Source organism: Punica granatum, chromosome 8 (assembly GCF_007655135.1).
Source record: "Punica granatum isolate Tunisia-2019 chromosome 8, ASM765513v2, whole genome shotgun sequence".
Taxonomy (NCBI): domain Eukaryota; kingdom Viridiplantae; phylum Streptophyta; class Magnoliopsida; order Myrtales; family Lythraceae; genus Punica; species Punica granatum.
In genome coordinates this window covers 3,534,974-3,656,573 of record NC_045134.1, presented here as the reverse complement: position 1 = coordinate 3,656,573, position 121,600 = coordinate 3,534,974, and the positions used below count along the sequence as shown (strand labels likewise).

At 36.9% G+C, this 121,600-nt stretch overlaps 9 protein-coding genes, 3 long non-coding RNA genes and 1 pseudogene across 17 annotated transcripts; 11 read left to right on the top strand and 2 right to left on the bottom strand.

Moving 5' to 3' along the window:
- Window positions 1–14,154: 14,154 nt before the first annotated feature.
- Window positions 14,155–14,599, top strand: LOC116187395. Its single transcript, XR_004152041.1, has 3 exons — window positions 14,155–14,240; window positions 14,323–14,413; window positions 14,530–14,599. It is a non-coding gene; the product is annotated as an uncharacterized LOC116187395 (long non-coding RNA).
- A 410-nt stretch (window positions 14,600–15,009) lies between these two features.
- Window positions 15,010–15,686, top strand: LOC116189665 (mediator of RNA polymerase II transcription subunit 15a-like). The gene is made up of 2 exons (XM_031519428.1): window positions 15,010–15,086; window positions 15,228–15,686. The coding sequence occupies exons 1-2, from the start codon at window positions 15,048–15,050 to the stop codon at window positions 15,432–15,434; spliced, it is 246 nt and encodes an 81-aa protein (XP_031375288.1). The 5' UTR covers window positions 15,010–15,047; the 3' UTR covers window positions 15,435–15,686.
- Window positions 15,687–23,176: 7,490 nt separating this feature from the next.
- On the bottom strand, window positions 23,177–24,667 carry LOC116186949 (cytosolic sulfotransferase 15-like). Of its 2 annotated transcripts, none has more exons than XM_031515507.1 (2): window positions 24,136–24,667; window positions 23,177–23,927 (listed from the first exon to the last, which is right to left on the bottom strand). In XM_031515507.1, exons 1-2 carry the CDS (start codon window positions 24,601–24,603, stop codon window positions 23,454–23,456), a joined length of 942 nt encoding a protein of 313 aa, XP_031371367.1. In that variant the 5' UTR covers window positions 24,604–24,667; the 3' UTR covers window positions 23,177–23,453. The 2 variants fall into 2 exon arrangements, with proteins under 2 accessions (XP_031371367.1, XP_031371366.1); XM_031515506.1 differs by having other exon boundaries at window positions 23,177–23,990; window positions 24,136–24,663.
- Window positions 24,668–33,784: 9,117 nt separating this feature from the next.
- On the top strand, window positions 33,785–34,493 carry LOC116189524. The gene is made up of 2 exons (XM_031519213.1): window positions 33,785–34,088; window positions 34,242–34,493. Exons 1-2 carry the CDS (start codon window positions 33,833–33,835, stop codon window positions 34,310–34,312), a joined length of 327 nt encoding a protein of 108 aa, XP_031375073.1. The 5' UTR covers window positions 33,785–33,832; the 3' UTR covers window positions 34,313–34,493.
- Window positions 34,494–53,583: 19,090 nt separating this feature from the next.
- On the top strand, window positions 53,584–56,693 carry LOC116189006 (protein FAR1-RELATED SEQUENCE 6-like). Its single transcript, XM_031518487.1, has 2 exons — window positions 53,584–53,801; window positions 54,502–56,693. Exon 2 carries the CDS (start codon window positions 54,505–54,507, stop codon window positions 56,485–56,487), a length of 1,983 nt encoding a protein of 660 aa, XP_031374347.1. The 5' UTR covers window positions 53,584–53,801; window positions 54,502–54,504; the 3' UTR covers window positions 56,488–56,693.
- A 4,112-nt stretch (window positions 56,694–60,805) lies between these two features.
- On the top strand, window positions 60,806–71,718 carry LOC116187825 (mediator of RNA polymerase II transcription subunit 15a-like). The gene is made up of 9 exons (XM_031516779.1): window positions 60,806–61,171; window positions 62,793–62,904; window positions 63,178–63,298; window positions 65,112–65,145; window positions 67,437–67,622; window positions 69,270–69,381; window positions 69,661–69,781; window positions 70,858–70,936; window positions 71,045–71,718. The coding sequence occupies exons 1-8, from the start codon at window positions 61,035–61,037 to the stop codon at window positions 70,890–70,892; spliced, it is 858 nt and encodes a 285-aa protein (XP_031372639.1). The 5' UTR covers window positions 60,806–61,034; the 3' UTR covers window positions 70,893–70,936; window positions 71,045–71,718.
- A 4,654-nt stretch (window positions 71,719–76,372) lies between these two features.
- LOC116187914 lies at window positions 76,373–79,948 on the top strand. Of its 2 annotated transcripts, XR_004152138.1 has the most exons (5): window positions 76,373–76,744; window positions 78,076–78,187; window positions 78,513–78,633; window positions 79,184–79,260; window positions 79,377–79,948. It is a non-coding gene; the product is annotated as an uncharacterized LOC116187914 (long non-coding RNA). The 2 variants fall into 2 exon arrangements; XR_004152137.1 differs by lacking the exons at window positions 76,373–76,744; window positions 78,076–78,187; window positions 78,513–78,633 and having other exon boundaries at window positions 78,750–79,260.
- A 1,480-nt stretch (window positions 79,949–81,428) lies between these two features.
- Window positions 81,429–85,768, top strand: LOC116187911 (mediator of RNA polymerase II transcription subunit 15a-like). The gene is made up of 6 exons (XM_031516931.1): window positions 81,429–81,812; window positions 83,469–83,580; window positions 83,853–83,973; window positions 84,393–84,463; window positions 84,827–84,901; window positions 85,029–85,768. The coding sequence occupies exons 1-6, from the start codon at window positions 81,664–81,666 to the stop codon at window positions 85,329–85,331; spliced, it is 831 nt and encodes a 276-aa protein (XP_031372791.1). The 5' UTR covers window positions 81,429–81,663; the 3' UTR covers window positions 85,332–85,768.
- A 4,035-nt stretch (window positions 85,769–89,803) lies between these two features.
- Window positions 89,804–99,093, top strand: LOC116187902 (mediator of RNA polymerase II transcription subunit 15a). The gene is made up of 11 exons (XM_031516910.1): window positions 89,804–90,170; window positions 91,791–91,902; window positions 92,179–92,299; window positions 93,172–94,503; window positions 94,617–94,687; window positions 95,061–95,135; window positions 95,263–96,636; window positions 96,812–97,156; window positions 98,161–98,361; window positions 98,446–98,534; window positions 98,684–99,093. Exons 1-11 carry the CDS (start codon window positions 90,022–90,024, stop codon window positions 98,889–98,891), a joined length of 4,077 nt encoding a protein of 1,358 aa, XP_031372770.1. The 5' UTR covers window positions 89,804–90,021; the 3' UTR covers window positions 98,892–99,093.
- Window positions 99,094–101,166: 2,073 nt separating this feature from the next.
- On the top strand, window positions 101,167–119,998 carry LOC116187905 (TMV resistance protein N-like). Of its 4 annotated transcripts, none has more exons than XM_031516918.1 (7): window positions 101,167–101,855; window positions 101,972–103,070; window positions 103,146–103,433; window positions 103,528–104,478; window positions 105,396–105,512; window positions 105,617–105,675; window positions 119,696–119,998. In XM_031516918.1, the coding sequence occupies exons 1-6, from the start codon at window positions 101,365–101,367 to the stop codon at window positions 105,647–105,649; spliced, it is 2,979 nt and encodes a 992-aa protein (XP_031372778.1). In that variant the 5' UTR covers window positions 101,167–101,364; the 3' UTR covers window positions 105,650–105,675; window positions 119,696–119,998. The 4 variants fall into 4 exon arrangements, with proteins under 4 accessions (XP_031372778.1, XP_031372777.1, XP_031372776.1 ...); XM_031516917.1 differs by lacking the exon at window positions 119,696–119,998 and adding an exon at window positions 106,266–106,439 and having other exon boundaries at window positions 105,617–105,655; XM_031516916.1 differs by lacking the exon at window positions 119,696–119,998 and adding an exon at window positions 106,263–106,439 and having other exon boundaries at window positions 105,617–105,655.
- Window positions 107,010–109,098, top strand: LOC116187913 (annotated as a pseudogene).
- LOC116187916 lies at window positions 109,467–111,676 on the bottom strand. Its single transcript, XR_004152140.1, has 2 exons — window positions 111,366–111,676; window positions 109,467–109,690 (listed from the first exon to the last, which is right to left on the bottom strand). It is a non-coding gene; the product is annotated as an uncharacterized LOC116187916 (long non-coding RNA).
- LOC116187904 (TMV resistance protein N-like) lies at window positions 115,885–119,991 on the top strand. Its single transcript, XM_031516915.1, has 6 exons — window positions 115,885–116,454; window positions 116,573–117,680; window positions 117,757–118,044; window positions 118,139–119,032; window positions 119,416–119,532; window positions 119,637–119,991. The coding sequence occupies exons 1-6, from the start codon at window positions 115,898–115,900 to the stop codon at window positions 119,667–119,669; spliced, it is 2,997 nt and encodes a 998-aa protein (XP_031372775.1). The 5' UTR covers window positions 115,885–115,897; the 3' UTR covers window positions 119,670–119,991.
- Window positions 119,999–121,600: the final 1,602 nt, after the last annotated feature.

The following is a 121,600-nucleotide window of genomic DNA, read 5'->3' as shown; positions in this document are numbered from 1 at the left end:
CCCAGATGTGAAGCGCAAATTCAATACTTCCCAAACAAAAGACTACAAACAGAAATATTCAATGGCGGTTTCATTTTATCAAACTATCGGCGCTCTTCAAGGACGGGGCGGTCTTCCAACTCTGGGCGCTCTTGGAGGATGGAATTCGCAACAGCGTCACTCCTCCAGTTCCACATCGACGGAGAAGTCAACAGTAAGTGCTGGTACCTCGCTGGAAAAGTCTGGCGTGAATGGTTGAGAACTCTGCCAAGTTCGACATTCTACTGAAAGTGAAGAGGGGAGAGAAGGAAGAGAAGTTCAAAGAGGAGGTACACAAGAACCATGATGGTTCTGCCCATCTGAAACAGATGGTCTGGGAGCAACCTCAAACAATTCGCAGCTTCCCTAGACTCCATTAAATATCTAACTAAACTTTCGGTCCTTCATCGGGCGTTTTCTAAGACTGCTTGTTTGTCGATGCTCTATTGCTGCTTGTGAACTTGCAACGATGCTGTCTAATGTAAAATTGTAATGGTAATATCAAAAGCTCTCTCTTTCAGTGTAGGAATCCTGCCCACTATTTATCTGCAAAGTTCCATTAAATATTAAAATCAATTTACTTATCAAAACATATATATGTGTATGTATATATATTACAATCAATTTTTTTTCCTTATTTTTCTTCATTCCTTGGGATTACTAGGGATGTCTTTGAGGTAAATAAAAGAAATATGTTGAAAATTGAAAAATGGAAAAGATATAGATCTGATAACTAAGATAAATTTCTTGATCAGGAGTGTACAAGTCTGATGAATATATATATATATATATAAAAGGAAAAAGAGGGCAAAGGAAAGACTAATAGTTACAATAAACTGATTAATAAAAAATTCTTGAAAATTGAAAAAGGAAAATAAGAAAACTTGCAATTCTCATAAGTAAACTGAAATTTCTTGAAAATGGGAAAAAGGGAAAATTGGAAAACTAAATAAAAACTGAAATTCCTTGAAAATGGAAAAAAAAATGTAAATGAAAAAACTAAATAAAAACTAAAAACTGATGGTTCAGCTGGGATTTGGCCCACTGGCTGACGGCCGAAGTAGCACCAGGCTAAACCAAGCCCCACTGCTTTGTGAAGGGCCACCGGTGGCCCGTGTATGGCGAGTAGCACTGCCCTGAACCAGGGCTCACCAGTCCAGTACGTAGGGGTTTATCGCACTGCTCTGTGAAGATAGACCAGCCTTAACAAAGGTGGCCCCAAATCTCTATAAACTGCGAACACCCAAAGTCCCTGCAGCTTGAAGACACACAGCCGACTTGGCTTTCTAGCGGGTGAGCCGTTCGGAGTCTTACAGTTGGATCCGACCCGATTGTGCCAAGGCCCCATGTCCCATAACCATAATGCCCCCACTTGGGCAACAAGCCCGCGTAGCTGAGCTCGGCAATTAAACACCACGCCACATATCCATATAAACAGCTTTGACGTTTTCAGTGTGGGACTCTTGTCCAACAAGCATCTGAAAGATCGCATTAAGTATTACATCAAATTTCATCTTCTCGATCGACTAGCAGGATCAAGTGTGTTGATCCGATCTAAAATGTGATGGTAGCCCAGCAATCCTTCGTAGAAGTATATCAAATCATATCCACGAGAATGTATTAGCGCACTTGCAAATTTCCTTCTCGTCGAAGATAAGAGGTATATTTGGTAACGAAGACTATGTTCATTATTGCTCTCTTCCACTAAGGCACCCTCAGAAAGGATACGAGTCATTATGTTTTCGAGTTCATTGCGATCATATATATCTCACATTGATCTGCCAATCTTGTTGCTGCTTTATATTTTGATTTCTTTTTGGGTGAAAATATTTTCTTTCGAAGCTATCTTGGAGGCCTGATTCATATTCTGATTGAAATCAGGGGAGCGTGGTCTGGTTTGGAAAGAGGTACCAGTGCTGATCATGCTGTCAGGAAATTTTTGTCACCGATAGATTTCAAACAGGCCTATTGCCACATTAGAGGAAATAGATTATCACGGGATTGATCATTGGACGGGAACCGACTTCGCTCTTATCAGATTAACCCTTGTAAGAGGAGGATCTCGGAGTGACGTCAATTTTATTATCAACATGGATGACAACTCTAGTAGAGCAAGCAAGAGTATAGCATACACCCTAAACTCGAACGGATTTAACTTGATTCTGAGAAAATTTAGTACCTCTCATATGCACATGAACATATAATTAATGATTATAGCATACAGAAACTCACATAGACGTGATTCCAACCCCATGCATATGCAAATTTCTTGAAAATGACAAACGGGAAAGTGAAAAACTAAATAAAAACTGAAATTCCTTGAAAATAAAGAAGTAAAAAAAATGGAAAAATAAACAAAAAAGTGCTGGTTCAATTTGGATTTGACCCACTGGCGGCCCGAGTAGCACCAGCAGGCCGGGGCTCTCACAGTGGCTTGCACACCCGACTCCTCAGCTTGAAGGCAAGCGCAGATCGGGTGGGCGGTGGGGAGGAGGATCCCATGCTGGAACAGGTCCATCGTCTTAGCACTCTGTGCACACCCGACTCCCAGCTTGAAGGCACGCAGCCAACTTCGGCTTTCTATCGGGGTTGGTGGGGATCCCCATGCTGGACCAGGTCCATCATTCTTCATCTCCATGAGAGGAGAGAGCACCCCGTGCACACCCGACTTCTTCTCAGCTTGAAGGCGCACAGCACGACAACTGGCCTTTTCCATCGGGCGGGCTAGTGGAAATCCCATGCTGGACCAGAATCCCATACTGGACCAGACCCAATGGTGCCAAACCCATGGTCCCATCACTTTGATGCCCCCACTTGGGTTACAAGCCCGCGCTGCTGAGCTCGGCAATCAAACTCCCCGCCACATATACATATAAACATGTCTATAAGCTTTTAAATTTTCAGTGTGGGACTCTTACACAGTAAGCAACTGAAAAATTGCATTGAGTATTAGTATTGCATCAAAATTTCATATGCAGAATCAGTACTTTTCTTCGCCGATTTTTTCTTCCCTTCTTTTATAACCTATTCCTTAATTCAGGTGATTCTGACACCTTTGAGATGCAATCCTGCTGGGATGAGGCACACTCCTATGTACTTTCTGTAGGCCGGTTTAACTCAAATTGCTTTGTGCTCCTCCTTCAATACTTTTATCGTAGATGACGAAAAGAAGGAAGTCGTAAGTGTACTAAACCTTGGTTACTTTTAAAGGAATATCAATCATTCTCGTGGATATGAGCCGATATACTTTTTATGAAGGCTTGCTGGCTACCATCCAAATTTAGATTGGATCGACGCACTTGATCATGCTATAGTCGAGGAGATAGTTCAAAGTGGAGGTACACAAGATCAACCATGAGGCTACTCTCCATCTGGCTTGAAATGTAGATTCGATGGATTCCATTAATTACCTTAACTAAACTTTCATTCCTCCTTCAAACATTTTCCAGTACTGTGTGTGTTTGTCGATGCTCGACTACTGTTTGTGAACATGCTCTCTATGTAATACTAAGGTCAGAACACATGCTTCGCGCGGAAAAAGGATTTTAACCTTTTAAATGAGTAATAAAGTGAAGCTTGTCCAATAACATCATCTAACTTCAATAAATAAAAAAAAATTCTTCTTTTCGAGATAATATCTTTCTTTCTTTTTTTTTCGGTTACAAAGGAGACTCAAGACCTAATACAATGACAAGATAATCTCTTTCACATGAGGAAACCTTTCATAATCCTATCAATGAGAGCCGGTCTGTTTATAAGCTCTCACTTTTACCAAACATTCTTCAATTGTGTCGGGCCTAGTTAGGTAACTGCATAATTTTAACTCATACCTAGCGACTCAACCTCCTGATATGGTCGTGGAGTATTCATGATCAGTGATATTAGGCTACCCAGGTCTAGATCGAAGTAGCTTCTTATAATTCATAATATTCCTTTCCTGGGATTGTCGGGATATCTCGATCCTTATATATTCGTTCCCTGGTTGTTGAAATAAATAAAGCAGGTAGAATTAAAAGCAGCGATCCACTTTATAATCCCGAAAGGTAGAACAAACACAAACTTTAATTGAAGTTGGATGCAGTTAAACAAGCTTCACTTATTAGAGGAATTGCATTGGAAACCAGTTGTGAAATACAAATCTTCCACAACAGAGGCACTCAAACATGTTACTTTCTCTGCGCTGCGCGTTCTCGTTTATGGGCCTTCAAGTGCCCACCCAGTGCTTGGTATTTTGAAAAACGTCTGCCGCAGAACATGCACTTTAGAGAGCTTCATCCTGGGCAGTCTTCGCACTGTTGGCACTCTTCGAGGTTGGGACGGTCTTCCAGCTCTTGGAGGACAGGATTCACAACACTATATGGAGTCCTCAGGTTCACGTCAATAGAGAGGTCAACAACAACGGTCGGTACCTCGCCAGTATAGTCTGCCGTGAGTTTCTGATAATAGGCAATGACAGCCCGACTTTGTTGTCACTCGAAGCTACACAATGCATTGTCGCTTACCTAATCAACACTCCGGACACGACCTTGGATTTTGCCCAGGGCGTTGATTGCCCAACGGGTGAGCGGCAATACCATTGTGCAGCTTCGGGTGACAAAAAAGTCGGACCATAGAGATCAACTGTAGGTGGGAACTCGTGCTTTACACGGGATTATTTTTATTTTCTGGACTGGCTCAGAGTATCCCATAAACTAGCAGCCTGTTCATAGACCAAATGACACAACGAAAATCAGGAAAGTAAATCTATATCTATAACTAATTGGACCTAAATAGGTATCAAATCATAAAAAAAATCTGTAAATTATTAACTATCTGGATCGTGAGATCCGATATTATTTAATTTCCTAAACATAAAATAGTTTTAAGACTCCCCTTCAACTATCTTACGATTGAGATAGTTGAGATCATTTCTCGAAGCATAAAATAAATCAGTAAATCTTCAACTATCTCAGTGGTGAGATATGATATTATTGAATTTCCTAAAACATAGAATGTCTTTAACACTCCCCTTCAACCATCTCAATCGTGACATAGTTGGTATCATATCTCACGATACAGATAGTTGACATTTCAGGGATTTATTTTATGATTTATTTTATATCGTGATATCAACTATCTCATGATTGAGATAGTTCATATTTTAGGGATTTTTTTATGATTTGATATTGATTTAGGTCCGATTAGTTATAGTTTGCGTTCGATAAAATAAGTGCTTATAAATTAAGTACTTAATTAGTTACGGAAAGAAATACATAAGAAGAGGGGAATAATGATAAGGATAAAAAGATGTTTTGTTAGGGGTTAAGAACACTAACAAGTGAAATATGACTTATTTCAATAAGTAAAATTTTTTCACTTAGGTGGCGTTTGATAAATTAAGCACTTAATTAGTTGATAAAAGAAGAGAATAAGAAGATGAGAGGATTGATAAGGATTAAGAAATGTGTGTTGAGGAGTTAAAGGCACCAATAAGTGAAAAATGACATTCCATTAATTCAAATTTTTTAACTTAACTCGTTAAGTAGTTTTTGACTTAATGATTAAGTAGTTTAGACATTTATATCTCATCTTTCCCTCCTTCTCCTATTCATTTTCCCTTATAACTAACTTGTAACTAACTTTTAAACACTTATTTGATTAAATTGAAGCAAACACACCCTTACTCATTAAATGATATTTGCACTAATAATTAAGTAGTTTATTCCATCATATCTCGTTATTCTCTCTTTCACCCATTCAATTTGGCTTATAACTGACTTGTAACTAATCTTTTCCGAATCTTTCCATACATGGTTATCTATTTGATGAGTTCCCAATAGGACGTTTTAGCTGTCTGAGGAATTTCGGCTATATATACGATGATTGCTGTTTATCGAAGTGATGCTGGTAGTTACTCCGTTTTGACAATTCGACACTACTTATAATAGATTTCGAGGAAGAAAAATGAACTTTCACATTGACTATATAGTCACTTCTAGTATTATCCTTTTGATACCAGCGGCATACCGAGGTTCAGAATGGCTTCTTGTCAACAAGTTTCAAACTCCTCTTTGTAGTTGTCCGATATGTTTATCAGAATAATGAAATTACATCCATGGATTCTACATGCCTCTAGATTACTGTCCTTTTTAGAAGCCAGACTAACAAGCTGGTCAGTTCCACTTAAATTCGATAGGCAAGCTCAGTGAGCATTATTGCCTTTCAATCCTGAAATGCCAGGCCGTGTCCTCTGCATGCACTTTATAATGAACTATCACCGTTGTCACGTACACAAGAAGACCGTTCTTCATCAATCGCGTTTCTCTCATCTGCCTCGTCTCAGCAATAGCAGAGTTGTTCGTCCATGAAAATGACCAAATGATTTTGGTCTTACGACATTAACGTATTGTGCGCTATGGAAGATATCTGCATCGGTTGTCCGTTTGAATTGTTGTCACTTGAATCACGGGCAGGTAGCAGAGAAGTAAGCGAGCATTCGACATGCTTCTCTGCAGGTAGCAGAAAAGTTCATTTGCGAGTATTTGGTTCACCTTGCTATTCTTCATTTACACCGAAACAGAGGGCCGAATGTCTCGAGATGGCATCAAAAACATGTTTACTGTCTTGTCTTAGTGGAAGAATAGCCAGTAAACAGATAGGCCAGATATGACGATCCACTTATGCTCTCACTGGCGCTGCAAACTTGGGCTTGTCCAACCTAATAGAACATAATGTTGGTCATGCTTGTCTTCCTAGTGCAAATCAACTGCCTCAGACAATACAAGTGAGCCCAGAATGTTAGCCACAGGCAGAAGTAAAAGGACAGGAGTTGACTTCCACGAGACATTTACCTCAGTTTCTAAACCGGCCAATGTTCATATTCTATTGTTGTGATCACCCAAAACTGGGAGCTTCATTAGACAGATTTCGACAACGCATACTTAGCAGAGATGACAATGACCATGACGAGTTCTACATGTGGTTACTAAAACAATCCCGAATTGCCATTAATATCTAACTCCGGGAAGTTAATATCTCATGTTAATACATACGTCTATCGGTTTCTCTAATGGTGCTTTTGGCAGCGGGGAAATGAATTGACAGGGAATAAGCAAAAAATAGAATAGAGGAGGAAAACTGATCACATACGAACATGAGACTGGACAGCGATCAAGTCAAACAGGATCTTTGACCGTCTGCTAAGATTGCTGTCAGATTCCCGCTCTACTGTCTACCGCTCCGCTCAAATTTTCTCCCAAATTCGAACCTTCAGCTCTCCCGTTGCTCGTCAGATTCTTCGATTCTCTGCTAGGGGTTGTTGTCAGGATCAGTATTCAACTTCCAATCAGTGTTACTGATGGAGAATTCTGCTCCTGCTGATTGATCGTGGCCAACAATCATAGGACCCGAAATTCTTAACATTTCTGCGAGTAAGTGTGCAGAGGAATAGATAAATGATGGATGAAAATAGCAGAGGAGCCGACGGCTAGGCTTCGGTAGAAGCCGACAACTGGGAGAAGAGGTTATGAGAGGAGGCAGGCGTAGTTAACGAGAGGTAGGCGTTTGTTTGCCTCTTGTGGATTTTCTTTAACATGCCAAATGAAGAGGTTGAGCTCGTACAGAGCATTGTTGTTCAGATCATGGCAAGAAATTCTTGATTTTCCAACAGTCCTCGAATATGAGATAAAATCATATGTAGCTCAAAGTTCTTGAAAATTTCGGAATGGTTGACACTTGAAAGCATCGTGATTAAATGGCTTGAATATTTTGGTTATCTTCTTTTAATTGTAGCTGGGTTTACTTTTGGCCTTCCTGAGGTGTGCTTTGTGTTGCTCGATAAGCACCATTTTGCACTGCTGTGATGTCCACTTATGAAGGACAATGTGCTTCTATGACATTAGCTGGAAATTACGGGCCTGTTTGGTTTCAAGATTCTATTTTAGAATCACAATTCTAACTTAACTCTACCCACTACAAATCAAAATAACTCATACAAAGTCAAAAAGTGAGCCCCATTTATACCACTTTTTTCCAAAACAAAACAACATAACTCATACAAAGTCAAATGGTGGGCCCCATTTATTCAACTCAAAATCAAAATCAAAATCTGATTTTAAAATCTTACTATGAAATCAAACGCAACCGTAGTATCTCGTCCAACAGGAGATTATCAGTAGCCCCTTTTGTTAAAGGAGAAAAGATCTCTGTTCTTTGGTCATGGACCTTATAGAAAAGTTCAGAGAAAATTTTTCGAAAGAAATGCATTTTTTGTGTAGTCGATACGAACAAGGTCTCTTTGTCCATAATTTCCTTCACTAACACAAGTGTTCTTCAATATTAGCTCGGCAAAATTGATAAATCTGTCTTTATGATTCAGGTATTAGTTAGAGATCTGCTTTGTGCTTGATGCTATGAAAGGTTTTGGTGCTTTATTGATGAACAAAATTTTCAGTTTCCGTTTCAGTGAAAAATGAAATTGACCTGCACCAGAAACGAGGTTGGGCAGCCTTCTTGAGCTGAGCTGGACCTCTCGCATGGTTATATTCAGCAGTGATCTTGGGTCTCGAGGAGGCTCGGTCGGATCCCTGCAGAGGCTGGAACTAGCCTCACTGAGGCCATTGGACATCAAATCACCTTGATCTAGACTCTAAATTCCATCTCAACACGAAGCAAGTTATAATCATTTTTCTTTTGTAGCATTTTCTCTTGATTCCACTGCTCGGGCCGGCCAAGCAAATGGAGGTGACTGGCAAGAGGACATTTATCAGAAGGTACACTAACAGCTCATTCTTCTAACTTCTTGTGTGTCGCTTCTTGTTCATATGGAGAAGATGCTTTCAATTTGAGGGGAGTTGCACTAGTGCAGCCGATGCTGCATTACAGTGTGATTCTTGTGTCTAAATATGAGGACCAGGGGACCTGAGAAAAAAAGGAAAAAGTAGATGACACATTTAGCAATTTTCTCAGGTTCAATTTCTGGTGTGAGATTTTGTCTCGAAAAAAAATAAATTTGCTATGAGCGTTATATCTGATATGTGTTAGTTCATTGCATTAATGTGATGTTGAGGGTATCAGTGTTGACAGGTGATTGTCGAAAGTTACGGCCATTGATTTTGTTCCAATTTTTCTCGTGGCAGATAAAATCCTTGAAGGAATTGTATTGGCAAGACTTAAATAATATGTACCAGAAACTTGCTACTAAGCTGCAGCAGTTATGTGAATACTTTCACATATTTTGATCCGCAAGTTGTAATCCTTGATATTGTTAAAACTTTGATGAGAAAGTTCAGCCCACAAAATTTGGACAAGCTATTAATTTTATTCGGTCGCATCTTTTGTTTCTGCCGTTTACTGTCTAGCTATCTTTATATTCTTGGCTGCAAAATTCCAGAGGCTGGAAACAATCAAAACAGTGTTTGAGCGCCTTATTGCTATCCTGCGAATTCCAGAGAGTGAAATCCATCGGATCTAAAGGATAAGCTGCCCATGTATGAGAAGCAGACACCGAACTTTATAAATACCAAGAGCCCCAAAAGGCGGCAAGGACTAAAATAGAAAAGCAAGCAAGGATTATGTTTGAGTCATATCCCAGTTATGGATGATTTGAACTCTGAAAAAGTTCAGGGACTACAATGCAAAAGCATTATAATGAATTATGGAACCATTACCTTTGATATAGATCTCAGTTCTTCTGACGATTTTTTGCATATATATATATATTACGAGACATCACTTTATTATGTAACAACTAGTAAATAACTGCCTTGAGAGCAAATTGGTGGAAGGATCAAAGTAGACAAAAGTTAGTGAGGTTGGGAGCAATTCGAACCCACGAAAAAAGGTCGGAGACTAAACTGGGGATAATGATTAGTAGGTTAAGGAGCATTACTTTTCTCTAATGATTAATATACCTAGATTGTACTTAGACGTCCAAATATTGTATGAAGTGGATATTAGCATGCCGTAAATCCGTAAAAGGCATCTAATTTAATTGGCGATTTGAAATTATTTAGTGAACTGGACGACTGAAGAGCGATATGTCATACATAGGCTTTCTTTGAAAATCCGGAAGCATATATATAACTGGCTTCTAATCTCATGCTCAACTCAAATCGTTCAACTCTAGCAAGCGCTCAATGGCTTGAATTTGCCATCCATATAAGGAGGTTATCGATAGTTTCCAGGCATGAGTACATGAGGTTCTTTTTCCGTAGCTTTCTCGTACCTAATGGAGTGGCATTTCTTGTACCCTGTCCATATATTCATTTCTGGTCGAGCTATTTGAAATGGATAATGTAGGAAGAGCTAGGAGCCTGAACTACTAAAATAAACAGAAAATTTCAGTGGATTTGGATGATTTTATTGGACAAACTTCACTGGAGGAATTATTGCAAAGAAATGAGCCGTGTGAAGAAAGCAAAGAGAAAGCTCTGTTGCATATACCCTTTCCTACTCCAGACCTCAAGAGGGAAAATGTTCCATAACTGTGCCCTCAATGTCGAATTGCCTGAGCGTCCTCCCGCTCACGGGCATTGAGGTGCCCCTTACAGAATTTGCAAGTAAGAAGCCTTATGGTTTCAGGCGATATTAATCGTGTTCTTGCTGTGGAGATTTTCAAGAATGTAAGCCATCCCTAGGAGGAGATTTTATGGAATGCACACCGACCGGAAGGTCAATTATGAGCACGGGACTTCCATAGAAATGTTGGGGTCGACATTTGCCTCGTACTCAGCAGGGCAGTCCAACTGTTTTGATATAAGATTGAGGTCGTCTTTTATCCTCTTTGGTTCTCTCTATCTTTAGTACTATTGATTTAATGCTGGTTGACTCCACTGGTGACCTTAAAGGTTTTGAGAAATGCTTCGAGCAGAACATTTGATGCCTGGTTGCTTATACAATGAACTTTTTACTTCTCTTTTGGCAGATATAGCAACCATCGTACATTCTGCTCGTACTATTGGCTAATGTTTTCATTAGATCCTTTTCAAGTCACCAATGGAGTCAAGCAGCGCTGACTACAAACTGTCAAAGATCGAGATGACTGAAGAGGTTAAAGACGACCTTATACTGAAGCTTCCTGTATTGACACAGGAGGACTGCCCTGTTGAGTAAAAGAGAAAAGTCCGACACCAACACTTTTGCGGAAGTCCCGCCGCTTGTAATTGACCTTCAAGTCGATATGCATTCAGAGGAATCTCCGTGCAGGAATGATCTGCTCTCTTGAGAACCTCAGATGCAAGCCGGCACAATCAAAGACCACCAAGATCGAGGCTATTCACTTATAAATTTAGCAGCAGAAGATACTTATAGTACCAAGCACGGGGCGGGCAGCTCAATGCCTTACAAGCAGGAGCATGCGTCGTTGAGGGTGATACGGCTGTACATTTTCCTTTCCGAAGTACTGCTTTAGGAAAGAACTCGTGCATATCTCGTTTCTTTGATATGTATGTCCTTCAATGATATTATACCCAATAAATTCGCCCAACTTCGCTTGAATTATGGAAGAAAGATATTTTTAGTCTTATAAGTTTGGTCTTTAGTCAATTTTAGTCTTATGAGTTTTAAAAGTACCGAATCAGTCCTATATATTTCTTCCATAAAGCAATTTTGGTTCATTTCATGACAGAAAGTAACATAAACTGACGTGGACACTAATGCAGTTAAATAACGCCACATGACAATTTCTTATGGGCAAAAAATTTAAAATTTAAAAGAAAAATCAAAACACAAAAAAATAATGAAAAATAAAATTTAAAATATAAAATTTTTAAAAAATAAACAGACCCTACCCTTGTCAGGACTGGGTTGATCGTCTCCAATGGTGGGGGCCCCACCGGCTCCCCCAACCCCCAGGGTGAAGTTGTTGGCGAAATCTGAAGCTGCCAACGACCTCATCCAGGCGGGCAGGGGCGCTGGGAGGGCCTCACCTCCCGAAATTGTGCTCAAGATTTAGAATTTAGAATTTATTATTTTATTGTTATTTCTTATTTTCTTTTAAATTTTTAAATTTTCAGCCAATAAAAAATTTTCACACGGCCTTATTTAACGTTGTTAGAGAGAGAATCAAGGGATATTGTATCAAGGATATCAAATAATATCTGATATTTATGATATTGTATAATCGTCGATATCTTCTAGGTTTATTGTATTTCGCCTGCTATAAATAAGAGCACCTCCCCACGATTATGTGTGTGAGCCAATTCTATCTATTCTAGAAATTCTTTATGGTATCAAAGCAGAAGATCTTGGCATAGTCGTGACCTTCCGTTGCTTGGAGCGCCAGTGCGTCCGGCTTGACCGTGCGCGCCCGGTAACCCCAATTCCGCTATAGTTCTCGAAATCCTTGCCTAGCAACCCCAGATCCGTCTTGTTTTCTCAGTCTTTATCGATATCCCTACAACCTCTCCAATCTCTCGCTCAACCCTAATGGTCCCTTCCTGACACATTTTCTCCTTCTAGGCCATTCCCTCAACCACGCTACTTTTTACGCCGCAACCTTCTATTATCCGACTCTCTCTCACACAATGAACTCGTCATTCGATCCCCTTAGTACCTAATTATTCAATCTTCCGATATGAATTGCGAGTTTTGTTCTTCCTCTATCTTTCCTGCGGTAAACTAAGCCAAAATTGGCCTTATTCTCCTCTCACTGTAGTGGTCTCTCTCCTACTCTGTTGTTGTTGCTCCTCCACTTCATGCAGCCCCCTTCTGCTTTCTTCCCCTGCTAAACTGCTATTTTTCGTGCCTCCAGACACCACGTGTAACCTTTACTGGCTCTCTGGTCATCCAGCATCGTAACGAGTTCCCCTCATCTCCTTCACTCTTCTGGCCATCCGAGCTTCGACCATGGCCTTGTTATCACGAGATCTCTCTCAGCCTCTCCAATATTTGATCGGTCATCACAGCTTCTCCCTCTCTTCCGGTTTCCGACCGCTTGGCATTTTCTTGATCTCATTACCCTCTCTCAGTCACATTCAATTCCGGCCACATAAAAGCACAATCGTATCAAGGATATCAAAACGTGAAGTTCATCCCGTTACGAGGGAGTGTTAGAGAGAGAATCAAGGGATATCGTATCAAGGATATAAAAAAAAACTGATATTTATGATATTGTGTAATCTTTGATATCTTCCAGATTTATTGTATTTCGTCTGCTATAAAGTATAAATAAGAGCACCTCACACGATTATGTATGTGAGCCAATTCTATCTATTCTAGAAATTCTTTAAACGGAGTTAGTGTTCACGTCAACATCCGCAACCATCCAGTCACGAAATGGATCAAAACTGTCTGACGGAGCAAATGTATAGGATTGATTTGACTCTTTTAAAACTTATAGGATTAAAATTTATCAAAGGTCAAACTTATACGACCAAGAATGTCATTTTCCCCTGGAATTATCTATATGGTGTCCATCTTTGGAATTATCTTTAGTTCTGACCTCTAACTTTTATTCTACTTCACAAATAGCTTCGAGATTACAATTGTTTATTATCGTTATGGTGCTATTCGGTAAATTCTAAATATTTGATACTTTTCTTTTTTTAATAGAAAAAATATGATATTCCAAAGAGTAGTTTCTCAATTTTTTTTTAATTGAATGTCTGAAATATTTGCCTTTAAAGTTTCAGGAAAATTTATTTCTAAGGTGCCACACAATAAAGGGTAACTGCGTTAAGGACAATATAATGGAAGGACCAAAATTGAAAATTTTTGTAAGTCCAAAGACGGTTTTATAACCAAAAGAAGTTAGGGGCTAAAATATAAAAAAAAACGTTGACATATTATTGCAATTTATTTGAATGATTTTCCTTTTTGTTACGTTGATATACAGTAATCAAAATCAAAATCAAATTGAAATTTATTTTATGTTGCTTTTGCATCTTATCAATTTAATTGATTTTCCTTTTTGTTATTTGTAAAACTAAAGGCGTCAATTCCAAAAGATGCACATACAGAATCCAAAAGGTAGCAAATCACAGATATGCATTTATTATTGCATATCTGAGGCTTAATTACTTTTTTCGGCGTGCAGCATCCTAAAACCAATCGATTCCAATTATTCCAGATTGAGCCAAGTCGGCCCACCATCCCAATCATGGATATTTTCCATATAAAATACTCAAGTCTGAGAACTTGCTTCAGGAAAAGAGGCGCCGAACCATCTCAACCAAAGCACGTTGGTTAAAGCTTAATTACTTTACAGTCTGCGGCAACAACCAGGGCCTTTCATTAGGGAAAAAGTATATATCTATATATATATATATATATATTGGTAGATATTTTTATCAGTTATCGATTAACTCGCATTATCTTCTCTTTCAGTAGTCACAATCTATGGAGATGCAGGACATGGAGACAGAATCTCAAAATTCGGTAGCCAATTCCGTGTCATCCAGTTCTACTGCCGATAGCAGTAAGCCTGCTGATCCAGGCATTACTTAGAGACCTGGCTGCTTCTTGTTTGACGCTACGACTGGCTTTTGCTTTAGTAATTATGAAAATATATTCGATCTTTTTTTCTTTTTGTAGTGCTTCTTGATTCAACTGCTCAGGCAGGCGAAATCAATATTGGAACTGACTGGCAAGAGGAGATTTATCAGAAGGTACACTACAGTGTGAATCGTGTGCCTGAACATGAAAGGACTTCGGGACTTAAGAAACGAAGTAGTAAATGTTTCAATTAGCAATTTTCTCTGGTCTCTGGTGTGAATTTTTATTGGAAAAAAGTTATTTAGCTTTGAGCATAGTATCTAATATGTGCTGGCTCGATCATTACGATAAATGCAATGGTGATAGTTGTCCTAGGTGCTGTAAAATTTCCATTTGGGCCTATGCGGACTTGAGTTCATCTGCAATCCAAAAGTATAAGCTGAAAGGTTGCTAAAACCAAACCTCATATAAGCTTATAGTTTTTTTCTCAATTTTTCCGTGTAGGACAACATATCTCAATAAGTGCTTGAGGTAATTGTCGGCCATTGATTATGTTCTAATTCTTCTTGCGGCAGATAATATCCTTGAAGGAATTGTATTTGCAAGACTTAAACGAAATGTACCACAAAATCGCCAGGAAGCTGCAGCAGCAGCAGGTACGTACAGACTCTGGGTTAATACTTCGCGTACAAGAACATTAAGCCTACATAGTTTTCACTAGGAATTATTTAGGATACTCGGCTGCGTTTTTTGTTTGTGATGTTTATTGTCTGCTATCTTTATGCTCATCCTGGCAGGATGATTCTCTTCCCCAACAGCTGACCCCTGAGGTGCTCGAAAAGATGAGAACCCTTCAAGAAATTTTGGAGTACCATATCAATATCCTGCAAATTCCGAAGAGTGAAATCCATCCGGGTCTCAAGGATAAGCTGCCCTCCTACGAGAGGCGGATATTGATATTCGTAAATAGCAACAGGTCCATAAGGCAGCGGGGACTCAATTAGAAAAGCAAGGAAACATTACCTTTGAATAAGATCAAAGCTAAGGATGATTCTAAATCATCAAAAAAGTTTCAGGACTATAATAAAGAAGGATTATCTTATTTAATAGATTATGGAACACTTGCCTTTGAATAAGATGTCAGTTACAGTGACAATTTGCTGCATATTTTTATCTTACAAGACGTCACTTTGTTATAAGAGCAGATTAGTGGAAGGACCAAAATAGAAAAAAAGTTAGTGAGGTGAGAAAGATTCTATCTCAAAAAAAAAGGTCGGGGGCTAAACTTTAAAAAAAAAATAGTAGGTTATGGACTATCTATTGTACTGTCTCTAGATAGCCATTTCAAATCCAAAAACTCGAGTTGATAAGTTGTGCTACTTAATCTCTTATAATCACATGTATGGGATATCAACTCTCAACGGTTGCCATGCAAAGTTTGGTACTACAAACGTCCCATTAGTGCATGAAGTCGATATAAGACACCGTAATCTGATTTCATCAGTGACCTCATATACTTTTGACAGTAAACTCGATTGCCAAGAGCAATATGACATACATAGGCCCCCTTTAAAACCCGAAAACATTTATATATAACCAGTTTTCCATCTCATGCTCAACTCAAATTGTAAGACTCTAATAAGCGCTTGGCGGCTTGAATTTGTCCATCTATACACCAGTGGTTATCGACAATTGCTAATACTAATGCTTACAAATCGCTCAACGGTTGTACAAACTTACGCTAATTCTAGTGCTTAGGGAAAAGCATAATCATGGCCCAAAGGGCCCAAACCAATCAGAACTTCTGTTTAGGTCATTTTCATCCTTACCATAGAAAATGATATGGAAAATCACAATTATCTTATAACATAGAAAATGAAACGAAGTCGGATATTCGGAAAATTATATTAAACAAAAAAAAAATCATATATAGACATCCATTAGTCTATATATGGCGTGGATATCGAATGCAGCAGAGCCATATAAAGCATATTCACAGGCAATCAAACTCACAGCCATCAACTCGATTACCAAAAGAGCAATATGCCATATATTCGCACACCGTTGATGCTGAATTTTATATTATAATTAGATTCAAGTGCGGATGGTCCTCTAATTTCTTCAGTCATATAAGCGCACGATGGCTGGAATTTGTCCATCAATCCAAAAGCTGCAGGGTATTGAATTGAGGTTTATTTTACCTTGCTTCTTGTCTATTTCTTTTTTCTGTTACTTGTACGTAATACGAAAGGAAATTCTGAAGGGTGACTCGTTAAAAATTTCATAGAAGATTAATGAAATTATTGGACTGGTTTTTATTGAAGGAATTACATGAGAGAAACAATGCCTTAATGACGACAACGACTACGAACACGACTGCGACCACGACCACGACCACGATGACAACCACCAAGTGCTCGTTCCTGTTTGTGGGAAATCACATGCCCAGCCAATGCTAGGAAGCTGGAGAAATTTTTCTTGCAATATTTGCAAGTAAAAGGCCTCTGTGTTGGTGCTGAACACTGGGAACTCACCGAGGAGACCTCTTCATCAGTACCAGAATCGTTCTGTTGCGCTGCTCTCTCGGGATCCACAGTGACTTGAAGTTTGAGCACAGCCACGGGTACATCCCCCGAGGTATCATTATCGACTTGTGCTACATATGCTACCGGCCAGTCCGATTGTGTCGAAACCTGAAGTTTCAATAGGATGTGGTCTAATTTCACCTGACTTCCCTCCATCATGTCCGGTGGATCAAGGCGTTAAGCACGGCTTGTCTTCTCTTCAATAAGCTGAATAGATTTGGTGAGAGAAACTTATTCAAGGGCTTTGAGCAGAATGTTTGATGGGTTGATTCTGATTGCTGGAAGATAGAGCAAAAGGTCCTTTATATACTGTTAATTGAGTGCATAATATGGTATGTCTTCTTTTAATTTGTTCTTTTGGGTATGTACTGAAATGGTATGTGTCTTGTAAGAGGTAACTTAGCTTGTTTGATTTTCGTTTCGTGAAATTAATACCCCTTTCAGTTAGAAAGATGCATTTTCGGATTATGTACATCGGCACCGATCCATGCTTACCCGGTAAGTTACTAATTGGAATTCCATAAACTAATAGCAATAAAGAATGAAAATTTTGTTTTACCGGAGAAAATAAGCATATGAACATTTTAGTTCGATTTTCAGAAGCTCGTGGTGCAGGTTATAGATTGCTATCTAATTCTCCACTACTAACGCAAATCCTGAGGATACCTGGGGAAATTGAAAATTTTAAAATTTTAAGAAATATACGCTTTTGCTCCTTTAGGTTTGGTTGAATATTCAATTCTGGGATATTTGTTTTTTTGGTTCAGTTTTGTCCTTTACGTTACAAATAATCATAATATTTGGTCCTTCCGATTATCAAACTGTTAAATTTCATTGACGTGGCAACCGTATTCATCCCAATCAAACGTACAATTATGCTTAGGTGGCAATTCTAGACTGTTTTAATTTTAATTTCAAAAAAAAATTCTGAGTATTAAATGTGAAAGAAAAAATGGGAAGAGGAGAGAGGGTGGCAGTCTCAGAGGTGGAGGTCGTGGACGGGACGGAGAGCCACCACTGCCACCGTCCACTCGTCTTCCCCACTAATTTAGATTTTTTTTCTTATAATTTGCAGAATTATTTTCTGGATTTGAAATAAAAAAATAAAAGAATTTTTATTGCCACGTTAGCATATTTATACATGTCGGCATGAAATCGTCTGCCACGTCAACAATATTTAACAATTCGATTGTTGAAAGGACCAAATAATATGATTATTGTATTTGTAACGTAAAGGACGAAACTGACCCTGAAAGAACAAAAAAGATGAAATTAAATACTTAACCAAACAACTAGGAAATAACTGCATTTGGAGCAAAGTAGTGGAAGGATCAAAATATAGAAAAGTTAGTGAGATCGGGAGTGATTTTAACTCAAAAAAGGAGGGAATTTAACTCAAAAAAAGGTTGGGGACTAAACTAGAAAAAAGAAATCATTAGGTTAAGGACCATAAATATGCTCTCTAGTGATTATTGATATGCAGTTAGTTTTGCTTTCCCTGCCAAATTTGGTACTCTGCGCGTCCCAGTAGAGTGTGAAGTAAATACATATAAGATGCAGCAAGACCGAAAAAGCCATATATGTGATTTGAAACTATACGAAGTGAACTCGAATATCAATGAGCACCATTGTATACATTGGCTCCTTCTGAAATCCGACAGCATGTATTTAACTAGCTTTCATTTCATACTCAACTCAAATTGTTCGATTGTAACAAGAGCTCAATGGCTTGTATTTGTCCATCTATATGCCAGAAAAGTTGAGGTTCATTTAAATTTATGTTATCTACTTTACCTTTCTCCATATCTAAATTATGAGGTTTTGTATCCTGTCCATATTTTTTCCCTTGCTATTTGAAATAAACGAAGTAGGAAGAGCTTAATGAAAATGAAGTTGGAAACTTCTAGTGAATTTGAATGTATTATTCGACAGACTTTATTAAAGGAATTACTTCAAAGAAGTGAGCTGCGTGGAGGAACCGAGGACAAAGCTTTCTTGCATATATCCTTTCCTGCTCATGTCTTCAAAATTGAAAATGTTCCATCACCGTGGCATCAACATTGATTCACCAGTAGGTCGTCCCGCTTATGGGCATTGAGCTGCCCCTCTTTCTGCTTGCTACTTGGAGCATTTTCTTTCTTAGATTTGTAAGTAATAGCCTCAGTACCCTTGCAGGTGGTCTTCATTAAGTGATTGGCACCTTTCTGGCAGGCCTCGAGAAAGTAAACTGCCCGAGGAGGAGAGGTTTAATGGAATGCACATCAACCCGATGGTAGACTACAATCACTGGGACTTCCTTGGAAGTGTTGGTGTTATCTCTTGCCTTGTATGCAACAAGCCAGTCATACTGTGTGCCCACAATAAGCCTCAGTATGAAGTTGTCTCCATCTCTGGAAATTTGAATACAACACCGACTGATGCCTCCCTTGGTTACCTGAAAGGTTTTGGAGAAAGAGAAAACCTTTGCAAATGCTCCAAGCAGTATGTTCGATGCCCGCTTGTATTTGCCAAAAAGCAGAGTTTAAGGTCCTTTATATAATGTTCGGTGAGAGCTTGTGAGGCCTTTCCCTATGCCTTTCAGTATATGCAAGCTATTCCATCAGATATTCCGCTCAAAACATTTGCAAAGGTTCTCTTTATCCATACTTTGTTAGGTTTCGAAGGGCTTCAAGCAGTGTGATCTAATTCAAAATTCCAAAGATGGGACAACTGAAAAGTACGTTAAAGAAGAAACCATACTCGAGCTTCTTGTATGGACACAGTATGGCTGCCTCGTCGAGTACGAGGAGAAGGCCGATATCAACACTTCCAAGGAGTTCCTGATGCTTGTAATCGACCTTCCAGTCAATGTGCATTTGGAGGGATCGTCTTGCAGAAAGGGATTACTTTCTCGAAAAACTCTAGCGGGGTCCCTGTGACGAACCCCAGGACCGAGGCTCTTCACGTGCAATTCGATGCTGATAAGCAGGAGCTACACTGGCAAATCAACATTGAGGGCGCAATATTATCCTTTCCGAGTCTTGAGTAGAAAAGGACGATATGTACACAACTTTCTTCTTCTTTACACCTCTCGTTTCTTTGATGTAAGTCCGTCAATGAATTACCTTTAGTTCTGAGCTCCAAATCCTCCTACTTCATTTATTCCAAATAGCACAACTGATAGGGATCATACAACTGATTTCTAACAATATGATAATGACCAAGAAGTTGAATAAAGCATATGCGAGTGGAAATTGAAGATTTTCTGATCGATTCCCAAGTTCTTTGAAATTTCAAGGATAGTAAACATGACTTTTTTTTTTCCGAGGTGCGACCGGCCGCTAACTGCTGGATCAAGTCCTACAGAAAACAAAGCCTCTGTCATATATTGCCCATATTTTCGAGTACAAGTCCAAAATTTAAACTCCACATCTGTGATAGAATTTGCTTTCTAATGCCGACAAGCAAATAGCTTAATACATCTCAATCCAAACTTTCTGTGATGACCAATAATACAGTATTTGATTCATACCGAAAAGCTGCAGATGTGATTTTTTTTCCCCCTGTCCTTGGCAGTAATGAAAGGCAGTAGTCAATTATTGACCCCGAATATTTATATATACTAATGAATCTACATGTGCGTTGCACGTAAAAGGTTTCTCGATTAGGTGGTAAGATGCGATGATTATAAAATGCAAGAAAATATATATAAAAAAATTAAATTTCTTCCAAAATATATAATTAGTTGTATAACATCATTAATAATCTTATTAGTTGCTTTAAAGATACCAAATCAATAAATATGAACTACGTAGTATCATTAATGTATATTGTTAATTTTTATTTAGATATAACATAATTTAATATCAATAATTAATTCAATTTTTTTCCCAGAATTAAGTCAATTTTCCTTTAAAATTTAAGGTTAATACAAGAAGTCAAGGTATCATTTTTTAATATTTCACATTCCCAAACTATTATATATTTGTTTGAATTTTGAAGTAGTTAATTGAAACAAAGGAAGAAAAAGATTTTCAATTCTAATGTTTAATCGAAAAATCTGTAATAAATATTCATTTTAAGTACATTAGTAAGTTAATGTTCTTGTTGTATTATACATATAATAAATTTTAAAATACACAAAAATAAAACGTGAGCAATAATTAATTAATATAAAAATCTTTAGCCGAATGCAGGATTAAAATCATGCTACTCAAGAAAAAAAAGAGTGAATATTGTTAAAGGAAAATGAGAGAAAAGAAAATTATTAAAAAATGATTGTCTAATTACTTATAATTCTAATTCTTTATAAAAAAAATTACCTCGAAAGTAATGAATAGTTATTAATAATCTTCTTTTATCTATATATCACATATAATTTAATTTCTTCTCAATTTTTATTTGGAATAAGTACCAAAAAAGATAAAAATATTTGAAATATTTTTTCCATCAAACCAAAACCTTTATTTTTGTATAAATGGGACATAATATTTGTTAATATTTTAATAAAGCATTTCCAATATTTTGAATTTTTTGTTTCAAAAGTTAAACCTAAAATCTATAAATTCTAAAAAAATTAAGAACAATTGTATATATAACATAAAAAGCAAACTTATGGGATTTGAAAAACGAAAGAGAAAAGCAGACCAGGTAGGTGGTGGTTCATCGAAGAGCACCATCACCCCTAGCGAGGTGGTTGGCGGGTGGTGTTTGTTAGCCAAACGCCCCTATCGCTCAATTTTCTACTTTCTATGAAAATATGAGCAAGAGTACAAAGAAAAATTAGGAAAAGAAAAGCTAAGAAACAATCAAAATAATATCTCCAAACAGAGACAGAAACCTATGATATCCTAAGAAAAGTAAAATCTATGAAGAACAAACATATAAAGAATTACTCGAGAACTGTACATAAATATTATCTATAAGCGAATGATATTTTATAAGAGATGACGTACCTTTTGAAATATAAGAACAAAAGCATTGAGATTTTCGAACAACAACATCGAGAATCTTTTGAGACTTCATAATGAAACTATCAAAGAAAAAATATTTAAAGGGAGAAGGGAGTTCAAATAATTTTTTTATGTCTATTTGAAAACTAAAAGGTATATATTGTAGAAACAAATACGCATCTTTGAGTAGTCACATCTCTTTAGCAATTACATCATTTCATCAGAAAACTATTTAACCAAATATGAGATAATATTTAGTGATTAAATTTATTTGTACTAATTTAACTATCAAATTTATCTTTTTATTAAATTATAACTTTCTCTTTTATTCTTCCGATCGGATCTTTATAGTTTTATATTATACTAAAGAAGATATAATTTTCTAATAAAAAAATTAAGTGATGTATGAATTTCATTTAGCCCTAGGGGATGCAAGAATCTCTTGAAATATTGTTTGAAAAGTTGTTTCCCTTGTATTATTTGAATGTAGGAACATTTAACAAAAGGTGCAATGCTTTCAAGAATTAATTTAGTTTTGTTAATTATGTAAAGGAGAAAATGTGTACTATCATTATTTAAGTAAGGGTAAAAATAAGAAGAATAGTTGGAGAAAAATCTCATACTTTTATTTTTTGCTATTTAAAGCGTAAAAGGGTCCATGAAACAAAGACCGTGAAATCCCTACGTAACGAACATATAATACGACAGAATTTTGAAATTATAAATTGATATGAAAAAATAGGACAAATGTACATGCAATAGAGACTAACTCGATTGAAATAGATGTGGTAGGAAAAAAATGTCAAAAATTAATGAAAAGAGAAAAAAGTGGAATATAAGTATTATGAAAGTATGCGACCAATAACGAATCTAAAATGGTGCAATGAAAAGTCACGAGAGTACATAGATATTTTTGGAATGATGAAAATTAAAGAAACTCCTTGTATTTTTATTTATAATATAGATATCTTACTATATACAATCACACATATATTTTATACGTGAAGGTAATGTATTTTATTGCATTCTTTTTTTGTATTTTTAAAATATATATCAACTATTGTCGAACTACATAATTCATATACTTTTCATCGCTAATATTTTCCTCAAACCTTATAATTTTGTTTGAGTCTCGAAGTATCACATTTATTATTTATACTCGATCTATTAGAACATATAAGCCCCGTTTGAAATTTGGGTTTAATTTTAGAATCGTGATTTTGATTTTAACTCTACCCATAACAAAACAAATTACACTCATCAAAGTCAAAATAATGGGCCTCACCCATAAATATTTACACCACTCCATTTTAATACAACTTCATAATGACAATATTCTCAAATGAATGTGGGCCCGCAAGTTTGACCAAATACTCCGTAAAATCATAATCAAAGTCAAGTTAAATCAAACCTAAATTTCAAATGCCACCATAATAACTAGTAAAAAGAAACGAGCGTGAAGCTGCTGCCATCCACTCTGACAAATGAAAATGAAAAATTGCGAAATTTAGGAGGTCTTCTTTAGTGTGAAATATAATCCAAACGGGCTGAATTTCTCTTTCATGATGTTCTCGAGCCGTTCCACCATGGAAGGACTCAAATAGTTAGCCCAATCCCCGACCTCGCCTTTCCTGAAAAAGGTCTTGTTCTCATAGCCAAAAATGTCACCAGTCTTGTTGACATCTAACTCCTTCAAGTTGCTCAGACTGCACATCTCCACTATCTGATCAACGACGCCGTCCAGCTCTTCCTCCTTCGAAAATGGAACCCCCATGAACTCCGCGATCCTCTTCAGGTTCCTGGCAGTGTCTTCCTTCAAGTCCTCGTACTTCAAGAACAAAACCCTCTCAGGCCTCTCGCAGCTTGCCTTCCAGTAGCTCAGCAGGTGGTCCCAAAACGGGCCGTAAAAATCCAACCCTTTACAGAAGTTTTCGAAGAACTCCTCCATGGACCAGTCTCCTGCTCCGCCCTCTAGGTTGGCCTGGGCCCAGAAGTGCCACGATGACAGAGCCGTGTCAAGCGGGTTCCGGCAAATGTAAATCACCTGGGTAATATATATGTGTGTTTGTGTGTGTAACGAACTGAATATCATCAGTTAAGATTCATTGTTTTTCTTCTTTGGGTGAAAACGACATTTTCGTTCTACTCTCTTAAATATTAAGAACTTTTAACTAATTTTCTGACATTACCCGGGACTGGGACTGGTGGATGGATTCTGGCAAGAAGTGATATGGCACATGGGTAGCAAAGAGCTGCAGATCAGTGAAGCCGGACATGTCGGGGACATGCCCTGCAGGCTGGCCGTTGAGCATGATCTCCAAGAACGGCACAAGGTCATGGGGATTGGACGAGCATAAGGGGTGGTTGGCATTGGCCACAGAGGGGCGGAACTGGGCTCGGTGGAGGACAGAGAAGGCCAGGGCCTTGAGCCATGTGGTACCCGTCTTGGGCTTCGAGGCCAGGAGGATGTTGGAATCACGGCCAATGAAGTGGCGCCGGAGTGTGATGACTCCTCGAATAAAATCGGATGGGACCCAGAAGTTCTGGTATAGGGTGAGGCCTGAGCCGCGCCACCATTTCTCCTTGGGGAGTGAAGAGATTAGCTCTTCTATTTCTTGTTGGTTGTCATTGTTCGGAGGTTGTGAGTTTTCGGCCATGGGAAAATCAATGAGAAGATGATATTGGAGCTGGTGCTATGGTACAATGATCAGCTTGAGATGGGACCTTATTATAGCAAAATATTTGTGTTTGATATTAGAGTTGAGTTGAGTTTTAGTTTTAATTGGTTTGTAATGATTTTGTTGTTGAATTATGAGAAAAAGTAATGAATAGTTGAGAGAAAGTAATGATTATGTTGTTGAATTGCGAAAAAAGTAATGAATAGTTCAAAAAATTTAGTATTAAAAATTGAATTGAATAGTTAAAAAATTGAAAAAAAATGGAAAAATAATAATTATATTGTTGAATTGAAAATAAGTGGAGTCGAATTGAGTTAAAAAAAATTTAAAGCCTAACAGAAGTTCCATGTTAAGTACTGTGTCACATGTGTCCCTTTCTTTTTATTATCTCTATAAGAATAAAATGGCCAATAACATCTAATATACGCACTAATGTGTAAAATTTTATATTTTAAAAATGGGTAACCAACTTTATTTGAATATATATAAAACATCTAATATGCGCACTAATTGACACTATTAATTGAAAGATACCTGCCATCATAGACCGATAGGTAGATTTTTTCATTTCCCGAATTCTGATATAATCTTTGAAATATTCAAAATATATTTCATTCTTATTTTAAAAATTATTTGTGATTTTCCATGTCATCAACAACTAATAAAACTTATTTTCTTTTCTAAAATGGGGAGTGGGGTTAAAGCGTGGATGATTATTTACTATTTAATTATCAAAGTAACTTTTGTGTAATAGTCCTTCGTCATTGAAATTTATGTAATAACAATATTTTGGAGAAAAATGAGAACTTTGGGCTTTACATATTAGTAAAGATTACATAATTTGTTTGAGAAAACAAATAGATTATATATTGCATGTATATATATTTACAGTAAAATGAATTACATTTTGCATCAAATAGGGTTATATTAAATAGGGCTAAAATAGTCAATCCATATATAAACATATAATTAACTATGCATATAATTAATGTCCCTAATAAATATTATTAATATTCAAAATAATCTATGTAGTATGTATAAATCGTTATACTCACAATTAAATATTTAATTGGAGGAAAATAAGATTAAAATTAGACCAATTTATTAAATTATGGTAACATAAAATGTAAAACTTGAATGATTAAAATGCGAATGTCGTAAAATTAACATCCATCTTCCTGTCATCATAGACCGATAAGGCTGATCTTGGCCAAGGAAAGTTGGGTAGATTTTTTCATTTCCTGAATTATGATATAGTCTTTGAAACATTCAAAATATTTTATTCTTATTTTAAAAACTATTTGTGATTTTCCATGTCATCAACAACTAATGGTGTTATTAACAAAGTGTTGGTTAAGTGGTAAGCGACTTCAATCCTATAAAGAGGATAACGTAAGTTCGAGTTTCGAAAAGCACACTTGTTAAAAGGGGAAATAAATTTTAGCGCTCGATCTCCCTGAATTGAGAGAGCAATGTCTCCAACGTCTAATAATGGTACGGGAATATCAATGGAAGGATCAAAACATAAAAGGTTTGTATGTTAACGATGAAATCAACAAAAGGAAAACGCGTGTAAATAACCGGGACTATGTAGGAGATCTTGGCGAAGTTGGAGGACTTATTGGAAAATTTTGAAGTAATCAGATCAAACCATGCAATGGCAGAGTTCTAAGACCAGGATACATGCTGCCTTCTTTCCATTTTCTGTTAATGTGACTTTTCTACAGCTGATGAATGGATTATTAAAATGGATCAATCCATGAGAAACCCACGATGAAGATGTGTGATGCTCACACAGTGAGATTACGATCATTACTGGAGATCAAGATCTAGATTGGTTCTCTTCCGGGAATTTAAGGCCGTCCCGGAACCGGTCTGATTCAAATGCAAAGTATTTGAATTTTTATCTTCTCTCTTCGTTTTGAGGTTGAGGAAAATGTCAGGCTCCGTTTAGTTTCATGATCAGATTTTAGAATCATGATTTTGATTTTAACTCTACTCACTACACAACAAAAACATACATTTCCCAAGTCAAATTTATAATACCATCTCATTTGTCTTTTTCCATAATCAAAATCAAAATCAAAATCAAAATTACTTTAACTCTGAAACCAAACGCCCCCTCAAATTTTACCAAATTTTCTAATACCGTGCCCCTACTCATCTTGCCGCAATCCAACAAAAAAAAACATGATATAGGGAACTTCCAGAGCATGCCATGACACCACTGACAGTCGTAGAAATTAAACGTATGCAACGAATATAAACGTGTGGATATCCCTTTCCTCCAAAAATAGAAATTTGGGACAAAGTTGGTGCTCTATCTTCACCCCTTATTCTCCCAGTTGCAGCAACATGCTACAGGTACTATAGGTTCACCAGTGGGGCGAGATTAAAGCTCATGCGGACTTTATTGAGTGAAAACCGATCAAAATATTTATAAGTAGAAATTTATGAACGCGTTGTGAAGTCAGTTTTTCACTTTTAAACATTTTGATTGGATATTACATATCCAAGTGAATGAGTACTACTCACCAAATATTTGCTCATTTCTAGCAACTTGATCCTCGATAGACAACAGTTGGTCCTTGGCGAATGGACAAATTATTTGAATCCATAGTTGAAGATTATATAGCTTCTGCTTGTTTTTCCTCATCTAAAATATATCGAATTAGTGGAGTATGAAAGAGCTATTTATGACCTGTGCATCACATGCTTCTGAAAATTGAATGGTACCAAACCAACAATAATATCAAAAAATGATATAATATAGTGACGCATACTCTCATATGTTGACCTTATTTGGCTCGGGAATGCAATGTAAATTTTATTTTCATTTTCACTCGGTACCACTAGAAGACAAACTTTCTCAATTTTCACGTTTTCTATTAATCAAAGTGGTGGGCCCCAGTCTTCCACATTTCTCTCCCGTGATACCTCCTGTCCTGATCCACTTTTTGTTCTCAATTTCCACGTTTTCCATTAATCAAAGTGGTGGGCCCCAGTCTTCCACATTTCTCTCCATTGATACCTCCTGACCCTCTTTTTTGTTTTCCCCCATTTTTTTTTAAATTCTCGATTCCTTTTCACTTTTCCTTTCTTTACAGCAGACGTACATTCATTCAACGTGCTCGCGATCGATTATTTGATTATATTTGATCTAATAAATTGGTCATATCAAAGACATTTAGAGAAATAGATAATTATATTAATCGCATGGATTTATTACAAATTTGGTAATCAAATTCTGTCGTGGGCTTCTCATGGACTGGTCCATCAAAACATTCTGTTATTTGCTCCTTCGATAAACTTCGGTGTCTTTCTCAATGTGATAATGTTACTTCAATTTTTTCCCAATGAAGTCCTCCGGCTTCAATTGTTTATTTATAAACTTCTATCGTTTTTTGGAATAATTGTTTGTGTGATATGTAAAATTTATTCCGGAAGAATGATGTTGCAGAATATACCCGAGTTTGTCTAGTATATAATATTTTCCTTGAGTAAGACCATTATTCGAGCGACAATTTTTTTGAGTGTCTTACAAATAATTCATGGTTACGTTAGATCTAGGGAAAATAACATTTTTAATTTTTTACAGAATTGTTAAAATATTTTCTTCAAATTAATTAAGTTGAAATTTTTTCGGTGAAAACTATTTTGAAATTTTAATTTTCTATGGTGCTACGTAATAAACTAAAATGGAAGATATAGATTGAGGAGCAATTGAAATAAGTTTTGTATATTAAAAGAACAAATTACAAAAAATATAAAATATTAAAAAATAAATGTACGCCTTAAGTGTCCTCGCTAATTTTAAGTGAGGTTTGCATTGAGTTGAGTTTTGGTTTTAATTGATTTTGTAATGATTGTGTTGTTGAATTATGAGTAAAAGTATGAAAAAGTAATGAATAGTTGAGATAAAGTAATAATTAAGTAATGATTATGTTGTTAAATTGTGAAAAAAGTAATGAATAATTGAGATCATTTAATATTAAAAATTGCATTGAATGATTAAAAAATTGAAGAAAAAAGGGAAAATTAATAATTGTATTGTTGAATTGAAAATAAGTGGAGTTAAGTTGAGTATAGTTGAAAATGTTTTTGAAACTAAATACACACTTGTGGTCACAACTAAGTCAATGTTCGAGCAAGGATTAGCCTAAATTGATAGGCCAGCGTGACCTTGCATTTCTCCAAATAAAAAAGGATCTAATATAAAATATTTTTTTACTAAAACGAAAAAGAAAAGACAAAACAAAGAATTAAAGGATCTGTTAGAACTGAGATATCATAATGGATAAATATTCCAACTCCCCAAATAACACCCATTTCATTATTATTCTCCAAAAATTTTATAGAATTGAAAGTTGCATGTATTATCATTTTGAGGAAAAGAATACGTGTAGTATCATAATATGTGATACTCAACTCCACTTTGTAGGATGTGCTTTGTTTTAGTTAATTGTACAACTACATATCCAAGACATACTAATTTTTGAAATTCTTTTGAAGAATGCACAAATAAATCAAAAGAATGGATAAAATTAAAAAAATTTTAAAAAAACCAAATTTTATAGATACCCTTAAAAGCTAAGAAAAGAAAATGGTAGAAATTATGAAGAAAAAAGGAGGATATGTGGCCTCCTAACATTTTGACGGATGAGTTTTAAGTATTTTTAATGTTGTAATCCAGAAATTATTTTCATTTTTTTCTCCTAAAAGTTCCTCCTATCATGTATATTATAAACTTAACTCTCTTAATTCGTAATTATTCATAATATAGTTTCTTTATCAATATTGTACTTCTATTGAAATTTTTCTTGTGATAAATATTAAGAAAATAAATGACAATATATATACTAGTTATTTGTCCGTGCTTTGCATGGGTTGATTAAATAAAATATGTTTCATTCGACTAAATTAATATTAAAAATTAATTCAATTTTTGTACTTTTTATTTATGTGCATCGAGAAATGTGAGTATGATAAACGCTTTGTAATGTATTTAATTAAAAAAAGTTAAAAGAAGGTCATGTATATATTGGGGGTCATAATCAACTAATTATAATATTATGTCAATTAATAAAGTTACTATCCCACGTTCAATAAGTCAAAAATTTGAAAAAGGAAGCTTGATGTAATAATTATAAATCATGACATATTAATATATATACATATATGTTTGAAAAACTCTATATGAATTTAACTTTATTATTATATAAATATTTATCCCTACTGACCACATAGGAGTAAAACTTATGCATGTTGACTAATATATGATATGATGAAATTTTTAAAAATAATTGACTATATCTTATTTACTTAAATCCTAAGACTGATCTTTTTTAACCTATATATATTATTATTTATTTTAAAATAAAATTGCAGATTATATTAAAATAGTTTTTGATATATTTTTTTTCTTTCAATATTCTATTAGAGTTTTGCATCTGATGCATTATTAAATATAGAATTTGTAATTTCCTTACAAATATTTATTAAGACATTGACATTTCTAACTATACATTATTTAAACATTTATCTTTCTAACCTTTGTTGTCAAGTTTATATATATATATATATATATGCAGATTTTTAATATATGCTATCTAATAAGTATGCCAATAAATGTAAATTATTAACCTCTTTTGATTATATATTTTGTAATTCATGTCCATGCATATTGATGAATCGAAATTGAGAATTTTCTTAATAGATTGAAATGTATTTTTCCAAATTTAATTATTTTAGATAATTATATCTAATTAGTTTACCAAAACATTTACCTCGTACTAATTATTTAGTTCCCATCACATCATTGAATCAAAATCTGATTCCATAGATAAGTTTTAATTGTGGTAATTATTAGGGAGGAATCAATTTTTTTTTTTAATGAGTGCCTTAGATAATAATCTCTCTGTTATTTGCTTTTCTAAATAATTATTTAAGATTAATTTTTTTCTATATTTGAAAAATTGACACTTTTTTTTCTTACTAAAAATTATTTTTCATCAAAAAGAGTGTAATGCAGTGGCACACGCTATTACTTGATAACCAAGAGATTTCATATTCGATATTCAATAGGACTATTCGTGCCTATTTATTAGCTATTAAATTTTATTTTATTGTATTAGGCCCATGACCTCCCTTGTAACAAAAAAAAATATTTTCCAATTTCAATTATATATTTCCAATTGTTTTACTTTCCTAAAATATCTATCTTACATTGTGTGATTTCGGTCTATGGATGTGATTACCCAGCTTAGGATATCAAGACCCCATTCCTTGATAAAAAGCACAAACATCCTTCAATAATCATTTAATTCTCTAGTGAAACAATCTTGATCCCTAACATATTTTTCTTATAAAATTCACAATATATTTCATTTTAAATATTAGTTGATATTAACAAATTAAAAATCTTTTTCGTGCAACACGCCGGTTTTTACATTATTAACAATGATTATAACTAACACAAGCCCAAAAAAAGATGTTTGGCATATGGAGCTGTTCATCTAATCTGCGAGCACCAGTCCCGGATCTGGAGCATACGCCATCTCTTGATCGAGCTCCGATCCTAAGTCTGTTCCATGCCCCAAACGAACCCGTGACTCTGTGGGCAATCCAGAATATTCAGCTTAAGTAGACAATACGGATTTAATTAGTATCCACAATCCTTTGCATCTAACTACGCTTCTAATGGATCCTTTTTGTTAATTAACAAGCACACGCTATAACATAACGCTAATATGTTGTGGATCTTACTGAATATGTCTTTAACATTTTGTAATTCCTCATGAAGTACGAACTTTAGTTTTATTTAGAATACATTGAAAAGATGCGCATAAATTCTATGGATCAACTTAACTTGAAATCTATATCGAAATTAGAAACCACACATTGACAGCCATATATAACTGAAAATTTACAACCCTTACCTTTATAATCACAAGTAACCTCTTGTGGGAAATTATCGATGATAATCTACCAAATATTTGGTATTTAGATCTTCCATCAGTTAATATGGTGTGGATATAAACTACGGCAGAAAATTACCAAGAAAAGGCATGTTATTTTCAAGGGCATGCCGCATATCGAACTTTTTTTTGGTGGGGTATATGGAAACTTAATTTCGGAAATGAAATCAATTACCAAAGGCAACCGGATACCAGAGTTCACACCGAAAAAGAGCAACATGCCTTACATAAACCATTCTTGAAAGCCAATAACATGTAATAATAATAATAAGCTTCGAATCAGATTGTTCTCTAATTTGTCCGTGTCTAATATTAGTGTATGATATGATGGCTTGAAGTCTATCAGTTCTAGCAAATATGTTCAGTCATCAAAGTGAAGGACTATTTTTCATTAATCAATTCCTATCTCCGTCATCTAATATGTTTCTTAATTGTTTGTGATAGATCTTTTACTTGATAGTTGGAAGATCTGTAATTCTACACGCATTTATTTCTGCAGCAATGTAAACAAAACGAAATACTGAAAGATGATAACCGTAGTGAATAATTTCAATGAAGTAGGACGGATGGATCTATTTGTAATCCTGTTCCGGCAGCTCCTGCAAGATAGTTCCTCAAGGAGCACGTTGATTTTCAGATTGTCCACGAGGACAGGGACGGGCCTTGAGGCATCGATTTTCATATATGCCCAGTAATTGACGGGGCAGCCGGACTTTGTGTCTATTCATAGCTTCAATAGGAGGTCATCTTTGACCATTAGCGCCATCTCAATTATATTGGGAAAAACGGTGCTTGATGCCATTGATGATGAGAAAAAGTTTCGGGAAAGCTTGGCAAGAGGTTCAACCAGAGAGTTTGATGGTGGCTTGGGTCAAGGTCCTCTACATATACGTCCCAAACAAAACAATGTACTATTGGTAAGTTAATAGTCAATATACCATATTATGATACAAATTGACGAATGTCGCGGCTGAAAGACGGCGGAGGAGTGGTGTTTTCTGGTCATCGGTGGGAAGAGTAGAGGTTGCCCCGGCGATAAGCCGAAGGAGAGAGCAGGAAAGGATTTAAGGGAAAGATTAATTACGGGCCTTAATTAGGGAAAATGTCATCAGTCCCCATTAATATGAGCCCGACCTCAATTTGAGCCCGATCTTAAAATGAGCCCTGTTCTAATCTAAGCCCGGTCCATATCAGTTAGTAATTTGAGCTCGGTCCATATCATTTGTCCCCTAGTTCTTTTAGCGAATTTATTCAGGGCCAGCCTTTTGATACTAGTACTTAAATTCTTTTTCAGTTATGTACAACGAAGGCCCATAAGTCTAGTATAATGAACTAAAACTTCTAATCACCAATAAAGGGGTATGAGTAATCCCATCACAAGAATCGAACATGTAACTTCTTGATTGAAAGCAAACTGTGGCAACCAAATATATCTCGTGGCCTAAGGCAAAAAACTTAATGTGAGGACTCTAACTTATATGCAATAAAATTAATGGACAATTTTTCTTTCTGTAAAGTCATATAATTTTATTTGAAATCTTATATTTGTCACCTTTTTGAGATGAAAAATTAATAATTAAGTTTTTATTATCAATATCTTTCATTAATTATTTCGATGTGATTCTATTACGTTAATCATTGTCAACGAAAAATAAAATAGACTTCTTCATTTTTCTCCTTGCCCATCAACTAAAAGAATAAGAGGACAGATCATTAAAAAGTCCATAGGAGAAGGGGAAAAAAAAGAATTTAGAGGAGAAGAAATTAGGAATGTCTATTTTGGTAAAAAAAAAGAAAGAGAAAAAGATTACTAAAAAACTAAAATCACTTCAATCAAACATTATAGAGGATGATAAATTTGGAAATAATCAAGAGGATGGGGAAATTTGATTCAACTTAATCTTATGGATGTATAGCTAATTGGGAGAATATGGGAAATAAATAATCTGGGAAGAATCTTTTTAATAATCTTCCATAATTCGACAACAAATATCGTACATAAGTTAGGAAACTAATAAAAATTACACATACACTGTTAAGGCATAAAACTTATATGGTTAATTGTTTTTCTATTTTTGTAAACTGGAACCCAAGATATGATCCTGAAAAGGCGGAGATACTCATTTTCGGTATAAAACCACCTATGATGTTCCTTGTCAAGTCCACGACCAAAAAACAAATCATAAGTTTTGTGATCAGTCGATTCGCTAGGCAAAGGGACGGTTGAAGACATGGAAGGCGTTAGATCAAGGGTGATGATCGCGGTTGTTGTTGCAGTCCTTCTTGCATCCTGCTCGACCTACGTTGATGCGCTGCCACGAAAAAATGCGTGGTTGTGCAAGGTATTCTGCGAAGTTCGTTGTGGCCCCATCCCAAAGGCAGATGAATGTATTCTTGAGTGCATGGATGGTTGCATTAACGACAAGGCATCTCCTCTTAACAACTGCAACTTTGGCTGCGTGATGACTTCTTGCCTTGACAACTCCGGTAAGATAATATACTATATACTCTGTGATTCCTATAGGCTAGAACTTTTAAATGTCAAATACTATATTATTTGATGAGTGCTGTGTATTTAGTTTCAACCTATACAGGTTCATATTTTCATCAATTTATAATTTTTTTTTTGTTCTTTGGCAGATCCCGAGAGTAAGAGAAGCTGTGGAGATTCATGCTCCAAGGGTTGCCAAGAATCTTATGCCCAGCATTAGAATATGATCAGATTACAATCCAAATGTTATCTGGTTATCATATGTCTCTTATTATATGATCAGATTACGTTTGAAATGTTACAAGTAATTATCTATTGTTTATGTCATTAAAAAATCCCCAAAATTATATTGGAATACGAAAAATAAATCCAAGTTCGTCGTTGTCCATCTAGGATGGCCCATAAAGATTACTGGAGCTTGACAGACAGTCAATTTTCTTATTTTTGTAATATTAGTCGGAAATTTTTATTTACTATTTTTTTGGCAATATTTTTATTAAATTGTTGAAATATTTAGTTCAAAATTAATTGAAGATTTAATCTTTCAATATGTGAAAGCAAGAATGGACCCGGTCAGATGATCTCGAAGCGTTGTGCTTCTGAATGGCATTTTCTGAATTTTTTTTTATTTTTTAGAAAAATTTTAAATTTTTTTAAAATAGATAGATGTAGATTTGTTGGACCCTTCTTTATTTCCCTACTTTTTAGCTTTTTAAAAAAAAATTATTTTTATTTTTAAATCTTTTAAAGATATACATAAAAATTTGTGGCATTGGTTATTATTTTCCCGGATTTTTAGGCTTCTCTTTTAAAAAACGAATTTTTTAATTTTTTTAAAAATATATAGATATAGATGTATGGAAGAGGTCATTTTTTTTATTTTTCTAAATTATAGATATTTTATGAGAAAAACTAGATAAAACAAGTCAGATTATATTAATGAAAATTTTTGGATTTTTTGAGTTTTTCTAAAACTAATTTTTAATTTTTTAAATATATAGATTTTAAATTTTTGAAATTGTTCTTTATTTTCTCAATTTTTAAGCTTTCTTTAAAAAATTATTTTTATTTTTAAAATTTATTAAAAGATATAAGTATAGATTTGTAGGACCGATCATCATTTTCTTAGATTTTAAGCTTCTATTAAAAAATGATTTTTTTAATTTTTAACACATTAATATAGATTTATGGGGCTGATCAATTTTTTATCTTTTTTATTTTTCTAAATTATGAATATTTTATGTGAAAATATGGATAAAACAAATCATTTAATTTGTTTTTCAAAAAACGAATTATATCATATTATCATATATATGATGCGTTGTATATTTGCTTTTCAAAAAGCAAATCAGATCATATTTTTTATAGATACAATTATGATGTGTTATTTATAGTATATTTTGTATGACACATCATAAATATCGAAGGTACCACACATAAATTGTGACGAATCCACTTCTGAGAAATCCTGCCACCATTAGAGTTCTTCAATTTTCTGCAAGCATACACGCGAGTTCTTTCTCTTCCACTTCCAAAGAGAGAGATGGGCGATTGTAGGTGGTAGTGGTCCTAATCCCGACCACCACTGCCTAGTCAAGGTCGCCGGTGACCTCGATAAGGGCGATGGTGATCGGAATCGGGGCCACCACCGCCCTCTTCACCGGTAGCCCTTCCCCCTCCCCTCTCTCTCTATCTCTCTAACATTTTGACAGAAAAGTTGAGAAATGAACCGGATTGCAAAATCAAAAATGTTCAGGGGTACCGCTGAAAATAAGGTAAAAGTCGCCACAGCTGAGCGAGTAAGCAAAAGTAAAGCCGAATGATTATCATGGTGTTTGGTTAATTGAAGGGGATTAGAATTGACAGAGAACGGAATTTAAGAGGAATAAAATTAAAATTCTGATTCAAAACTCCGTTTGATTGAGCCTTAAAATTAGCACGGAATGGAATCCGATAAATTATAAAGAGACTAAAATGCATGAATCGTTGCATTAAGGACAAGGCATCGCCTCTTAACAACTGCAACGTTGGCTGCGTGATGACCTCTTGCCTTGACAACTCCGGTAAAATAATATATTATACCAGCCGTTGTGCCTGTGATTCCTAGAGGCTAGAACTTTTAAATGTCATCGACTACAATGAGACTATTAGCATGCGAATTAACCGTCGTAGTTACACCGTTATTTGATGAGTGCTGTGTATTTAGTTTCAACCTATACAGGTTCAGATTTTCATCAATTTATAATATATTTTTTTCTTTGGCAGATCCCAAGAGTAAGAGAAGCTGTGGAGATTCATGCTCCAAGGGTTGCCAAGCATCTTATGCCCGGCATTAGAATATGATCAGATTACAGTCCAAATGTTATCTGCTTATCATTTATCCCTTATTATATGATCAGATTACGTTTGAAATGTAATCTTCTTTCTCGGTTTCATTTATCTCGCCATTTTCTAACCATACATTATTTAATTATTTTATATATATATATATATATGCAAATTTTTAATATACGCTCTCTAATAAGTATGCCAATAAATGTAAATTATTGACCGGTTTTGATTATATATTTTGTAATTCATGTCCATGCATATAGATGAATCGAAATTGAGAATTTTCTTAATAGATTGAAAGCAAGAATATGGTGGACTCAGTCAGATGACCTCGAAGCGTTGTGCTTTTGAATGGCATTTTCTTAATTTTTCTATTCTTTTAGACAACATTTTAAATTTTTTAAAATACATAGATGTAGACTGTTCTTTATTTTCCTATTTTTTGGTTTTTTTAAAAAAATTGTTTTTATTTTTAAAACTTTTAAAGATATACATAAAGATTTTGGGGGATCGGTTGTTATTTTCCTAGATTTTTAAGCTTCTTCTTTTAAAAAACGAATTTTTAATTTTTTTTAAAATATATGAAAATAGATGTATGGAAGAGGTCTTTTTTTTTCTAAATTATAGATATTTTATGAGAAAATCTAGATAAAACAAATCCGATTATATGAATGAATTTTTTGGATTTTTTGAGTTTTTCTAAAACTAATTTTTAGTTTTTAAAATATATACATTTTAAATTTGTGAAATTGTTGTTTATTTTCTCAATTTTTGAGCTTTCTTTAAAAATATTTATTTTTTATTTTTTATTTTTAAAATTTTTAAAAGATATCAATATAGATTTGTAGGGCTGATCATCATTTTCTTAGGTTTTTAAGCTTTTAAAAAACGATTTTTTAAATTCTCTAACACATTAATATAGATTTATGGGACTGATCAATTTTTTCATCTTTTTTATTTTTCTAAATTATAAATATTTTATGTGAAAATATAGATAAAACAAAGCATTTAATTTTTTTTTCAAAAAACGAATTAATCATGTTATCATAGATATGATGTGCTGTATATTTGCTTTTCAAAAAGCATATCAAATCATATTTTTTATAAATGCAGTTATGATGTATTATTTATATTACATTTTGTACGATACGTTATAAATGACGGAGGTACCACACATAAATTGTGACAAATCCACTTCTTATAAATCTTGCCACCATTGGAGTTCTTCAATTTTCTGCAAGCATACACTGGAGTTTATTTTTGTACGTGTATAATTAGACTTCTGAATGTGAGTTCTTCAACTTTTTGCTATTTGTCTCACAAATACACTTTTGTAGCATTTTTTGTTTCTCCAATTTTATGTATGTGTTAGCATAAGAGATGTAATACCGTATGAATCATGACAATATTGAAGACAAAAAAATTACCGTGATTGGAATTTTTCTTTATAATTTTTTATGCATAAGCTTGGCAATATTGAATTTCTTGATATTTCTTTTAAATTCTCTTCTTCTATATATTTTTTCTTTATCTTATTCGTAAAATTAATTAATATGATTATTACTATTAGTGATAGTTAATTACTATATTTTCCTTGTGCAATTGTAAATTACTATTTTCAACAATTCATAACAAAATATTCTACATAATAAAATTAGTAAGGAAAAAGATTACATTTTTATCTTGTACAACGCACCGGTTCCATAACTAGTTTTCTATGAAGCGATAATACGAAAAATTACGTGCAAGGATGACTTTTGACCCCGCACAAAATGTTGGGTATCGAAAATAGAAAGATGTTGCAAGGTGAGATGCTACCTTAGTAATTAAAAGCAGTTATGTCCACGAAAACAGTAAATCACAGTCTGGGCAGACAGTGTATATTGAACTAAACGTTTAGGATATGGAGTGGATATAAACTACAGCAGAAAACCACAAAAAGTCATGTTATTTTCATGCGCATCGAAACTTTATTTTGGAAATGAAATCGATTACAAAACAGCAACATTCCTTACATAGACCATCCTTGAAAGCCGATGACATATAATTAATAATAATAAGCTTCGAATCGAATCATCCTCTAAGTTGTTTGTGCCTGTTAGTTCTACCAAATATATTTAGTAATCAAAGTGAAGGACTATCTCACATAAATCAATTCCTCATCTAATTTGTTTCTTAATTGTTTGTGATAGATTTTACTTGGTACTTGGAAGATCTGCATAAGTCTACACGTATTCATTTCTGCAGCAATGTAAACAAAACGAAATACCGAAAGACGATAACCGTAGAGAATAATTTTTATGAAGTAGGACAGATGGATTTATTAAATGGAGACATTACTGGAGGAATTACATGGAAGGATACAATAGCTGTGTGAAAAAAAAAAGTGTGGAAAGCTGGGTGCAAATCCAATCCTACTCGAGACTATGATGGTGCTTGTTTGGATTTAATTTTAAGTATTAAAAATTAGATGTTAAAATTTTAAGCATTTAATTAAATAAATGCTTAATTCATTAAGCAAAAATTGTTGATAAAGTTAAGTGCTGAAAGTCCAGAGATTTTCTTTCTTTTCACTTTTGACCCTATCTTTTACTATTATTTTATTTTTATCATTTTTCAAAATAATAAAAATTGAAATTATTAAAAAAAAGAGGAGAGAGCAAATCAAGATCTAGGGAAAAGGGCGGTGGTAGCCATCGATTCTGACCACCACCGTCCAAGGGGAGGTCACCGGCAATGTCAAGGAGAGCTGGGCGAAATTGGAGCAGTGGGGGCTCCGTCGTCGTCCCCCACCACAACATAGGAGGTCGCCGACGACCATAAAAGTCGCTAGCGACCTCCTCTGTTGTGGTGGGGGCCGGAGACGGAACCCTCACCGCTCCAATTTCTCCCCTCTCTTTCTCTTCCATTTCCAAAGAGAGAAGTTCGATTGTAGGCGGTGGTGGCCCTGAACCCAATCACCACTGCCTAGTCAGGGTCACCGGTGACCTCAATAAGAGCAATAGTGACAGGGATTAGGGTCACCACTACCCTCTTCGCCGGTAGCCCTTCCCCTTCCCCTCTCTCTCTATCTCTCTAACATTTTGACGGAAAGTTCTAGGGCACCGCTGCAAATAAGGCAAAAGTCGTCCCAGTTGAGCGAGTAAGCAAAAGTAAAGTTGAATGATTAACGTGGCATTTGGTTAATTGAAATGGATTAGAATTGACAGATAATTGAATTTAAGGGGGATAGAATTGAAATTCTGATTCAAAACTTCGTTTGGTTGAGCCTCAGAATTAGTATGGAATGGAATCAAATAAATTATGAAGAGACTAAAATGCCCTCTCTCTTAAAAATAAAAATATTAAAATAAGCAAAAAAGAATGATGACTGTTCATCTTCTTTTTTCGCTGAATACTGTTCATCTTCTTCATCTGCGAAGAAGATGAACAGGTGTAGCAGCCAATCATTTGGCTCCGATGTTCCCATAATTCCGGGGGCCATGAGTCTCGCGAGCACCATGGGTGGGTTCGCCCTGCCCTCACGAACACAGCCCAAGGGTCCAAGCCTTCGGTGTAAATACTTAAATTACTAAAAAAGAAAGAGAGAAAGATTACCAAAATTACTTTAGTAAAAAATTATAGAGGATGATAAATTTGGATTCAACTTAATCTTATGGATATATAGCTAATTAGTAGAATATAGAAAGTAAATAATCTGGGAATAATCTTCCGTAATTAGACAAGAAATATCGTATATAAGTTAGGAAATTAATAAAAATTACATATACACTGTTAAAGCATAAACTTACTTAGTTAATTTTTTTTCGTTTTTGTAAACTGGAATCCAAGATATGATCCTGAAAAGGCAAAAGGAGATACTCATTTTCGGTATACCTATGATGTTCCATGTATTCTTGAGTGCTATCTGCCTTCGGGATGCCGCCACAACGAACTTCGCAGAGTACCTTGCACAACCAGTCGCTCTTTTTTTCCTGCGCATCAACTTACGTCGAGCAGGATGCAAGAAGAACTGCAACAACAACTGCGATCATCACCCTTGATCTAATGCCTTCCATGCCTTCTACCGTCCCTTTGCCTATTGAATCTACTGATCACAAAACTTATGATTTGTTTTTTGGTCGTGGAACGGAAGATCCCCCAGTCTTGTCCATAATTATGACGTTAATTGGGTTAACTCGACATGTCATGAAAAATGGCAAAATTCTCAAGCGACGAGATTGTTACGTGGCACGTCAGAAATTTTTGGAATGAAAGATCTTCCCTTTATTTTCTCTTCCAATATTTCCTTTCGAATTTATGTATTTCTCCAGAGGGACCAAAATTTATGATGCAAATTCATACTACCACATAATTTTTTCGCTCATGGTAATATGACTCCATATTATCGTAATACGGGTCTTCCCATCGTTGGATATGTATAGATCCCGCAACACCATTCAATTCGAATCTCCCCTTTTATTATTTTAATTAGGTGTAGTTGTCCTTTGTTCTGCTATTTGTATCAATTTGTTACATCATACAAAACGTTTTGTACCATTTCGTTACATCTTAATAAAGTTTTGTACCCATTTGTTACATCTTATTAAAGTTTTGTACCAATTTGTTACATCTTAATAAGGTTATGTATCCATTTGTTACATCATACTAAAAGTTTTCAGCCACGTGTCATACGACTTGCCACGTCACGTGCCACGTCAGATATTCTTAACGGCATCGAGCCACGTGTCATAAGGCTTGCCACGTCACGTGCCACGATAGAAATTCTTAACGGCGTCGACAGAAATTGACGGATTGTTCTTGATTGAAACAATTAGATACGTTTTGTATCAAATTGTTACATAAAAAAGATTTTGTACCATCCACGTTACAACTTAAAAGGTTTTGTATCATTCAAGTAATTTTTCCCTTATTATATGATCAAATTACGTTTGAAACGTAATCTTCTTCTCGGTTTCATTCATCTCGCCATTTTCTAACCATACATTATTTAAATATTTATCTTTCTAATCTTATTTATTGTCTTGTTATCAAGTTTATATATATATATATGCAAATTTTTAATATACGCTCTCTAATAAGTATGCCAATAAATGTAAATTATTGACCTGTTTTGATTATATATTTTGTAATTCATGTCCATGCATATTGATGAATCGAAATTGAGAATTTTCTTAATAGATTGAAATTTATTTTTCCAAATTTAATTATTTTAGATAATTATATCTAATTCTTTTACCAAAACAATTACATCGTACTAATTATTTAGTTGCCATCACATCATTGAATCAAAATTTGATTCCATCGACAAGTTTTAATTGTAGTAATTGTTAGGGATGAAATAATAATTATTTTTTTGAATAAGTGCCTTAGATAATATTCTTTCTCTGTCATTTGCTCTTTTAAATAATTATTTAAGATTAATTTTTTTCTACATTTGAAAATTTGATACTTTGTTTTCTTACTAAAAATTATTTCTTATCAAATAGAATGCAATACAGTGACACATGCTCTTACTTGATAGCCAAGAGGTTTCATCTTCGATACTCAATGGGACTACATGTACCCATTTATTAGCTATTTAATTCTATTTTATTGTATTAGTTCCATTGACCTTCTTTGTAACCAAATGAACTTGTGACTCTATGGCCAATCCAGAATATTCAGCTTAAGTAGACTATAAGTAGACTCTATGGCAAATCTGGTCCTATTCGAGAGTATATGTAGCATCATTCCCTCAACCCAACTTGCAAGGGCTCGTTCCCGTTTGTGGCCATTCAGTTGCCGACCCAGCACTTGGTACTTGCTGAATATTTTCTCGCAAAATTTGCAAGTGAAGATAGCCTTCTTCATTTTTGTCCTTGCCCATCAACTAAAAGAATAAGAGGACAGATTATTAAAAAATCCATAGGCAAAAAAAAATAGAGGGAAAGAAAAGAGGAAAGTCTATTTTGGTAAAAAAGAAAGAGAAAAGGAGGACTAAAAAACTAAAATTACTTTAGTCAAATATTATAGAGGATGACAAATTTGGATATAATCAAGAGAATGAGAAATTTTGATTCTGCTTAATCTTATGGATATATAGCTCATTGGGAGAATATAGGAAATAAATAATTGGGAAGAATCTTTTTAATAATCTTCCATAATTGGACAAAAAATATCGTTCATAAGTTTTGAAACTAATAAAAAGTACATATACACTGTTAAGGTACAAAACTTATTTCGTTATTTTTCTTTCTTTTTTTGTAAACTGGAATCCAAGATATGATCCTGAAAAGGCAAAAGGAGATACTCATTTTCGGTATAAAGCTACCTATGATGCTCCTTGACAAGTCCACGACCAAAAAAAAAATCGTAAGTTTTGTGATTCACTAGACAAAGGAACGGTAGTAGACATGGAAGGCATTAGATCAAGGGTGATGATCGCAGTTGTTGTTGCAGTTCTTCTTGCATCCTGCTCGACGTACACCGATGCGCAGCCAAAAAGCACGTGGTTGTGCAAGGTATTTTGCGAAGTTCGTTGTGGCGGAATCCCGACGGCGGGTGAATGTATTCTTGAGTGCATGAATCGTTGCGTTAACGACAAGGCATCGCCTCTTAACAGCTGCAACGTTGGCTGCGTGATGACTTCTTGCCTTGACAACTCCGGTAAATTGTGCCTGTGATTCCTAGAGGCTAGAACTTTTAAATGTCATCGACTACGATGAGACTATTAGCATGCGAATTAACCGTCGTAGTTACACCATTATTTGATGAGTGCCGTGTAATTAGTTTCAACATATACAGGTTCAGATTTTCATCAATTTATAATTATTCATTTTACTATATGTATTTTTTTTTTCCTTTGGCAGATCCCAAGAGTAAGAGAAGCTGTGGAGATTCATGCTCCAAGGGTTGCCAAGCATCTTATGCCCAGCATTAGAATATGATCAGATTACAATCCAATTGCTATCTGCTTATCATTTATCTCTTATTATTTGATCAGACTACGTTTGAAATGTACACCGCTCTGCCTGTGCTGTTCCTCTTTTTGAGCGTAACACCGGGAATAAAATAATAATCTCAATGTTAAGCGAATTTGCTTCTCTCTGTGTATGTCCCTCTCTCCCCTCTATCTCCATCTGAACATGACGCATCTTCAATGGACATTTGAAATCGGAATACGACGTCAAAACAAACATTTCGTTGTTGGTTTCCCATGGATCAATCAATATAAAAACTCCATTCATCAAGTTCATCATTACTGTCAAGAAAGATCACAGATATCTTACAAGTAATTGTCTATTGTTTATGTCATAAAAAAAAACCCCCAAAATTATGTTGGAATACAAAAAATAAATCCAAGGTCGTCGTCGTCTATCTATGACGGCCTATAAAGATTACTGGAGCTTGACAGACCGTCGATTTTCTTATTTTTGTAATATTAGTCGGAAATTTTTATTTACAATTAATTTTGGAAGTGCCAAATGACAGAACATTACCGATATAATGAAAGCGATAAAGTTTGAATATAAGTCAATATACCATTGGGCCAAACTTTTGTATATAAGATTTAAACTGTGCAACGACCGATTGAAAATGCCCATCCATGCATATATAATACTTATTAGGCGAAGTTCCTAATAAGGATGCTGTAAAGGTGTGAATATTTCGTTTACGAATTATTATTGTACTTTTTTTCGGGTGGGGTATAAGTGTTCTTGGAAGCGTGAGGATCATGTGTAATTCGATTACTGTATACAATATATTACAACAATAATCAAGCTAACTAAGGGCGTATGTACATCCAGCGAAGATCCATCGTTTCATATTATTACATTTAGAATGTTTTTGAAGTGTCTTTATTTTATACCGATTAAAATCTTGGAATCCATATATGAAGATATTTTTCATATCATATTGTATAATAGTATGCCGTAATATGGGAAAAGAAAATTAAATAACAATTTCCGTGCATACTTAAAAAATCGACAAAATTTCACGATCTTAATTGTTAATTGGTCTAGAGTGTGTGTATATATAACATAGAAAATTATATGGATATATTTGGGTTTTCTAATTAAAATAGGCTCCTGTACTCATAAATTTTTATTTTTCTATCTATCCTCCAACTTCATCAATATTTCAGGGATAGTCTTCCAACAAGGGGTTAGCAGAACTAGGCAGTGGGCTGGCTGAACTGCTTCTTTGTCTTTTTTTTTTTTTTTCATTTTGTCGGATTGAATGGGCTCAAATTCATGGAGGAACTGACAATAATTATATTTAAAAGAAGGCAAATTTACAAATGATGTAGGACATATGCCAGGCTGCTGCTCTGTACATACTAGTGTTGGATCCCTTGATGATCGAGATCCCGATCCTAAGCCGGTTCATAATCTTAAATTTCATGCCCCAACGAGCTTCTATTTGACACTATGGGCGATTTTTTTTATTTATTTATTATTATATATTCATTTGTTGTTTTTTTGGGTTAATTGATATTCAAGATTTTTTTTTTTCTTTTGTAGAACTGATACCGAAGATATGACTTCTGAAACATCGTAAAGTTTGCGACAGTAGACACTGGGCAAGGGATTGGTAGAGCAGAAATTGCAATTGAGCATGGAGGGCGATGATCGTAATTGCAATTGTAGTTCTTCTTTCGTCCTGCTCGACACTGGCGTAGTCGATGCACAGCCATAACCAAAAGCACATGGTTCTGTAAGGTGTTCTGCGAGGTTCATTGCGGCAGCATCAAGGGGGCACCTGGTTGTATTCTTGAGTGCATGGATCGTTGCATTAACGACAAGGCATCACCTATTAACAACTGCAACAAACTGGCTTGTGATGACTACTTGCCTTGACAACTCCAGTGAAGTATAATACTTTCTACCAACGATGGTAAATTTTTCATATTAATAATGTGTCTATAGTCGATGCACATTTAAAAGTTGTTGGAACCACTGCAGGCTCAGCACTCAACATGTCTCTACTATATAATATTTGCTCAGGTATTCGGAATAGGACCAAATTACACGTATCATTCTAATTTGCCGATAGTTGTGGCTTTCTCAGGCATTTCCTGTTTATCTTTGCTCAGCAATTGTTTCTGGAATAATACAAAAATGTCAATGTTAATAGAATTTGCTTCTCTCTGTACATGTCCCTCTTTCTCCTCTAGATCGGGATCGAGATCCCGATCTTAATCTCGACCTTCCTGTCAGCATGACACATCTTCTATGGACACTGGGAATCGGAATGCAACATCATGACAAACGCTTCATCGTGGTTTTCCCATGGACTGGATCCATTTAAAAACTCCATTCATCAACTGTAGGAAAGTCACTGCAACAGAAAAACAAAAGAAGTATGTACTTTGGTCCTTAAACTTTGCCTTTGTTACCAGATTACTCAAAGTTTACCAAGAAGTCCTCCAGCTTCATTAAGATCCCCAATATCTTTGCGGTTATTATTTTACACACTTTATCACTGGGTCAGTTTCATCCTTAAGATAGCAACTTTTTCTTTTTCGATCCTGCCATCAGGCTCCTGCAAGCACCGTCAGTTGTAGCTGTCATGGAAAATCACAGATATTCTTTTTTTTTTAAATGAGATAAAAATCAAATATTCCCAAACTTAATTATACTGCAATATAAAAAATAAAATCTAAGTTCATTCTTGTCGGCCTATGATGGCCCGGATATTTACTGGAGCTTCACAGAGTTTGGCCATGGAAAATTAATAGTATTTTTCTCTCCATTTTCTTATTTTTGGAATGTCAGTTGTTTTTTTTTTACAATTTATTTCGGAAATACCAAATGACCGAATATTCCCGAGTTTTTCAACAATAAATTCTAAATTTTAAATATTTTTCTCCTTGAGTAAGATTTCAATTCAAACGACAATTTTATTAAATATCACACAACTAATTATTAATTTGTTATTTGTGCCACAGCTAAAAGAAAACGAAACTTTTTCAGTTTTATTAAATTGTTGAAATATTTGCTGTCAGATTTGATTAAAATTTTCTATGAAGCTACATGATGAAAAATAACGTGCTTTAAGGGCAAACTACGGAAGGACCAAATGAGAAAAGTTTTCCCAGACAAAGGTTGATTCTGACCCAGCACATAGGTTGGTACTAAAATAGAAATCCGTTGAAAGATTAAGGGACGAGTAATGTCCACGATACCACTACATTAACATCCAATCATGGTTAGGCCTAAAAGTGTACATTGAACTAAACGCTTTGGAATTGATTAAGCCAAATGATATTTTTTAGAACATGATTGACAAGTCAAGCAAATTTATAGGACCTCAGCTATAATTCACACCCCCCCCCCCCCCCTCTCTTTTTTCGAGCGGATATAGAATATGGTAAAAGCCTTAAAAGGCATGTGATTTTCATGGGCATATCGGAACTAAATTTCAGAAGTGAAGTCGAGTGTCAAAAAGCGTCCTTGAAAGCCAAAAAGCATATAATCATAAGCCTCAAATCGGATAGTACCGCAATTTGTTCGCATCTAGTAAGTGTGTTTGATGGCTTGAATCTGTCCAATGTACCAAATATATTCAGGTACCGAAGTGAGGTCCGAGGTGTATTTCAGTAAATTGATTCCTATCTATGTCGTCTATTGGTTTCTTAAGTTGTTCGTGATAGTTCTTCAAAATTTTTTTTTTTTTTCGGGTAGTAAAGGAGACTCATGGATCTGAATGGAAATAGGAAAAAGGAAAATAAATAAGAAAAGGAGAGTTTTACATACGAGTATCAAACTAGGACCTTTTTTTTCAAGGATTGAATGCAATGTCATTGTACCAAATTTTTTTTTCTCCTTCGTTAGTAAAAAGATCTATATAATTCCTTAAGTATTCATTTCCACAGCAATGTAAACTTCAAAAAAAAAAATCAGAAGGTGATGTCCTTATATGGTAATCTCGATGTATTTATTATTTGATGGAGACATCATACAAGGAATTACATAGAGAGAAAGAGCGCAGTGCGAAGAAAAGAAAGGGGAGAAGTTGTGTGCACATCCAATCCTACATTAAACTTTGAAAATACGTCGACTCGCAAAAGCAGAATCCCGTTTGTGGATATTCATGTCCGGAGCCTTAACGGATTTCTCCTAGATAGGGCTGATCTGCTCCCATTCCTGTTCCTGCAAGTGCAAGGTGGTAATTGCCCAGAGTGCACGTCGACCTTCAGGTCAATTACGAGCACGGAAACCTCCCTAGAGGTGTCGGCCCCTGCATTTGCCCAATACTCGACGGGGCAATCAGACCGAGTAGACACATTCAGCTTCAACAAGAGGTCGTCCTTGACCTCTTCCACTGCTTCCGTCTCGACCTTAGGAATTACTCCTTCCACCATCTCTGTCTCAACCTTGGGGTCAACCTCTTCCATCTCAGTCTCGACCTTAGGAATAACGGTGCTTGACTCCATTGATGATGAGAAAAGGTTTGGAAAAATAAACTTGGCGAGAGAAATTCAAACAGAGGTCTAATGGTTGATTGTATCTATTGAAATTCAAAGTAAAAGATCCTTTATATATTGTTTGGTGAGTGTATATTATGGCACATGTCTTCTTCTGTACATCCCAAATTATACATTCCAAAGCAATCCATCCATATTTGGTAAGTTACTATTCGATATACCATATGCGGTAAAGCGTGTAAACATTATAGTTGCACACATGATGTCGTGTGCTGCGCGGATTCACACCTCCCCGAGAACTCTTCTCGGGCCTTTTCCCTCATACGTCGACAGAAGGAAGGACCCAACCAAGAGGTATCCCCCTATGAAACTGAATCGGCATGTCCCTGTGAGATGTGACAAGAAGATTGATGAATCAGACGATTATGAGATGGAATATGTGGTAAGAAATATAAGATGGATCCATAAAAAATCTCCTCGCTCCGTGCGTGCCCCATGGGGTGCCACGCGTGAAGGACATTAGTTTCCGAGGAGTTTGGTCATCACCATGCTGGAGTTGATAGACCGCGATTGGGGGCCACACGAGTGTACTTTTCCCGAGTGCAAGTAGGCGGATGTAGCCATCCTAAGGAAGGCTCAAGGAGCCCAGTCCCATGGGGACAAACAAGTCGAACAAAGCCTACAGAATCAATAGGGCATCCTTAAAACTGTCCTAATACCCTTTTGAGTGTTGTGTCCGGCTAGGAGCCCATTTGTGGATTTTGGGCTTGTTTGAATGTGTATTAAATTGAAATGAAATCAAAGGGAAGGTTGGGAAAGGAAATGCTTATTGGTTGCGCGTCACTCAGGTGGCTGGTTAGTGGCTATAGCGGAGAGCGGGCTAGGCGCACTCTTCGATTGGAGATGCAATCGAGCTAACGATTCCCGTGGTGGGCAGGTTGAGTCATGCTTTGCCTGTAGGAGCTATCGCTTGTGATTTTTGCGGATGGAGGGCTAAGCCTCGGTGTTGAAGTTCCAGGGGGCTAGATTCTTTTGACAAAGTCTGATTGATTGCTTTAGTGAGCTTTCCCTGAAAAGATAGGAGAAAAAGTACAATGAAGGAGCATGAAGTTGCTCGAGAGTTGGGCAAAGGATGCCAAGGAACAAACTAGCCTAGTGGAGGAGTGTCGGCGGCCATTTTCACGAGCACCGGGTCGTGTCTTCCCCATCGGAATCAATTTCGTTCCTCGAGTGGGTCTTCCCTACAAAAAAGAGAAGGAACTTGAGATTAGGAGGGAGTTGGAACCTGAAGTCATGCGATAAATATTTTGATCAAGTAATTGCCAAGCATGAACCTTTTATTTTTTTTCCACAGGTGACATTTTGAAGCATCACCTATTTATGAAACTGTTACTCAAATGGGTAGTGGGGTGTCGGGGGCCATTTCCACGAACATTGGGTCGTGTCTTCCCCGGTCAGATTGACTTCATTCCTCGGGCAGGTCTTCCCTGCAAAGACTAGAAGGAACCTGAGGTTAGGAGGGCTTGCTGGGAGTAGGTTGGAACCCGAGATCATGCGATACTATTAATAGTGTATTTGGTTTTAAAGTTAAGTAGAGTTGAGTTTTGATTTTAATTGGGTTGTAATAATTGTGTTATTGAATTATGAAAAAAAATATGAAAACGTAATGAATAGTTAATAAAAAGTAATGATTGTATTGTTGGATTGTGAAAAAAAGTAATGAATAGTTGAAATAATTTAATATTAAAAATTAAATTGAATTGTTAAAAAATTGAAAAAAATGTAATAATTGTGTTGTTGATTTTTATTGTGTAGTGAGTAGAGTTAAAGTTAGAGTTAAAATTTTAAAAATGCGATTGTAAAACCAAACGGAGTGTTTTTAATATTTTGATCAAGTAATTGCCGAGCATGAACTTTTTTTTTCCCCACAAGTGACACTTTGATGCTGCGTTTGGTTTTAAAGTAGAATTTTAAAATCAGATTTTGATTTTAAAAAAGAGTGGTATAAATGGGATTCACCCTTTAACTTTATATGAGTTATTTTATTTTGTTGTGAAAAAAAGAGTGGTATAAATGGGACTCACTATTTGACTTTGTATAAGTTATTTTGTTTTGTTGTGGGTAGAATTAAGTTAAAGTATTATTTTAAAATTTTACTTTGAAACCAAACAAGCTATGAATCATCACCTATGCATGAAACTGTACTCAAATGGCCAAACTTTCGTATATAAATTCAAAATATGCATCAAAGAGGGTGCAGCACAGTAAAACACGCCCTCATATGGTAATCAAAAAATTCCAAGTTCGATACTCAATAAGACTATTTGTGACCATTTATTAACTATTTAGAATTTTTATTTCATTATATTAGGACCATTCCCTTTTAACCGAGAAAAATGCCCTTCCATGCATACTTGTTATCACTCGAAATTGATCCTAATAAGGATGCTGTAAAGATATGAGTATTTCGTTTACATACTATAAGGTCTAATAGGTCTAGTACAATGAAATAAAAATTCTTATAACTAATGAGGGGATACGGATGGTCCCACCAAATATCGAACATGAAACCTCTTAATTATCAGACGAGAACGTGTGTTACTGCGCTACACTTTCTTTGATTACGCTCCATTCAATTACTTTCCACGATATGTTACAATGATAACCACGCTTAACTCAAAGCGTATGAATGGTAATTCAAAATCTCCCCCAACGAAGATCGTTTGCTTCATATTATACATTTAGAGCTAGTCAATAATCTGTGCATACACACGGAGTATATCTTTTAATATAGAAGCAAATTGAACAAAATTATGCTCACATTAGGGAAAACGACATAATTAGTGCAAATTTTTTTATGCTCACTTTGATACTTGATAAAAAAAATTTTAATATTTTGGTATAAAAACTAAAATTGTAACAATTTTATTCATAATTCTTCAATTTTATACATTATTAGACAAAAAATTAATTTTGAATCAATGTCGTTAAGTTTTACTAATATGACTCTTGCGTAGATGTTAAGGTGTCATGTTTGAGAAGGTGGCTCCAACAAGGATGGTGGTTGGTAAGGGCGTCCCCACCTTCTTCTTCAGTCACCTTTGTTCACTCTCCCTTTATTTCATTTTTCATTTTCATTTATTTGATTTAAATATTTAAATAATTGATAATTTTAATTTCATATTATTATATTATATTTTATTTTATTTATGTTATTTTAAATTTATAATATTATTTTATTCCCTTATTATGGATCTATAAGTAATAATTCTTATATATTTAAATATTTTTCCACCAGCATATAAGATTTAATTATATTGGATAAAATTTTCACTGCCTCATTAATTTTAGAACTCAAGTTGGACTCTTCTTGCACTTTCTTCTTAGCTAAGTAACATTTACTTTGTAGATAAGTAAAATTTTCTCCATGGTTAAGTGAATTGTATATATTATTAGAGATAAATATGGATCACAAGTACATCCTAAAGTATATTAATTTTGAAATTTTGATGGAAAGTACTTGCCTGGAGACTAATAAGAAACATGCCCTTCACTTAAAACAAAAGAAATTTTGGGACAAGTTCGACATATATCTCACTAGTCGATATTTCAAAAGAAGTCGTAGCATAGTCAAATTTCTGGAGATCAAGTTTTTGCAAACTCGCTCTGTTTGAAGTTGGATTAGAAACCTGATCTAGTTAAATTTTAGAGATTGGAGTCTTTGAAAGCTCTCGCGATTTAAGTACGATGATAGATTAGAGGTGCCTACTATTCTTAAATCGAATATTGCTTGAGATATGATTGATATAATTTGCATCTATAAATCTTATATTGGAGAACTATGGTATAACTTTCAATTTTTTTTAAAAAAAAACCTTAATAAAATATTTATAATTAATTAGAATTATCAGATTAGGTCTATAATGATATTTTTCCAAGAAAAATACCCCGATTCTCTCCACCTAATCCCCCTCTCTCTCTCTCTTTTTGGTTATAAATTATATTATTTTTTCCTCAGTAGTTTTAGATACAAATTCTCAGTATTCCGTAATTAATTGCACTTATCGCGACAAAAGCACATCGATAGCAAGAGAGAATATTTTGAAAACTGGCCATAATTGGATAGAAAATATATACCATTTACAGGGAAAAAAATATACATGCCCACAAAATATATACTAGACACATACCCGTATTACGCACGAAAAATTTATAATATAATTAAATAACATAAATTATTATAAATCAAATAAAATTTGCAAGTTTCTAGATAAGATTCGATACTTCACACGGGAGAAATTTTTGGTCTTATAGATTTCTTGATGAAAGTTAATTAGGTATTCTGGAAATAATATATATAATATAATTTGAACAAAAAAGGAAGGAAAAATAGAGTGCAGATTGCATATAATTGGAGAAAGAGATCTAACGAGAGAGTGTGGACAGAAAATCATAAGTACGTCCGTGGCCAGTGGACAAGTTGTAGAGGGAAAACATGGAAGGTGTTAGATCGAGGGCGATGACCGCAATTGCGATTGCAGTTCTTCTCACATTGCCGTGCTAGATACCAACGTATGTCATTGCGCAACCCCGGCAAAAAAGCACCTGGTTGTGCAAGGTCTTCTGTGAGGTTCGGTGTGGTGGCATCCCCAATGCAGAAGCTTGCATTCTCGAGTGCATGGATCGTTGCATCGACGACGAGGCATCGCCTGTTAACAACTCGTTGCTTTAACCCTAAAAAAGGCATCGCCAGATAACAACTTCAAAATTGCCTGTGCAGATGACTTTCTTGCCACGAAAGCTCGGGTAAGACATTGTTAATTAGGAATAGAAGTAGAAATATTGGTTAGATAATGTTATTTTAAAGATTTTTTGGAATTAGAGAAAGAGAATGTAATCCAATAACGTACCTTTTCGCCTATCAATCAGTAATTTGTAAGTTTGATTTTTATGGTGAATTACTTTTTTATTATTTATTAGGATTATGATTTCTAATTCATTGTATTAGGCACGTCAACTTCATTTAAAACAAAAAAAAATAATAATAATTGTTAGAATTATGTTTTTGTTATATGTTTTACTGAAATACAGATTATAGTGTCCCGTTTATATGATTTTTTTTATGTGCAATATGTTTCCCATCGGTCGTTATTGAACGTCGTTGTGTTATATCCCCCATTTAATCGAATGCACCAACATCTGCTGACCGTAGATAACTGCATGGTCGATTATTTGATGACTTCGAGCTCTGGCAATAACTCCGATAACGCAATGACCTGATAAACTTGTGCTCATAAAATCTCGAACTACAGCCATAGCGAAGTCCATGAACAAGCCATGATTTTTCTATCATGTGTGTATATGTTTGAGTTCAATACCACACGATTTCTAAACAAGATAGCGATACTCCAATTGATGATGTTCAAACGTAAAACTCTCTTATTTTAAGAGCGAGTAGTACCATATGGACTCAATACCGTCGATATAGAAATTAGTAAACTGGAATTGGACAAGTTATTAGCCAATAAAATCGGGAAAAAAAATTTCTATCCAACAATCGAGATTAGGCCACTATCATTCTTCATATGTTACACCGAAGTCGAAGTTTTTTGGGCAAGGAAGTAGCAACCCATAAAATATGTGGTGCAAAGTGCACAGAACCAAAAAATAGGGGTAAAAAACTAATTTCTGCATTTCCCATATGTTTGCTAAATTGAAAAAGTGCCCCTTCCCCAAATCAGCGAGCCCTCCCAGCTCGTCTTCTTTCTCTTTCCCAAATTGATCAGCTCCGCTTCTCAGTGAACACTCCCTCTCTGTTCCGATTGACCGACCAGAGAGTCAAACGCTTCCATTGTTGCCGACACTGCAACGGGAGATTCAGATTTTCTGAATCACAGAACCTCTGATTTTGCTTCTAGGGTTTCTCATTCCTGCGGTCGAAGCACAATCTGGGGTCGACATTGATGTAAGCATTCCTCTTCTCTTGTATGTGTATGCTTCGTCCATTTCTAGCTGTGATGGTTTGTAGACCTCAAAGTCAGCTCATTTCTTGCTTATCATGTGACCTGTAAGAGCTATTGGAATAGGAGTTGTCTAGATTGGGAAATGCTGCTGCCATATGAGCCGCTTGGGAATTGTTCCCCAGAATTTTTATTTTTTTTTTCAATATAGGTCAATTATGAGTACATGTTGGTTGGTGGTGGCGGTGATGAGAGGTGGTAAGAAGAGATTACTTCTTTGAATTAGTGAAAATTTTAATTCCAATTGTAACAAAAACAAGTTTTTTTGGACCTTTTTTAGGAAGCGGTTTTCAGAAATGATTTGCCGAACATGTTAAGGAGTTGGTTTGTGCTTTTCTCTTATAGTAAAAATCAATTCTTAAGGTGTGAAAGGTTCCAGATTTCAATGTGATTATCAATTGACATTGACTGAGAAATTTCAGCAAAATGTTCTGTTAGAACGTTTTCTTGACGGTGTACATCCGAACATTCTTTATATCATTAGCGGCTTTACTTTGGAAGAGAAATTCTGACTTTTCGCTATGCAATGGACTAGTGGAGTGGACCTTCGCTTCGTCTGTGGCTGTATTAAATTTGCTGTTGTGTTATGCAAATTGTTGACTCACTCGTTCGACAACAACCTATGGACTCTCTTCTTTGTTCCAGGGTATGGAGATAGATTCTACACCTGTAGAAGAGGAACCGGCTGCATTATCAAGTGGGGAAACAGTAAATGGCAGTAATCTTGATAGCCATGAATCTAAAGAATCTTCACTTGATACTGAGGAACCCGTCCCCAAAGTTGGGATGGTGTTCAATACAGAGGAAGAAATTTGTGATTACTTCAAGAGATACGCATATCAACAAGGATTTGGGGTTCGAAAAGTCAGCACAAAAAGTGACACGGACAGGCAGGCAAGATACTACTCGTTAGCTTGTAGTAGAGGAGGCAAAAATCTGTCAACTGCAAAGAATTATTTGACCGCAAGGCCCTCAATCAAAACTGACTGTAAGGCCAAGATCAATGTAATTGTGAGTAGTGATGGAGGATGCACGATATCCCGTGTTTTTTTGGAGCACAATCATGCTTTGAGCCCAAAAAATTCGAAATTTCAGAGGTCTCACTGGAAGAGAGGGAATTATTCTAAGAGAAGGCTTGAGCTGAATGACCGAGCAAGCGTTCCTTTGAACAAAAATCTTCATTCTCCGGTAATTGGAATCGCGGGTTATGTGAATTCTTTGTTTGGTGACAAGGATTCCAGGCAATATGTTGCAAAGGTGGGACAGTTCAAACTTGGGATTGGGGATGCAGAGGCACTTCGTGATTACTTTGTTCGTATGCAAAGAAGAAACTCCAATTTCTTCTACGTGATTGATATGGACAGTGAGGGCCGTTTGAGGAATGCTTTTTGGGCGGATTCAAGGTCCAAGGCGACTTATGAATATTTTGGGGATGTGGTATCATTTGACACTACCTATGTAACCAGCAAATACAATGTGCCCTTGGCGTCTTTTGTTGGAGTGAATCATCATGGGCAATCTGTGTTGTTCGGAAGTGCATTGCTCTCAAGGGAGGATGTAGATACTTATGTTTGGTTATTCAGGTCGTGGATGGAGTTCATGGGCGGCCGGTCTCCAAATGTGGTAATTACAGATCAGTGTAGGCTTATTCAAATTGCAATTGCGGAAGTTCTCCCGCAGTCACATCATTGTTTTGGCCTTTGGTACATCATGAGAAAGCTTCCCGAAAAGTTGGGAGGGTTTCCCCAATATGAAGAAGTAAGAATGGCCTTTGACAGTATTCTGAATGAGTCCATGGAGCCTGGAGAGTTTGATGAGAAGTGGTCGAGAATGATCGAATATTATAATCTTCAAGGAAATGAATGGTTGAGTTCCTTATTCGGGGATCGCCGTCACTGGGCCCCAGTGTACGTGAAGAGTATATTTTGGGCGGGAAATCAAATCATGAATTCCTTCTTTGATGATTACGTTAACTCGAAGACATCTTTGAAGCAATTCGTGGAGCTTTATGACAGCGCAATGAAAAGCAAGATCGAGAAGGAAAATAAGGCAGATTATGATTCTTATTCGTCAAACTACAAGCTGATCACTGATTGTCACTTTGAGAAGCAATTTCAGGAGGCTTACACCAACAGTATTTTCAAACTGTTCCAAGATGAGTTAAAAGGAATGCTTTATTGCAATTCCGTGATGTCGAAAGCAGAAGGTGCAATATCTGAGTTTGATGTCTCTGACATACTAAGAGGAAAAGACGGAAATTCGAAGAGGAAAGTCGTGTATTTTGTGCGCTACAATGAAGCTGCATGCGACATAAAATGCTCATGCAGCCTATTCGAGTCTAGAGGGCTTGTTTGTAGACATATTGCGAAGATTTTGATCGAGAAGGATGTAAGAGAAATCCCATCCCGTTATATTCTAACTCGGTGGAGGAAAGATATCAAGCGGCGGCACTCCCATGTGACTAGTTGTTACGAGGACCGGGATTTGAGTCAGCAGAGTATGAGACTAGATAAGCTGCGCGCAAGCTTCTCTGAGGCTGCAGAGGTTGCCATCAACTCCCAAGAGAAGTACGACTTCTTATTGAAGTACATTGAAGAGGCAAAGAGAAAGCTCATGGATGCCTCAGGGTGAATTATGCAAAACTCGCGTTGTAGTCCGGTAAAATGGTCATCTTTTGCTAACTAGTAGAGGCTTCCTTAACTGATGCTGTCTGAATGCGAATTCTTTATGACATATGTACTGGTTGACAGTGAAAGTTATAGTTGCCTGCTATAGAAGATTTCTCATTAGATTTGCTGCCATAAATAACAAGCCTTAAAATTTTCGAATTCACTTGATATCTGATTGCCAAGAACAGCTGGTAGCATATTTATTACATATCTACGTATATATACATATGTATGTATATATTTAATGGGACAGCTTATTTATATAGAAATAATTATATTCTTGTTTATGGTTTGATGACAAGTTGAAATAATTGGCATGTAATATATAATATAAGATACCATACCGAGAAGAAGAGAAATCCAATTGGGATTTGAGTCTGCTGTCATTTCCGTAGGATGTGTAAATCGCATGTTCGAAAAATTTATGTGGCCGCTGAATGAGAACAAGATTCTTTCTTCTTCTTCTTCTTCTTCTTTTTTCCCCCTCAGAACAAGAATCATGTTCTTATCAGAATCGTTTTCTTATTGTAATCATGTTCTTCTTATCGGTTTAATAAGAACAAGATTCTAGTTGAATGAACGTGGAAGTACTCGAGCTCCGAAGTAACTGTTTCTAAAAACTCTATGGTTCGTCATCATTACAGCAGCTAGAACAGTAAAACTTTTGCTTCTCCTCTTTAATTAAATTAGGCGGTAATCCGCGATTTGCGTAGGATTTTTTATTGATTCTTCTTAAGAAATTTATTCGTAAATAATTTATCAAGATGTTATCAATCATCATCTATTATTAAATTATTATATTTTGATTGATCAAAATTTATTTACAATTCTGTTATTAACATATGTTTTATTTGAAGAATAAAAATAGATTATATGTAACCGAGCTAAAATCAATAATTAATTTGAGTGAACTCTAACCATTATAACGGATACTAGTAAGAGATTATTGCTATGTTATGGTTATTGGTCATAATTTACCTCGATAATGCACTGATGAACATTGAATTTGTCCATATTAGTGGCTTTTTTTTAGCGAGTTAATCATAAATCAGAGTTTATAGTATCATGACCAAATAATATAGACGGATGTATTGTCGATTTTATAATTCTCACAATTCATTCAAAGATGCTTATTTTTTTATTTTCACCTAAATTTTTTATATTATTATATGATAGAAAGTAAAGTTGAAAACAAATGTAATTGTATATAGATATTGTATGAGAGTAACATAACTTACATATAAGTATTTTAAATATTAAATATATATATTAATAGTTAAATTATTATTTTGTACTTCTAGTTAAAATCGAAATTGTAGATTTTTTTATATTCTAAAAATTATTTTATATCTTAAAGACATAATTAACTAATTATTATTTAGCGAAACGTGGGGTTCATAATTTAGATTTTAAGCATTCTCGGCAGTCAGCCACTATAATATTCTTTATATAGGACATAAACATATAGGTAAATTCGCTTAAAGGTACATTTCTGAATTTTAACCAAAATTCATTATTTTAGTATATTCAATAAAGTTGGAGAACTATAAATGTATATGAATATATATATATATATATATAAGACTAATATGATTAAGCATAAAATTTAACCCAATGCACCTGCGTTACATGCGGAAATTCATATATAAGAAATGTTGACAAATCAAATAACTAGAGAGGATTCAAATTTTTTAAGATTATTTTAGTTAAATTCTGAATAAATTATTTAGTAGAAGAACAAAACAACTATCTATATATCTATACGTATATATAATTATAAAAGTCGAAACGAAATGCTTGAGAATGCCACATAGAACGTAGATAATTTAAAATTGAGTGACTCTTGGAATTTTCACCAATCACAATGTAAAAAATGGTGTGATATTATTGAGCCATCATTCATAGAACTCTAAATATTCTTCAGTTATGAAAAATGATAAAATTAAAAAAAAAAATAAGTATTTGTTTATACATATTCTTAGAACTACGAAAATCTTTTCTTTGAAAGCACAAAAATATGTAACTAATTATTTTGTATTACATCATCAATATATGAGAATCAAAAGAACTTTAATCAAAATAAGATTAATAAGAAATAAATCTAAACTAAATTTATGGTTACAAATTAAAATATATATATATATAGTTGTAATGGTACTATCCGCACTTTTTATTAACTATTAGAATTTATATTTTATGGTATTAGGCCTATGAACCTCCTTTATGACTGAAAAAAATATATATATTCTTCATAGATTATTGGGGAAAAAAACTTCCTTATAAACATGGTGGATTCACAATCCACTGCCTAGATCCACTTGGCTACATCAACAAACAGTCATTAAGCAATCATTGAAGAACATTTGTTAGTCATGGACAACTTATATCTTCTATAAACTTTATCTCATCAGTGGTCAATTATCTTTTTAATATACAAGCCCTTCATTTAGTTCAATATAAGACCATAAGTGGTCAATTATCTTTTTAATATACAAGCCCTTCATTTAGTTCAATATAAGACCATAAGTGGTCAATTATCTTTTTAATATACAAGCCCTTCATTTAGTTCAATATAAGACCATCTCCATTGGGCAAGAGATGCGTGCCTCTCCACGCCACGTGGCGTATGAAGGTCACGCGTTTCTCTCATGTGTAGTGGTCTATCTGCAGAGAGACACCTCGGGGGAAATCCAGGATTGCCATGTAATAGCTCTGCTATCGCTGCTATAGTAACTTTTTATTTTTTTATATAAATGAAGAGAGCAAAGAGACGGTGGCTCTTGCTGCTGCTGGCCACATGGAGGCTATGGGTCACGCATTTTAAAGCAAATTTTTTTCTTTTTTATAGAATAATTAAAAACTGCGAAACTATATTGGAGACTCGATGAGAGACCGACTATTGGAGTTTTGAGTATCTCATTTTCTTGAATGAGATTTTGTTTAATGTGACGTTTATGTGGCGAAAATCGAACCCAATTTAGAGACCCATAAAATTTCTACCGGTGGAGATGGTCTAAGATAAGGTATAGATCAATTAGCCCAGTAATTAGGAGACGTGATAGTAGAAAAGAGAGTTCGGGGTCGGCCCAAGTCAAGTCCAACTCCAATCAGCTTGACCTTGATCCTTTTTTCCCTCTCTCTTTTTTTTTTTTTTTGCCCCTTGGGCTGAAGGTTGACCTTGACTTTGGGATATATCAGGTTAAAAAACGACGTTGGGCTAGAATTAAGAGTTCCTTCAAATCTAATTAACCCCGTCAGAATTAGTTTAGAGAACCTTAGGTTGCAATTGAGTATCATACAAAGAACCTTCTGTTGGAGAGAAGCAACTACGAATTTCGTGATTCAGGTTTCCCTTTCTGGTTTATTCCTTCCAGAGGTGCAGTTTTTGTTGCTCGATTAGCACCATTTGGGATCGCAAGAATCTCCTTGTATCACAGTATCACTCACTCTATATGCATGAAGGACAACGAGTTATTTTAATATCGGCTGCATAGTATGTATCTAGTTCAAAGGGAGATGGTTAGCAAGACCTTTAGTCAAAGGAAAAAAAAAATTGGATTCTTCTCTCTTGGACCTAGAAAAGTTTGTAGAAATAAAATTCTACGAAAGAAATGCATTTTTTGTGTAATTAATGTCACTGCAGCATCTTGATGATGCGGCACACAGAGCAAGAAGTGTTAACAATTAGATTTTATATTGAATGGAAATGGAACGTATTGCTTAAGGTATTATGCTTTTGATTTATCATATTTTTATTAAAGAGACTCGATAGTTTTTCGATTGCAATCTTGAGCGGGCATGGATGCTTGTTCCCAAACTTTTTTTTTAAGGACAATCGTGGTACCAATCCATGGCTGGAAGCTTGGATTATTTGTTTCCAAAAAATATATATTTATGAATTCTCGAGAAGTTGTCTAAAGGATCGAGGTAACTAATGCTTTTTTCGACTCGATAATCTCTCATATTGCAATATGTATCGATTATGTCCACTTAAAAGAATTTAATCATTCATTATTTGAATACATGTTTTTTTTCATATGCAATTGTCGTGCTATCTAAATAACCTCGCAAACTGATGCTTATCCGATTCGGTAATCTCCCGGACCGCAATTATGTATTGATCATATCTATTGATTTTCGAAAATAAAAATTTGGAAGTAATTTAAAAAGGAAAAAGGAAAAATAGAGAAAGAAAAATCAAAATTCGTAATTTCGCGAAATTGGTCGGTCCAACTCCAATCAGCTCGACTTGCGTGTCCATATCCTTTCTCTATATAAATCCACAAGCCTCCCCCTTTTACCCTCTCGTCTCTCTCACTCCGCTCAACAATTCGCCCAAAATCGAACCTTAAATCCCTCTGTTTGCTCCTCAGATTCTGCTAGGGATTGTTGTCGGCTTCAATGTTTGGGCATCAATCACTGATTTTGGTGTGAAATTCTGCTCCCTTGAATTTATCGTAGCCAACAACCGTAGCACCTCGAAATTCCGCGCTTAGTGGGACTGCACAGATGATGGAGAACAATAACGGGAGACCGGCCCCACCTGGCGGGGGCGGTCCCGGAGGCGGCGGCGAGGCTGCCCCGGAGGGCGATGACTGGAGGAATCATTTGCCTCAGGAGTCGAGGCAGCGGATAGTCAACAAGATGTAAGCGTTTGTACGCTATATTCTGGATTCTGTTTAGGTGTTTGTGCAGTCCGGAGAATTGACGCCAAGAATATGACAAAAGGAGCTCAAAAGATCGAATATTTTTAACAATAAACTCGATGCTAAATACTCTCTGAGATGCGGTTTCCTGTAGTCTCTCGTGAACTGAGTCCTTGGATAGGGTTATGTGGAATGAGGGATTTTAACACTGTGCTTGATGTTTCTTTCTTCCTGCTCTGATAATTATCCGGGTAATGCTTCAAGTTCCTTCCTTTGGCTGGAAGTAGGCTACATGGAGGAGAATTTGGAGTTCTTTATTTTTCCCAGATTCTTGAACAGAAAAATCTTATGTAGCTGAAAGCTTGTAGGGTTGATCGGTCAAAGCTTGAACTTTCTATGTCGTTTATGCTTAAATGAATGGCAATTCAATGCCATTAATTTCATAAACCGTTATTGTTCTTCTTGAATTTGCTCTGTGCTTGTTATGTTTGTTTAGATTAGATAGGTGACTGTCAGAATTAGTTTAGAGAACCTTAGGTTGCACAAAAGGCGTACAAGGGATTCTGTTGGAGAGAAGTAACTATAAATTCCTGACTCAGCTTTTCTTTTCTGATTTGTTCCTTCCAGAGGTGCGGTTTTTGTTTCTCGATAAGCACTATTTGGCATCGCAATAATGTCCATGTATCTCTTTATATGCATGAAGGACAATGAATTAGTGTAATATCGAGTACGTAGTATGTATCTTGTTCAATGGGAGATGGTTAGTACGACCTCAAGTCAAAGGATAAAACATATGGGTTCTTCTCTTCTGATCTAAAAGAGTTTGGAGAAATAATTAATGTCACTGCAGCTTGTTGATGGTGTGGCACATTGGGCAAGAAGTAGTAGTAGTTAGATTGTTATATTGAATGGAAAGGGGAGATATTGCTTAAGGTATTATGCTTGTGCTCTTTTCATATTTTCATTGACATTGATTTAGGAAGTGATGGTAGACTCATATAGAAGAAACTAACCCTGAAAACAGTTCTAAATTACCATACTCATTGGAGTTTCTTGTAGCTATATCTTTTTTATTATTGATATAGATTGTAGATTTCCATTGCATGCCTCATCCTATAGAGACCCATTGTTTTTTAATTGCAATCTTGATAGGGCATAGATGCTTGTTCACAAACTTTAGTTTGTTTATGGACAATTGCAGTAGCAAGCCATGGCTGGAAACTTGAATTTGTACTTCTTGGGACTGACGAAGTTGTATTTATTCTTATATGTAATTTGTGCTTCTCTAATTCTTGCACTCAAGTTCATTGGCCCCTAAAACTGCAACAGCTTGTTCTCTCTTGGACAGAGTAGTGAATAAGATATTTACAGTAGTAATTTCTTGTGGGAAGACGCACGGGTCAATTATTTTACCTTAGTTTGATGTGGCTTTTGATGTTAGTTTTTGGAAATTATCCTTTTATTTATTTTCTTATGTGAAAGATAATTTTCATTAATTCTTAAAATTTGGTCTTGGTTTATATATTTGATAGGCCCTTTTGTGCGGATAATGCTTCATTTTGTTGCGGTGTAATTTTATATCGTGCTTACTACGTTCCTCAATAAATTGTCTTAAATGTAGAATGGAGACTTTGAAAAGGCATCTTCCATTTTCTGGTCCAGAGGGATTGCACGAACTAAGGAAAATAGCCGTTCGGTTTGAGGAAAGGATTTTCCATGCTGCCGCGAACCGGGTCTGTTTGCCCATAATTTCTTTGATTAACACAAGCTTTCTTTATTATTAGGCAAAATAGATAAATCTGTATTTATATAAAATTTAAAGGTACTTATATTAAAAAAAAATTGTAAACGAGTTTATGCTTCTAAATGTATGAGAGTCGCTAATTTTATAATTATACTTGTAGTAGTCTTTTTAAATGTAGACACAGAATCACAGATTTGCATTTATTATTGCACATAAGTCCATTTATCAATTATTAATAAACTTCGGTATCTTTCTTTTTCAGCCCGATTATTTGCGGCAAATATCTTTAAAGATGCTGACCATGGAGACAAAATCTCAAAATTCTGTAGCCAATTCTATGCCCTCTGGTTCTGCTGGCAATAGCAGTGAGCCTCCTGATTCAGGTAACAATTTTGGTGCTTTAGTAATGAAGAAAAAAAATTTCAGTTTACATTTCATTGAGAAGTGAAGTTGGCCTGAAAAAAGGTCAGGCCAGCCTTCCCCCCCAACCCCCCAAAAAAAAAAAAAAAGGGGTCCGGCCAGCCATGATTGTTAGAATCGCGATTCGAATCGTAGAATCTTACGATTCTACGATTCAAGGGGTGGTTACCGATTCCGATTCCATGGCATGAATCGAGAAGGTAGAATCGTGACTGAATCGCGATTCGAATCGCAGAATCGTAGAATCAGACCGATTCTACGATTCTAGTTTCAACCTAAAGTCATATGCCCCCTCTCTCTCCCCCCTCATCTCTCTCATTGTGCAACAGTATTGCTCATTGGTTCTATTATTTTATGAAAAGTTTGAAACTTATCTCCTGACTGTAAGTGATAAGGACTTGGAAAGTTTCTGGAACTGCTTCGAATTGAGTTCCGGCCAATTCCTGATTGTCGTATGGTTTGAGATGATTTATGCTGAAATTTTATCTACTTTTTTAGGTGCAAAGATGATTCCAAAAAGGAATATACCAAGAAGAAGTTAGGGAGAAAAAACAACTTCGCTTATAAGATTCGTGACCATGGTACTATATCAATTTTCATTTGAGGCTTATCACCGAAAAAAAAAAATTCATTTGAGGTTGTTATAGTGGGAGCGTTCTCTTGTGAAGACTAAGCACCATCTGATTTTGACGAACGAAATAAAAAGCAACAAGATTTATCATTTGATGTTTACTTCTACTATTTCTGACATGGGATTTGGTGTGTGTATATATATATATATATATATGTTTTTTTTTAAATATAGGTAGAATTTTACGATTCACGATTCGATTCTACGATTCACGATTCCACGACCCTCGACCGATTCTAGGTAGAATCGCGATTCTGACAACCTTGCGGCCAGCTTTATCGAGGCTAAGCTGGCCTCATGTGAGGTTTTATCATCCCTGATCTTGGTCTTGAGGAGGCTGGTCGGAACTTGCGGGGCCTGAAACTAGCCTCATAGAGGCCATTGGACACAAGAGTTTGGTGGCTGGTGGAGATAGGATGTTATCATCATAACAGAAAAAGGATATTGGGCGTTTTCTTTATTGGGGTTTGCAAAATGTTGTTCTATTTTCGTTTCTCTGGGAAATTGTAATTGGAGTGGTAGCAAAGGCCGCCCTCCATAACCTGCCATAATCCGCAACCCAAACCACCTCTAAATGCTTATTGCTTACCTGTGCATATCATGACATAGAAATTAGGAATGGAGATGATATCAAAGATACTTGTCATGCATATGCTCATCCTTTCTCTTTGATGGAGCTATTAATCGACCTTTGTTTCTTTTCTTCTGGGGCGTCCTATCATCTGTTATGTTAAAGGGAAAATGCCACTTTAATTCATTGAAGTTTCGGTTGGTTGTTGCTATGCCCATTAAAGTTTTATGTTGTGTCATTTCACTCATTCATGATATATTAGAATCGTATCAGTTTACCTCCTGTTACTAAGCAATTGATATTGACCGAAAACTGTCATGTTCCTTTAAAGATGGGCCAAATTGTCTACCAAATATACTCTGTTAAAAAAAAATAAAATTGCTTGTGAATCTTTTGTCCCCTTCGCTCACAAAACAATCCATCGTTGATCTCTGTGGGTCAATTATAAACCCTGAACCCATATTCCCTTGCTCTTTTAAGATGACGAACCTTGATTTATTGTGAAATTACATCAATTTGTTATATTCTTTTTAACTCCTTTCCTTGATTTACGGTGTTGATTCAAATTTAACAGCTGCGGCGCTCGCAGAGTTGCATCTTGAGGACTGATTGGCGATCATGGTTGTACGGTACAAGCAGCAAATCCCAAAAACATGAGCAGGTGAAGCTTTCAATTTCTTTTGAATATTGAGGAATAGGAACTTTCATGTTGATTATCGTTTTGAACTGTTATTAGCGATATTTTCTAGATTTAATTACTTTTTCGCAGATAAGGAGGGGAACTTGCTCAAGGGATATGACGAATTTCTTTTGAATATTGAGGAATAGGAACTTTCATGTTGATTATCGTTTTGAACTGTTATTAGCGATATTTTCTAGATTTAATTACTTTTTCGCAGATAAGGAGGGGAACTTGCTCAAGGGATATGACGAATTATCTAAGATGGCTATGTTCTTTTGAAATAGTTTTCCGTAATCAAGATGGAACAACTTTTCAAATCTGTCTCCGTTAATATTTAAAGATTCGTGTTGGTTTCAGCTTGAACGAACAAATATTACTATTGGGAAGTTGATGTTATCTTTTTTAGGTGTTTTTGGGACCTAGAAATAATTGGTATGTACTGGGGTCTAAGTATTAAATGAAAACTCCGATTCTGCTGCAAAACCGCGATAGAGAAAGGCTCAGCCTCAATAGATGGCTTGTCCTGAATTTTTCTCCAGCATTTTGATGGCCTCGAAGAGATACGAATAGATGGCTTGCGGTAGGGGCCTTAACGTCGACCACCCCCCAATTGGAGTGGTCAGCAACAGCTCCTCCTGACTATTAGCTAGCTACCTTTTTTTTCATAATTTTTTTTAAAAAAATGTGGGATCCACTCGCCGATTATTGTGAGCTACGTGGCACTATTACGTACAAGTTAGCAATTGCCGATTAAAATTATTGGAGATATTGACAGTGTGCTAACATTATTATTAAATCGGTAGTTTGTGATAGTTAAAGAAAAAAGTTCGTGCTAAAATAATTAAAATGTGAAAAGTTTAGGTTTTTTTTTGTTTAAAATAATACACTTCACATTTCTATTTTAAAGATCTTAATTGGTAGTTGAATTAAAAAACGTGATTTTTTTATTTCAAAAGATTTAAATTAAAAAAAGAAAACACTGATTCTGTGAAGATTCGATTTGAATCATTTTATGATATTTATATAAACCTATAAAGAGGAATTCCAAGCACAAACTATGATTGATCTTGTTCTGGAAAATATATTGATGTCACTAAAGATAACATATCCGGCTCTCAAAAAATATATTTACTATTAGATGTAAATGTGAGTTCTACAATTCATTTTTTGTCACCTATGTCGGCCTAAATAAAATTATGTATTTTTTTGGTTCTATAATATTGTTATATATCATATGAAAATTCTGAAAAATTTATACCAAACGTATCTAAATTATATAACACTGCAATTAACTCGCGTGAAGCCACAGTGGAAAAAATTTCCCTTCCAATATTTTAGTTCATCGTATTAGTTCATGTAATAGCTAATTTAGAGTATAACTAACACTATAATAATAATTAAGAGTAGAAATTATTTTTTCGCCAAAAAAAAAGAACTCTCGAGATGCTGTCCAAAGGACCGAGCGAACTGATGTTTTCTTCGACTCGATAATCTCCCAGACTGCAATTATGTATCGATTATATCCGCTTATAAGGGTTCAATCATTCATTATTTGGATACATGTTTCCCCATATGCAATTGTCGTGCTATCTAAAGAACCGCGCAAACTCATGCTTATCCGATTCGACAATCTCCTGGACCGCAATTATGTATCGACCATATCTATTGATATTCAAAATAAAAAATTCGGGAAATAATTTAAAGAGAGAAAAAGGAAAAATAGAGAAAGAAAAATCAAAATTCGTATTTTTCGCAAATTTGGTCGGTCCGACTCCGATCTACTCGACTTGCTTGTCCATATTCGTCCTCCATATAAAATTCGCCCAAAATCGAACCTTCATCCCTCTGGTTGCTCCTCAGATTCTGCTAGGGATTGTTGTAACCACATATAATTTGAAGTTCTTTATAGAAGATTTCTCATTGGATTTGCCGCCATATATAACAACCTTAATTTATTGAATTTATTAGGTATCTATACTATTTAGTATTTATATAAGGAAAAGTTGTCTTTTGTAATTGTCAAGCTCATAAAAATACAAAATAATAATAATAATAATAATAATGAAATTAGTTAATCACCCACTCGTCCTCCATATAAAATTCGCCCAAAATCGAAGCTTAGATTCATCTGTTTGCTCCTCAGATTCTGCTAGGGATTGTCGTCGGATATTTGGCGATCAATCACTGATTTTGGTGTGGAATTCTGCTTCCTTGAATTTATCGTAGCCAACAACCGCAGCACCTCGAAATTCCGTGCTTAGTGGAAGGGATTGCACAGGTGATGGAGAACAATAACTGGAGACCGGCCCCACCTAGCGGGGGCGGCGGCGAGGCTGCCCCGGAGGGCGATGACTGGAGGAAGCATGTGCCTCAGGAGTCGAGGCAGCAGATAGTCAACAAGATGTAAGCGTTTGTTCGCTTTATTCTGGATTCTGTTTAGGTGTTTGTGCAGTTTGGATTTTGTCACCAGCTCACACGGAGAATTGACGCCAAGAATATGACAAAAAGAGCTCAAAGGATCGAATTTTTTTAACAATAAGCTCGATGCTAAATACTCTCCGAAATGCGGTTTCCCGTAGTCTCTTGTGAACTGAGTCCTTGGATAGGGTTATGTGGAATGAGGGATTTTAACACTGAGCTTGATGTTTCTTTCTTCCTCCTCTGATATGCTTCAAGTTCCTTCCTTTGGCTGGAAGTAGGCTACATTGAGGGGAATTTGGAGTTCTTTATTTTTCCCAGATTCTTGAACAGAAAAATCTTACGTAGCTGAAAGCTTGTAGGGCTGATCGATCAAAGCTTGAATTTTCTATGTCGTTTATGCTTGAATGAATGGCAATTCAATGCCATTAATTTCATAAACCGTTCTTGTTCTTCTTGAATTTGCTCTGTGCTTGTTATGTTTGTTTAGATTAGATATGTGACTGTCAGAATTAGTTTTGGGAACCTTAGGTTGCACACAAGGGGTACAAGGGATTCTGTTGGAGAGAAGTAACTATGAAGTCGTGACTCAGCTTTTCTTTTCTGATTTGTTCCTTCCTGAGGTGTGGTTTTTGTTGCTCGATAAGCACTATTTGGCATCGCAATAATGTCCATGTATTTCTTTATATGCATGAAGGTCAATGAATTAGTATAATATCGATTACATAGTATGTATCTTGTTCAGTGGGAGATGGTTAGTACGACCTCTAGTCAAAGGATAAAAGATATGGGTTCTTCTCTTCTGATCTAAAAGAGTTTGGGGAAATAAAATTCTTTCGTAGAAGTGCAGTTTTGAGTAGTTAATGTCACTGCAGCTTGTTGATGGTGTGGCATATTGGGCCAGAAGTGGTAGTAGATTGTTATATTGAATGGAAACGAGAGATATTGCTTATGGTATTATGCTTGTGCTTTTGTCATATTTTCATTGACATTGATTCATGAAGTGATGGTAGACTCATAAAGAAGAAACTAACCCTGAAAAAAGTACCATACTCATTGGAGTTTCTTGGAGATAATTCTTTTTGATTATTGATATAGATTGTAGATTTCCATTGCATGCCCCATCCTGTAGAGACCCATTGTTTTTTAATTGCAGTCTTGATAGCGCACAGATGCTTGTTCACAAACTTTAGTTTGTTTATGGACAATTGCAGTAGCAAGCCATGGCTGGAAACTTGAATTTGTACTTCTTGGGACTGACGAAGTTGTATTTATTCTTATGTGTAATTTGTGCTTCTCTAATTCTTGCACTTAAGTTCATTGGCTTCTAAAACTGCAACATCTTGTTCTCCCTTGGACAGAGTAGTTAATAAGATATTTACAGTAGTAATTTCTGGTGCGAAGATGCACGGGTCAATTAATTTACCTTAATTTGATGTGGCTTTCGATGTTAGTTTTTGGAAATTATCCTTCTATTTATTTTCTTATGTGGAAGATAATTTTCATTAATTCTTAAAATTTGGTCGGTTTATATATTTGATAGGTCCTTTTGTGCGGATAATGCTTCATTTTGTTATGGTGTAATTTTATATCGTGCTTACTACGTTTCTCAATATATTGTCTTAAATGTAGAATGGAGACTTTGAAAAGGCATCTTCAATTTTCTGGTCAAGAGGGATTGCACGAACTAAGGAAAATAGCAGTTCAGTTTGAGGAAAAGATTTTCCATGCTGCTGTGAACCAGGTTTGTTTGCCCATAATTTCTTTGAATAAAACAAGCTTTCTTTACATCAGGTGGGCAAAATAGATAAATCTGTGTTTATTTAGAATTTAAAGATACTTATATTTAAAAAAAAGAAGAGTAAAGGAGTTTATGCTTTTAAATGTATGAGAGTCGCTAATTTTATAATTATACTTGTAGTAGTCTTTTTAAATGTAGACACAGAACCACAGATTTGCATTTATTATTGCACGTAAGTCCATTTATCAATTATTAATAAACTTCAGTATCTTTCTTTTTCAGCCCGATTATTTGCGGAAGATATCTTTAAAGATGCTGACGATGGAGACAAAATCTCAAAATTCTGTAGCCAATTCTATGTCCTCAGGTTCTGCTGGCAATAGCAGTAAGCCTCCCGATCCAGGTAACAGTTAGAGGCCTGTTTCATGCTTGATGCTACGAAAGCATTGGTGCTTTAGTAATGAAGAAAATTTTCAGTTTCCATTCCAGTGAAAAATGAAATTGACTTGAAATCCTGATTTGGATTTGAGGAGGCTGGATCAGACTTTGAGGAGGCTGAAATTAGCCTCATCAAGGCCATTGGACGCTGGAGTTGGGGTGGGTTGAGATGGGATTATATATCATCATAACATAAAAACGATATTGGTCCACTGGGCATTTTCTTTAATGGAGAAAAGCCAGTTTCTCTTTGATATTGTAATTGAGGAAGAGCCAGTTTCCTGGTTCTGGTTGCGAACACAGCCTTAAATGCTTCCTGCTGATTGTGCTTATCAAGAGGAGATATTAAAATATGTACGAGAAATTAAAAAAAAAATAATCGTCATGTGTTCATGATTTCTCTTTGATAAATCTATAAATTAAACTAGATTCTTTTAGCATTCTATCATACATTATGATAACTGTACCTTTATTATTCATTTGCACTAGTTATTGGAGCTTTTAACTCAATACTGCATATATTGCATTAGCTTATAACAATTTTATCCATTCTAGGGGGATTTCTTTCCATTAGGTTTTTCTGCGTTTTTGGTGCAGTTCAGCAAATAATGACATGAAAAGGTTGCATGTCTGCCCTTGTTTATTTGATGTGGGTCCTTTTTTGTTTCTTGACAATTCTTATGAAGTACCGTTCTAATTATATATACAAATTAAAGCATCTAGGATACAACTGTGCTGCAGATCCATTTCTTTTATCTATGACCCAAAACTGTCATGTGCCTCACATGTGCCTTTTAAGATGGGCAAAATTGTCTACTGAATATACTCCGTTAAAAAAAAAAAAATTGCTTGTGAATCTTTTGTCCCCTTCACTCACAAAACAATCCATCGTTGATTTCTGTGGGTCAATTATAAACCTTGAACCCATATTCCCTTGCTCTTCTAAGATGACGAACCTTGATTTATTGTGAGATTACATCAATTTGTTATATTCTTTTTAACTCCATTCCTTGATTTACTATGCTGATTCAAATTTAACAGCTGCGGCGCTCGCTGAGTTGCATCTTGAGGACTGACGGGTGATCATGGTACAAGCAGCAAATCCGAAAAATATGAGCAGGTGAAGCTTTCGATTTCTTTTGAATATTGACGAATAGGAACTTTCATGTTGATTATCGTTTTGAACTGTTGTTAGCGCTATTTTCTAGATTTAAGTACTTTTTCGCAGATAAGGAGGGGGACTTGCTCAAGGGATATGACGAAGTATCTAAGATGGCTATGTTATTTTGAAGTAGTTTTCCGTAATCAAGAAGGAACAACTTTTCAATCTGTCTCCGTTGGTTAATATTTAAAGGTTAGTGTTGGTTTCAGCTTGACCAAACAAATATTACTATTGGGAAGTTGATGTCATCTTTTTCAGGTGTTTCTGGGACCTAGAAATAATTTGTATGTACTGGGGTCTAAGTATTAAATGACAATTCCGATTCTTCTGCAAAACCATGATAGAGAAAGGCGTAGCATCGACATATGGCTTCTCCTTGATTTTTCTCCAGCATTTTGATGGCCTCGAAGAGATACAAGTCCGGAATGGAGGAGGAGCAGGAGGAGCTTCCCCCCCCACCCTCTGTTTTGATAAGTGAGGAGCCATCTTTTTAGGGTGAATTGCGGGGGCTGAGGCTTGATTATGAAATACAAAGTCGGGGCACTTATAACATCACTAAACAATAGGGAATTGCGCCCAGATGGAGAGTGGTTAAGAGAGTGATCTCCTAAATGTTGTGAAAATGCATAATTAGCAAGTCAGTCTGCACATGTGTTGCCCTCCGATTACATGTGTTGCACCAATATTATCCAGAGTCAATTAATAAGAGCTCTAATGTCTTGTCAAAGGCTTTCATTCTAGTTGCACATCACTTGAAATGAATAGAGCCGGTGAGCAATTATTTCGGAGCCTACTTTGAGGATAATCCTTCAAGCTCCTAAATCCCACGCCAAAGTTAGTATTGTCCTTGCTCCCCACATCTCTGCTGTGATCGTCGAAGCAACTCCAATATTCTGAGCAAAGCCTCTAACCCACCTCCCTTGGTGTCTCTTAGCAATCCACCTGCACCTGCCATACTCGGGGGACCCTTTGCAGCTCCATTGGTGTTGAGTTTCAGCCACCCTGAGTCTGGCGGGATCCAACCAATATTCCTCACGGTTCTCTTGCTCGATGAATAAGAATGAGTGTTGTTCGAACAAATGTGAGCAAATTCAAACCCGCTTCATCAGCTGGACGATGAAACTAGGTGTCGAAGATTATTTTGCTGCATCGCATCAACTCCAGATGAGCCAGCAACCAACACCAAATATGCACGTCTGCGGTGCACCATTTTATTCGAACTTGCTGCTAGAAAGGTGCTTGAGCAGCCAGCCCTCCCTGTTGTCAGAAAAGAAGGTGATCATGCCTCTTCCAACTAACAACTGCTGCCGCATTTGCTGAACTGAGGGGCAATCCCTCAATTCGTGAAGAATGGACTCATCATCAGCCTTACAAATCGAGCAAAGTGTGGAGTCAGTCATGCCCCTTTGTACTCTCAATTCATTAATGAGAAGGCGCCCATAACCCACACCATGAAAAGTTCCTCACTCGTGGAGGACCTTTCCATCTCCATATAAATTTCCATAGCAGGTTGTCGGCTGCAATGATGTCGTTTGTGAATAGCTTGTGAGCTGACCCCACTGGTTCCTAAGTCCAGAACTGATCTGCTTTCTGAGATGGGGTTTTGAGACGAAGCAGAGAGAACAGACGAGCAAACATTGAGCTATTTCAGCCTGGAAATGGAGAATTTCTTTTCCTTTTTTTTTTCCCTACAGTATCTGTTAATAGATTCTTGAACAAACATTGATTCTAACTCTCAGAATCATTTGACGATTTTGAATCTCTTTCAAGCTCCGCACACAAACTTCCTCGGAGCTGCAGAGATTGCTGTAAACTCCAAAGAAAAGTTCGACTTGGTAATGAAGTACATAGAAGATGCAAAGAAAAAGCTTATGGTTGCCTCGGCCCTCCGGCGAGTAACGCAAAACAGGCATCATACTTCGATAAAATGTTCATCATATGCTAACTAGTAGAGGCTTCTCTTAACTCATGCTGTGTGAATGCGAATATCTTTTAGACATATGTGCCGGTTGCAGTGAAAATTACTGTTGCTGTGCCCTAGAAGATTTCTCATTAGACTTGCTGCCATTTGTAACAACCTAAATTTATCGAATTCATTCGGTATATATACTAGAGGATGACCCGAGAGTACAATTTGAAAAGAAATTTCTAAGAAACTCATTCATTTGTTAGATGTCAACATTAATATCGTCAATACGGTCCGTGTGCATGCTTATTTCGTATTCTCTTAACTTGAATTATATTCATAGAGTTCTTTTTCTTAAAAAATAATAATAAAATTATTAGAAACTTTTATATTAAATTAAAAAAAAAGCCACGGTTGATGATTTAGGGAAGAGAGAGAAAGAGAGAGAAGAAAAAAAGATGGAGAGAAAAGTGGGAAAGTGGATAGTTATTGTGATGAAATTACAATCACGTCCTTCAAAATTATACATAAACTTTTAAGGGTAGAAATTGATATTTAAAGTTAGACAAAGGATTGTTCCTCTATGATAGAATAATTATAGATAATTTGTCAAGAACACCTGGTATGATATCTATATTTTTACCTATATATATGTATCCTATATTATTATTTAAGCAGGAGATCAGTTTTATAACTACTTTCTAATTTATATGATGGTTAAAAAGTTCAAGATCAGTGAAATTTATGCTCCACCTCTTCGATCGAATGACATGGAGCGATGGAGTCGTTTTATGTTGCCAGCAAAAGCTTTTAATATCATGTTTGAACATCATTGACCTCTTTGGAAGCTCATCGTTTGCATCAACAATAAGTCAACAAGAAGCTCGGAGGTTGATGGCTCTAAAAATTTTATTCCGCAATCAGATTGTTATTACTTTCTGTCTCAAGATTTTGGCCCAAAGGACCGAGTTAACTGATGTTTTCTGGTCTTCAGATTATATTATTTTTTTCTTTATTAAATTTAATCTCCTATTCTTACTTTTATTTTCTCACTGTTAATATTTTTCCACGGTAGTCGCACAGTACGTGTGGGTATATTCTAGCATAAATGATGGTGGAGATATTGTGAGACTAGTGTGACAGCATTAGAATGCCTTGATTGCTTAATTGAATTTTTTCAGATTTTTGAACTTGTTTTTTGTTTTGAAATTTTAATAAAAACGAATTTTAGATTTTTAAAATAAATTTTATCATATGAGTCAGGTAGAACAAAATATTGTTATGTTTTTTCTCATTAAGTACTGTTAGTTAGGAAAGTATTTAATAAAAATTGTTTTTTAATTTAAATTAAATAAATATTTTTTTTATTTCTTGAGCTTTTTTTTTAGTTTCTTAGTAAATTTTAATTAAGACTGAACTTTTTCTCAAAAGCATTTTCATTTTTATAATGGGATTTAGATATAAATATAGTTATGGAAATATTTTATGAAACACGCTTTTCATAATTTTATATTTTATAAATATTTTTATTTTTTGAAATTTTAAAATTTTTAATAATCTATCTATCGATCTATCTATCTACCTAATAAAACGAGGTTGTGGTGGGTTACTCAATTGCTCTCAAAATTTTTATTTTTGGGCTTTTTATTTCTTTACGTACTTTTGAGTATTTTTAATAATATTTAATTAATTTAATTTATTACTTATTATTACGAATTATGTGACAGGTTACTAATGTTTTAAACTAGGGTTAATAACAAAAAAGAAACGCAAAATTTTCACATTTTAATAATTTTAGCACGAACTTTTTTTTAACTATTAAATCACAAACTACAATTTTGATAACAATATTAATACACCGTCAATTTATCCATTTATTTTAACCGAAATTATTGACATGTACATAACAATGTCACATGACTTATGGAGATTCATTGAGTTCCACATTTTGAGAAAAATAAAAAATTCTGAAAATTTTAAAAAATAACAAAAAAAAAAAAAGAAAGCTTGAAATGAGGAGGAGGGGATGTGGCTTCCGATGGGGGCCTTGATGTTGGCCACTCCCCTCCCCTACAATTAGGATCGCCGGAAACAATTTCTCTTCATTGCCTGCCAGTTATCTTTTTTTTCCCAATTTTTTTTAGGGGTTTTTATCTAAAATGACCCATGATTTGTCCGTTTTGTCAAATCTATCATATTTTTTTTGTCAAATCTATCTCATGCTTTACTTTTTGCATCAAATCTATCCCAGCATTATCTTTTCCGTCAACATATAACGGCCGTGCTGACGTAGCGCGTGGAGAGATAGTGGGCCACACTTGCAACGTAGGCGCTACGTCAGCACGGCCGTTAGATGTCGACGGAAAAGATAACTCCGGGATAGATTTGATGCAAAAAGTAAACCATGGGATAGATTTGACAAAAAAAAGCATAGAATAAATTTGACAAAACGAACAACCCATGAGCCATTTTAGGTAAATATCCCATAAAATAGTGGGACTCACTTGACTAATCACCATGAGCCACATGGCACTGTCACATATAAGTCAGCAATTCCGATTAAAATTAATAGAAATATTGACAGTGTGCTAACATTATTATAAAATCGATAGTTTGTGATTTAATTAGTTAAAGAAAAAAATTCGTGTTAAAATCATTAAAATTAGGAGTATGCGGATCCGAGTATCCTATTTTTTTCACAACACCCGGACCCTACCCTATAAAGGACACGTTTCAAGAATTTAGAATCAAACCTTACCATGTTGAGTCCTGGAATCGGAACTTACCCGAAATGTATATTATACTACAGGTTCTAGGTACCCAGTTGGAACTAGTAAATTTTTTTTGTCTCACTAAATAAAATCGAAAATAATCCATAATCAGCAATCACACGAAACAAAATGTCGACATTGATTTTTTTTTAAAACAGTGACTATATTTTTTAAATATAAAAATATCTGAATATAACTATATATATAATGGGGCAAATTATTATCCGAATAAGGTTATTGGTTCCGGTTCTAATTCTGGATACCCTCTATGCAAGAATCGGAACCGGAACCGGTTTTGCGGATTCCTTATTTTAATATCCGGACCCTCTCATATTTTCCATACAAATTACCCAGACCCTACCCTATTTTCCATACGAATTACTCGGACCCTAGCCTAACGGGTAGGTTTCGACCGGTTTCGAATATACCCGGTATCCGTACACATTCCTAGTTAAAATGTGAAAAGTTTGAGATTATATCCACTTATAAGGATTCAATAATTCATTATGTGGATACATGTTTCCCCGTATGCAATTGTCGTGCTATCTGAAGAACCGCGCAAACTAATGCGTATCCGATTCGACAATCTCCCAAACCACAATTATGTATCGGCCATTCCATATCTATTGATATTCAAAATAAAAATTCGGGAAATAATTTAAAAAGAGAAAAGGAAAAATAGAGAAAGAAAAATCAAAATTCGTATTTTCGCAAATTTGGTCGGTCCAACTGCAATCAGCTCGACTCGCGCGTCCATTATCCGTTCCCCATATAAAATTCGCCCAAAATCGAACTTCATCCCTCTGGTTGCTCCTCAGATTCTGCTAGGGATCGTTGTCGGACTCAATTTTCGGCCATCACTCACTGATTTTGGTGCGAAGGTCTGCTCCTGTCAATTGATCGTAGCCAACAACCTTAGCACCTCGAAATTCTTCGTTTAGCGTAAGGGACTGCACGGATGATGGATAACAATAACTGGAGACCGGCCCCACCTGTTGGTGCCGGTGCCGGCGGCCAGGCTGCCCCGGAGGGCGATGACTGGCGGAAGCATTTGCCTCGGGAGTCGAGGGAGCGGATAGTGAACTAGATGTAAGCGTTTGTTCGCTTTGTTCTGGGTTCTATTTAGCTTGTTAGAGCTGTCCGGATTTTGTTCCCCACCGGGGTTTATCCAAATGATCCTAAAATACCAAATCGAGAGCTTATACGGAGAATTGACGCAAAGAATCTGACAGGAAGAGCTGGAAGGATCGAATAATTTTTATACTAAACTTGATTTTATACGAGAGATTCTCCGGAACGCGGTTTCTTGTAGTCTCCTAGGATAGGGTTATGTGGAATGAGGAATTTTAAGACTGAGTTTGATGTTTCTTGCTTGCTGCTCTGGTAGTAATGTGGGCAATGCTTCAAGTTCCTTCCTTCTTTTGCTGGAAGTGAGCTAAATAGTATAGTAACCATATATGATTTGAAGTTCTTTATTTTCCCAAAATTCTTGAAATGGAAAAAACTTATATGGCTGAAAGCTTTTAGGGTTGGCCGATCAAAGCTTGAATTTTCTATGTTGTTTATGCTTAAAGGAATGGCAATTCGCGGTTCTTGTTGTACTTGATTTTACTTTTCGCTTGTTATGTTGGTTTAGATTAGATAGGTGACTGCCAGAAATAGTTTGAAGGACCTTAGGTTGCTTTTATGTTGTACAAGAGATTGATTCTGTTGGAAAGAAGTAACTTTGAATTCGTTATTCGGTTTTTTTTTTCCCGAATTATTTCTTCCAGAGGTGCGGTTATTGGTTGCCTGATTTGATAAAGTCCATTTGGCATCAATAATTTCCATGTATCTCTTTATGTGCATGAAGGACAATGGATTATTTTGAATATCAGCTGAAAAGTATGTATCTGTTCAGTTGGATATGGCTAGTGAGACCTCTTGTTAGAATATAAAAGATACGGGTTTTTCTCCCATGGACCAAGAAAAGTTTGGAGAAATAAAATTCTTTGCAAGAGATGCATTGTTTATGTCGTTAATTAATGTGAATATAAAAGATATGGGATAGATGAAGTTACGTTTGGTTTTATATGTAATTTGTGTTTCTCTGATTCTCCCACTCAATTAATTAACTTCTAAAACTGCAGCACCTCGTTCTCGCTTGGACCAAGTAGTATATAAGATGTTTACGGTAGATTTCTGGTGGGAAGATGCAATGATTAATTTTTTATACCCTGATTTGATATGGCTTCTGATGTTAGTAATTGGAATTTATTCCTCTATTATCTTATGCGGAAGATAATTTTCATCAATTCTTTTAATTTGGTTTAGATCCGTGTATTTGATAGATCTTTTTGTGAGGATAATTGCTTCATTTGCTTATGGTGTAATTCTGTATCATGTTTAACGTGTTTCTCAATACATGGTGTTAAATGTAGAATGGAGGCTTTGGAAAGGCATCTCCCATTGTCTGATCCAGAGGAATTGCACGATCTGAGGAGAATAGCAGTTCAGTTTGAGTAAAAAAAATTTCATGCTGCCTTGAACCAGGTCAGTTTGCCCATAATTTCTTTGACTAACACAAGCATTCTTTATTATTACTTGGCAAAATAGATACATCTGTATTTATTTAGAATTTAAAGGTACTTAAAAAATAAAATAAAAAAAGAATTTAAAAGGAGCTTATGCTTTTTAATGTATCAGAGATTCATACTTGTAAATAGTCCTTTTATATGTAAATACCGAATTCCAGATTTGCATTTATTATTCCATAAGAGAAGCTAATTACTTCAAAGATTGTGGCAACACCTAAGGTTTCTGTTTGGGAAAGTCCATTATCAGTTATTAACAAACTTGCATTATCTTTCTGTTTCAGTCCGATTATTTGCGGAAAATATCTTTAAAGATGCTGGCGATGGAGACAAAATCTCAAAATCCGGTAGCCAATTCTATGTCGTCCGGATCTGCTGGTAATAGCAGTGAGCCTCCTGATCCAGGTACGAGTTAAAGACCTGCTTCATGCTTGATGGTACGAAAAATTTTGGTTCTTTAATAATGAAGAAAAAATTTATGTTTTCATTTCGGGGAAAAATGAGATTGGCCTGAAACAAGGTAAGACCAGCCTTCTCAAGGTTAAGCTGGACCTCCTGTGAGGTTTATCAGCCCTGATCTTGGTCTTGAGGAGGCTGGATCAGAACTTGCAGAGGCTGAGACTAGCCTCATGCAGGCCAAATTTCTAATTGAAGATAATAGAAAGTTCAGGATTTATTTCGTAAATATTGAAAAGAAGAGGATCAAATATGAAATGTTTGTAAATATAGCAGTTCGGTCCAGGTGGGCAAAAATTGTGCAACAAATTGTCTGTCCCCTTCACTCACAAAACAATCCATCGTCAGTCTCCGTGGGTCAATTATAAACCCTAAAACCAAGTTGCCTTGCTCTTTTGAGATGAGGAGCCTTGATCTATTGTGAAATTATAATAATTTGTCGTCTATTTTGTACTCCTTCCTGTGATTTACTGTGTCGATACAAACTTAACTGCTTCAGCTCGAAGAGTTGCGTCTTGAGGACTGATATGGGTGAACCCAGTACAAGCAGCAACTCCGAAAAATATGAGCATGAGGGTAAGCTTTCTTTCTTTGTTTTTTTTTTTTTTTTTGGGAATGTTGAGGAACAAGGATTTTTTTGTTGGTTATTACTTTGAACCGTCGTTTGCAATATTTTTACTACTTTTCCGCAGGTATAGAGGGGAACTTGCTGGAGGGATATGGCGAAGCGTCTAAGATGGCTATGTTCTTTTGAAATAGTTTTTCGTAATCAAGGGGGAACAACTTTTCAAATATGAGTCTTCAGACTTAATTTTTAGTTAGCAATTGTTGGTTCAGCCTGAACAAACAATTATTATTATTGGGAACTTGATGTTATCATTTTTAGGCCTTTCTGGGACCCTGAAACGATGGAGATATGCACCGGGTGAAAGTACTAAATAAGAACTCCTATTCTTCTGGAAACCTCAATGAAGGCTTTGCGTCGACAGATGGCTTCTCCTCAATTGTTGTCCAGCATTTTGATGGCGTCGAAAGAGATACGAGTCCGGAATGGAGGAGGAGCCATTTTGGTTTGCAGTCGAGAACCCCTTTTTTTCTCCTTTCCGAGAAAAATGTAGTCGAGAGCTCATTTGCTTGACGAGATGGGGTTCTGAGATGGAGCAGAGAGAACAGACGGGCAAATGTTGAGCTTGAACTATCTCTGTGCGGAGATGGAGATTTTTAAAATAAATAAATAAATAAATATTTGTTAGACAAGTTTGCACATATTAGAAGGGTATATGTCTGTTATTGTCAAAATCGCAACTCTAACCCTTATGCTCCGTTTGTTTTCAAAGTCGTGATTTAAGATTTTAACTTTAACTTTAACTCAAAACACTACACAACAAAACACACATTTCAAAAGTCAAATTGGTGGGCCTCATATATTATTAAAATACAATCCCATTATAATTAATTATCTCTATCTTCCATTCATTTTATATTTCAAAAGTCAAACTGGTGGGCTCCATATATTTTTGTCTTCTTCTACAATCACAATCACAAATTCGTGACTTTAACTCCGAAAACAAACGCATTGTTAGAATCTTACGATTTTGCATCTCTTTTCAGCGAAACATGCTTCATGTTTCGATAAAATGGTCATCCTTTGCTAAATAGTTGGGGCTTCTCTTAACTCACTTTGTATGTATGAATGGGAAATTTTTCACGACATATGTGCTGGTTGCAGTGAAAATTATAGGGTTGTTTGATTTTATAGTAGGATTTTGAAGTTCTACTTTAACTTAATTCTATCCATAACAAAATAAAATAACTTATACAAAGTCAAATGATGGGTTCTATTTATACAATTCTTTTTCCACAACAAAACAAAATAACTCATACAAAGTCAAAGGATGGACTCTATTTATACCACTTTTTTTCAAAATCAAAATCTAATTTTAAAATTCTACTTTGAAATCAAACGCAGCAATAGTTACTGTGCTATAGAAGATTTCTCATTAGATTTGTCGCCGCCATATATAACAACCTTAATTTATCGAATTCATTTGGTGTTTATAGTATTTTTTTAAAGGGAAAGTTGTGTTTTGTAACTGTAATTCATAAAAATACAAAAAGAAAAAAGAAATTATTTAATCATCCACCCATCTAGTTATATATAATGAAAGCTTTTCTTGGAAATATATTTTTATATTTTCGGTTGATGACAGATGAAGTCATTGGCATGTAATGCGTTAACATGCTATGAAAGGAGAAATCATGCTACTGGGCCTAACGATCAGACCACGGCCCAAGTTTGCTCATGAAAAGATTTTGTGCGGTAATGGAACTTTCCGATTAGAACGTGTAAATCGCATGTTCGGAAAATTTATGAGAGAAATCTTCAACGTAACTATGTGGATGCCATATGAGAACACAATTCTAAAGTGAGTGTCTTGAGAACTCTATATTGTATCGTCGATACACAAATTCATTATTTGGATATCTATTTCCTTAAATACGATCGTCAATACTCTTAGTTTGATGATGCTATTCAAAAAACCGTGCAAACTGATGCTTATCTGATTTGACAATCTTCCGGACCGTAATTATGTATCGACCATATATATTGATATTCAAAATAATAATTCGGGAAATACTTTAAAAAAAGAGAGGGAAAAATAGAGAGAAAAATTCGTAATTTCGCAAATTTGGTCGGTCCAACTCCAATCAGCTCGACTTGCGTATCCATATCCGTTCTCTATATAAAGTCCCAAGCCTCTACCTTTTTCCTGCTCGTCTCTCTCACTCCGCGCAAAAATTCGCCCAAAATCGAACCTTAGATTCATTTGTTTGCTCCTCAGATTCTGCTAGGGATTGTCGTCGGATTCAATATTTGGCGATCAATCACTGATTTTGGTGTGAAATTCTGCTCCCTTGAATTTATCGTAGCCAACAACCGTAGCGCCTCGAAATTCCGCGCTTAGTGGGACTGCACAGATGATGGAGAACAATAACTGGAGACCGGCCCCACCTGGCGGGGGCGGCCCCGGAGACGGCGGCGGTTCCGGCGGCGAGGCTGCCCCGGAGGGCGATGACTGGAGGAAGCATGTGCCTCAGGAGTCGAGGCAGCGGATGGTCAACAAGATGTAAGCGTTTGTTCGCTTTATTCTGGATTCTGTTTAGGTGTTTGTGCAGTTTGGATTTTGTCACCAGCTCACACGGAGAATTGACGCCAAGAATATGACAAAAAGAGCTCAAAGGATCGAATTTTTTTAACAATAAGCTCGATGCTAAATACTCTCCGAAATGCGGTTTCCCGTAGTCTCTTGTGAACTGAGTCCTTGGATAGGGTTATGTGGAATGAGGGATTTTAACACTGAGCTTGATGTTTCTTTCTTCCTCCTCTGATATGCTTCAAGTTCCTTCCTTTGGCTGGAAGTAGGCTACATTGAGGGGAATTTGGAGTTCTTTATTTTTCCCAGATTCTTGAACAGAAAAATCTTACGTAGCTGAAAGCTTGTAGGGCTGATCGATCAAAGCTTGAATTTTCTATGTCGTTTATGCTTGAATGAATGGCAATTCAATGCCATTAATTTCATAAACCGTTCTTGTTCTTCTTGAATTTGCTCTGTGCTTGTTATGTTTGTTTAGATTAGATATGTGACTGTCAGAATTAGTTTAGAGAACCTTAGGTTGCACACAAGGGGTACAAGGGATTCTGTTGGAGAGAAGTAACTATGAAGTCGTGACTCAGCTTTTCTTTTCTGATTTGTTCCTTCCTGAGGTGCGGTTTTTGTTGCTCGATAAGCACTATTTCGCATCGCAATAATGTCCATGTATTTCTTTATATGCATGAAGGTCAATGAATTAGTATAATATCGATTACATAGTATGTATCTTGTTCAGTGAGAGATGGTTAGTACGACCTCTAGTCAAAGGATAAAAGATATGGGTTCTTCTCTTCTGATCTAAAAGAGTTTGGAGAAATAAAATTCTTTCGTAGAAGTGCATTTTTTGAGTAGTTAATGTCACTGCAGCTTGTTGATGGTGTGGCATATTGGGCCAGAAGTGGTATTAGATTGTTATATTGAATGGAAACGGGAGATATTGCTTATGGTATTATGCTTGTGCTTTCGTCATATTTTCATTGACATTGATTCATGAAGTGATGGTAGACTCATAAAGAAGAAACTAACCCTGAAAAAAGTTATAGATTACCATACTCATTGGAGTTTCTTGGAGATAATTCTTTTTGATTATTGATATAGATTGTAGATTTCCATTGCATGCCTCATCCTGCAGAGACCCATTGTTTTTTAATTGCAGTCTTGATAGCGCATAGATGCTTGTTCACAGACTTTAGCTTGTTTATGGACAATTGCAGTAGCAAGCCATGGCTGGAAACTTGAATTTGTACTTCTTGGGACTGACGAAGTTGTATTTATTCTTATGTGTAATTTGTGCTTCTCTAATTCTTGCACTTAAGTTCATTGGCTTCTAAAACTGCAACATCTTGTTCTCCCTTGGACAGAGTAGTTAATAAGATATTTACAGTAGTAATTTCTGGTGCGAAGATGCACGGGTCAATTAATTTACCTTAATTTGATGTGGCTTTCGATGTTAGTTTTTGGAAATTATCCTTCTATTTATTTTCTTATGTGGAAGATAATTTTCATTAATTCTTAAAATTTGGTCGGTTTATATATTTGATAGGTCCTTTTGTGCGGATAATGCTTCATTTTGTTATGGTGTAATTTTATATCGTGCTTACTACGTTTCTCAATATATTGTCTTAAATGTAGAATGGAGACTTTGAAAAGGCATCTTCAATTTTCTGGTCAAGAGGGATTGCACGAACTAAGGAAAATAGCAGTTCAGTTTGAGGAAAAGATTTTCCATGCTGCTGTGAACCAGGTTTGTTTGCCCATAATTTCTTTGAATAAAACAAGCTTTCTTTACATCAGGTGGGCAAAATAGATAAATCTGTGTTTATTTAGAATTTAAAGATACTTATATTTAAAAAAAAAAAGAGTAAAGGAGTTTATGCTTTTAAATGTATGAGAGTCGCTAATTTTATAATTATACTTGTAGTAGTCTTTTTAAATGTAGACCACAGATTTGCATTTATTATTGCACATAATTCCATTTATCAATAATTAATAAACTTCAGTGTTTTTCTTTTTCAGCCCGATTATTTGCGGAAAATATCTTTAAATACATTGACCATGGAGACAAAATCTCAAAATTCTGTTGCCAATTCTGTGTCCTCCGGTTCTGCTGGCAATAGCAGTGAGCCTCCTGATTCAGGTAACAGTTAGAGGCCTGCTTCAAGCTTGATGCTACGAAAGAATAGGTGCTTTTGTAATGAAGAAAAATTTCAGTTTCCATTCCAGTGAAAAATGAAATTGACTTGAAATCCTGATTTGGATTTGAGGAGGCTGGATCAGACCGTGCAGAGACTGAAATTAGCCTCATCGAGGCCATTGGACCCTGGAGTTGTGGTGGCTTGAGATGGGATTATATTTCATCATAAACATAAAAACGATATTGGTCCATTGGGCATTTTCTTTATTGGAGAAAAGCCAATTTATCTTAGATATTGTAATTGAGGATGAGCCAGTTTCTTCTCTATTGTTTCTATTTTCTAGAGTAATCTTCACAATCTATTCTAGACTCTAAATTCCATGTCTATATGGAGCAAGTTATATTCCATCTTTCTTTTGCAGTGCCTCTTGATTCCACTGCTGAGGCAGGCCAAGCGAATGGAGGTGACTGGCAAGAGGAGATTTATCAGAAGGTACACTACAGGCTCACTCTTTTCACTTTATGAGTGTTGCCTGTTGTTATTGAAATGGAGAAGATGGTTTTCTTCATTTGAGCGGTGTTAGTCGAGTGTGACGCGCTGGCACAGTTTAATTTTGTGCCTGAATATGAAAGGGAAGGCTGAGGGACTTCAAAATAGAAAAAGTAAATCACATCAGTTAGCAATTTTCTCCGGAGACTTTGGTGTGAGATGTCTGTTAAAAGTGATTTAGCTTTGAAATATCTAATATGTGCTAGTTCATTGAAATTACTGTAATGTTGAGGAGTTCTCCGAAGTGCTTACAGATGATTGTCGAGAGGTTCAGCAATTGATCATGTAATGATTTTCTTGTGGCAGATAAAATCTTTGAAGGATTTGTATTTGCAAGACTTAAATGAGATGTACCAGAAAATTGCTATGAAGCTGCAGCAGGTACAGACACTTTGTATACTTTTGCTTATTTTGGTGGGCAAGGTGTACTCCTTGGGGTTAAAACTTTTGCTAGAAAGTTAACCCTATATAATTTTGATAACATAGTAATTTTATTTGGTCCCGGCAGCATGATTCTCTTCCTCAGCAACCGAAGTCGGAGCAGCTTGAAAAGCTGAAAATCTTCAAAGTAATGTTGGAGCGCCTTATTGCTATGCTGCAAGTTCCCAAAAGTGAAATATATCCAAGCCTCAAGGATAAGCTGCCTTCTTATGAGAAGCAGATAGTGCAATTCTTAAATTCCAACAGGCCCAGAATGCAGCAAGGGCAACTTCCACTGCATCATATGCCCTCAGTGCAGCCTCAACAGTCCCAGCCTCACGTTGGCCAGGTCCAGTCAAGGGGTACAAGGGATTCTGTTGGAGAGAAGTAACTATGAATTTGTGACTCAGCTTTTCTTTTCTGATTTGTTCCTTCCTTCCAGAGGTGTGGCTTTGTTGCTCGATAAGCACTATTTGGCATCGCAATAATGTCCATGTATCTCTTTATATGCATGAAGGTCAATGAATTAGTATAATATCGATTACATAGTATGTATCTTGTTCAGTGGGAGATGGTTAGTACGACCTCTAGTCAAAGGATAAAAGATATGGGTTCTTCTCTTCTGATCTAATAGAGTTTGGAGAAATAAAATTCTTCGAAAGAAGTGCATTTTTTGAGTAGTTAATGTCACTGCAGCTTGTAGATGGTGTGCCATATTGGGCAAGAAGTTGCTCGTGCTTTTGTCATATTTTCATGGACATTGATTTATGAAGTGATGGTAGACTCATATAGAAGAAACGAACTCTGAAAAAGTCATAAATTACCACACTCATTGGAGTTTCTTGGAGCTATATCTTTTTTATTATTGATATGGATTGTAGATTTCCATTGCATGCCTCATCCTATAGAGACCCATTGTTTTTTAATTGCAATCTTGGTAGGGCATAGATGCTTGTTCACAAACTTTAGTTTGTTTATGGACAATTGCAGTAGCAAGCCATGGCTGGAAATTTTTTTTTTTTTGATGAATATCCATGGCTGGAAACTTGAATTTGTACTTCTTGGGACTGACGAAGTTGTATTTATTCTTATATGTAATTTGCGCTTCTCTAATTCTCGCACTTCAAGTTCATTGGCTTCTAAAACTGCAACATCTTGTTCTCGCTTGGACAGAGTAGTGAATAAGATATTTGCAGTAGTAATTTCTGGTGGGAAGACGCATGGGTCAATTATTTTACCTTAATTTGATGTAGCTTTTCTTAATTTTATATTTTATAATTTTTTTTTGTGCTTTTTAAAATTTATAGTAATTTATCTCTATCTATCCTAATCCATCTATCTATCTACATACCTACCTAATAAGACGAGGTTGTGGTGGGTTACTCACATGATCTCAAATTTTTATTTTTTGTCTTTTTATTTCCTTATGTACTTTTGAGTGTTTTAAATAATATTTAATTAATTTAATGTATTACTTATTATTACAAATTACATGACCGGTTACTAATGTTTTAAACTAGGGTAAATAATTAAAAAAAATCCCAAAATTTTCACATTTTAACTATTTTAGCATGAATTTTTTTCTTTAATCAATTAAATCACAAGCTATTGTTTTGATAATAATGTTAGCACACCGTTAATTTTAATCGAAATTGTTGACTGTACATGATAGTGTCACGTGACTCACGGTAGTAGGCAGAGTTCGGTCCCACATTTAAAAAAGATAAAATAAAATTCTGTAAATTTTTTTAAAAAAAAAAGAAAAAAAATCTCAAAATGAGGAGGGGAGGAGGCCGGCGGTGGGGGATTCGACGTCGGCCACTACCCCCCAGTTGGGGTCGCCGAGGCAGCTCCTCCTCACTGTTGGCTAGCTACCTTTTGTTTCTTTTTTTATTTTTTTATTCTCAAGAATTTTTTAAAAAAAATGCGAGATCCACTCAATCACCTGAAGCCACGTGACTCCGTCACGAACACGTCAGCAATTCAGGTTAAAATTAATGGAGATATTGACGGTGTGCTAACATTGTTATCAAATCGGTAGTTCGTGATTTAATTGGTTAAATAAAAAAATTCGCACTAAAATCGCCAAAGTATAAAAAGTTTGAGATTTGTTTTTATAATTAACCGTTTAAAACTAATAAACTGCACATTTCTATTTTAAATATCTTAATTGGTAATTGAACTAAAAAAAGTGATTTTTTTATTTAAAATGATTTAAATTGAAAAAAGAAAACACTAATTTCATTCAGTGAAGATCCGGTTTGAATCTTTTTATGATATTTATATAAACTTTTATAGAGGAATTTCTACCCTTAAACTATGATCGTTCTTGTTCTAAAAAAAAATATTAATGTCACTAAATATAACGTTTCTGGCTCTCAAAAAATATGTTTACTATTAAATGTGAATGTGAGTTCTACAATTATTTTTTGTCAATTATGTCCACCTGAATCGAATTATGTATTTTTTTGGTTCCATAATTTTGTTATACATCATATCAAATTTCAGAAAAATTTATACCAAACATATCTAAATTATGTAACACTGGAAAGCCATAGACGAAAAAATTTTCTCTGCCAGTTTTTTTAGTTCATCATATTAGTTCATGTAATAGCTAATTTAGAGTATAACTAACACTATAATAATACTTAACTGTAGAAATTATTTGTTCAACAAAAAAATAAATATGAATTCTCTAGATGTTGTCCAAAGGACCGAGCTAACTGATGCTTTCTTTGACTCGATAATCTCCTAGATTACAATTATGTGTCGATTTTATCCACTTACAAGGATTCAATCATTCATTATTTGGATATGTGTTTCCCCATATGCAATTGTCGTGCTATATAAAGAACCGTGCAAACTAATGCTTATCCGATTTGACAATATCCCGGACCGCAATTATGTATTGACCATATCTATTGATATTCAAAAAAATATATTTGTTAGACAAGTTTGCACATGTTAAAAGGGAATATGTCTGTTACTGTCAAAATCGGGATTCTAACCCTTAGAATCTTACGATTTTGCATCTCTTTCCAGCAAAACACTAACTCTTAGAATCTTACAATTTTGCATCTCTTTTCAGCAAAACATGCTTCATGTTTCAATAAAATGGTCATCGTTTGCTAACTAGTAGGGGCTTCTCTTAACTCATGTTGTATGAACGGGAATTTTTTCACGACATATGTGCTGGTTGCAGTGAAAATTATAGTTGCTGTGCTATAGAAGATTTCTCATGGGATTTGCCGCCATATATAACAATCTTAATTTATCGAATTCATTAGCCATTTATACTTTTTTTTTTAGGGAAAGTTGTGTTTTGTAACCGTCATTCATAAAAATACAAAAAGAAAAAAGAAATTATTTAATCACCCACCCATCTAGTTATATATCATGAAAGCTTTTTTTGGAAATATAATTTTATATTTTCGGTTGATGACAGCTGAAGTAATTGGCATGTAATGCGTTAACATACTGAGAAAGGAGAAATCATGCTAGTGGGCCTAACGGTCAGCCCACGGCCCAAGTTTGCGCATGAAAAGATTTTGTGCGGTAACGGAACTTACCGATTCGAACGTGTAAATCGCATGTTCGGAAAATTTATGAGACAAATCTTCAACGTAGCCATGTGGATGCCAAATAAGAAGACGATTCTAGTGTAATAAATGTGTAAATACCCGAATTCTAAAGTAAGTTTTTTGAGAACTCTACATTGTATCGTCGATATAGAAACTAAAAGGTAGAGCAGTGAAATTTATGCTCCTCTTGTTCCATCGAATGAGATGGAGCGATGAAGTCGTTCTATGTTGCCGGCAGAAGCTTTTAATATAATGTTTGAACATCATCAACTCCTTTACATTTTTTTGGAAGCTCATCGTCTGCATCAACAATAAGTCAACAACAACAAGCTCGCTCGTTGAGGCTCTGAAGATCTTGTTTCGCAACAAGATTGTCACTATTTTCTATCTGAGGATGCTATTCAAAGAACCCCACAAACTGATGCTTATCCGATTCGACAATCTCCAGGATTGCAATTATGTATCTGCCAGATAGGGCTCTGTTTGGATTGTTGACGTGATTTTAAAATTCTGATTTTAACTCAACCCTAAATTTTTTAAAATTTCAAAACGACCCTCACTTTTTAAAATTTCTCAATTTTGCCCCACCCTTTCTCTCCCCTCCAGAACACTATTCATCGTTTTCCTCTTCAAGCCACATTGTTCATCGTCCCTTCCCGATCCCGATCGAACGGCTTGAAGATCTGCCTCAGCTGCTCCTTCGAGTAGGGAGACTTGTAGGGGCTGGGGAGGACTGAGGGTGCCACGAGGGCCATGAACTCGGAGAACTCCACGGGCCGTTGTTGGTTTTAGGGTTTCTGGGTGAGTGCCTTGAGCTGCTCGGGGCTAGGCTTGAGCCCGACCGATCGGAGGAGCGAGCCGAGCTCGAGCTGGGTGAGGCTGCCGTCTCCATTCTTGTCGAAGGAGCGAAAGATCTCGCGGAGCTCCGTGATCTGGTCCTCGTCCAGCTTCAACGATAGAGGGAGAAAGGACATGAGAAGAGCAGGAGAGAGAGTTGAGTGTGGAGAGAGATAGAGCTGGAGATATTTTTTAAAAAATTAAAAATTTATGGATTATATTTTAATTTTTAAAAATTTAAAATCAAACGAAATTATAATTTAACTTTGAAACCAAACGCCCTCCAATTGATATTCGAAAATAAAAATTTCGAATAATTTAAAAAAGAAAATGGGAAAAATAGGGAAAGAAAATTCAATATTCGTATTTTCGCAAATTTGGTCGGTCCAACTCCAATCAGCTCGACTTGCGTGTCCATATCCGTTCTCTATATAAATCCACAAGCCTCCTCCTTTTCCCCCCTCGTCTCTCTCGCTCCGCGCAAAATTTCGCCCAAAATCGAGCCTTAAATCCGTCTGTTTGCTCCTCAGATTCTGCTAGGGATTGTCGTCGGATTCAATTATTGGCCATCAATCACTGATTTTGGTGCGAAATTCTGCTCCCTTGAATTTATCGTAGCCGTAGCACCTCGAAATTCCGCGCTTAGTGGAAGGGACTGCACAGATGATGGAGAACAATAACTGGAGACCGGCCCCACCTGGCGGGGGCGGCCCCGGAGGCGGCGGCGGTGCCGGCGGTGAGGCTGTCCCGGAGGGCGATGACTGGAGGAAGCATTTGCCTCAGGAGTCGAGGCAGCGGATAGTCAACAAGATGTAAGCGTTTGCTCGCTTTATTCTGGATTCTGTTTAGTCCGGATTTTGTCACCAGCTCACACCGGAGAATTGACGCCAAGAATATGACAAAAATAGCTGAAAGGATCGAATATTTTTTTACAATAAACTCGATGCTAAATGCGGTTTCCTGTAGTCCCTCGTGAACTGAGTCCTTGGATAGGGTTATGTGGGATGAGGGATTTTAACCCTGAGCTTGATGTTTCTTCCTTCCTGCTCTGATAATTATCCGGGTAATGCTTCAAGTTCCTTCCTTTGGCTACATGGAGGAGAATTTGGAGTTCTTTATTTTTCCCAGATTCTTGAACAGAAAAATCTTACGTGGCTGAAAGCTTTATCAAAGCTTGAATTTTCTATGTCTTTTATGCTTGAATGAATGGCAATTAAATGCCATTAATTTCATAAACCGTTCTTGTTCTTCTTGAATTTGCTCTGTGCTTGTTATGTTTGTTTAGATTAGATATGTGACTGTCAGAATTAGTTTAGAGAACCTTAGGTTGCACACAAGGGGTACAATGGATTCTGTTGGAGAGAAGTAACTATGAATTCGTGACTGAGCTTTTCTTTTCTGATTTGTTCCTTCCAGAGGTGCGGTTTTTGTTTCTCGATAAGCACTATTTGGCATCGCAAGAATGTCCATGTATCTCTTTATATGCATGAAGGACAATGAATTATTGTAATATCGATTATATAGTATGTATCTTGTTCAATGGGAGCACGACCTCTAGTCAAAAGATAAAAGGTATGTTCTTCTCTTCTGATCTAAAAGAGTTTGGAGAAATAAAATTCTTTGGGAGAAGTGCATTTTTTGAGTAGTTAATGCCACTGTAGCTTGTAGATGGTGTGGCATATTGGGCAAGAAGTGGTACTAGTTAGATTGTTATATTGAATGGAAACGGGAGATATTGCTTAAGGTATTATGCTTGTGCTTTTGTCATATTTTCATTGACATTGACTTTTGAAGTGATGGTAGACTCATATGGAAGAAACTAACCCTGAAAAAAGTTATAAATGACCATACTCATCTGAATTTCTTGGAGCTATATCTTTTTGATTATTGATATAGATTGTAGATTTCCATTTCATGCCTCATCCAATAGAGACCCATTGTTTTTTAATTGCAATCTTGATAGGGCATAGATGCTTGTTCACATACTTTAGCTTGTTTATGGACAATTGCAGTAGCAAGCCATGGCTGGAAACTTGAATTTGTACTTCTTGGGACTGACGAAGTTGTATTTATTCTTATATGTAATTTGTGCTTCTCTAATTCTTGCACTTAAGTTCATTGGCTTCTAAAACTGCAACATCTTGTTCTCGCTTGGACAGAGTATTGAATAAGATATTTACAGTAGTAATTTCTGGTGGGAAGACGCAGGGGTCAATTATTTTACCTTAATTTGATATGGCTTTTGTTGTTAGTTTTTGGAAATTATCCTTCTATTTATTTTCTTATGTGGAAGATAATTTTGATTAATTCTTCAAATGTTGTCTTGGTTTATATATTTGATAGGTCCTTTTGTGCGGATAATGCTTCATTCTGTTACGGTGTAATTTTATATCGTGCTTACTAAGTTTCTCAATATATTTTCTTAAATGTAGAATGGAGACTTTGAAAAGGCATCTTCCATTTTCTGGTCCAGAGGGATTGCACGAACTAAGGAAAATAGCAGTTCGGTTTGAGGAAAAGATTTTCCATGCTGCTGTGAACCAGGTCTGTTTGCCCATAATTTCTTTGAATAACAACCTCTCTTTATTATCAGGTGGGAAAAATAGATAAATCTGTATTTATTTAGAATTTAAAGGTGCTTATATTAAAAAAGAAAATGTAAAGGAGTTTATGCTTTTAAATGTATGAGAGTTGCTAATTTTATAATTATACTTGTAGTAGTCTTTTTAAATGTAGACACAGAACCACAGATTTGCATTTATTATTGCACTTAAGTCCATTTATCAATTGTTAATAAACTTCAGTATCTTTCTTTTTCAGCCCGATTATTTGCGGAAAATATCTTTAAAGATGCTGACCATGGAGACAAAATCTCAAAATTCTGTAGCCAACTCTATGCCCTCTGGTTCTGCTGGCAATGGCAGTAAGCCTCCTGATTCAGGTAACAGTTAGAGGCCTGCTTCATGCTTGATGCTACGAAAACATTGGTGCTTTAGTAATGATGAAAATTCAGTTTCCATTCCAGTGAAAAATGAAATTGACTTGAAATCCTGATTTGGATTCGAGGAGGCTAGACCTTGCGGAGGCTGAATTAGCCTCATCGAGGCCATTGGACTCTGGAGTTGGGGTGGGTTGAGATGGGATTATATATCATCATAACATAAAAATGATATTGGTCCATTGGGCATTTTCTTTATTGGAGAAAAGCCAGTTTCTCTTTGATATTGTAATTGAGGAAGTGCCAGTTTCCTGGTGCTGGTTGCGAACACAGCCTTAAATGCTTCCTGCTGATTGTGCTTATCAAGAGGAGATATTAAAATATGTACGAGAAATCAAAAAAATTAATCATCATGTGTTCATGATTTCTCTTTGATAAACCTATAAATTAAACTAGATTTTTTTAGCATTCTATCATCCGTTATGATAACTGTACCTTTATTATTCATTTGCACTAGTTATTGAAGCTTTTAACTCAATACTGCATAGATTGCATTAGCTTATATAACAATTTTATCCATTTTAAGGGAATTTCTTTTCATTATGTTTTTCTGCATTTTCGGTACATTTCCGCAAAAAATGACATGAAAAGGTTGTGTGTCTGCCCTCATTTATTTGATGTGGGTCCTTTTTCGTTTCTTGACTATTCTTATGAAGAACCGTTCTAATTAAATATATACAAATAAACGTGTCTAGGATACAATTGTCCTGCAGATCCATTTCTTTTATCTATGCCTGTTCTTCGTGTATTATGAAGTTTTTGATTGGTTTTGATTGCTAATTGTTTTTGCATTTCTTTTCTTCTGTGATCTCAAGTTATGCAGCCCCATCTTGGAAATCAGGGGCCATCAATGCCGAACCAGATGGTGGGTAATCAACCTCAAGTGCGCCAACAACTCTTGTCGCAGAATATTCAGAACAACATGCCAACTTCTGGAGTTCAGGGATCTGCGGGTTTAACCTCTACATTGCCCCCTGTGTCTGGCACAAACCAGACTTCAATACCAAACATTGTGAACCAGAACACGAACATGCAGAACATGCCCAATGTTTCACAGAATTCACTCGGGAACCCAACGGGGCAGGGTTTAGCATCCAACATGTTTGTGCATCCGAGGCAGATGTCAGGAAGGCAACAGGTGGTCTCCCAGCAGCAACAACAGCAACAACCGCAGAATCAGCAGCAGTACCTTTACCAGCAGCAGCTGCAGAATCACATTATGAAGCAGAAGCTCCAGCAAGGAAATATTCAGCACTCAATGATGCCATCTCACATGCAGCAACAACAGCAGCCGCAGCAACAACAACAATCGCAGCAGAATATGCTACAACCCAATCAAATCCAACCTGCCCAGCAATCTGTCATGCAGTCATCCACTGTTATGCAATCATCAGGAATGCAGGCGGCTCCTCTTCCTGATGTTCAACAGAATCAGCAGCCTTCCATCCAACAGACATCGCAGCCGATGCTTCAGCAACATCAGCAACCTGTGATGAGGCATCAGACACAGCCACAACAGGCTGTTCATCAACAGCAAACATCCCTACAGCAGCAGCAGATGATGCCATCTCAGCAGCAACAACCAAATATGCAGCAAAAGCAAATGATCAGTCAACAGAACAACATGGTGGACATGCAGCAGCAGCAGCACAGAATGCTAAACCAACAAAATAATCTCCCAAACCTCCAACAGCAGCAGCCGCAGCAGCAGCAGTTAATGTCTCAGCAAAACCACCTCTCAAATCTCCATCAACAACAAATGGCCCCTCAAACTAATGTTTCCGGAATGCATCAGCAGCAACCTGTGATGGGTACTCAAACTGGTAATTCTAACATGCAAGCTGGTCAACACTCTGTACACATGCTGCAACAGCCCAAAGTTTCGGTTCAGCAAGGGTCTTCAAATATGATGCCTGGCCAGCCATCACAATTACCACCAGTGCAGCAGCAATTGATGTCACAGATGCAACCACAACCCGGGCAGTTGCAGCAGCAGGTGGGCTTACAGCAGCAACAATCTTCGCTTCAAAGAGATATGCATCAAAGACTACAAGCGTCAGGTTCGGTGCTTCAACCCCCCCAAAATGTGATGGATCAACAAAAGCAGCTTTACCAAAATCAGAGGGGCCATGCAGAGGCATCATCGAGTATGTCTTTCCTCTCAATTGTTTGTACTTTCTAGAGTAATCTTCACAATCTATTCTAGACTATAAATTCCATATCTATATGAAGCAAGTTATATTCCATATTTCTTTTGTAGTGCCTCTTGATTCCACTGCTCAGGCAGGCCAAGCGAATGGAGGTGACTGGCAAGAGGAGATTTATAAGAAGGTACACTACAGGCTCACTCTTTTCACTTTATGTGTGTTGCCTGTTGTTATTGAAATGGAGAAGATGCTTTTCTTCATTTGAAGGGTGTTAGTGGAGTGCGACGCTTTAAGTACCGTTTAATTTTGTGCCTGAATATGAAAGGGAGGGCTGAGGGACTTCAAAAAAGAAAAAGTGAATCACATCAGTTAGCAATTTTCTCATGAGACTTTGGTGTGAGATGTCGTCTGTTAAAAGTGATTTAGCTTGGAGCATTATTATCTAATATGTGCTAGTTCATTGACATTACTGTAATGTTGAGGAGTTCTTGCAAGTGCTTACAGGTGATTGTCGAAAGGTTCAGCAATTGATCATGTTATGATTTTTCTTGTGGCAGATAAAATATTTGAAGGATTCGTATGGGCAAGACTTAAATGAGATGTACCAGAAAATTGCTACGAAGCTGCAGCAGGTAAAGACACTTTGTATACTTTTGCTTATTTTGGTGGGCAAGGTGTACTCCTTGGGGTTAAAACTTTTGCTAGAAAGTTAACCCTATATAATTTTGATAACATAGTAATTTTATTTGGTCCCGGCAGCATGATTCTCTTCCTCAGCAACCGAAGTCGGAGCAGCTTGAAAAGCTGAAAATCTTCAAAGTAATGTTGGAGCGCCTTATTGCTATGCTGCAAGTTCCCAAAAGTGAAATATATCCAAGCCTCAAGGATAAGCTGCCTTCTTATGAGAGGCAGATAGTGCAATTCTTAAATTCCAACAGGCCCAGAAAGCAGCAAGGGCAACTTCCACCGCATCATATGCACTCAGTGCAGCCTCAACAGCCACAGCCTCACGTTGGCCAGGTCCAGTCAAATGAGAATCAGATGAATCCCCCAATGAATATCCAGGGTTCCGGTGCTTCCATGCATCAGAACAGTATGACCAGCATGCAGCATAATTCTATGTCTTCATTTCCCGTGGTCTCAAATACACAACCAATGATGAGTTCTCTGCAACCTAATCCCAGTACTGAATCTGGGCAAGGAAATGCGATGAACTCACTGCAGCAGGTTACTGTTGGATCTATGCCACAGAATCCAGTTTCTGCTCCACAGCAGGTGAATGTCAGTGCCATGTCATCACAGGGTGGGCTAAGCATGCTGCAGTCAAATATTAACAATCTTCAAGCAAATTCCAACGTTCTTCCACAGAATCTAAAACAACAGCAAGAACAACAGATGCAGCAGCAGTTCAAGCAACAGTACCAACAACGTCAGATACAACTGATCCAGCAGAAGCAGCAGCTTATGCAGCAGCAACAGCAGCAGCAGTTGAGCCAACAAGCGAAGCAGCAGCAGCAGCAGCAACTTCCAACACAGCTGCAGGCTCATCAGATGTCACAACTGCATCCAATGAATGAGGTGAATGAGATGAAAATAAGACCCGGCATGGGCGTTAAACCTGGAGTCTTTCAGCAGCACCAATTAGTAACAGGGCAACGGCCAGCTTATCCTCACCAACAGCTGAAACCGGGATCTTCATTTCCCATCTCCTCCCCTCAGCTTCTGCAGGCTGTGTCCCCTCAGATTCCACAGCATTCTTCCCCACAGATCGATCAGCAGAATCTGCTGACATCTATTACTAAAACTGGGACTCCTTTACAGTCTGCAAGCTCACCTTTTGTGGTCCCATCTCCTTCGACTCCTTTGGCTCCATCCCCTATGCCCGCTGATTCAGAGAACCAGAAGCCTGCTTCTGGCATATCTTCTCTCTCTAATGCTGGGAGTCTCGGCCATCAGCATATAACTGCTGCCCCAGCGGGGGCTCAATCCCTTGCCATTGGCACCCCTGGGATATCGGCCTCACCACTTCTCGCAGAGTGCAGTGGTCCTGACGGAGCTCATGTTGTAGCATCAACAGCTGTCTCTGGGAAATCAACTGTGACTGAGTACCCAATTGAACGCTTGATACGAGCGGTTAGTGAGCACAATCCTTTTTACCTTAATTTTATTTCTTTATGATTACGACTCAACAGACCTGCTAAGCTAACTCCACTAGGCTGGTTAAATAATTATCCCAGTGAGGCTGAGTTCATTTTTCCCTGTTCCTCCTGTGAGCAAGGATGAGATATGATCCCTTGTTTTGTTTCAGGTGAAATCGGCATCACCTCAAGCATTAGGTGATGCTGTCAACGACATTGGTTCGGTGGTTAGCATGGTTGATAGGATAGCAGGTTCTGCACCAGGGAATGGATCTAGGGCTGCTATTGGTGAGGACTTAGTAGCTATGACCAAATGCCGTATGCAGGCGAGGAACTTTATCATGCAAGATGGACCAAGTGGTACCAAAAAGATAAGGCGCTACACAAGTGCAATGCCTTTAAGTGTTGCATCTTCAGCTGGCAGTATGAATGATAGTTTCAAACAGATAATGGGTGCGGAGACATCTGACTTGGAGTCGACTGCAAGCTCTAGTGCGAAGAGGTCGAGGAGCGAGGTACTTATGTTTGCTTGTTCAGGTTCTCAGTTACGTCTATCTTATGCATAAAAGCAGTTGGAATGGTTTTCATCCCCTGCCTGGCTAAATCAATTCCTTCAACAGTTTTTTTACTTGAATGGTTAATATTTTAGCACATTGAAACTCTGACCCTTGAATAAAACAGCTCGGGGTTGCCTCTGCTTTGGAGAAGTCCTCATTTTTGTACTTCTCACTTTTTGTCTCTCCTCTTAAATTCATTTCTTTGTGAATAAGTAAAGAAAATCTGGTCACATAATAGCGTTTGCAAGATTTTCTGTGAATAAATACTTTGATTTTACTGAATTAAATGTAGAGGTGCTTTCCTTTCAATAATACGATTTGAAAGCAAAGAAGTGGGAAGACAATATAAGTAAACAACAGCTTTCTGCTTTCTATGTAACATTAATTTCATTCTGAATTCAGGTACCGTTTATTGCTTAGTTTATAAAATAGAAGAGATTATTTTCATTCCAAGTCCAGCGAGCATTAATTTCTTAGTTTATAAAAAAGAATCGTGAAAGTTCAGAAAATTTATCTTGTCCCTCCCCCTTGATAAAGCTGCTATTTCTCAAGCCAGGACTCTTTTCTTCTCGTTTTTGATTTATGTTCTGTACACTACACTCTGCAAGCAAACAACTTCCTAGCTAAAAAATTTCTCATTGGTCTACTCGTAAAGAACGGTCCTATGAACATCTCAGACTCCCCTCTTCTCTCTTTGTAAGGGAGTCACATGGTTTTGGACCAGAGGTTGTACCTGCCTTTGTTACATCAGTAGTAATGTATTTTCTTCTTTCGGCCAAAAAATATTTAAAAAAAAAGGAAAAGAAAAACAAAAACAAAAACATAGAAAGAGGCTCATGATTTACTTGCGAGCTTCCATTTTTTTCTCCATCTGCTGATTTGATAAACTTTTGTTTGGTCGTATTACTCCATATAGATTCTTGTCAAGATCGAATCTGATACAGGGGTGCAATCTTGTGCAGGCGAACCATGTCCTTAAGGAAGAGATCAGGGAAATAAACCAACGGCTTATAGATACAGTCGTCGATATTAGTGATGAGGACGTTGATCCAACTGCTGCGGCTGCTGTGGCAGAAGGGGGTGACGGAGTTGTGGTTAGATGCTCTTTCAATGCTGTGTCTCTCAGCCCGGGCTTGAAGTCACAGTACGGTTCTGCACAACTGGTGGGCTACTAAAACTTTCAGGAGCAATTCCTTTTATCTGTAGAATTGTCAAGAAATGTTCTTTATTGGCTTGTTTGTATGCAGTCACCTATTCAACCCTTGCGGCTGCTTGTTCCCTCAAATTACCCGAACTGCTCTCCAGTACTCCTTGACAAGTTTCCTGTTGAAGTAAGGTGAGGGAATATTGCGTTCTTCATTCTCCGGGCACTCTCCATCTCTGAGTTGGAGGAAAATTCTTATCTGATACATATTATTTATGTGAACATCAACTAAATATGCCCCTTTCGTTCATGGACTTTGGGGGACAATGTTATTTTTACAGCAAAGAGTACGAAGATCTCTCGGCGAAGGCAAAGTCCAGGTTTAGCATCTCCCTCCGCAGGCTCTCACAGCCCATGTCCCTCAAGGACATAGCAAGGACATGGGACAATTGTTCCCGAGCGGTCATTCTTGAGTATGCAGAGCAGAGCGGTGGAGGCAGCTTCAGCTCCAAGTACGGGACGTGGGAGAATATCCAAACTGCCACCTAATTATCCTCCTTCCTCTTGCAAAGGGAGCATTCCTGCGAGGTGTGCACCAGAATGTTGAAAATTCCTCATGTTGTGAGCCCGGTGGGCGCGGGGTTTTCCAGCTGCTTTCTTTTCATGTGAGGAAATATTGAAAGTCTTGTAGATGTATATCTTGAACAGTATTAAGATATGAAATCCGGCTACATTTTCCAGTCTTTGTGTACTTTTGGTTGGCCTTTATTGTACCTTCATGGGGGGACAGTTTTCTGCTGCTATTTATGCTTTATATTAAACATAGATGACTTGCCCCTCCTCGACCACTTTCATAGGCTCTTCTTGTCGAGGAATTTGACCTGGTCGCTGAGACCAAGGTTTGCCATAAGGACGGCCATCATGGGTTGAGGAACTCCCAGCCTCACCAGAGCTGCTGGTGCACTCTCCCCAAGAGCAATGAACTGCTGCGAAGGTCAGCATCTACATCCATAACTCGCAGTTGGGCCACGTCTTTGGGCGGAAGGCTTGAAGGTACGCCATATAATCGGACAGGGTCTTGCTGATTGTAAGACATGGGTGGTTGCTCTTTCTGAGACTGGACATGCAGTAGTAGCAGAGGTTTGGCGAGGTTCCAGGCAAAGAGACTAAGGTCGAAATCCGCTCCTCCGGTAAAACATTGTCAATTTTCAAGGCAATCATTCTTCTGGAGCATGTAATCGCCTCTTTCAGCTAATAAATTATTAGGGCATGACGATCGTATTCTTGTTCTCTTGACCGGGCTCTTGTCCTTGAGCTGCTCGAATATGAACCTGTGAGTTAACATCTGCAGAACCTGTAGACGATGAAGTATACAACCTGTGTGCTTATGGAGATAGCAAGTAGATCAGACGGAGAATGATTCCTCGCTCAGTTTAAACACCACGATCTCGTGGAGGCGCTTTCAAGGTTGATCTCCTTACCTCAGGCCGCTCCGCCCTCCAGAAGTTCTTCACGTCAAATATTCCATTTAGCTTCGTGGATTTGGGAACTCATATCCTGTCTCCGTAATTGATCGTCCCGAGGATGAGCATGAGGAGGGACAGTAGCTGAAGAGCTCACCGCTCCCAGTCCCTGACGAGGATGTGCATGGAGGCTCCTCCCTGGGCCGCAATGCAGGGAGAGTTCCTTGGCCACAGGCTGCTGTCCTCTGAGGAAGTAATCAGTGATTGAGTTGGGGCCACCGAGGTGCCAGAAGCGGGTATGCTGCCCAAAGGACTGCCAACCTGTCGACAGAGCACTCACCTTCGTCGTTGCAGCTGTCACTGTGCATCCTTAAGAGGAGATACCTATGGAGAGCATCGCTACTGACCGACTCCAAGGACACGAATGCCAACCATTCCGAGGCCTGTCCAGGTCGATGAGGTGAAGTCACATGTTTGTCTTTGGTTGAGTTTCTTCGGACAATTCTGTTAGCTCCTGAGGCAGGATTCGAATCTGTTCATTCAGGCCCAAACAGCAACGTGAACGAGCAATTCTCCGCAGCTCATTGACTAGCAGCATAGCATCTATGTCCACACCTCGCGGATCGTCTTCCACTTTGTTTCTCGATCCTGACCGTCTTGTCACAAGCGACTGCGGTAAAAGTCATTCAAGACTAGCATTCCCTCTTTCCCTTCCACATCGATTGAACAAAGGCCATTGGATATTGCCTAGCTCCATGGTTATCCACTTATGCGACGTTTATGCCCAGTCTAAATAATTGAATAGAGAGCCACTGACCAATCGATTGTAGATTGTTCTCTTCCTTGTTCCCAACCTTACGTAAAATAACATTTTTTTCTTTAAACTACACAAAGATGGCCGAGTTTGACCTAACCCCGGTTTTGGATCGTGTTCAGGTTACTCTGCAGATTAATTATGGGCTTGAAGCCTGTTATGGTTTCATGCTGACATCGGATGCAGCCTTCTTAACAATGAAGTGATGAGGCCAAGAGCCATTGACAGAAGATTGAGAACTGATATACCAAAATTGATTAGAAAGCGATTGTTCGGCACGGGGAATCATATTCTCATCAAGAACGCGGTCAGGGATGGAAAAAGTTCCATTTCCTCCATCTTCATCTTCATGGACAAAAGCAAAAGCAGATGCCTAAAAAAAGTAAAAAAACAAGCAAATGATAAATAAACAAAAAGTGGAAGTCCATTCAATGAAGAAAGAAATGTTCTTTTCGCTTGTCTAGCAACTTGTCCTATTCTAATTGTTCTTGTTATTAGCAACAATGCCCGGTGAATTTTTTTTTTTTTTTTTTTGTGACCACTCATTAGAGAACATCAATAGATGGCTCCGAAAAGGAATAGAACGCGAGTCTCCGGAAAGCATCATCATATAGACATATAGATGTTTAGGAGAAAGTCTTTCTCATCTTTAGGAGAAGTTTTCCCTCAGTAGCTATTGAGAAGAAATCCGACACAAACCGCCAGTGTGTTTTATTTGACCACTGAGAGACCGAGAGATCGGGCGATGGCTACAAAGAGGAATAACAACACATCATCACCACCACCATCTTACCAGGTCTTCCTGAGCTTCAGAGGACCCGACACCCGCCAGGGATTCACGGATGTCCTTTACCATGCTCTTGTAGATGCTGGGATTTGTGTATTTAGAGACAACGAGGAGATCCGTGAAGGCGAGAATATCGGCGAGGAAATCCTGCGAGCCATTGAGGACTCCAGGATCTTTGTGCCCATCTTCTCCAGGACCTATGCTTTCAGTAAGTGGTGCCTCATTGAGCTCGCAAAAATGGTGGAGTCCAAGGAGAAATCGGGCGGCAGTAAAAGGATCCTGCCCATTTTCTATGATGTGAGTGTCGATGATGTCAAGCTTAAGACGGAGTTGTACACTGGAGCTCTATCAATACACAGGGAGAAGTTCAGTCCCAGCACAGTGCAGCAGTGGGAGGAGGCTCTTCGAGACGCCGGAAAAATCAAGGGATGGGAACTGAAGGATAAAGGGTAAATGGCTCATTGAACTTTTTCATTCTTCACGCTGTGCTTGCCGTTTTCTGGCCTTCTAAACTATCTGCCATCATATGTCAAACACAGTATGTATTCATGTGCATCAATGGCAGTTATGCAGAATTTTCCAAGGAATTTGTCAGGAAGGTTTCAGCGGAGTTGAAAGTGAAACAAAAATATGTGACTGAGAACCTTGTTGAGAGGATTGATCAGCAACATGCTCTCACAGAGTTGCTGGACGTAGACTCCTCTCATGATGTTCAGTTAGTCTGGATACATGGAATGGGGGGTATCGGCAAGACGACACTTGCCATGGCTGTTTTCAACCAACTCTGCGATCACTTTGAAGGCTGCAGCTTCCTTCTAGATGTGCAAGAAACAACCAAGCGCAAGGGTATTGAACACTTGCAGAGGCAACTCTTGCAAGATCTTGGTGTTAAAGCGGCAGACATCACCATCACTGACGAGAACGATGGGATCAAGATAATCAGCAAAAAGTTGCAGAACAGAAGAGTTCTAGTTGTTCTGGATGATGTGCCCGACCACCAAGAATATACTGGAAAACTAGCAAGAGAGGCTAGTTGGTTTAAAGTCGGAAGCAGGATTATTATTACCTCTCGGCGTAAAATGGTTCCTCCATTTAAAGGTGGAACAGTCAAGACATTCGAAGCAGAGCCAATGGAATTCAAAGAATCTCTCCTTTTCAGTAGGCATGCCTTTGGGAAGGAGACTCCGCGGGATGACTCCCTTGACCTTTCAAAGGAAGCCATTAGAATTACCGGAGGACTTCCCTTGGCTCTTGAAGTAATAGGTTCAAAACTTCGAACAAGTGATCGTGGCCAGTGGAATCATATAATGGGTACCTTACAGAAAATACCCGACAGGAAGGTCCAGGACAGCCTTAAGATATGTTATGATGCTTTACGCTGGGAAGTGAAGAATATATTCCTTGATATCGCATGTTTTTTCATTAATGAAAAAAAAACAAAAGCCATGTACATGTGGCAAGCCTGTGACTTTGAACCAGAGTTGGCAGTGCAAGAGCTTGTCGATGCGTCCCTAGTAAGGCTCACAGATGAGAACAGGTTCTGGATGCATGATCAGCTGCGGGACCTTGGAAGAAAACTCGTTCGTGATGAGAGGCACCACGGAAAGCCTTGCAGTAGAATATGGTTGCATGAGGATGCTCTGAAAGTGCTGCGGGATGAAGAGGTAAAAAATTGTTTGTGATGAGATGTTTTTTCGTTCACGGTTGTTCTCTCATCCCTCGTTTCTTCCTGTTTACAGGGCAAAGAAAATGTTGAGATGCTTAGTCTTTCGTCCGAAGGACTCTCGGAGTATTGCGTCCTTACAAAACATCAATTGAAGAATTTCAATAGTCTAAAATTTCTCAGTTTATGTAGATCGAATTTTTCGGGAGATCTAGAGCTTGTCCTCCCCAAGTTGATATGGCTTTCTTGGCATTCTTGTCCTGGCGTGTTTCAGAGAACTAATCTGCATTTGAAGAATCTAGTCGTGCTTGACCTCTCAGAAAGTTCCGTAAGCGGAACTTGGACTGGATGGCGCCATATCAGGGTATAACTAGCTCGCGCGTTTAGTACTTTTAGACATTGTCTTGCAGCTCTCTTCCCATTAATTTTCAGTTATATGGAATTCTGTTGTTTGGCAGATGTGCAACGAGTTGAAAATTCTAGATCTCCAGAGGTGCGACCACTTGACCAAAACGCCCGACCTATCAATGTGCACAAAGTTGGAGAGACTAATACTCAAAGATTGCATTAACCTAATCAAAATAGACCGTTCCGTAGGAAAGTTGAAATGCCTAAAGTATCTGAATGCCAGTGGCTGTCGTTATCTCAGAGAAATTCCGAGGGAAGTATGCTGTTTGGATGGCCTCGTTGATATTGTCATGATAATGGAAGGCGGCTTCAAGGACAGCCACAAGCTTCCAGACTCCATCGGGAGACTCTCGAGACTTCAGTGCCTGTGCGTGAGTTTGAGAAGCAGCTTCAAGGACGGCCAGAAGCTTCCGGACTCCATCGGGAGACTCGAGAGACTTCAGAGCCTGCGTGTGAGTTTGGGAAGGAGCACACCTCCAAGCTCACTTGGAGATCTAAAATCACTGACTATGCTGGTCCTGTCATGGTCAAAGATCGCTGAGATACCTGAGTCCATTGGAGGACTGGTGAAACTTGAGCTTCTGTCATTATTCTACTGTAGAGAAGTAAAGAAGCTCCCAGCTTCGATTGGGAATCTGAATTCGCTGGTTGAGTTGAATATTTCAATGTCAGGAATCACTCAACTGCCCGATGCTGCTGTGAATTTGCAGAAACTGAGAGTGATTGATATGAGAGGTTGTTCTATTAGGCGGTGGCCAGGTTTCCTGGGGAATTTGAAGAAGCTGGAAAGGTTGGATATCTACGATTGCAAGTATTTGCGAGTTATCCCATCAGCAATTAGGAGGATCACTTCCTCGCTAAAAGTCTCACTCTCAGCCTGGGACAAGAGTTGTGACCGTTATTGGAAACAGCTGGAAGTGGAAGTGGAAGAGGAAGAGGAAGGGGGAAATCCTTTTGCTATTTCACGTAATGCACCGGTGGACAGGTTACGAAGATGGAGGGTACGTTTCTCTTCTCCTCTATCTCCCACCTCAGGTTCCCTTTTTCAAAGGACGAGGCATCAAATAATCAAAATACCAATTGGCATAAAGTGTTGGATTTTAACGGTGTGTTTGATTTCAGAGTTAAAATTTTAAATTTGTAATTTTAATTTTGATTGTGGAAAAAGATAAAAAAAAATGTAGGGCCTGTAGACCCCATCAGTTTTGTTGTGTAATGTATTGGGTAGTGTATGAGATTATATATCGAATAATATATAGGGCTCACCAGTTTTACTTTGGAAAAGTATATTTTGTTGTGTAGTATATTGAAATAAAGTTAAAGAAAAAAAATTTTCTTCAACTTTTTAACCATTTAATTCAATTTTTAATAATAAATTCTCTCAACTATTCATTACTTTTTCTACCATTCAACAATACAATCATTATTTTTTTCAACTATTCATTACTTTTTTTTTATATTTTTTCTCATAATTCAACATTACAAATATTACAAACCAATTAAAATCAAAATTCAACTCAACTCAACTTTAAAACCAAATACTATTCTTGCCAAATTGTCAACAGGCTTAGGGCCTGTTTGGTTTCAAGATGCAATTTTAGAATAACAATTCTAACTTAATTCTACCCACTACAAAACAAAATAACTCATATAAAGTCAAAGAGTGGACCCCATTTATACCACTTTTTTCCACAACAAAACAACATAACTCATACAAAGTCAAAGGGTGTGCCCCATTTATACCACTCAAAATCAAAATCAAAATCTGATTTTAAAATTCTACTATGAAACCAAACGCAACCTTAGATTGTGAACTAAAACTTCTTAACTTTGTTATTCACCATTTTCCTTGCCTCTGTTGGTAAAAATGATTAAGAATCTTGTAGAGGTCCAAGCTCACTGAATTTGTTCCTTGTAGCAAGCTCAACCAGTTTTAGAAGCCTCTCGTCGATTCAGATACACCCTGGACTTGAAGAAAGAGGAAGAGAATCAACAGACTTTGAGGAAGACTAGGGCCCATGCTCAGGCCATTCGGGTAAGAAATCTTTTCTACATTGTAAAATGTAATATCTCCAGGATTTAGCTGTTTTCTCGTTTGTATTTTTTGTTTTCTTCTAATCTAATTGTCCATCGTTTCAGGCTGCATATCTTTTCAAAATGTCAAAGGACTAACTAATGGTACTACTCTACTCCCATATCTTTGAGTTTGTGCTCAATCATGAAATGAATGGTGTATATATATACATATATTTGATAAGTTAATGAATGATATTAGCTATCCTTTTTAGGTAATTTATTTAATTTAATTGCTGTTATTGGTGACTCAGCCACACAAGGATTATGTTTTTCTATAGTTTGCAAAAACTTTTTTTTTCTCGTTCGGCAAGAATGAAAAGTTTCTTAGGTTGTGTTTGTTTATAACTTAATTAAATAAGTGTTTAAAAGTTAGTTACATGGAAAAATAAATAGGAAAAAAAAAGAGAAAGATAAAAGATAATGGTCTTTTCTACTTAATAATTGAGTCAAAATCCACTTAATGAGTAAATGAAAATTTTAACTTAATGAAATAAGTCATTTTTCACTTGTTGTGCCCTCTATCACTCATAAACATTTTCGCACCCTCATCGTTCCTACTCTCTTCCTATACATTTCTTTCTTTAACTAATTAAGTGCTTAATTTTTACGCACTTAATTTATCAAACACCACCTTAGTCTAGGATGTTGAGGTAACTATATGAATGTTTAATCTCTTGCGGGATGATGCTTTAACGTATTGTTATGTCAGGAGAAGGACCAGACAGAGCATTGCTGGCAGGCCGGGTTCCCATCGTTGTTTGGGTGGCGAAACTCGAACTCAGCAAACAAGTGCTGGTAATTAAGTAGGCGAAACTTAACAAACGTGTTTATTAATTGTACTTGCTAATTCGTTCTTGTTCTATGTCTTCTTTGTGATTTGTCATCATATCTAGTTGTTCTCTGTAATTTCACTCTCTCTCCGTGTTATACCTGATCTGCATCGAAGCAACCCGGATTCCCGTTCCACCCTTCAACTATCTGCTCATAAGGTTCCATAATCAGACTATAATAAGAGAGTAAAATACTTAACTGAAAGTGAAAAATGTCTGAAGAAAGTATATGATATCATCTTTGACAATAATTTGATCTGGGCAATAACGAATATCATCCCTATCGCACATCAAAGGCAGTTTTAGCTCTGCATGTGATGGCACGGCAACTTGATGGCATTCTGTAGGTTCTCGGAAAACTGCGATGTTGGCGATACTCTGAAAATCAGAATCAGAAGAAAAGTTCGGGGCATAAAACGTAAACTCTAGTAGGGGAAAACAAATGGTCCAAAAGTTCTTATCCTACTGCAATATGCACCCAAACTTCAAGTAGGGGCAAAAGTGATGCAAATGAGAAAGTTTAGGGTTCAAAACACAGATTTCGGTTTCCTCTTCCGTCGTCCTCCCCCGCTAGCGCAGTGCGGCGTTGGAGAGTGCAGAACAGTGCGGCGGCGGCAATTTCTCTCCCTTTCTTCTTCTTCTTCTTCTTCATCTTCTTCCAATGGCCAAATTTCGATCTTTCAGTTTCCGCAAACTTCTGCTCATCCCAAGACGCCTCTTCAGCAGCACCTCAAAGGCCTCGCCGTCACTCCCATTCACAGTCCACTACCTCGTGAACAAATGCGGCGTCCCGCTAGAATCGGCTATGCCCGCCGCAGAGAAGGTCCAAATCCGAGAAAACGCCACCAAGAACCCCGACGGCAGTCCTCAGTTTTCTCAAGTCTTACGGCTTCAATAACACCCACGTGGCCTCTTTGATCTCCCGCCACCCCGAGTTCCTCCTCCACCGGCCACAGACCACCCTGAAGTCCAAGATCGACTTCTTCATTGGGAATGGTTTCCGCGGTCCGCTCTTCCACGAGCTCATCCTGAGGAACCCCAACGTCCTGAAGCGGACGGTGAAGACCTACCTTGAGCCTATCTTCCATTTCCTCCGGACATACATCCTGACCTTTGAGGAGCTCCACACCGCGATTTTAGACGCGGTTGGCTTCTAACTTCGCAGCACCAGTCGACCCTGAAGCAGAATATCGGGTTCCTCTTGCGCCAGCGGGTGACCCCTGATGGTGTCTCGAATTTCGTAGTGAATCAGCCCGGGGAAGCTGTTCAGATCCCCCAGAGGGTGGTTAGCGCAGTGGGTCAGTTAAGCGAGTGGGCATCGAGCCAAAGTCCGGGATGTTCATCCACGCGCTACGGGTTATGCTCAGCATGGATGAAGCAAATTGGAACCATAAAGTCAAGGTCTTGAAGAGCCTGGGGTGGTCCGAGGAGGATGTCCATTCAACGTTTAGGAAGTACCCGACTTGCCTCGGTATATCCAAGGCGAAGATTTGGGAAGTGATGGACTTCTACTTGAGCACCGCGAAGATTGACTTGGAGATGATTGTTAAGTACCCGAAGTTTCTTTGTCATGGGTTGGCTAGGCTTCGCCAGAGGCAAAAGGATCTTGAGATCCTATTATCAAAAGGTTTGCGTCAGATGGATAAGTCGAATGGCTGGATATATACTGTGCCTGAGAAGTGTTTCTTGAGGGAGGTATATCGTTAAGAACTTGAACGAAATCTGCGACTTGATGGCCATTTATAGCGGTTCCTCCAACAAAGAGAAGGGCATGAGGAAAAAGAAGCAAGATGTCGCCACCCAAAATTTCGACAGAATTTCTCCTATATTACCTCGATATCTATTGTCACATATATTATTCACATAAAAATTCGCTTTACATAAATTTCCAAATGTATATAACCAAACTATTAAGCTCTCACACTTATGTATATATATATATACCAAGAGAGTTAAATCACTAAATCAATTAAACAAAAATTTCAGATCGTAACATATTCAAATACATTTTATACAAAAAGAATACCTATTAAATAACTAAAGTCTCTTCATAGTTATTCGAACTGATCCCGATATCAAAAGCGATTTTTCTGCGTAGCTAGAAGCTTATTTAGAAAAATATATGCAGGGTGTGAGCTGCATCTCAGTGAGTACTATATTCCAAAGCAAAATGAATTATTATTAAATAAATATTTAATTGCAAACAACCAAATATTCAAATAAGTAATACAATCACATCCAATCCAACAATCAACTCACATGCACATATATACGATATATATATATATATGTACAAACTATAATAATAATTATATCCAATATAGTAACTAAATTTAAATCCTACTAACAAATACTCACAACTCTTCCAATCATTTCTCTAGTATCCAATATCACATAAACATCAAATATCCTTTCATTTGGCTTTCATAGAAAATCACTACACAATCACTTGACAGATCAAGCTCTAGCATCCCACCCGCATTCAAGTATAAGAACATATTTCGACAAGCTCAACAATCATCAAATCCATCTAAATCAATCCAAACAAACAATGCACAACACTAGTCAAACAATATAGCCATATGGTCGCATTTCCTTGTGACAAGTTAGAACTGTATTGTAACCCCGCACATCTCACTCATATCATCCTCAACTCCCAATATCCATGTCTCATAAGTGAGGGCCATTTATTAACCTCTTGTAGTAAGAGTTGACCTTAATTATATTCCGCCGGGTCCAGCGGTCGTTTGTGCCCCATTTTTCTATTCTGCCAGATCCATCGGCCGTTCGAGCCCCTTTTTCTATTTCGCCGGGTCTAGTGGCTGTTTGAGCTCCTCCTTCTATTCCGCCGGGTCTAGCGGCTGTTTGAGCTCCTCCTTCTATTCCGCCGGGTCTAGCGGCTGTTTGAGCTCCTCCTTCTATTCCGCCGGGTCTAGCGGCTGTTTGAGCTCCTCCTTCTATTCCACCGGGTCTAGCGGTCCCATGGTTGTAGTCAAACAATATTAGTATATACAAGCACAATTCCAATCACATTACAAAAGTATCACATTATCATCACATATCTTATACACAATCACGCCGCATACCTCAAGTCAAAATGAAACATAACATGCAATATCATTCAATTCCTTTCACACAACATAGTAAAATCGGTTTCTTAATCTAATTATCACAATATTCTTCTTAAATAGTTTGTATAACTATAATACATCATTTTACAAGGGAATAAAGTATTTACAGACAATTTTCAAAATGATAACTCAACAAATCGAGCCTTCTGGGTGCTTATTTTCGGTCTCGTCAACTCCTATAAATCATAAATATAAGAAGAAAACAAATTATAAGCATACTTATGATGTTTATATATTCCTTATAACAAAACATGTCGCGTTTAGTCCCAAAAGAAGGAACTTATTCATACTTAATTGCCCTTGAGAATCTCGAGAATTAACCAACTTCAATCGTTTGTTATAAGTAATTAACAAGTTATTCCAATTAAAGATAACTTAGAGCAGCAACTAGCTTTCCTTTAATAAATAGTCGACCTTATTCCTTAATCCATTGTTTTAAAATTTATAACTTTATCCAAACTGAAATAGTAACCAAGACTCAGAAATCTAACAAAACCAACAATATTGTTTGAAAAGGAAAAGGTGGAAATATAACTTGAAGGTATTGACTCTAAGTTATGTTACACAATTAAGGAATGAACTCATATTTATATATATATATATATAAAAAGAAAACAATTAGAGAACGGAAGATATCGAATCAATGGCTAGCTTTTGGTCTTTCCCAAATCATCAATTATATGACTTTCTGCCCCAACATTTGTTTAAGCGAATGAATGTGAATAATTTGTAAATCGGTTGATATATCGACAATAAACTCCATAGAAGCATTTCCCATATTTCCCAGCTTTCCACTAAAAAGATCTTGACTCAACTATTACTTTTAACTCTAACCAATTAACCAACTCATTTTCTAATTTAGTACTTCAGGTAATTCATTATCAATTAATTCACAATAAGGAATACCAAATCAAACACAAGAAGCTCAACACAAGAAGAAATTAGAATCATTAGTACATATGCAACATCTCCATAAACAAATCGATTTCAAGCTCAAATTACTTCCTATGTCATTCTCTAAACAATCTTCCAACTTACATAATTCATTCAACTAACTGATTTGAAGGTAAGCTCTCTTCATCAAGTAAACTCGAACGACAAACCGGACCTTAGAGTAAGCTGAGCTGAACAGAGATAAGCCCTAATCTACCGTATAAGTCCATAACGTCGTCTAAGTCATTAACAATGAATTTACGGAAAGCCGAACTCATTTCCCCCAACAGATCGAACTCTAATATAAGCTGAGATGAGCGAAATAAGACCTAATTAATCCCTAGACTCGGTGAATGGTAATGCCTAGGCCATGGGAAAACCAACTTACTGTAACAAGGATCCTTGAGCTAAGCTTGTTCATCAATTTCTCCCTTTTACTTCCTATCAATTTCTCATCAGCAGTTAATCTCACATTTTAAAAAATAAACAATTAAACATCAGCAGTACCCTAACTTGCAGTAATAGCCGACCCTCCAAGCTTTCTTCAATCACAACTAGAACAAGAGATAAAATGGCTTATAGAAACTAACTCAACCAAGGCAACACAAGTCAGGGATGAACTTCAAATTTAATAGCTAGTAGAGCAAAAGCCGATCAACAAAAGAGGAATCTTAATCGATTACCAGCAAGACAACTCAATCCATAAAGAGAAATCTCAAATTAATTCCTAACCAGCAACACAAACAAGACAAGAATAATCTCAACACTCAAACGTGCCACTAATCTAACTAAGTATAAACTCAACCTCTAATTCTCGTCTTAATCATGATGAACAGTAAGGGATTTGAAACCAATAGAAACTAAAGCTTCTCGAGAGATAGTATAAATCACAAGATTTGATCGATGAATAAGAAGTACCTAATCCTTCAAGGAACCGTTCACCTCAATCCAACTCAAAACCAACGGACTCCCTCCATCTCCCTGTTCTCCAAGCCGAGTCCTTACTCCTGCATGAATTTCCAGCCAAGTTCTCCACCGCACAATTGCTCTCCATCTCGCTCTCTATTTCGCTCTTTATCTCGCTCTCTCTCTCTCGTGCTCTGTTTGCTCTGTTTTTCTGTTTCTCGATTTTTTCCCAGCTAAACAAGACAGAAAGAAAAAAGAAAGAACAGAATCAATGGAATGACTGAGGCGGTGGAAGATGAGGGGAAAAATGTAGGGACACGTGGAGCCCATGCCTTCATTTCAATTTTTTTTTTTTTGCTCCAGCAACACACCTATAATATATATATATATATATATATATATAAGCATGTAACGTAAGTATAAGTATACAATGCTTGAAAAATGCCGGGTCTTGCACATGAGTAGAAGATTGCTTGGTTCGCGGAGAAGTAATGTTGTTTACTTGCAATTTGCCTGGAACTTTAATTGAGAGGTTCTCTGGGATAGATAGGCCGTTCTGTTTGCTGACATCGGATTTAGTTTTATCGATTTTGCTAATGGTAACATGACTGCAACCCAGGCGAAAAAGAAGGGGATGAAGCGAGGGGTTGTCCGTCGTCCCAATTTGGTGGAAGGTTTACTTGCAAAATCATATATCTGGAATGCCAGATATATATACAGGCTTTTGTGGCATTGTCTATCACTTTTTTAATTTTGTAGATGAGTTAATATTGATTACATGAGAAGGATATCGGCAAACATCACATTGAGCGAGTCATTTTCTGAAAATTAAAGTTTTTCTTTTCTAGTTGATGGGAGATGTATTCCATCGATTCAGCTAATTTATGCCAAAAGAATTTCTCAGCCTAAATCTTGGCCTCTGATCTTGTTCAATTATTCTCAGTGGTGTCATGATAGGCTCGAATCCTGTTACTGATGGCTTCATGCTGAGATCTGATACAACCTTGTTAATTGACAATGAAGTGATGAGGCTAATAAGAGCAATTTTCAGACGAGCGGAATCAATTAAAGTTACTCCGTAAACGTTCATTTAAGCATAATCTGTTACAAGCGTCATGAAGCAAAGTGACCTCCCAAACTATGGGCCCAGTTCCTGCTTTATGGCACCTCAGGAGACCTGACATGATCACCACCTACACTGTAGAGGACAGCAGCTGGTATGGTGACTAATGCACCTGGCTTAATTTACATGAAGTCGTGGAGCAAATGGGCTCCTCGACATCTCTTGATTATTGTGTTCACTGTTGGGATGATTGCATACCATTACATAACATGTGCTTTGGTGCCTGGCAGTTTGAAGGGATAAATCTGCTCGATGGGGATATTATTAAAGCTGCCAACCTCGCTTAACAGGACCACGGTTCAGCCCTTGTGAACAGATCCCATGCATGCAAGTCGCTTTTGTACTAAGACGAGCTGAATGTAAATGACTGTGGTCAGGTTAACCTACTGCTTGCTCATGATTAACTTATAAGTCAGCTGCGTCAGCTCGATCTCCTCAATATGCTTATCTGTGGATTTCTCCATTATTATGCGTAATAATCCTTCTGCTCGGCCCCACTTAGATATTATCATCAGTCGTTAATTACAGGAGTTCTCGCATTGAAGATATGCAGTGTTCAGGCTCTTCTTCAGACGAGAAAGATGAATTCTCTCCTGCACTTTGAGACGATTGTAAGCTGCAAAGATCTCTTTGGTCATCAAGTATGAGCCAGCCACGAAATGGTGTGGGAGATGGTGAAGCAAGGTGTTTTTGGATCCACATGCTCACGTACGTTGTATAGCAGTCCCCGCAGTGAGGAGCAAAAGCTCATGCAGGGCAGGGCGGGGAGTTTCTCATACGCATCACTGCTCCGAGGGGCTCAGCAAAAAAGTGCAGTTTAATCCTGAAAACGGAAAAGAAAGAAGATTCTACTGATGATCTTTGGGACAGAACAAGAGAAATAGGAAACTGGTGAACATTAGAAAGTGAGGCTCATCATATTTGTTAAATTCTTTTCTCTTCTGTGCAGTGCCACAGTTCTTGTTCTTTATGCTATGAACTCCTTCTGTATTACGTCCTGCAGTTCGTGTCAAAGAGGACCTGGTTCCCGATCCCTCCCTTAAACTACTCAGTTAAGATGTTTCCTGTTACGTCAATTTGAACTACAATAGTACTAACACAATTCTTTTAGAAGATAATGCTTGACGATAACAAAAATTTATCTCCTTTGCAGTGCGTCCTCAGCAATAAGAACGAGGATGAACAGCTTTCCCTAAGCCTTTTCTTTTTTCTTTCTTTCTTTCAACCCACAATATAAGAACTCAATATGAAAGAGAGAGGTCTTCCTTTAACCCCGAAAGTCATCCTCTAGATAGGTTTCTCAGGGACTAGATTTCGCACTTTTCACTCTTTTCGTGGAGCCAAGACACAAACTTTGATCAGTAATATGAATCTGCTCCTTTCAAATGAGGTTTGTCAAGAAATGAGAAGGTTCCATATTTTAACAATAAAACACAATAAAATGATTAATGATTAACATAAAACTAAAAAATCAATCTACTGCGGTGGCACATGTTTATTGCCTTAAAGTTAATAGTTTTTGCGTTAGATTCTCGCTTGTGAAATTTTTTTGTGCCTCTTTATTTCCTTTATCTTTATAATCAATATAATAATAAGAAAGACTGAACGAAAGCAGAGAGAAGTGTCTTTTAGAAAGTGTGAACATGACTAATTAATTATTTGCCAGAACCAATCACAGAACATTGCTATGGGAGATGATTCTTTTGTATTTGTTTATTATTATTATATTATTTTATTATATTATATTTAATTATTGGAATCAAACAAGCTAATCCTCGGTCAATGTTTCAGCGTATTTACGCATTATACTATATACCAGCTATATGATTTTCATATTCAGAAAAATAATATATGTATATATATAATGATTTTCTTGATATCCGAGAGTAAGTAATATGACAAGCTCCCAGGGCGGAATCGGTCTAGTTGAACATAGTCGATTATTGTAGTAGACTATGTTCAATTGGACCGGTTCCTCCGTGGGACTGGATAAATTTCCAATATTATTAGGTAAAGACATATCTTGATGAAATCAAATATCTGCCCAGGTGCTGAACCAATACAGTTATTTGTGCAATGATCTCTTCCTACAAATTGGGTCAATATTGATGACATGAAAACGAACGTAGTAACGTGTTAAATTCCCAATTCAATGAAACAGAAAGCATTGTTAGGGGATCCAATTTGAATCACCTAAAGCTTCATCAAGTTTCAACTGAATTTGCATTGTTATAGTTGATCGAAGAAACAAAAAGCATTGTTACGGCATTTGCATACTCTTCCAAGTTAACGTGTGGAACGCCATCCATCAAAATCCCATCAAGAATTAACGAGGTCAGTAATGGAAGAAGTTCCATTTCCAACTTCAATTTCCATCGGTTATCGGGCTTCATCTATCTCAATAACCACACACATTCCGCAAGTCCATCAGGAAGCTTATCACAGTCGTGTACGATGCGAATCAAAAATCCATACCTTAATATATATATATATATATATATATATATTGAAAATGGACAACCGCGCACCTCGAGTGCTCGCAATTTTACCCATAATTTCACTTTTATAAGGTTTAGGCTGGAAATCAAAGACGAACTATCAAGCCATAGGCCAATGTACGTTTCATTAAATTATTTGTTTTTCATCGCATCCGGTTGGTGGGGGGTTAATTATTTGATGGAACTTTTGATTAAAAAATGTTATCTTTTGGAATTAATGTTATTTAAGCCATTTCCACATGTACGAGAAAAGTCGTCTCTTATCTTTATGAGAAGTTTAAAATATGAGTTGACATTGATGACATGAGAAGAGACGAAGTAACGTGTTATATTCCCAATTCAACGAAATATAAAGCATTTTTAGGGGATCCAATTTGAATCACCTAAATTCATCAGTTTCAACTGAATTTGCATTGTTGCAGTCGATCAAAAAATTTGAAAGCACTGTTTCGGCATTTGCATGCTCTTCCAAGTTCCAACCATATATTTTGGCCGGCCTATACACGTGGAAAGCCATCCATCAAAATCTCATCGAAAATTAACGTGGTTAGTAATGGAAGAAAATCCATTTCCAAGTTCAAGCTTCATTGGTTATCGGGTCTCATTTATCTCAATAACCACACAAACACAGAAGTCCATCAGAAATTCATACCTTAAAAATAAATCATGAAAATCGACAAAGGCGCAGCTCGAATGCTGGCAATTTTTACAAATTATTTTCACTTTTTTAAGGTTTAGCCTGGAAAATCAGAATAAACAATAACAAGCCAACGTATGCTTCATTAAATTATTTGTTATTCATCATATCCGGTAGGTGGGGGTTAATTATTTGATGGAACTTTTAATTAGCAATTGTTATCTTTAGGAATTAATGTTATTTTAAGCCCTTTCCCACATATATGATAAAGTCTTTTGTCAACTTTATGAGAAGAAATCCAACACAAATCTCGGCGAGTGTGCTTTCTTTGACCACTGAGAGACTGAGAGATCGGAGGATGCCTCCGAAGAGGAATAGCACATCACCGGCAACATCTTACCAGGTCTTCCTGAGCTTCAGGGGACCCGACACCCGTCAGGGATTCACAGATGTCCTTTACCATGCTCTCGTAGATGCCGGGATTCATGTTTTCAGAGACAATGAGGAGATCCGTAAAGGCGAATATATCGGCGATGAGATCCTGAGAGCCATCGAGGACTCCAGGATCTTCGTGCCCATCTTCTCCAGGACCTATGCTAGCAGTAAGTGGTGCCTCGTTGAGCTCGCGAAGATGGTGGAGTCCAAGGAGAAATCGAGCGGCAGTAAAAAGATCCTGCCCATTTTCTATGACGTGGGCGTTGATGATGTCAAGCTTAAGACGGATTTGTACACTGGAGCTCTGTTGAAACATGGGGAGAAGTTCAGTACCGATATAGTGCACCAGTGGGAGGAGGCTCTTCGAGAAGCCGGAGAAATCAAGGGTTGGGAACTGAAGGATAAAGGGTAAATGGCTCATTGAATTTTTTCATTCTTCACACTGTTCTTATCGTTTTCTGGACTTCTAGACTATCTGCCATCATTTGTACTAAACACAGTATGTATTCATATGCATCAATGGCAGTTATGCAGACTTTGCCAAGGAATTTGTCAGGGAGGTTTCAGCGGAGTTGAAAGTGAAACAAAAATATGTGACTGGGAGCTTAGTTGAGAGGATTGCTCAGCAAGATGCTCTCATAAGCATGTTGGATCTAAAGTCCTCTGATGATGTTCGGTTGGTCTGGATCCATGGAATGGGGGGTATCGGCAAGACGATACTTGCCATGGCTGTTTTCAACCAACTCTGCAATCACTTTGAAGGCTGCAGCTTCCTTCTAGATGTGCAAGAAACAACCAAGCGCAAGGGTATTGAACACTTGCAGAGACAACTCTTGCAAGATCTTGATGTAAAAGCAGCAGACATCACCATCACTGACGAGAATGATGGGATCCAGATAATCAGCGAAAAGTTGCAGAACAGAAAAGTTCTAGTTGTTCTGGATGATGTGCACGACCACTGGGAGCATATTGGGAAACTAGCAAGAGAGGCTAGTTGGTTTGGAGTTGGAAGCAGGATAATTATTACCTGTCGGAGTAGAAGGGTTCCTGCATTTGAAGGTGGAACAGTCAAGACATTCGAAGCAGAGCCAATGGAATTCGAAGAATCTCTCCTCCTTTTCAGCAGGCATGCCTTTGGGAAGGAGACTCCGCCACATGACTCCCTTGACCTTTCAAAGGAAGCCGTCAGAATTACCGGAGGACTTCCCTTGGCTCTTGAAGTAATAGGTTCAAAACTTCGAACAAGTGATCGTGGCCAGTGGAATCATATAATGGGCACCATACAGAAAATACCGGACAGGAAGATCCAGGACAGGCTTAAGATATGTTATGATTCTTTACGCTGGGAAGTGAAGAATATATTCCTTGATATCGCATGTTTTTTCATTAATGAGGAGAAAACAAAAGCCATTTACATGTGGCAAGCCTGTGACTTTGAACCAGAGTTGGCAGTGCAAGAGCTTGTCGATGCGTCCCTAGTAAAGCTCACTGATGAGAACAAGTTCTGGATGCATGATCAGCTACGGGACCTTGGAAGAAAACTCGTTCGTGATGAGAGGTTAAAGCACCACAGAAAGCCTTGCACTAGAATATGGATGCATGAGGATGCTCTGAAAGTGCTGCAGGATGAAGAGGTAAAAAATTGTTTGTGATGAGACTTTTTTTTGGTTCACGGTTGTTCTCTCATCCTTCATTTCTTCCTGTTTACAGGGCAAAGAAAATGTTGAGATGCTTAGTCTTTCGTCCGAAGGACTCTTGGAGGATTGCGTCCTTACAAAACATGAATTGAAGAATTTCAATAATCTAAGATTTCTCAGTCTCATAAGATCGAATTTTTCGGGAGATCTAGAACATGTGCTCCCCAAGTTGATATGGCTTTCTTGGCATTCTTGTCGTGGTGTATTTCAGGGAACAAATCTGTATTTGAAGAATCTAGTCGTGCTTGACCTCTCAGAAAGTTCCGTAAGCGAAACTTGGACTGGATGGCGCTATATCGGGGTATAACTAGCTCGCACGTTTAGTACTTTTATACATTGTCTTGCAACTCTCTTCCCATTAATTTTCAATCATATGGAATTCTGTTGTTTGGCAGATGTGCGAGGAGTTGAAAGTTCTAGACCTCAAGAGGTGCAACCGCTTGACCAAAACGCCCGACCTATCGATGTGCACAAAGTTGGAGAGACTAATACTCAAGGATTGCATTAACCTAGTCAAAATAGACCGTTCTGTAGGAAAGTTGAAATGCCTAAGGTATCTGAATGCTAGTGGCTGTCGTTATCTCAGAGAAATTCCGAGAGAAGTTTGCTGTTTGGATGGCCTCGTTGATATTGTCATGATAATGGAAGGCAGCTTCGAGGACAGCCACAAGCTTCTGGACTCCATCGGGAGACTCTCGAGACTTCGGGGCCTGTGTGTGAGTTTGAGAAGCAGCTCCAAGGACAGCCACAAGCTCCCGGACTCCATCGGGAGACTCTCAAGACTTCAGCGCCTGTGTGTGAGTTTGGGAAGCAGCAGACCTCCAAGCTCACTTGGAGATCTAAAATCACTGACTATGCTGGTCCTGTCATGGTCAAAGATGGCTGAACTACCTGAGTCCATTGGAGGACTTGTGAAACTTGAGTTTCTGTCATTATTCTTCTGTAGAGGAGTAAAGGAGCTCCCAGCTTCGATTGGTGGTCTGAAATCGCTGGTTGAGTTGAATATTTCAATGTCAGGAATCGTGCAACTGCCCGATTCGGTTGGGAATTTGCAGAAACTGAAAGTGATTGATATGAGAGGTTGTGATATTATGAGGTTGCCAGATTTCCTAGGGAATTTGGAGAAGCTGGAAAGGTTGGATGTCTACGGTTGCAAATTTTTGCAAGATATCCCATCAGCAATTGAGGGGCTCACTTCCTCACTAAAAGTCTCATCCTATGCCTGGGAGAAGAGTTGTGACAGGTATTGGAACCAGCATGAGGCAATTGTACGGTTGCGGAGATGGAGGGTAAGTTTCTCTTCTCTTCTATCTCCCTCCTCAGGTTCCCTTTTTGAAAGGACGAGGCATTGAATAATCAAAAGAACAAATGGCATAAAGCGTTGGAGATATCTAATGTTCATAAAACTAATGGGTATATGAATCTCTTGGACTGGATTTATGTTAAACTTCCAAGCATTTATTTAGGTACTGATGTATAGGTGATCACTGTTTCTCGACTCTATACAGCATAATAACAGGCAAATGTGTTTCTATTCTTGCCAAATTGTCAACAGGCTTAGATTGTGAACTGAAACTTCTTGACTTTGTTATTCACCATTTCCTTGCCTCTGTTGGTAAAAATGATTAAGAAACTTGTAGATGTCTAAGCTCACTAAATTTGTTCCTTGTAGGAAGCTGCATTAAATTTAAATGCCTCTCGTCGATTCAGATACACCCTTGACTTGAAGAAAGAGCAAGAGAAGCAACAGACTTTGAGGAAGACTAGGGCCCATGCTCAGGCCATTCGGGTAAGAAATCTTTTCTACATTGTAAAATGTAATATCTCCAGGATTTAGCTGTTTTCTCGTTTGTATTTTTTGTTTTCTTCTAATCTAATTGTCCATCGTTTCAGGCTGCATATCTTTTCAAAATGTCAAAGGACTAACTAATGGTACTACTCTACTCCCATATCTTTGAGTTTGTGCTCAATCATGAAATGAATGGTGTATATATATATATATATATATGTATGTATACACACACACTTGATAGGTTAACTGAATGATATTAGCTATCCTTTTCAGGTAGTTTATTTAATTTAATTGCAGTCATTAGTAACTCAGCGACACAAGGATTATGTTTTTTCTATAATTTGCAAAAGTTGTTGTTTTTCTTTCTGCTAGAATGAAATGTTTCTTAGTCTAGGATGTTGAGGTCTTAATCTAACAAACGTGTTTGTTAAGTGTAGTTGCTAATCTGTTCTCGTTCTATGTCTTCTTTGTGATTTGTCATAATCTCTAGTTGTTCTCTGTACTTTCACTCTCACCTATAATAAGAGTAAAATACTAACTGAAAGTGAAAAATGTCTGAAGAAATTATATGATATCATCTTTGACAAGAATTTGACATTGGCGATAACGAATATCATCCCTACCGAGAGAATTCGCTACTGAGAAAAAAAGTTCATAATGAGAGAGAGAGAGAGCGAGAGTTTGGCCATTTAACTTGTACTGCTTGTTAACTGCCACGTACCCCTACAACCACAACCACTTCCATTTTCTTTTTTCTTTTCTCGTTTTTTCCTTCCCCTGAATTTTCTCCGTTTCTTTTCTTCTTCTTTTTTTCCTCCATTTGCATCCCGATAATCAAAACTTCAATGGAATTCGATTGATCTAATTCGAATCAGGCCCGGCTATTAAGGGATAAAAGTCTCTCAATGATGAATTTTTTATCCATTTACAAAGCTGGCATCCGAGATCATGCTTGAGCGAAATAGGTGCCAACTCATTTAAATCAACCTATATCAGTCTTTCAAATTTCTTTCTCAGTAGGGCGATGCTTAAAATGGATTCTTTCCTTCCTACCTTCCTTTCCTACTGAGAGAATTCGATCTATATTACCATATGGTGTTTTGTGTAATGGGAATGCAAGCTGTTCGTTGAACTTTGCCATATTTTTTGAGTTATTCTCTTGTTAGTACTATAGTAAACTATTATTATTAGTATTAGCAGCTAATAGAAATTATAGATATATAGAAATCTTTCCTATGGCCTGCCTGCCTGCCTCAGTCCAGACCAGAGTCGGGTTCATCTATATTATCTATATTACTTCAAAAGGGATATATATATATATATTCTAACATTCAATTTTCCAACAGCTTGACAGCATTCTGTAGGTTCTCGGAAAATTGCGATATTGGCGATACTCTGAAAATCAGAAACAGGAGAAAACTTCGGGGTGCAATTTGGCATAAAACGTAAACTCTAGCTGGGGAAAACAAATGGTCCAAAAGTTCTTATCCTACTGCAATATGCACACAAACTTCAAGTAGGGGCAAAAGTGATGCAAATGAGAAACTTTAGGGTTCAAAACACAGATTTCGGTTTCCTCTTCCGTCGTCCTTCACCCTGCTCGCGCATTGCGGCCGTTGGAGAGTGCAGAACAGTGCGGCGGCCACGCCTCAATCTCTCTCCCTTTCTTCTTCTTCATTTTCTTCCAATGGCCAAGTTTCGATCTTTCAATCTCAGCAAACTTCTGTCCATCCCAAGACGCCTCTTCAGCAGCACCTCAAAGGCCTCGCCGTCACTCCCATTCACAGTCCACTACCTCGTGAACATTTGCGGCATCCCGTTAGAATCGGCTATGCCCGCCGCAGAGAAGGTCCAAATCTGAGAAAGCGTCACCAATAACCCAGATGCAGTCCTCAGCTTTCTCAAATCTTACGGCTTCGATTACACCCTCCTGGCCTCTTTGATCTCCCACCACCCCGAATTCCTCCTCTGCCGGCCACAGACCACCCTGAAGCCCAAGACTGACTTCTTCATTGGGAATGGTTTCCGCGGTCCGCTCTTCCACGAGCTCATCCGGAGGAACCCG

Excerpts from the sequence above, each read along its gene's own strand:
- LOC116189665 (XM_031519428.1), top strand. The coding sequence starts at position 15,048 with ATGTACCACAAAATCGCCAGGAAGCTGCAGCAGCAGCAG. Across the intron at positions 15,087-15,227 it reads GGAAGCTGCAGCAGCAGCAG|GATGATTCTCTTCCCCAACA; the intron begins GTACGTACAGAC and ends TCATCCTGGCAG.
- LOC116186949 (XM_031515506.1), bottom strand. The coding sequence starts at position 24,603 with ATGGCCGAAAACTCACAACCTCCGAACAATGACAACCAACAAGAAATA. Across the intron at positions 23,991-24,135 it reads TCCACCAGTCCCAGTCCCGG|GTGATTTACATTTGCCGGAA; the intron begins GTAATGTCAGAA and ends TATATTACCCAG.
- LOC116189524 (XM_031519213.1), top strand. The coding sequence starts at position 33,833 with ATGGAAGGCGTTAGATCAAGGGTGATGATCGCGGTTGTTGTTGCAGTC. Across the intron at positions 34,089-34,241 it reads TTCTTGCCTTGACAACTCCG|ATCCCGAGAGTAAGAGAAGC; the intron begins GTAAGATAATAT and ends GTTCTTTGGCAG.
- LOC116189006 (XM_031518487.1), top strand. The coding sequence starts at position 54,505 with ATGGAGATAGATTCTACACCTGTAGAAGAGGAACCGGCTGCATTATCA.
- LOC116187825 (XM_031516779.1), top strand. The coding sequence starts at position 61,035 with ATGATGGAGAACAATAACGGGAGACCGGCCCCACCTGGCGGGGGCGGT. Across the intron at positions 63,299-65,111 it reads CAGTGAGCCTCCTGATTCAG|CTGCGGCGCTCGCAGAGTTG; the intron begins GTAACAATTTTG and ends CAAATTTAACAG. Across the intron at positions 65,146-67,436 it reads GAGTTGCATCTTGAGGACTG|TTATCGTAGCCAACAACCGC; the intron begins ATTGGCGATCAT and ends GCTTCCTTGAAT.
- LOC116187911 (XM_031516931.1), top strand. The coding sequence starts at position 81,664 with ATGATGGAGAACAATAACTGGAGACCGGCCCCACCTGGCGGGGGCGGC. Across the intron at positions 83,974-84,392 it reads CAGTGAGCCTCCTGATTCAG|TGCCTCTTGATTCCACTGCT; the intron begins GTAACAGTTAGA and ends TTTCTTTTGCAG. Across the intron at positions 84,902-85,028 it reads TTGCTATGAAGCTGCAGCAG|CATGATTCTCTTCCTCAGCA; the intron begins GTACAGACACTT and ends TGGTCCCGGCAG.
- LOC116187902 (XM_031516910.1), top strand. The coding sequence starts at position 90,022 with ATGATGGAGAACAATAACTGGAGACCGGCCCCACCTGGCGGGGGCGGC. Across the intron at positions 96,637-96,811 it reads TTGAACGCTTGATACGAGCG|GTGAAATCGGCATCACCTCA; the intron begins GTTAGTGAGCAC and ends GTTTTGTTTCAG. Across the intron at positions 98,362-98,445 it reads AGTACGGTTCTGCACAACTG|TCACCTATTCAACCCTTGCG; the intron begins GTGGGCTACTAA and ends GTTTGTATGCAG.
- LOC116187905 (XM_031516918.1), top strand. The coding sequence starts at position 101,365 with ATGGCTACAAAGAGGAATAACAACACATCATCACCACCACCATCTTAC. Across the intron at positions 101,856-101,971 it reads TGGGAACTGAAGGATAAAGG|TTATGCAGAATTTTCCAAGG; the intron begins GTAAATGGCTCA and ends CATCAATGGCAG. Across the intron at positions 104,479-105,395 it reads ACAGGTTACGAAGATGGAGG|CAAGCTCAACCAGTTTTAGA; the intron begins GTACGTTTCTCT and ends TGTTCCTTGTAG.
- LOC116187904 (XM_031516915.1), top strand. The coding sequence starts at position 115,898 with ATGAGAAGAAATCCAACACAAATCTCGGCGAGTGTGCTTTCTTTGACC. Across the intron at positions 116,455-116,572 it reads TGGGAACTGAAGGATAAAGG|TTATGCAGACTTTGCCAAGG; the intron begins GTAAATGGCTCA and ends CATCAATGGCAG. Across the intron at positions 118,045-118,138 it reads CTGGATGGCGCTATATCGGG|ATGTGCGAGGAGTTGAAAGT; the intron begins GTATAACTAGCT and ends GTTGTTTGGCAG.